The sequence below is a fragment of the Lissotriton vulgaris genome, unplaced genomic scaffold, assembly GCF_964263255.1.
Source record: "Lissotriton vulgaris unplaced genomic scaffold, aLisVul1.2 SCAFFOLD_815, whole genome shotgun sequence".
NCBI lineage: Eukaryota > Metazoa > Chordata > Amphibia > Caudata > Salamandridae > Lissotriton > Lissotriton vulgaris.
This window is the reverse complement of record NW_028243422.1, coordinates 57,408-179,303: the sequence shown is the minus strand read 5'-3', so window position 1 is coordinate 179,303 and position 121,896 is coordinate 57,408. Positions and strand designations below refer to the sequence as shown.

General features: G+C 49.9%; 1 protein-coding gene across 1 annotated transcript; it reads right to left on the bottom strand.

Moving 5' to 3' along the window:
• Positions 1 to 1,944: 1,944 nt before the first annotated feature.
• LOC147668405 (E3 ubiquitin-protein ligase TRIM11-like) lies at positions 1,945 to 119,140 on the bottom strand. Its single transcript, XM_086948573.1, has 6 exons — positions 118,636 to 119,140; positions 107,721 to 107,816; positions 67,889 to 68,119; positions 48,715 to 48,737; positions 30,318 to 30,370; positions 1,945 to 2,709 (listed from the first exon to the last, which is right to left on the bottom strand). The coding sequence occupies exons 1-6, from the start codon at positions 119,047 to 119,049 to the stop codon at positions 2,195 to 2,197; spliced, it is 1,332 nt and encodes a 443-aa protein (XP_086804699.1). The 5' UTR covers positions 119,050 to 119,140; the 3' UTR covers positions 1,945 to 2,194.
• Between the last annotated feature and the right edge of the window lie 2,756 nt (positions 119,141 to 121,896).

Here is a 121,896-nt window from a genome sequence, read left to right as displayed (position 1 = left end):
TCCACCGGGACCTCTGTTTCACCTTTCAACAATAAAAATAAACTTACTTACTGTCTCGTTCCTTGTCCCAAACTTGGTGGCTGAGGAAGTGGTTCTGCATCTGGAGCGTTCTTTCTAATAGTTAGAATTCACCATGGGCCAACCTGTGCACAATCACATAGCAGAACACTGCGTCTTCGCCACATGCCAGCATGCCAGCTCTCCACTACCGAGGCCCACTCAAGAGGGGTGAGCAAATCGCTTTCACTTTCGCATGTTAGACATGGGTAGTCGAGCCGGCTAAAATCATCCAGAAAATGGAAGCATGCTTTTAAAATGCTGATGTGGAAACACAGAGCCAGCTCCAGCATTGTAATTGTGTCTTTAGATAACTTGTAGGGGGTAGCAGGGAAGCAGTTTTTTTAAGGGTGCCACAATCACATTAAGAGGTCCCCAGCCCATGTAGGCCCCCAAACCCTGACAACCCCCCCTCCCACACCCCTCACCCCTAACAGCCCTGGCCTCCTCCCTTCTCAAAGGAATAGAGCCCTGAGGAGAATGCACCATCCTAGGGCCCCCACCCCCTCCTCTTTCCGGGCCTAGCTCGTGGCTTTGACTGAAGAGAAACAATGGAAGTTGATACTTTGTTTCTCTTCAGTCAAAGGTCAGCAGCGCGAGGCGAGGAGCAGGCTGCGGACAGCAGCAGCTGCTTTAGAGAGAGAGAGAGAGAGACACAGCTCTCTACCGGAGAGCTTAGCTGAGGGGCCCCCTTCATCGACTGGAGACGTGGCGGCCCCTGGGGTTTGGCGGCCCTGTGCAGGTGCACAGTTTGCACATGCCTAGGGCCGGCCCTGAGCTCACGTTACAAAAACACTGTCATCGGAAAGAAGTTTTAAACCCTTGCAAAGAAATATCAGCTTAATTCACAGGTCATCTCATAAAAGCATTAACATTTAAGGTAAAAAGGAGAGACAAATGGATACCCATTTAGTAGGTAATTTGTCCGAAGGGAAACTAGAACACCTGGTTTAATTGCGGCTTCACTGCGTAACCAAATTTTGTGATCCTAGAAAAATATTTGATTTCACTGATGGTCCATTTTCTTCCTTATCCCATATGAAAGCACCTTCAAAACCGTGAGTTTAGAATACCAGCGCTACAAAAAACGATTGCGTTTGAATTAATGGATCTAAAATAATCTGGGCAGAGCCGGCTTTAGAATTAGAGGCGTCAGGTGCGACAATATTTATTTGCGCCCCTCCGCCCATGACACCATTATTAAATATTCCTACACTCCCACCTTCCAACAGTGGCACCCATCTCTGTACAGTCCCTCTCTCATACGCATGTCTTTTGTTTTATAGCGCTACTCATGCCAACTCGTAGGTGTCAGAGCACTTTACACCAAACACACATTAACAGAGGCAATGAATCTTATATGTGTAAATCAGTCTATAGGAAATGTTACACAAACCAATGAGGATTAACGTTCTGTGTTCTGCATGTACACGTTCTTTGCAGCCGGCATATTAACCCTCTGCGCTACTTAAGGATGAGTTGAAACTGTGACAAGACAAAACTTCGATCTCTCTCCAGCAGAAACATTATTCACCTGTGTTATCTTGACATTTTTATTGTTGCCTGAAACCTGCTGGACACACAAGGAAGAAGCAGGTGCTTTTAAAACCTAAAGTTATTTCTGCACACATCACTGCTCCCAGATTAGCGCAGGTGCGGCTGCACCGGTCGCACTGTCCTAAAGCCGCCCTGAATCTGGGTTACATACAGGGTTCACGTGACAACTGTCTTGCGTCTGAGGTATTTAATAATATCCCTGTTATTGGGCGGGGAAGGAATGGTTTCTAGGGTCATGTTTAAAAACAATCACTTTCAATAAGTACTTCTCAGCGCAGCGCTATAATGTGCATATTAATGTCAAAGCTCCACGTGTGAAAGAAATACACATTTTTGAAGTTTAAAGAGACTTTATCATATGTTACATGATGTCTGCTGCATAATTCACACAGCAAACATTTCCTGCCCTTGTTTTAAAAAATGTACAAGGAAAAGAGATATGTAGCAGTCAGTTTCACGTGAGGCTTCTGGGTGTCATGGCAACATGTGGGAGGGTCCTTGTGAAGAAGATTCTTTGGAATGTTGGTGTTTGAAGATTCTTTGAACTGTAGATGACAGTTGGGGGGGGGGGGAGGGGGGCTCACACCAGCCTCAGCTCCGCTCCTTCCCAGAGCAGGAAGTACGGGAAGAGCCTCTGTGGGAAGGGGGCCTGCGGGAAGGAGAAGAGAAGCTCCATGGAGACAGCATTGTACAGGGACAGCCGCCCCCCCTCGTAGTCCAGAAACACCCCCAGCTTCAGGGGCTTCTCACGCGGGGACATAGGGGTTGCAGGGGAGGTGAGAGCAGTGTACTGACCCTTCGACCCCCGCACAGCCCAGACTCCCCTCTCAGGTGACCATGGGAAGAAGCCCTTCCTGTTCACAGACTCCGCTGCGACCCCCACATTCCACCACCCCCCCTCCTGCAGCACCTGCACCTCCCAGTAATGTCTGCCGGAGGTGAACCCCTCGCTCCCCAGCACACAGGGCCAGGAGTTGGTGAATCTCTTGGGGGTGTCCGGCAGGGTCTGTGCTGTGCCCGTCTGTCTCACTCGTCTCCCTCCCTCAGACAGGAGGATCCCAGGATGAGCCGTGTCAAGATCCAGAGTCACCATCACTGCAGAGAAGAGATTCACAATTAGAGATTTAATGACACAAATAAAGGCTGTAATTACTGCTTCTGTTGTACATATGATTAATTTACACCACATCTGGAAGGAGCACACAGCGCTAGAGAGAAAAAATGAAACCCACGCAAGCAGAGGCTACAACAAAACAAGAAGGGGGGTACCTTTTATAGTTTACTTTTGTGAAACCGAATAAAGTTTATTTGATTGATTGATTGATTGAACAAGAAGGGGATTTCCTTCAATTATAGCAGAGGTTCAAACTAACAGCAAAATAGTACAGGGGGAAATCGAGACAACATTTTTTTTTTTTTAAAGAATCCAGTGACTGCTTTACTTACATATCACAACAAGGCAAGTGGATTACAAGCCTGCTACGTGCATTTTAACCTGGTTTTTCCGAAATAACACCCAAAACTCTGTAAATATCTTTAAAATCTGTTATCTCCGCAGAAATTAAAACTAAAAAACCTGCCTTCCAGTGTGAGTACTTGGCGAAAAGGAGCTTCCGAGCCATGGAGGGGAGGTAAACTCAGGTGTTGAGCTCATTGAAGTCAGAATGACTTGGGGATTTTGCAGTCTGAGCTGGATACAGTTCCTGAGGGACTGTATCTTAATTCCAATGGGCCACTGGCAGCTAAATGTGTAATAGAGCCAAACACTGTCCTGACAAAGGTCAAGGTTAGGCAAGTGATAGTTGAGGTGCACCAACCATTTAATCCCAACGATAACAGCTTTAAACCTCAACTTTCAGGCTTGGACAGCAAGGATCCTGTCCAGGGAACAAAACAGTCAATTACCAATGGCATTTCTCTAATAGGGCTGTCGAATTCCATTCGAGGTCTGGAGGAAGACTCAATTGGATGAGACCTTTCCACTCACAGGTGGAGCCACAGGCAAAGCCTGTGTTGATACAGGGAGAAGGAATACCTCTGGCCTGCCCCCCCCCCCTTATCACCGTCTCCAGACATCTCCGACAAGCTGGAGTACTGGACCGCCACTCCCCTTGTTGGGGAGGAAACGACAACAATACGTGGGATATTTTGCTTAGTTCATTTCAAACTGTCATCGAAGCCTTACCGTACCAGTCTAGTAAGTCAGACATCTAGGTGGACTTATTCAATACAAAAGCTCTCTATATTCCAGAGGGCACAAGTACACACACAATATGTTCCTGCTTGTGTCTGCAGTCCAGTTTTAGATAAACTGGCATCCAGCAGCTGTGCGTCCATTGGGGCGTAGGGGCGTAGCCCCACCAGCGACCATGGACCCGCATCGCGGCCGCCGGCCGCAATCCTAGTAACTATCTTCTAAATAAAATACAGCCGCCGGCGGGAATTGCGCAGGGGGGTGGCCTGCTGCAGCTTGAGTGACAGTCCACACTCAGGTTGCAGCAGAGCGTAGTGCGCAGTGACAGTCCGCGGCGCGGGGGAACTTACAGTGCGCATGCTTGGGAAAGCTGGCAACTTTCTCAAGCATGCGCACTGTAAGTTCCCCAGCGGGACCCAGGGGTGCTTGTTTGCTGCCACAGCCCGGGTTTCCAAAGGGCGACAGGGTGAGCAGCAAATGTACCCTCCAGTCAATCCTGGCACTGCATGCAGCGCCAGGATTGGCTGGTCCACTGCGCAGCATCCATCATTGGATGCCGCGCGTGGTGGGGGTGGGACATCCTGTCAAGGAAGAGGCTCAGAGCTCTGCCTCTCGCGAAAGATCCATGCCAAATCGAATGTATGGCCTGCGACGGACTCACAGTGCTATTATCACAACAGTAAGGGCAATGGCACACGCACACGTCCATCTCTGCACACACAAGGACAGACCCACACATCCACCAACGGACAGACAGCGCCTACCCGACAAAGTAGGCGATGATGAGGAGCTGCACGGCCCGGCTGATGACGCCGATGGTCCAGCTCTTCACCACCACGGACTTGGTGGTCTCGTAGGTGAAGAAATCTGCGATGCAGGTCATGGTGAGGAGGGGTGTCCGGGGGGGCTGGCAGCCTGGGGGTCTCTGTACCTCACCGGGGAGGGGTCCGGGGGGAGGAGGCAGCTGGGGTCCTTGTACCTCACCGAGTGGGTGTCCCGGGGAACAGGCAAACGGGGGTCTCTGTACCTCTCCGATGGGGTGTCCGGGGGGGGCGAGAACAGGCACACGAGGGTCTCTGTACCTCTCCGATAAAGTGTCCGGGGGCGCAGGCAGACTGGGATCTTTATACCTCACTGAGATGTGTTGGGAGATAGGAGGCACCTGGGGGTCTTTGTACCTCCCTGGGGTCCACCCGTGGCGAGGAGGCAGCCTGGGGTCTTTGTACCTCACCGAGGCGGGTATCTGGGGGGGGGGGGCAGGCAGCCTGGGGTCTCTGTACCTCACTGAGGTCCACTCGTGGTCAGGAAGCAGTCTGAACCTTCTGTTCTTCACCCAGGGGTGTCAGGGAGAGCAGACAACCCGGGGTCTTTCTACCTCTCTCAGATGCGTTCGGGTTGAAAGTGCAGCCTGAGTTTTCTACCAGACGGAGGTGCTGTCAGTGCTGAGGGGTTAAGAGCTTCTGTGGGACAGCGAGGAGCTATCCGTGGCGAGGCAGGAGGGGTCCGAGGTGAGGAGGCAGGAGGGGTCCGAAGAGAGAGGCAGGAGAGGTCCGGGAGAGGAGGCAGGTGAACCTCTCTACCTCACCGAAGAGGAGTCCGGGCTTGTGATGCAAGAGATGTCCCCGGCGAGGAGGGAGGAGGTATCCTGGGAGAGGAGGCAGGTGGTGTCCGGGATGAGGAGGCAGATGGAGCTCTCTACCTCAGAGTGAGTGAGTTGGCAGGAGGTATCCCGGGTGAGGAGGCAGGAGTTATCCCGGGTGAGGAGGCAGGAGGTATCCTGGGAGAGGAGGAAGTACCTCCGCGAGGTGTTCGGGGTGAGAGCGCTCCTCTCTCACGCGCTGTCTTTATTCTGCCCAGGCACTCTGTCTGCCCCTCCGCTCTCGGTACCTCCCCCTGTCTCTTCTTCTGCCCCATCTCTGTCACTCTCCCCTTCTTGGTCTTTGCCCAGTTATGTCCTCCGCTCTCTCTTCATCTATATTGAAGGATGTCTCTGTGCACGTGCGCCCTGCTCCTCCTTGTGCCTCGTGCTCTCTGTGTCTCCTTGGTGCCAGCTGCCCTCTCTCTCTCTCTCTCTGTCTCTCCTCTGCACTCTCTCTGTCTCTGACTCTAGTCAGACCCTCGTCCTTTGCTTCTGGCGGGATCCGCGCTCAGCCCCCCTCCTCTTCACTCCCTCTCTCCGGGACACGCTCACTCGGCTCTCCTCCCCTCTTCTCACACTCACCAGGGCTCCCCTGACTCCTCTCCCCCTCCCTTTTTCTCCTCCCTCCCCAGGATGTCCTACCGACCTTGGAGCTGGGGAATCAGGTTTGGGTCTCGGCTTCGGCTCAACAACCTGTGATTTTGGGCAAATTACTTAATCTCCCCATGTTTATCGAAAATGATGTGTATTGTGATTGGTGTTCATGTAAAGCGCTGCAATACCTTCTGGTCGAGTTCGCGCTATATAAAAACTGCAACAACAAAAAAAAGCGGATGAAGGATGGGGTTACAAGTACAAACCGAGTGGTATGCGCATGGGGGAGTGTGACGCAGTGGTAGACGGTGCACAGGGCATGGGTGCCATAGAGTGCAGGAGGGCAGAGAGTCCATCATAGCTCAGTGAAAGTGGGAAATGTCGCAGAGTGGGCGTTTTGTTTTGTTCTGCTTTAGCATATGCTGTGGAACCTTGCATGGTCATTCTGTGTTTATACTGAATAAGCAGCTACCTATGTTATGCCATCTATTAATGTAATAACTGCACTTTCACAATTGCTTTATTAACATTCCTGCTTTCTCAAATTTGCTTGAAAATGCACGATTTTTCTTCTTTTTTAAAAAAAATTGGGGTTCGGGCTCGCTCGCTGCGCTCGCTCGCTACGGTGCTGTATGCAAATCACTTTGCGCCCCACCACTTTGCAATGTCACCCACCGCCCCTGCTGGCATCCCTTCCAAGATTTGTAGACTCTGTTTTAGACGACATTAAGCTGCAGTTAAAAGACAACTTCAAAAACAGTGGACATTACCACACCAACCAATTCTGACAATTGTGCTTCAAATAATAAAGTTCCTTGCCAAAAAAACAACACAATTAGGAAAGGTTACAGTAGAGTCGAGTGAAGTAATTTCGGAACAGCGGCGTTGTGGAGCCCAAAGGTCGTTAACTAGCAGGTGCCACAGGAGAACTGAAAGCTGTGGTGTCTCTCTGCTTTGTCCACCTCACAAAACTAGTATAGATCTGGGAGAACCAGTAACCCATATTACCCACACTTTGTTAAGGTCAGACACACTTGAAGACATCACACAGCCAACTAAAAGACAGCGTCAGAGGCTTAGGAAAGAACATTACAAAAAGTCACATTTTGGGAAAGAGTGGATCGCATGCTAGTCAGTCTGGTCAAGTCTACCCAATTTTAAAAACAAGCATTGGAATAGCCAATAGGTCTCGCCTTTGGGACCTTCTAAGTGTTTAGCGATCGCTATTGCCATTTCTGTTACCTTATATATAATTAGTATTATATTATGTATAATTGAACACCTGTATTAAAAAAGAAATGACATAAAAAATGCTGCAACACATGTCTACCATGAAGACGAACCTTGTGGGATGTTTCCGGGTTATGTGCACTTTTGTCAGTGCTGGGGCACCTTGAAATCAATCAGAGTACTTGTAGAGCGCGCTACTTACCTGTGAGGGTCTCAAGGCGCTGAGGGGGAGGGGGGGGGGGGGGGGGCTCCTCCTGCTCGAAGAGCCAGGTCTTGAGGAGTCTTCTGAAGGCGAGTAGGTCTTGGGTCTGCTGTTTGTGGGTAGGGAGGGTGTTCCAGGTCTTGGCGGCGAGGTAGTAGAAGAATCTGCCGCCGGAGGTCATTCGTTGGATGCGGGGGATAGAGGCGAAGGCGAGGCTGGCGGAGCTGAGCTGGCGGGTGGGGGATGTAGAAGCTGATTCCGCTGTTAAGGTAGGCTGGTCCGGCGTTGTGGAGTGCTTTGTGTGCGTGAAAGCAAATGGCAGTGAGGATATACTCAAGCTTTAAGTCCCTAACATGTGAATAACAAAGAAGCTCCCATTAGGAGAATATACCATGCGCTATCGAGAAACGGAAAAGGGCCTTGTGTGACATCGCGTCACTGCCGTTATATTATTTATATGAAATACTGATAGAGATATCAAAATAAAAAAGATTGCTGTTTGGGCCTTTAAATTCACGATGGGTAAACCCGCATTACAAGCCGCGCTGTCACTGAATTAGTAAATGTCTTTAGGGATCCATCCCAAACTGAATTTGTTTTTGCATCGACCACAAAGGGGTTCATTTTTGCACAAATATTATGAGCAGTAATGATCGAATAAAAACAAAGCTGCTCTTGTTATGTAGCTGTATATTCATTCATTCATCTTACAGGGAACATCAAATACAAGCATTGGAAATGCAATAGGTCTCCCATTTGTTTGGGTTAGAGCTATTGGCATTGTAAATGGCAATGTGCTTCACCTGTGTAAAACACATTTTATGTGTGTGTATGCATGTGTTGTGTAGTGGAATAATGTGGGTTGGATTGTAATTTTTAGTTGCGGAATTATGTCGAGTGGATTTGTGTAGTGGAATTGTGGCATGGCGTGCAGTGGAATTATGCGGATAGTAATTATGTGGTATTGAGTGCACTGGAACTATGTGGAGTGAGATTGTGTGTTATGAGTGTAATTATGTGGAATGGTATTTTGTGTTGAATGATGGGATATTTACTTTTATTTCAAACACAAATACAGTGATGAACAGTAAAAACTGTACCTCAACAGAAAATGTTCCCTTCCTACGTTGCCCTGCGCGCCGATCGTCCGGCGGGCAGGGCCGGCGGCGGCGTGGCGCTTATCGCCCGTTCAGAATTACAGTTTCAATTTCTTTCCTATTCTCCCATTGCTCCTACTGAATTCCTTGTGGCCCGTTCCCTATCCTTCTCTCCCCCCATCACTTGTCTCCTTATGTACCGGCCCCCCCAGTCTTCTCCTTTATTCCTGCCGGCATTTCAAGACCTGTTGGCCAATTTGGTGGTCAACTACGCCTCGGTCTTGGTGCTAGGCGACTTCAATTATTGGCCTTCGGACCCCTTTGAGTGCACCGCTTCCAAAGAGTTCACCGAATCTCTCTCCTCTTTGAACTTTGTCCCGCACATAACGGTCCCCACCCATTCCCAAGGCCACTTGTTGGACCAGGTTTGGTCCCTCAACCTTCAATTATCCCCGGTGATGGTATCCCCCTGCTGTTGGTCTGACCACGCTCTTATTTCTTTTTCTATCTCTCACCACTCTGTACCTAAAGTTCCACAGGCCAGAAACACCTGGGCGCGGAACTGGAACAGAGTTGACCTTTCTTCTTTTGTCCTCCCTGCTCCGTAATTCCACCCCGTCTCTCTCCGGTCTCTCCTCCCATTCTCAAGCCATTGCCATGAACACCTGGCTGACTACAGGCTGTAACACTGTGGCCCCCTTGCGTCGTATTTCCATCCGACGACAAAAGGACTCCAACAGATGGTTTAACGACCACCTAAAAGAGTTAAAACTATCGGCCCGACAGGCGGAGCGACAGTGGAGAAGAAACTATTCCTCCGCAGCAAAACCCTCTATCTCAAATCACTTGCTACTTACAAAATTGCTATTCTCTCTGCTAAAACCACCTATTTTTCCTTAAAAATAGAGGCAGCGGAAAATAAATCCAGAGAAATATTCAGCATAGTTAACAACTTGGCTTACTCTGACAGAGCTTCTCCGCAAATCCTTCCATCTCAATCATTTTGCGATCAGCTCAATACCTACTTTGCAGACAAAATCATTACCATCAAGGCTAACATCCCCCCCCCTTCACTTACTTTTGTGGACCCCCCTTCCCCCACCGTCCCCAATCGCCTCACCTCTATTCTTCCCCTCACTGAGGCCTCATTCCGCGAGATACTCCCCAAAGTCAAGTCGGGCTCTCCGGCAGACACTTGTCCAGCTCGTATCTTGCAACACATTTACTCCTCTTGCCCTGAAGCCCCCATCACCTTTCTCAACAACTCACTCGCTCAGGGAGTAGTCACCCCGGCACTCAAAACAGCCTTTATAGTGCCCATTTTGAAAAAACCCGGCACTGACCCTACCATCTCAGCCAACTACCGCCCTATCTCCCTGCTGCCCTACCTGGGCAAGGTGCTGGAACGCCATGCCACCGCGGTCCTCAGCGCCCACGTAGAGGCCAACGGTGGGTTGGCTTCCCGCCAGGCCGGCTTCCGCCCCAGACATTCAACCGAATCAGTCGTGGTGTCGGTACTGGACACCCTCAGGACGGGCATGGACAACAATAAACACCAGGCGCTGGTGCTTCTCGATCTCTCCGCCGCCTTTGACACGGTCGACCATACCATCTTATTGTCCCGTGTCGGGGCGGCGGGAATCGAGGGCTCAGCCCTGCTCTGGCTGTCCTCATTCCTGAGGGACCGCACCCAGGCAGTTCGGTCGGGTGACTTCTCGTCCACTCCTATCCCTGTCACTTGTGGTGTCCCCCAGGGATCCTCTCTTTCCCCCTTGTTGTTTAACCTTTACATTTCCCCTCTTATCTTTGCTCTTCAGCAGCTGGAGGTCACCGTGTACAACTACGCGGATGACCTCCAGCTCATCTTCGATCTGTCTACTTCCCCTTCTTCTGTCTCTAATTTTCAGTCGACTATGACTTTCATCAGGGACTGGATGAACCACAACCAGCTGAAATTGAACCCGGACAAAACCGAGCTGGTTCTCACCGGTGGTTCGTCCAGTCCCTGGAATTCTCATTTCTGGCCACTCTCTCTAGGTCCCCCCCCCTCTCCGTCACCCACAGTTAAAACATTGGGGGTTAAAATCAACAACCAGCTCACCCTCCACTCACAAATCAGCACCGTTGTATCTTCCTGCTTTCTCACCCTTCGCACTATCCGCTCTGTTTCCCGTTTTTTTTCCCCACAGGCACTTAAGGTGATCATGGCTGCACTGGTCATCTCGAGGCTAGATTACGCTAATGCCATCTACAACGGCATCCCATTATATAGCCTGCGGAGACTCCAGTTGGTTCAGAACCAGGCGGCCCGTCTGGTCTATGGTCTCCCACGGTACCACCATTCCACACCCCTCCTCAAAGAGCTTCACTGGCTCCCGGTGAAAGAACGTTCCCTGTTTAAGACCGGGTGTATGGTCTTCCAGGCCCGACAAGGCACTGCTCCTGCCTTTATTGCCTCATTACTAAAGGAATACGTCCCCTCTAGAGAGCTTCGTTCTTCCTCCAAGTCCCTCCTCCTAACCCCACGTTTTAAACGTAAAAAATGGGGCGGAACCAACTTTGCCACTCTTGCCCCCACTTTTTGGAATTCCCTCCCTGATCACCTCCGCCATTCTACCCATTATCTTTCGTTCCGCAAGGATTTAAAAACCTTTCTCTTCAAACAAGCCTTCCCTGTATAATGCCCCTCCCTTCCTAAGACTGGTCTTATTTTCCTCAGGTGTCAAACGAACTACTAGCGCCAAGAAACCGTACGGTATACGCTGCGCTCTACAAATGTTTTAAATTAGAAATTAAATTAGTTAAACATGGGGCAGTTGTGTGAAAACACGATCAGTAGCAAGTCTTAGGCTGACTAGAAAATGCCCTGTTTATTCCCTTATTCAAGATCAGTCTTTAAGGCAGCATGGAAAACAATCAAAACAATGTATTGCTGCTGTTAACAATAAAGCCTGAGCAAAAAAGCCTGTTTTGCATTCGTCAATAAAAGTCACTCATAACCAATATCCTGACTGATTAAAGATAATGCATGACGTCTTTGAAACTCCACCAATACACAATCAGACATTAACATTGGCGAGAAGGTTGCACTAGCACAACATGTAGATGTCCCTGCAATGGTCACTCAATTAAACAGCAATATTCCCACTGTCAGCAAACATGATTTTAGTGAAATCATCAAAAATGTTGATAGTGATGTAATATCACCATTAAGACCATCTGTGACCATGCGCGAGGCCTTGAGCAGTGCTCTGGGCTCAGGGTCACCGCTCAGTAGATCCCTCTTTCAACTGACCGACTCCACGCGTTTTCTTGTGCAAGAGATCCGGGTAACAAGTCTCCTGATGGGTGCTGTACGTGATTCGGAAGGTGTCTCACTGATGTGTGGTAGGGATACACTCAAAACGACGACCAGCCCCATGAATCGGCCAAGACAGCGACTAGTAGCAGCTGATCAAACCATGCAGAGAACGATTACCAGCTTTTTCTGTGTAAATCTATGTAGTTTACATGGCTAGCATAACTAGTACCACATGTACGTGTGAGTAGATCTTAATTAAATGATGGGAGGGGCACACCCACGTTGGGAGGAGTCCTGTATTTATTTAGACCCTACAGTTATCAGCAGGGTTTACTAGTCGTCAGAACGGATATCCGTCCTTTTCCTACCTGTTTCCTCTACTGCTCTCCGATCTCTCATTCTCCCTCCCTCCAGAAACCAATGGAACGCCAAGTGTATGCATCTTGTGTGAAATCACCTAAACTTCCATGGAGCAGGAAGGCTGGAGTACACCTTCGTTTGACTAAGACACTTCCTGAAGAATGAAGAATTGTGGACATTGGCATGATCAGAGTTGCACACCCACACAAAGAGATGGGCTGCATGTCAATTTCCTGCATTATGTACTGCATGAACAAAGGAACCAAGTTCCTTGAAAGAGTACTCTGTGTTTTTTTGTCCTTTCACCATTTTCATGTTCTCAATTATCACAGCTGGAGACTGCCACATCACTGTTTCCCTTGACATGATGCTGAATTAGCATGGAGGACCATGAGCCGTGCCACTATTCACCATGCCTTGGAGTCAGTAGTAGTCATATACGTCCCCTAATGTGATGTCATTAAGGTCAAAGGATGTGTGATGTCACTTCCGGTACACCTGCCATTTTGGTGTATTGATGTCTATGATTCTGCCCATAGCCGAATCTGTGAACAGCAACAGGTCAGTAAGAGCTTGCATAACTTGCAAAAGGTGCCAATGCCTGGTAGTCAAATCGTTGCAATCAAAGCTATTGATCAACAGAATGGACTGCCGGGATTCGAACCTTTACCCCTTCTGAACAAGTCTTTCATTATGATCCCTAAACCAACATTCGCAGGCACTCAGGGGTGACGTGTGTGGTCAAATGAATCAGTCTATCTTGACAACTAATAAAGCTGTGGAAATTGCTGCAAAGTGACGTCTGCACTTAAGGGAGTACCACGTTGTTAGACCTGACATCCTTGGCATGGTTATTCCCCCATCTTTTTGCCTCTGACCCATGTATTTTTGATGCTGGTCTGGATTTCGTTTTTGCTGATTTAGATGCTTTGGACCCTCTGCCACTGCTGATCAGTGTCAGAGGGTAAGTGCTCCCTCTGTAAATTGTTATATTGATTGGGTATACCTGATTGGCATATCTGTATCACCATGAAGTCCCTAGTAAAGTGCACTGTGTGTGGCAGGGCTGGTGATGACAGATGCTACTAGTGGGCCTGCAGCGCAGATTGCGCCACCCACATGAGTAGCCCTAAAATGGTGTCTCAGGCCTGCCAGCGCAGGGCCTGTGTGCAGTCAGTGGACTGCCATGTCCGCCTGGCCAGTGTCCCCACTGGCTGGGCTTAACCCTCCCCTGTCTGTGCACATCAGCCACCCCTATGGAAGGCTCCAGGTACCCCCCTGGGCAGGGTGCAGTGTATGGATAGGGTAGAGCATGTACTAGTGCAGGTAACATGCTCTGGTAGAGAGCAGCAGCCACTTTGTGTGCTCACTGCTGTAGGGCTGTATGGCTCCCTAGGGTAACATGGGGATGCTGGTCCCATTGGATCCCAGCCTATCTTCCTATAGGAACAAGATGGAACATCCATGAAAGATATCCCTGAACTCAGAATTAAATGACACATCTTTTAGTGAAGGTTGTTTTTGGATCCTGGGGTTGAGAATAGCACTTTTAGAAAGTGGCTGTTCTTTTGTATAAACCTTTCTGTGTGCCTGGGCCTGTATGTGGAATGCCTGCGTGACAGGAGCTGCAGGGCCCCGGAGGGGGTTGGAGTCAGGCCCAGGGGTGAAAGGCGACATCTGTTGCCCGGGGAAGGGGAGGAAGAAGCGCCTGATAGTGCTGGGCTGTGTCTGCCTGACCACCGTGCTGGCTAACTCCCCTGCCGGCCCACTGTCACCTCTGGCCCTGAAGCTGACAGGAAGAAGAACACCAGAAACGTTCCAGTGCCCAGAGCCACTTTGCACAAAGACTTCAAAGGCTTTTTGGGGTATAAGGGAAGGACCCCTGACTACAGAAGATTAGATTCTAAAATTCTACAATCAAGAAGGAACCTCTGCTGAAAGAAGGACGGCTGGAGAACTAAAGAAAGATTGCCTTGCTGTGTGCTCTAAGGGCTGACCTGTTCTGCTGTTGCAACTGAAAGCTGAGGAGGAGAAAGGGACTTTGCTGTGAGCTGTGACCCTGCCTGCTTGAAACTACAGAGACTTTGCTGTGTGCTGTGTCTCCACTGAATCTCCAAGGGCCTGAGAAGAGCTGGCCTCCTGTTGGGAACGCAGGGCTAAAGGTTCCTAAAGCTTTGCCCAGAATTACTGCAAGATCGTGCTGGTGTGGACCTGGAGCGTGTGGTGCTCGAGTGTTGAGGGTGAGAAGGGATCGTGGTGCTCATCGGCACATTCCCGGCGAGGGTCGGAGGTCTGTGGTGCCTCCCCTCGCAGAATCCACTCAAGAGCGGTTGTGAGGCTACGAGGGCGGTCTGTCCGTGACCCGCGCCCTCTAAAATCATCTGCCGCCTGATCACCGCCGCTGCCCGGGGCCAGAAAACCTCTCCCTGAAGTGCTGTCCTGATCGGAGCTGCGGGGCCGAAGAACGAAGCCGCCACGCTCCCATTGGGTGAAGGAGCCGAGCCCCCTCACCAACGCCGCGACGGGATAGGCCCGTGCGGTGCAGCGTCATCAGCGTGGTGGGCCGTGATTGGCCCAAGGAGCGGAGCGTCATTGTTTACCTGCCCGGGAGCCGCACTGCCATTGGCTGACTCCCGGGTCTGCTGGAGGCTCGCCCCCTGTGCCGCGACAGGATTGGTCCCTGCCATCGGGACCCCTTCGAGAGCCGCCTGATCACCGCCGGGACCGGGAAAGACTGCCGACCTCGCCGAGGGAATCCAGCGAGTGCTTCCAGCCCCGGCCTGCCGTCTCTGCTCCCCGCTGCTCACGGAAGGACGGAGAGCGGGCGGAGAGCTGCCTGAGACCGGCCGGGCCAGAGCGCGAGTGAGCGCTGGAGGGCGGGGAGCGTCTGAGGCCTGACAACGTACCGGACGAGGGGAAGGGAGTCCCCCCAGCATTCTGGTGAGGCGCGTGTGTAGCGCATAGGGCCCCTGACGCTAGGGGCTGATTCCTTTGGCAGTTTAAGAGGCGACATTGTTTACAGCGCCTGAGGCCCATTGCTTTGCGGGCTGAGAATAATTCTGGCATTGTGCAATTTGCTCGGTTTGAGAGCCGAGTGAGGACAAATCAGTGGCATTATTTCTCACTACTGGTTAGAGAGACTAGAGACTATTTTTCTTTTCATAAGAACTTCCTAATAAGTGCAACCATTAAGAATTAAGTGCAACCTTTTTATAATGAAGTGATTATCGTGCAACTGCTTGATTTACCTTGCTGAGACTAGATAAAGTGATATATTTTTATAAAATATACCTACCTGTGTGGTCTCAGTTTGTGGTGGATTGGGGATTATTGTTGTGTTAAGTGCAAATGTTATCCACATTGCCTCTGTTTAGCCTAGACTGCTCGCGCCATGCTACCTAGAGGGTGAGCGGGGGTTATCGCAGAGGGTTATTCCTTCACCCTGACTAGAAGCAAGGGTCCCTACTTGGTCTCAGGTACTTACCTCTGCCAACTAGAGACCCCCCAGTTCTAACACACGTCATCTGTCCATTCAGAACAACCATCTTGTGAAGAAGCTCCCGACTTTGATGATAAAGTGTCCCAGAAACAGAGACAAAAAACAAGCAGCTGTGCATCACCTACAGTGACTCTTTGTCTGGTACATGGATGTAATAATGGTTTAATTCCTTGCGCCATGACACAAGCAAAAAGAAAATCACATATATAAACATTGCCTGATGTCCACAGCACTACCGCTGCATATGCCAATCAGTCACAATTAGAGAATCCTAATCAAGTTAATGGACATCTCGTATCTTGGTCGATGCGTCTGCGGGGTATGAGGAACGTGTATAATGTATTCAACTTGAAAATGCCTCCCTGACCAAGCCCACACAGGGCCAGCAATAATGGAGCCAGCAACAGGAGGGGCTGCTTAGCAGATCCGCTCTGGCCACAGGAGAGGGCAAGGTACGCTAATGGCAGAAGGGATGAACAACATAAGAGGAGCTATGGGCAGTCTTATGGCGGAGCAAAAAGCGGGGCGGTAATTAGACGAAGGGACACGTAGCACAAGAGGAGGGAGGAAAGGTGCAGAGCGGCACGCACAAAAAGTGGGCGGGCGCACAGTAGTAGTTGTGAAAAGTGACTTTACGATGAACAGTTGCGCTTGTGAAAAGTGCTCGTAAATAAATTCCAAAATAGTCCCGAACTCGGCCACAGTAGTACAACGCCATTGTATACTTGGTCAAGGTGCTGAGGGACAGTACTGCTACTCTTCGGATGCTCACACACAACACAAACAAGGGTGCAAATGTTTCACCTGGGAGTGCAGGCGGTGTACTCGGTTGCCCAGCAACACGCCGTTAGAGGCTGGAGGTGATCCGGTATGCCGCCTCATGTTTCCATGCCGCTCTCCGCTTGCTCACGCTGCCTTGTGGCAAATCTATATACACACTTCTCTCTGCTTATAGAGAGAACAACTAACAGAACAAGCCCGGGAGTGGTGCGTGCATGCGTGCTCGCGAGGGCTTCACTTTTCAAGCACTGCACTTGTGCTTGTGGCACGCCGCTGCTCGATCCCGCAAGGTGGATGCAGCGCTTGAAAAGTGAAGACCGATTGAGGAAAATCGAATTTTATATGACCAGGTATGTCCCCTATCGTGTACCCCAACGTTCCATGTATGTGCATGACCTCCATGCATTTTCCCTCCATGGCCGAAAATGAAGACGCATTTACATTTGCGTCCAACGTTAACATGTTATCTACCAAGTCCTCCAAGAAAGCAACATTAATTTGGTTTCTAGACCCATGATGCCAACGTCTTTACATGGTGCACTTTTAACGCGAAGCCACGTTTTCCTGGCTCAGCCGAGCTAGGCCCTGAATTGAGGCTCCGAAGTCTCTTCTGTCTCTGAAAGCTGCCGTTTAGGTATGCATCCCTGACCTCTGCCTTACTTCCTGCCCAGCGAAGCGGTGCCCGGCTCGGCCTGGCCTGCCTGCCAAGACAGTATTTTGCCTACAGTTATCTGCTCAGCTTCCTCGAAAACACATTCCAGTCTAGTGAAATAGGTAAACATATTCCCGGCTGCAGAGTAAAGGGCCCGGCCTTCCTGTCTCCTTGCAAGCGATTTACAGCACCCGTTACCATGGTAGGCCCATGGCCCCCGCGCATTGTACCAAGACACGTATGCACCACCTAGCATTCAGTGATGTATGGCCCCTGCCCGAGAGACCTTTTACTTCAGACAACACATCCTCCAAACATGAGATATCAGATAGGCTATAGGTGCAGGTCGTTCTGACATCCCAGACACCAAGACTCTTCTACTAGGGCTAAAGTCAAGTCCCCCAGCTCTCCCCAGTTACACGTCTTTACCACGTCATGCCAGTTGCGCGCGCACACAGAGTAAGGGTTTCTGCTGACCCTGCAGAATCCTCCTATGCATCCACCCACTTATGACACTTTTTTGTGACGTTTCTAGCACACACCTCCGTGTACGCCTATTACATGCCTTCTTTTACGCCCATATGTTCTTATCTTCTTCTTTTCACTTGTCACGCCTACTGTATTCAATGCAATTATACTGTTTTACTATATATAATGTGTGATGTTAATAAAATGTTGAATATCCCTTCCTGAACCCTCGCGGTGATGGAACTCGATGTCCAGCTTCTCGAGTTGCTTAATTAAAGCCCGTATGACTCAGATACCACGGACTCTGCCTCTCATTTTACTGAGCTATCCTTTATTGTCATTTAATGTATAGAAAAATAGTCCCAGTAATTTTATTTACCACATAATCTGGCGCCCGAATAGGGACCCCTCCCCTTCCCCACGCGCCGGCGATGTAACGCAGGCCTGACCCCTTCTACAGCCGTGACGGATTCCTGTGCACACCTGCGGGTTTTCCTGCTAACTCCCTCAGGCCCACGGAGGAGACGGAGACTGCGGTCCAGCATCCAGACGAGGCGGTGAGGAATGCGGAGAGTCCCGACCAGAGCTCGAGCCGACAGAGCAAGGTCCGAGGTATCCAGAGGCCCACCTGTTCCGAAGCGCATGCGTAGTGCGTAGTAGCAGCCAGACGTCGTAGCAGTCCAGTCCAGTATCAAGTTTCCGAGGCCTTCAGTTTTGCTTCCCGGTGAGTACCGTTGTTGGGAACGCATCTAGACGGGTTCATTTATTTGTGCCCGGTCAAGACGGGTCTGGGTACACAGACTCGGTCCAGACGTGTCCACTTAGGTGGATGCGGTATGACGTGTCTCTTTATGGGACCGGTATGTCTGTACTGTTTTAGCAGTGCATCTAGTGATCCAGAATTCTAGTATTGTTTTCTCGAGATTTTCAGTATTGTATTTTATGTACCAGGTAGTATCTGTTCGAAATGTTTTGATGTGTTTTATGTCGTGGTATGAATGATTGTTTGCAATTCCATACTGTGTTTATTGTGTTCACATTCAAGTAAGTGCCAAGATGCCACTGTTCTCAAAATTACGTCAGATAGGAACTAGGAAAGGGATACTCGAGGAAGCAGTTCCCGTCCCGCCTAGGGACACTCCCGGACATTTTATGTACCATAAGCATGGCTTAGATGCCATACTGTACTTAGACTTATGGGTTGAATATACAAAGGATCTGGAAGAGAAATATAGATGGCCTGTTTCAGGGACATGGGATGCTGAATGCATCATGAGAGTAGAGGAAGCACTATGGAAAAAGAAAGCCAGACAATCCCAGAAAGATGCTATAGAATTATGGCGTAAAGAGGCGCATAGAAGAACAGAGAAAGAAATTAGGAAAGCAGAGAAAAGTAGAGAAGAATCAGAAAAAGCCCGAGAAAAAAAACTACTAGAAGAAGGTGAACGAGTTAGAGCAGAACAATTGTGGAGAAGTGTGGCTCAGGGGTTAGAGGCGGCAGACCCGGAAGCTGAGATCGGCCCTGGACCAGGGTTCAATTCCCGCCTCGGCGGGTCTTGGGCTCAAAAATTCCACGGACTCGATAATTCTCGCTCCGGTGCCTTCTCGACTCACGGGTTCACACTCTGCGACTCTGGGCAATAGCTTGCTTAATCTCCACAACGGCCCCTCGCGGCGGGATGCCTGGCTTTTACCTTGTGGATACCCTGCCGGGGGTTATCTCACAGGGGAATACCAGGACGGGTTCCCTAAGCAAGCGCCGGGAAACCCTTTGTGGGTAGCTGTGCGCTATATAAGCTCAAATACATTTACAATTAGACCGACAAAGAAATGCCCTTATTCAAGGCATGTATCCTCTTCTCGCCGAGGGCCTGCCCAAGGCGCCCCGGAAGTACCCAGCAATTTACCGCCACCACTGGTTCTAACTAAACTCCGACATAAACAGACCGCAGCTGATATTTTCCTTTCATCTTACTTAGATGACAATGTCCCAGACTATGCAATCAGAACCCCGAATATTAATCCTCACATCCCTGTTCAAGACACGGTTGCGCCCACTGTTTCTTCCGTCACTGGTCCTGCCATTGGTCCTGTCAATCCTTTTAATCCACCTGCAACCCAGGGCCAACCGACATTACCTACACCTATTTTTCCAGCTCCACCACCACTAACATTACCACCAGCACAGCCAGTATTAGTCGACGATCAAGCTTCAGGAGGGGCAGTAGGAGGTCTCCCTACCACCCCGCCTCAAGTTAAATGAACCACACTTAGAGAAGCAGCATTGCAACGTACACCGAAAGTAACTACATACGCAGCCCTTAAACAGTACCTTACTGATTGCAGATATGATCCGATACCAGGCGAAGACCAGATGATATTACATTCAATACGTATACAACGTGTTACGAATTATTTGACTATTTTTCCAGACATGAAGGAACATCTAGACAACATATATCATTTTATTAGAACAGGAGAGAGACCAGAAAGTATTCACGAAGCCATGGCACACAGGAAAGTGGAGATTCAAAATATGATCTTACAGTTTCTGATAAATTGTTTGATACGGGAACAAGACCAGCCAGGTAAAGATAAAAACGTGATGAAAACTCTGATAAAATGGAGTGACAACATAGCCGATGGCAAACATAGTAAACAAGGTTGTATAGAATCTATGTACAGAAAAATCCGTAAAGAAATTATAGACATACACGCAAGGGAAAAAGAAGCAAGAGAAGCCGAGAAAGCGGATGGTGACGTCTCAGAAGACAGTGATATAGAAACTGAGGACCCAGACAGAATACCGTATGTAGGTAGGGCGAACCCCTTTGACAGACCCATACGCCCAGAATGCAAGAAACGTTTTCTCCCTCCCATACCAGAACAATGTTCTCATGAGCATCTATTCCAAGCTACCGATAAAGTATTGAAACAACGAATAGGTTACAGTGAACTTAGTACTATGCGTGAACAAGAACTAGCCCGGTCAGCAGTCCAATGGGCCGGAAATTCTAGTGTATATAAAGATGACGTAGTAGCCCAAACATTTTTGAATCTTTCCCCAGACGAACAGCGACTAGCTGGTATGTACATGATCCAGCACCTCATTACACTGTATGAAAGTCAGCATTCTGATCCAGGTCCCCTACATAATATATTGGAAGAGTTACTCCTAAAGAGATGGAGAGGTCTAGGTACCGATTTAATTAATGTCATTCTAGAACAGCGACACAAGTACAGAACTTTCCTGACTCCACATTTTGTTCCCGTTCCACCCCCAGTAAGGAAAACATTTTACATAGACAGACAGAATCCTTTACGAGAAGTTCATCCTGTTCAGACAACGGGGGGTACGCTTCAACGAGTATTTGTTTACACCCCCTTAACGAAAATGGAATTATTGGAAATGAAAAAATTAGTACCGTGCCATGATAAAGATCCTGCAGGGTTTCACCGCGAACTAAAAGACATGCTCCGCATGGGGGAGTATACGTATCCCGATATACTTAAAATGTTAAAAGTACTGTTGCCTGCTGGCATTTACGAGAAACTGAAAGAGAAAGAATGGGAGGTGGGAGAGAAAAAGATTGATTGGACAGCATTAGAAAACGAAGAAAATACACAAGTCCCTGGTACTGGTCTCGGGGATCACGCCAAAGCATTGCCAGAGTTATTAGTACAGGTTTTGCCAAGATTACTAGCAACTAAAAAGGAAGACTGGGATGCAATCTCAGCCTGCAAACAGAAACAAGACGAAGACACTAGTGATTTTTATTCCAGATTCGAGAAATGTTTCATTATTAATAGCGGCCTGAAAACAAGTAGTGAATCCTATCCACATCTTTTTGTGACCAAATTAGTAGAGAATTCCTTACCACAGGTTAAAAATAGAGTTCTGAAAGTCGAGAGTACATGGCAAGCTAATACTCCTTCCCAAATGTTACAAATGTTACAGTATCACCAGAATCGAATCAGAGAAGAACACGAACATGAACAGAGACGTATTAAAGATACGAAAATGAAGGTACTAGTTGCCCAGTCCGTCCCAGCTGACAGCCAGAAGAGGGGTACTACACAGACCAGTCATTCTGCAGCTCCTGTTAAAGGGAATTGCAACTATTGTAAGCAGCCAGGTCACTATATAAATGAATGTACCGTTCTGAAATACAATATTGCTACAGGCAGGACGAAAGAAAGACCGCTTCCACCTAGACAAGAACAAGTTCCGCAAACTATTCCACAGAACACGCGATCTCCTCAGAACACTCAACAGACAGTAGCGGTACCCCAACCCCAACCCATAGCTGCCACTCAACATGTTACACAGCAAATGTACCAGTATGCTCAGTCAGATTATCCCGATTATCAGCAGTACTCATGAAACAGCCTAGAGAGGGAGGTTGGCTTGCCCCTTATCGAGGTTCCTGTAGATCAAGAGGGTCCCTATGTACATAGTCAGGTATTAGGGAAAGACAGAAAATTTTTGATTGACACAGGGGCGAGCAGAACTACCACCAGTCATGACGAGGTTCCAGGGGCACCCCTCTCAGGCTCACAGAATGTTTCCCTGGGATTTTCAGGAAAGCCTATTGTTAACGGAGTGTCAAAGCCAGTTTCCCTAGAAGTTGGTCCGTTATCCCGTACTATAGACTTGTTACTTACGAAATCATGTCCGGAAAACTTGCTTGGTATTAAAACATTGAAAGCACTGGGAGCAGTGATTTGTTGTTCTCCGGAAGGAGTGAGATTGTTTTTACGTGATTTTAAAGGACATTATGTGTTAAGAGATTTTGACCCACGATTGCAGAATGTACCACAACATTTATGGGCACAAGGTCCGACTGATGTAGGTTGCTTGCATATTACACCATATCGTGTTACTCTCAAGCAAGGAGTTGTACTACCCCGAATCCGACAATACAAGTTACCACCTGAGGCTGTAGCAGCCTTATTGAAGATTATTGACGAGCTCATTGCTCAAGGAGTGGTTGTAGAAACTGACTCCAATGTATGTAATTCTCCAATCATCCCGATTCTTAAACGAACTGACCCAAATGCACCTCCAGTCTACAGACTGGTGATCGACCTTCGAGAATTAAACAAATGCATCATACCCCAGTACCCGGTAGTCCCAGACATCTCTTCCCTATTGACTGCCATTGATTCCGAAGCAGCGTTCTTTACTGTCATAGACCTCAAGAACGCCTTCTTTAGTGTCCCCATTCATCCGGAAAGCCAGTACCTTTTCGGATTCTGTTTAAATGGCCGTAGCTTCAAATTTGCACGTGCACCTCAAGGGTTCACAGAAAGTCCTAGTATTTACAGTCAAGCACTGAAACGACAACTAGACAGTATTCACATGCCAACTGACACTGCCCTGCTCCAGTACGTCGATGATCTATTGATCACAGCCCGTACAGAACGTGACTGTGAACGTGCATCACTGACAGTCTTGTATTTTCTGGCCGAAAAGGGGCATAAAGTATCCCCTTCGAAGCTCCAATTCTGTGCCCAGCAAGTGGTTTACTTAGGACACTTGCTGTCCAAGAGGGGGAGACAGCTAACACCTCAACGCATCCAGTTAATTGCACATTTGCCACAACCCAAGACACAAAAGGAAGTACGGGCCTTCATTGGCCTCACTTCTTACTGTAGACAATGGATTCCCCAGTATGCATATCTAGCCAAGCCACTCATACAGTTGACAACACAGGAGGCAGCGACATCGACTGTCCTCCCTTGGACTCAGGAACATACACTTGCTTTTGACGAATTGAAGAAAGCCCTATGTCAAGCACCTGTTTTAGCGACACCATGTTACAGCAAACCTTTTACACTTTTTGTCACTGAACGCGATGGCACAGCATTGTCTGTCCTCACACAAGATCAAGCAGGAAAACACAAGCCCTGTGCTTATTTTTCTAGTACATTGGATCCAGTAGCCCAGGCTCTGCCTGCGTGCCTCAAGTCTGTTGCAGCAACAGCTCTAGCTATCAGACAAAGCGATTCCATAGTATTAGGACATCCTCTGACAGTACAGGTTCCACACTCCGTGTAAGTTCTTTTAAACAGAACACAGACTCAACACTTGACCATAGCACGACTGACAGGATATGAATTGACACTGTTTCAGCCACAAATAGAAATCAGACGTTGCAACATATTGAACCCAGCTACACTGTTACCCTCAATTACAGCAGATCTCGTACCACATGACTGTGTGGAAGTCATTAATACCGTAACGAAGCCAAGACAAGACTTGACCGATATTGCATTAACCGACCCAGACCTGACACTTTACGTGGATGGTTCATGTATGAGAACAAGTACAGGAGAGTTAGTAGCCGCATATGCAGTGACCACTGAAACCGAAGTCATAGAAACACATCGGATTGACACACTGTCTGCTCAAGCAGCAGAGCTCATCGCTCGGACCCAAGCCTGCATACGAGCCAAGAACCTGAAAGTAAACATATACACGGATTCACAATACGCATTCGGAGTCGTACATGACTTCGGCGTTCTCTGGCAAGAGAGAGGTTTTCTGACCTCCCACGGTGCCAAGATACAGCATGGTCCCCTCATTCAAGCTCTGTTAGAAGCAATACATTTGCCTACAGCCATAGCCATCATGAAGTGCAAAGCACATACGAAAGTCACTGATTTTATTTCCCAGGGTAACGACCTGGCAGATCGAACAGCCAAGCTTACAGCTCAGACTCATACAGACATTCCAGCTGACACGACAAAGACAGATGTACCATCACTGACGCATTGCATGACAGTCAGGGATCCCACACAAGATGTACTTGACATACAGACACATGCCACTCCAGACGAAATCAAGAAATGGACTGAACAAGGAGGGGTCCAGACAGATCAGGGATGGTTGACGAAGGGAAAAGCCACATGGTTTCTCCCCGACTCAATGGTTCAAGTTATCATCAATACAGCACATAGTCCAGCACATTTAGGAGAAAAAGCCATGTTAGACAGCATTCAGAATATATCGTTCAACAAGCATTTACGTGCAGCAGCAAAACAGAAAGTACGTACCTGTATGATCTGTTGCCAGTTCAATCCAGGCAAAGGCATTCCCGTGGAACAAGGTGGATTTCATCCTCCTGACCATCCTTTTGAAGTCCTCCAGATGGATTATATCCAGATGGACAGATGTCGTGGATTCAAGTACGTCCTCGTAGTTGTATGTGCCCTTTCCAGATGGACAGAAGCATATCCAGTCCCAGATTACACTGCCGTAACCACTGCCAAGCAGTTGGTTCGTGAATTTTTCCCGCGATATGGTTTGCCCCGTGTCGTGTATTGCCCCGTGTCGTGGACAGCCATTCTCGTCCGAACTTATGAAACAGGTATCACTCCTGTTAGGATACCAGTGGAAATTCCACTGTGTACGACATCCCGAGGCAGCTGGCCTCGTCGAGAGACACAATCAGACTCTGAAAACACGTTTAGCGAAGGTCTGTGCAGAAAAAGGCGTTGATTGGATGGTAGCCCTGCCGGTTGCCCTCTTTTACATGCGTATGGTAGCCCATTCTAGAACTGGTTTGTCCCCCTATGAAATTATTTTCGGTCGTCCCCCAAACATGTGGGGTACGCCTATGCCTCGCAAGATCACAGATGTCGACAGTAATATGCTGACAGATTACCTAGCTTCCTTGATGTCTGCACTACACTCTTGTCGTTCACAGGTTGCGGCTGCCTTCCCGGACAACACCCAGGGGAAACCGCATGAAATCGTTCCAGGAGACCTGGTCTGCGTACGCAATTTTGATCGCTCAAGCCCTCTGGAGCCCAGGTGGAAGGAACCCAAACTGATGTTGATGACCACGCAGACCGCTGTGAAGATCGAAGGAAGGAATGGCTGGCTCCACTCCAGCCACGTTAAAAGATTTCATGGACTGTGTCCAAAGACTTTTTTCAAGGACTGCCCTGATACAGACTCTAAACTCCCCCTGTTAGAAAAAACTCTGCAACAGGAGTACAGAACTAAGTTGAGGTCTAGTAAGTCAGACAGCGTTTAATTGTTTAAGTCACCCCTGGGTGAAGCGGTTAGACAGGTTTCTGACATGTATGAGATAGACCCAAATAGTGAGAGAGATAGACAGAAAGTCAAGAAAATGAAATACTGTAAGAATCTGCACAGCAGATGCATTATCACGTTGCTTTTTATGTTTTTTCTGAGTCTTACGATTATTGTTATAAGCTGGACATTACATGTTTTCTTTCCTCCTCATGGTTCACATGTACATACTTCTTTCAATGATACCGTAGAGCACACTTTCAGTGACCTGCCCCCACACGAACTTTCCTATCGACTTGCAATGCGCAACAACACTTTTATCAGTATGTTACACCATTCTCACCAGACCAGCAATGTCACCAATTGTTGGGTATGTGGCCGACTCCCTCCCTATCAGAAATACAAGGGAGCTCTGCCTCTCTTTCCTTATCCGTTTTCACACAATGGTTCGTGCGGAGCATGGTTTACTTTAATGTCCTCATTAGACAGTAAGTCCAAAGTTTCCCAAGGCAATTGGATATGGGGAGATCTGAATACAGTTATGAATAGAGCATGTTTCCCAGACAAGGAAGGTCTTCCCCAAAGGACAGGAACCGATCTAGAAAATGAAGTGTATGGATTAGGGAATTTTACACTTAATCTCATGATTCTGAACGTCCAGTCCGAGACTAATGTGGACTTGCCATCTATTACAGTTTTACCAGTGAAAGGTGAATTATGCGTTAGAAAGAATGGTTCAGTACACCTAGGACACAGCGATTGTAATACTGTGGTCGAATTCAGTGATAAAGGAAAGTCTACTTTCAAAGCTTCCCGCCATTCCTATTTTATTTGTGGGTCAACAGCTTATGTACGTCTGCCCTTAGATTGGGATGGAACATGTTACATTGCATTCCTACTGCCACCTGTTTTTCTAGCCCCACCTGATTATCATCGTAATTCACGTCTTGTGCATGTAAGACATAAAAGGGAGATCAAGACCCCAATTGTCGATCAGACCGAGACAACATGGGAGCAATACACAGATTTCAATAAAGGATTCTTTTTCTTTGTAGGTCCTGTCCAAAACAGTAAACTGATACGCAAATTGGCCAGAACCCTTGAAGCAGTAGTGAATGAAACTACTTTTGCCCTAGGTAACTTGACCGAAGAGCAGTCTGCTATGAGACTTGTTGTTCTTCAAAACCGCCTTGTCCTGGACGTCATCCTGGCCGATAGGGGCGGGGCTTGTAGAGTGATCGGATCTAGTTGTTGCATTTTCATTCCTAATAATGCACCGTCAGTATACAAAGCCATCACAAGGCTTCATGAGATAGCTCACCAGATGCACCAGAATCTAGGCACCTGGACTTGGTCCGGTTGGTTCTGGAGTGTGATATCCGCCTGGGGATGGAAGGTATTGTCATTCCTAGGAATAATACTCCTTATAGTATTCAGTTGTTGTCTTTGTCTACAATGTGGGCCAGCGATTTGCGGCTTGTGCGCCACAGCTTGTATTCCCCGTCCACGCCCACGATCCCGTGCTCGAATGAGAAAGGACGAGCAAATGATGTTATACGAACAGATAGATGGTCTCATGAACATAGATATATCCTGAAGGGAACGTAGGGGACAAGGAGGGAATGAGGAAAATCGAATTTTATATGACCAGGTATGTCCCCTATCGTGTACCCCAACGTTCCATGTATGTGCATGACCTCCATGCATTTTCCCTCCATGGCCGAAAATGAAGACGCATTTACATTTGCGTCCAACGTTAACATGTTATCTACCAAGTCCTCCAAGAAAGCAACATTAATTTGGTTTCTAGACCCATGTTGCCAACGTCTTTACATGGTGCACTTTTAACGCGAAGCCACGTTTTCCTGGCTCAGCCGAGCTGGGCCCTGAATTGAGGCTCCGAAGTCTCTTCTGTCTCTGAAAGCTGCCGTTTAGGTATGCATCCCTGACCTCTGCCTTACTTCCTGCCCAGCGAAGCGGTGCCCGGCTCGGCCTGGCCTGCCTGCCAAGACAGTATTTTGCCTACAGTTATCTGCTCAGCTTCCTCGAAAACACATTCCAGTCTAGTGAAATAGGTAAACATATTCCCGGCTGCAGAGTAAAGGGCCCGGCCTTCCTGTCTCCTTGCAAGCGATTTACAGCACCCGTTACCATGGTAGGCCCATGGCCCCCGCGCATTGTACCAAGACACGTATGCACCCCCTAGCATTCAGTGATGTATGGCCCCTGCCCGAGAGACCTTTTACTTCAGACAACACATCCTCCAAACATGAGATATCAGATAGGCTATAGGTGCAGGTCGTTCTGACATCCCAGACACCAAGACTCTTCTACTAGGGCTAAAGTCAAGTCCCCCAGCTCTCCCCAGTTACACGTCTTTACCACGTCATGCCAGTTGCGCGCGCACACAGAGTAAGGGTTTCTGCTGACCCTGCAGAATCCTCCTATGCATCCACCCACTTATGACACTTTTTTGTGACGTTTCTAGCACACACCTCCGTGTACGCCTATTACACGCCTTCTTTTACGTTGTTCTTATCTTCTTCTTTTCACTTGTCACGCCTACTGTATTCAATGCAATTATACTGTTTTACTATATATAATGTGTGATGTTAATAAAATGTTGAATATCTCTTCCTGAACCCTCGTGGTGATGGAACTCGATGTCCAGCTTCTCGAGTTGCTTAATTAAAGCCCGTATGACTCAGATACCACGGACTCTGCCTCTCATTTTACTGAGCTATCCTTTATTGTCATTTAATGTATAGAAAAATAGTCCCGGTAATTTTATTTACCACACGATGGCTAAAGGCCCTCCTAGAGCAGCGCATGCGCGTAGCCGAGGCGAGACCTAAAAAATAACTGCTAACAGAACAGAATCGGTTAACACGCTGGGAGAGGAGCTGGACCGAATTCAGACGGCAGATACTCACAGTGATCAAAACGGACCGCAGTTGAATAAATAGTGACATAATAAGCAAACCCTTATTACAATTAGATCCAACCTTACTACTGGAAGTTTCCCCACTACTGTACAATAAGAGTCTTAAAGCAGCAAAGTTAGAGCAGAAGCAAGAAGTAGGAGGAAAGAAAAGGCTTACAAGAGGTGAAGCTGCTTTCCAAAAAGAAACCAAGCTTCAACAGCTGTCCTTCAGGTAGAAAAGGATAAGAAATCTTGGGGCAAATGTTCTGCAACTGGGGTGCATCTCAGAGGTGCTAGAAGGTGATCTGTTCTAGTCAGTACACTCTATTAGAAGTCACAGAGTGACAACGCTACTTCAAATACTTCAAAGGTATACAGTAGTAATCAGTACACCGCAATGGATGCTGCAGGGAAGGAAAGCTACTAGAGGTATACAGTATTAGTCAGTACACTGCGTTACATGGTACAGAGTAAGAGAGTTATTAGAAGGTATACAGTACTAGTCAGTACACTACATTACGTGGTACAGAGTGAGAGAGTTATTAGAAGGTATACAGTGCTAGTCACTACACTGCGTTACATGGTACAGCGTGAGAGAGTTATTAGAAGGTATACAGTGCTAGTCACTACACTGCGTTACATGGGACAGAGCGAGAGAGTTATTAGAAAGTACACAGTACTAGTCAGTACACTGCATTAGATGGCACAGAGCTACAGAGCTACTCCAAGCTATAATGTAATAGCCAGTACAGTGCATTAGATTGTACAGAAAACAGAATTGATCCAAGACATACTGTACTAGTTAGTAATCTATATTAGATGATACAGAGCAAGAGAGCTACTCGAAGGAATACAGTACTAGTCAGTACACTGCATTTGATGGTACAGAATGACAGAGCTACTCCAAGGTATACAGTTTCAGTCATATACTACACTGCATTGTAGATGGATGCACTACATCAGAGTAGATATATGCGCTAGGTTAGTGTAGGTGCATGTGCTAGGTCAGTGTAGGTTCATACACCACGCCACTATAGGTGCATATGTTAGATTAAAAGTATGCGCTAGGTCAGTGTAGGTGCATGGGGTAGCTCAGGGTAAGTGCACAAACTACAACAGTGTAGGTACATGAGCTAGGTCAGTGTAGATACATGAGCTAGGTCAGTGTAGGTGCATGCCATAGGTCAGTATGTGCTGGGTCATTGCAGAAGCATGTGTTAGGTCCCTGTTGGAGCTAGAACTCAGGAACACAGAAAGTGTTATGCAGTACATGCCAAATTCTGAGGTGCAATTCCATGCCATCCCATATTTTACTATGATCCCACCCCATATCACATCACACCATCCCATTATAACGTTCCATACCATACCGCCATAACATACCATTTCATAAAACTCCAATCCACACCATCCAATCGCATCTTATCCCTTCCTACCCCATACCATACCACCATAACATTCCATGCCATACCGTTCCATAGCATACCACACCATTCCATCATACCATATTACACCATGATACCTACCCATAGCATACCACACCAACACATCCAATCATAATTTTCCAAACCATACAATACCATACCATACACAATCTCATCCCTTCCTATCCCATACCATACGAACATAACATTCCATACCATACCACACAAAACCATACCATACCACATCATTTTTATGAACCATAACATACAGAGCTAATCGTCACAATGATATTTACCTTTATAACTCTTCACCTCCATCTCTGGGCACTGAATCTTCACATTATTACACCTGTAATAAATAACACACAGATCTTTGTATTAAAGAGCAATGACGGCTACAGGAACAAAGGATGAACATCACATAAGACCTGTATTTCAAATAAGATTCAGTATTAAGAGCAGCGCCTGCGGACTAGTGCTCCGTGTGAGTTACTGTTCATACACAACAGTCAAAGCTCTAACGATATCCAAAAGTACCTTTAACATCTTATGACAGGATGTGGGTGTTCTATGGCAGATAGCTCAGTGAGACCAGTGTGCTTCATGTGAGTCCACAGAGTGCCTCAGATTGGGTCGTCTATGAGCGGTGATTCGCTCAGTGAGAGGGGGGCTGACTAACAGGTTACATCTGCTTCTGGTGGAGTCTTGTGTATATAAAGTACGCACAGCCGGAGATTGGCCCCAATAATGCATGCATGGCTGGAGGGGTTACGTGTGCTCCTAAAACACTACAAATTCAGATGCCACATTAGTTAGGAATATATAGCCAATCAGGTAATAAACAAGTGGTCCGTGTCTGCTTTAGAGAAGAGTAATTTATGATTTATCATGTCTGTGTTGCTTAATTAAGTCAAACACCGGTAAGACATACCAACAATGAACACAACAACATACCCTGCTATCTAAGAGAGCATTTTTCAAAACGTACAGTCAATGTAAAACACGAAAGCGTCAAAGAATTGTTTATGTCCAGTATATTTAATTTTATATACTTGAAACAGATCAAAAGTTAATTTAGACTAAAGGTTGCTCAAGGGACGGGAGAAGAATGGGTGTGCTCGTGAGGAGTAGGACAAGGTGAATAGTCACTAATATTCAGAGTTTATACATTTCTAATGCTAGGCAATGGACTGGTAAAAAGACCAGTACAGAAAGGCCTGTCCCAAACAGATTATTGATAAAAATGTTTACAGTTTTTTTAAAATGCATAAATGCAACATCAAGCGAAGGGGATGGGATGAGATACAGGCCGTGCTTTTGCATAGAGGGTAACTTATACCTCCACTGCGAGACTTCTTCAGGACGAAAGAGGGGGCAACCTAGGGGTGAAAGATCAACTGTGTGTTAACTGGCGCCTATTACCCAATCCGGGAGAGAACTGAGTGACGGTATAGTACTGACCTAATCCTGGTGCCACACAGGCATCTCAGGTAAACCACTGGAGGTTGAGTAGTTAATGGCTCTGTCAGGGCTTTCTGTGGAAAAACCAATACTAAAATTAGTATGCATACAATTCTGCAATGTGACGCAAGGTATGAGGTGACTCTGATTCTGCACTCACCCATTAGTAGTGAGCTCTCTCCCGGATTGGGTAATAGGCGCCAATTAACCGAAAGTTGATCTTTCACCCCTAGGTTGCCCCCTGCCCCCCCTTTTGTCCTGAAGAAGACTCACAGCGGAGGTATAAGTTACCCTCTATGCAAAAGCAGAGTCGAAACGTCGACGCACCCCACCCATCAACGGCCTGTATCTCATCCCATCCCCTTCGCTTGATGTTGCATTTGTGCATTTGCAAAAAACCTGTAAAAAATGTTATCAATAATCTGTTTGGGACAGGCCTTTCTGTACTGGTCTCTTTACCAGTCCATTGCCTAAGCATTAAAAATGTATAAACTCTGAATATTAGTGACCATTCACTTTTCCCGACCCATCACTAGCACACCCATTCGTCTCCCGTCCCTTGAGCAATCTTTGTACCTTCCTTTTGTATAAATTACCTTTTGTTCTGTTTCAAGTATATGAAATTAAATATACTGGACTTAAGCAATTCTTTGGCGCTTTTGTGTTTTACATTGACTGTACGTTTTGAAAAATGCTATCCTAGATAGCAGGGCATGTTGTTGTGTTCATTGTTGGTATGTCTTACCAGTGTTTGACTTAATTAAGCAACACACACATGATAAATCATAAATTACTCTTCTCTAAAGCAGTCACGGACCACTTGTTCATTACCTCATTGTACCCAGATCTTCTGGCAATTATTGGATTACCCCATTATTTTGTAATGGGCATTTAGCCAATCAGAACACAGCAATCGGGCGCTCCCCATGCCAGACATCGGGACACGTTACCCACTGGCCGCATTGTGCCCATGCAAGGTCGAGGCCACCTGGATTATCCATTTAAAATAATTTATGACTCCAGAGGCAGCAACTTATATTCCTCACCATACAAGGATCGCCAGAATAATTTTCCTGCTAAAAATGAACTTTCTAGAAGACTGCTGCAGAGTGATTGAAATTTGACCCTGTGCCTGTAACTCTTCTCCCGGCCGCTATGTTTAATCGAACTAACGGTTTCTCTTTTGCCAAACGCCTCTGGTCTCTTGTTTTTCACAGATCTTTCATGTTCTAGCAACACCATTATAGAGATGCTCTCCTTTAAAGGTGGGAAAATCAGCCCCCCGGTATCTATGGGAGGGTGAACATCATTAAGATGCTGGTTCATCCCAAGGTGATCGTCTTGTTTAACACTAAACCACTTCCTTTCCCCAAAACGCTTTTGCAGAAATTGCAAGGGAGGGTCGGAAGCTTTATATGGGCGTCCAGGGGAGCCGGGATCTCATGAATGAAGCACAGGAGGAGACTGAAGCAAGGAAGGGACAGAAGCTTTATATGGGCGTCCAGGGGAGCCAGGATCTCATGAATGAAGCACAGGAGGAGACTGAAGCAAGGAAGGGACAGAAGCTTTATATGGGCGTCCAGGGGAGCCAGGATCTCATGAATGAAGCACAGGAGGAGACTGAAGCAAGGAAGGGACAGAAGCTTTATATGGGCGTCCAGGGGAGCCAGGATCTCATGAATGAAGCACAGGAGGAGACTGAAGCAAGGAAGGGACAGAAGCTTTATAGGAGCATCCTGGGGAGCCAGGATCTCATGAATGAAGCAAGGAAGGGACAGAAGCTTTATATGAGCATCCAGGGGAGCCGGGATCTCATGAATGAAGCAAGGAAGGGACAGAAGCTTTATATGAGCATCCTGGGGAGCCAGGATCTCATGAAAACAGCTCTGGATGAGACTGTTATGCTTTCCAGTTCAAGAATTCCAGGCTCTTGGCTGGAGAGCTGGATAATTCTTACACGAGTCAATTGTATAGAGCTACGTTGAAGCATTTAGGCCTGAATACGTTTTTTGTTTAAGTTTGGGGACCCAAAGTTTTTAAACAAGTTACGTTGAAGGTGCTCTTAACAACCCTGAGGGTGTAGGTCTTCTTTAGGAAAATTCTCTGGATAGATTACAAAGCAGAACCAGCACAATTTGGGGCTCTCCTGGAACCCCCGTTGTAGCTTAAAGATAAACTTAGTTATCTTCCCCAGCATGGCAACCTTTCCACCTGGGGAGACTTCAGGGAGGGTGATGCCCTCATCACATAACAACAGATATCCGACATGTTTGGGGGGGGAGGGCTTTCCAAATTTAATTACCTTCAGCTAGGTTTTTGTCGGTCATCCAAAAAAGTTGTTGGAGGTGAGCTGTTCAGTGCAGGATTTTCTCGAGTGGGTGAGAGCGAAGCAACAACCTAAGAAAGAGGTTTCCCATCGGTTTTGGATATTTATTTCTACAGCAGATGAGAAAATGGGAGTTCCATCCCTGCACTGGGAAAAGGATCTTCCAGAGCTGGCTACAGAGCAATTATGGTGAGTATCTTTAAATCTGTCATACACTCTGGTCAAACCAGCACTTCATCGCTGCTCTAGAACCTTGGATCAATAAACACACAATCCCGGCCACTGTAAACCCCGTCTTCCCTGTTCTAGAACTTTTAATGGGATTAGCGCAGCATACTACCTCTGCAGAGAGGAGAGTTCACGTCACTATATGCTGCAACCTCGAGGCACTGTTACTTCTTAGGATTCTTCCTTCATCTTTGGCTGAACTTGTCTGTGGCATCCATAGGATCTATCTGTGATTTATCCTACGGGGGATCCATAGGGTCGGCAGGGGCATTCATTTTATTATTGAAATATAATATTACCGTCTTGACTCCTTCTTTGTGTGTACAGTTGTGAGAACGAGATGTGTTAAATAAGAACCCACTGTGCACTGGAAGCCCCCACGTGCACGAGGATGTGCATCCAAAGCCCTTTATTCAATCCCAGTCTGGGGTTATTTACACCTACAATGCATCCATCAGATGACCTTTAATGGGTCAAATGTGGGATGCAATGAATGCTGCAGCCAAAGCCTCCCAGCTCCCACTGGTTCTCCCTTAAAAACATATTGGCGTTGGTTTACACCCTTCAGACACTGAGCAAAGGATGTAAGGGGGAAGGGCCTTCCTGATAGGATGCCTGGGGAGAAGCTGGACCCCACCCTAATTACACTTCTAAAGATTCACACAAGGAAACTGACATCAGGCCTGGCCTTGCCTTTGTCACCCTGGACAGTTTAGAGACAAGACCAGGGGACCGGGAAGAACTGACCAGAACCAGTTTTGGGGTTGGTTGGGGAATTTCCCCACAAAAAGCGGACACCAGTATGAAATGAGGACTTTCAGAACATATCATCAGAACACTCCTGGTCATGTGGAAGATTCAGAAGAAGGACTGCCCTGCTGCTGGAAGGACTGCCCTGCTGCTGCAAGGACTGCCCTGCAGCTGGAAGGACTGCCCTGCTGCTGGAAGGACTGCCCTGCTGCTGGAAGGACTGCCCTGCTGCTGAAAGGACTGCCCTGCTGCTGAAAGGACTGCCCTGCTGCTGAAAGGACTGCCCTCCTGCTGAAAGGACTGCCCTCCTGCTGAAAGGACTGCCCTTCTGCTGGAAGGACTGCCCTGCTCCTGGAAGGACTGCCCTGCTCCTGGAAGGACTGCCCGGCTCCTGGAAGGACTGCCCTCCTGCTGAAAGGACTGCCCTCCTGCTGAAAGGACTTCCCTCCTGCTGAAAGGACTCCCCTGCTGCTGGAAGGACTGCTCGCTGCTGGGAGGACTGCTCCGCCCCTGGAAGGACTGCCCTGCTGCTGCAAGGACTGCCCCGCTGCTGGAAGGACTGCCCTGCTGCTGGAAGGACTGCCCTGCTGCTGGAAGGACTGCCCTGCTGCTGGAAGGACTGCCCTGCTGCTGGAAGGACTGCCCCGCTGCTGGAAGGACTGCCCCGCTGCTGGAAGGACTGCCCCGCTGCTGGAAGGACTGCCCTGCTGCTGGAAGGACTGCCCTGCTGCTGGAAGGACTGCCCCGCTGCTGGAAGGACTGTCCTGCTGCTGGAAGGACTGCCCTGCTGCTGGAAGGACTGCCTTGCTGCGGGAAGGACTGCCCTGCTGCTGGAAGGACTGCCCTCCTGCTGAAAGGACTGCCCTGCTGCTGGAAGGACTGCCCTGCTGCTGGAAGGACTGCCCCGCTGCTGGAAGGACTGTCCTGCTGCTGGAAGGACTGCCCCGCTGCTGGAAGGACTGCCCTCCTGCTGAAAGGACTGCCCTGCTGCTGGAAGGACTACCCCGCTGCTGCAAGGACTGCCCTGCTGCTGCAAGGACTGCCCTGATGCTGCAAGGACTGCCCTGCTGCTGGAAGGATTGCTCTCCTGCTGGAAGGACTGCCCTGCTGCTGGAAGGACTGCCCCGCTGCTGGAAGGACTGCCCCGCTGCTGCAAGGACTGCCCTGCTGCTGGAAGGACTGCCCTGCTGCTGGAAGGACTGCCCTGCTGCTGCAAGGACTGCCCTGCTGCTGGAAGGACTGCCCTGCTGTTGGAAGGACTGCCCTGCTGCTGGAAGGACTGCCCTGCTGCTGGAAGGACTGCCCTGCTGCTGGAAGGACTGCCCTGCTGCGGGAAGGACCGCCCTGCTGCTGGAAGGACTGTCCTGCTGCTGGAAGGACTGCCCTGCTGCTGGAAGGACTGCCCTGCTGCTGGAAGGACTGTCCTGCTGCTGGAAGGACCGCCCTGCTGCTGGAAGGACTGCCCTGCTGCGGGAATGACTGCCCTGCTGCTGGAAGGACTGCCCTGCTGCGGGATGCACTGCCCTGCTGCTGGATGCACTGCCCTGCTGCTGGAAGGACTGTCCTGCTGCTGGAAGGTCTGCTCCGCCTCTGGAAGGTCTGCTCCGCCTCTGGAAGGACTGTCCTGCTGCGGGAAGGACTGCCCTGCTGCGGGAAGGACTGCCCTGCTGCTGCAAGGACTGCCCTGCTGCTGCAAGGACTGCCCTGCTGCTGGAAGGACTGCCCTGCTGCTGGAAGGACTGCCCTGCTGCAAGAAGGACTGAATTGCTGCTGGAAGGATGGCCCTGCTGCTGAAAGGGCAGCCCTGCTGCTGAAAGGACTGCCCTGCTGCTGGAAGGACTGCCCCGCTGCTGGAAGGACTGCCCTGCTGCTGGAAGGACTGTCCTGCTGCTGGAAGGACCGCCCTGCTGCTGGAAGGACTGCCCTGCTGCGGGAATGACTGCCCTGCTGCTGGAAGGACTGCCCTGCTGCGGGATGCACTGCCCTGCTGCTGGATGCACTGCCCTGCTGCTGGAAGGACTGTCCTGCTGCTGGAAGGTCTGCTCCGCCTCTGGAAGGTCTGCTCCGCCTCTGGAAGGACTGCCCTGCTGCGGGAAGGACTGCCCTGCTGCGGGAAGGACTGCCCTGCTGCTGCAAGGACTGCCCTGCTGCTGGAAGGACTGCCCTGCTGCTGGAAGGACTGCCCTGCTGCTGGAAGGACTGAATTGCTGTCTGAAGAGGAAGGGTTGGACCTGTTTGCCTAGGTCACAGGCTACCCAGAGTGACTCTAAGGGTTAGTCGACTGATCTCCTGTGTGAGCGACATTGACACCACAAGCTTCTAGAGACCTCCCTGCAATTGCCCTGCTGACCAGTACCAACTTGACCTGCCTGGATCTGCCTGAGCCTGCTGTTGGCCTGTAGGCTTTATAGACTGTGCACTCTTGTGATACAACGCAGGGATCCTGATATGGTATAGCCTTACAGAGCGTAGACTCTTGTAATATGACGCCAGTCTGATGACATGATGTATCCTTACAAAGTATAGTGTCCTGTAATATGACACCTGGCTCCTGACATGGTGTAACCTTACAGAGTGTACACCCCTGTAATACGATGCATAGATGCTTACATGGTAAAGGCGAACACAGTGTAGACCCTTGTAATAGGATGCCTGGTTTCTGACAAGTTACAGGCTTACAGATTGTAGACTCCTGTACGACAACGTCTGGACCACAACATGGTATAGGAGTACGGAGTGTAGGCCCCCGTAATACGATGCCGATTCCTGACATGGCACAGGCTGTAGACTCTTGTAATATGTCGCTTGGCTCCTGACATGGGATAGGTGTACAAAGTGCAGACCAGTAATACAATGCCTGGATCCTGACATTTTAGAGGCTTACAGAGTGTAGACTCATGTAACAAGATACCTGGCTCCTGAGATGGTATAGTGTTACAATGGAGACTCTTGTAATACGAAGCCTGGCTCCTGACATGGTATAGGTGTACAGAGTGTAGACTCTTTTTTTATCACATCTTTTTATTGAATATAAGACGACAGGAAAATCCAATCAATATTATCAGGCTTTGGAGAGATACATAATAGAGACAGGATCCCCCACTTCACACAAGTTGGAACTCGACGTTATCATAAGTCTACATCACTACATACATTTGTGACTACATTCCCGCCCATGGCCATTGCAGAGGACCTCATTCCTGAAGCAGAGCAGAAGTTCATTCCAGTGACCCCCAACTCTTTTCCCACTTACGGGGGCAACCGCGACCCCCATAGATCACCATCTCCACCACCATCATCAGCCCATATCACGCCTCCAATCCTTGAGCTGTGGTGGTGATTCTGCGCTCCACAATCTTGCTATCTTCCTTTTGGGGACCATGAGGCCTAGGGTGACCCATATTTGCTCCATGCGGCCCAGGTCCGTGGCCTTCCACACATTCAGGTGGCAGCACTTTGCCGAGGGAGACGAGCCCCCACCTCTGACACTGTTTATAAAAGCCACCACTGATGTCCAATAAGTCTGCATTGCTGGACAGTGCCAGAGTATATGGTAAGAGGTACCTTCTCCCCCACACCCCCGCACGCGAGCTGATTCAGGGCTCCTTCCCATTTTGACCAATGTATTGCAAAAGACATACGCCCTGTGTGGTATCTTGAGTTGCACCAGACGAAATCGTGATCTGATCGCCATCTCTTTGGGAGAGGCTAGGGCTACCAGCCAGTCCTCATCCTCCATGTCTCCTATGTCAGTACCCAACGTTGCTGGAGCTGAAGCAATGTGTCGGATGCACTGTTAATTCGTTTTTTATACGTTAAGGAGATCGCTTTGCATACCATGTAGTCATCTAATATTCTGTTTTCTAACAGGGATGCTTCAGGTCGGACCTCCCCTTTAGGGACCGCTGCCATTAAAGTTTAGGGTAAACCAGAACGGCCAGAGATCCTGAATCTGGAAATGAATCCCTATGTAATGGAGGAATTTTGCTCAAAGCCCTGGACCTTTTCAGACTCAAAAGGACAAGTAGAGAAAGGGTTGTGAGCGTCAGCTGTTCTCTTTTTTTTACAACGTTTTCTATGAAAAAATTATAATTAGTGAAATGGACTCAAATCATGTGACAAAAAAAGAACTATTCTCACTCAAACCTACTCGTATTGTGTTACATCCAAATAAGGAATTAGCCTCCTGATGGGTATATATACGTGGCTGCGATAAAGTGTGGTGGACATGAAGGTATCAGAAGGTTTCTGGGTCGACGAGGTAATATTCATGCTGTAAGTCAGGAAACGGCAAAACTGTTCCACCCGTCCATAGATCTCCCTCCCTGGAGAAACCTATCAGGTCCCATTTATCAAAGCCGGGTCTTCGGCCTAATGTGCCCGGTATTCCTGAGTCCCATAGCGGTGTTGTCTGGGTGATCCTACCCTCCCAGTCCAGTGTTTTAAGAGTTGTGTGCCACAGTTGGACCGGAAGAGCTGTGGGTCCTGTGAGGATCATATATCATGGGGAGGTGTACAGTGATCGTGTGTATTCAAGTGGCCGTAACACATAACAGTCCATATGAAACGCCGTATTGGCTGCAGGCCGATGTACCCATTGGTTAACAGTGGTGAGCTGTGCTGCCTGGTAATATCTGTGGATGTCGGGCAATGTAATACCACCGTCATACGAGTCATGTGTCAGTTTTTTGAGGGCTATATGAGGGCTATATGAGGGGCACCCCGTCCCACAACAAGGTCCTTAATTCAGTCTCTATAGTCCGGAAGTAGGTATCGGGGACTGAGAATGGTGCATTTTGCACAAGTAAAGAAACCGCTGCAGTGCCATCATCGTGGACAAAGCAGCTCGTCCAAGAAGGGACAAGGGCAGGGCCCTCCAGTGGCAAACTCCTGAGATTCTGTAGGGGACCCTGGAGATTATTGTCATAGAATGAGTCGGGATCGGTGGTGACATAGATACCAAATATCGGAAGCCATCAGAAACTACCCTTGCTACACATCCCCTATCTTGTCACGAAGAGTACCCACAGAGAACAAATAGCGTCCATTTAGACCACTTAATGGTGTATCCAAGTACCTACCGAAGGTTGTGAATATTTCCAGTATACGACTCAGGGAGACGCGGGAGCTGCTATATACAATAATATATTGTCAGCGTACAGAGAAATTATGTATTTCCACTCCTCCATCTAGTGTAGGCCACGTATCAAAGGGTCAAAGAATTCACAGGTCATCAGTGGTTCTAGAACTAGGGCATACGAGAGAGGCGAAAGAGGGCAACCCTGTTGTGGTCTCACACCTCAAGGGGAATTATCTAGAGGTTTTCGCATTAATGACTACCCAGGCCAGGGAATTGGTGTATAATAATCGTACCCAGGACAAGAACTTGGGGTCGAAGCTCATCCGTTCCAGCACAGCAAAAAGGTATAGCCATTCCACAGTGTCGAACGCCATACGAGCATTAAGGGACAAAATAGTTGCGTCTTCTTGTATAGAAAGGGCGAGCCCCAACATTCCGTGGAGACATCGCAGATTGAAGGTCGTGTTTCTACCTGGCGTGAAACAGGACTGGTTTGGATGTACCAATTTGGTAATAATTTGAATTCATCTAAGGGCTAATAGTTTCACCAAAATTTTGATCTCAGCGTTGAGGAGGGAAATGGGTCTGCAGGAGGAGCAGTCCTCAGCTGGCCTACCCTCCTTATGAAGGACCACAATGGAAGCGAGCCTTTGGTCTCTGGAGAGCACCCCCTTTTCCCGACTCTCCAAGTACATTTAAAGTAAGTGCGGTGCAATAAGAGTCATAGTAATCTTGTATAACTATATCGGGAGCACGTTCTGACACATTGCTTTGCCTGATGCGATATTGCGAATCGCTTGGACAATTGTGTCCTCTGTAGGATCACTTTCCATGAAGGCTCCGTCTTCAGTAGGGAGTGTAGGAAGTCGTAAATAACAGAGAAAGTCGTGGGAATGTCACATATTCGTAGCCCCGACTGGGGAGTATAGGTGCTTGTAGTAATCTGAGAAGGCATTCGCAATATCTTGGGGATCTGTAAGAAACACCCTGGTGCCCTGAGAGATCCCGGTAACCCATTGAATCGCCTTTTCCCAGACGTGGGTCCCTTGCTCACTTTGCCACTGAATTCAAACTAGCCTGACTGATGAAGGGTGTTACCCAGAAACCGGTCACAGGATGCTTGATTCCGGTTCAGGGAAGACCTGGCTTGGCAATTCGGGCTGGACTTTTCCCATAAGGCACAGAGTCAAGACTGATTTGCATATAGCTGGGTCTGAACTGAGGTTGCGAAGCGAGCTAAAAAATTATAATGGATTCAACCCAGATCTGTGACTGGGGGTGAGTGTCTGAAACGTTTTGGCACTCCATACATCATCATCTCCTTGTGTTTGCTTTGTTCACCCTAAGTTGGCAGGGTATGCCCAGACGTGGGCCCCTTGCTTACTTTGCCACTGAATTCAAGCTAGCCTGGCTGATGAAGGGTGTTACCCAGAAACAGGTTGAAGAATGCTTTTTTCCGGTTCTGGGAAGACCTGACTTGGCAATTTGGGTTGGACTGTTCCCATGAGGCACAGGGTCAAGAATGATTTGCATATAGCTGGGTCTGAACTGAGGTGGCGAAGTGAGCTAAAAAATGATGATGGATTCAACCCAGATCTGTGACTGGGGGTGAGTGTCTGAAAAGTTTTGGCGCTCCGTCCATCATCTCCTTGTGTTTGCTTTGTTCGCTCTAAGTTGGCAGGGTATGCCAAGACGTGGGTCCTTTGCTCACTTTGCCACTGAATTCAAGCTAGCCTGTCTGATGAAGGTGTTATCCAGAAACCGGTCCCAGGATGCTTGTTTCTGGTTCAGGGAAGACCTGGCTTGGCAATTCGGGCTGGACTGTTCCCATGAGGCACAGGGTTAAGACTGATTTTCATATAGCTGGGTCTGAACCAAGGTGGCGAAGTGAGCTAAAGAATGATGATGGATTCAGCCTAGATCTGTGACTGGGGGGGGGGGGACTCTGATGAATCTCCAGAATGGCATCATCGTCATCCAAGCCGGTTCGTAGCCCCCTTCTTGCTGACAGTACTCCAACCATCCAACCACTCCCAGCCCTCTTCTGGGGATATGAAAAACCATGTAAACCACTCGTAATTTAGCTGGGAAGAGCATTGCACATGTTGTTGTGTCGCACTCTACGTTCAAAGTCCTCCAGTCAGGCCTCCATTGGAGTATTAGCCTTTCGTAGATCGTGAACTTGGCTTTTGAGGGTCTCAGTGTCTAGGCCGAGAGAGGTGGTAGTGTATTTCCTTCACTCGTGAGCTCATGTTCCGCAGATCCGCCCTCATTAGGGATACCTCATTCGTGACCAAGCCAATATGTATTTCCAGCGAGGACTTTATCCCCTGGATCGAGGCCATGATATCTTGCAGCATCAAGCAGTCCTGCCCTGACGGAGGTGGCCCCACAAGCAGCGTTTGGTCTCGGGTCTCTTGGCAAAATGGGTGCGAGCTGCCCTCTGAGGCCCTGGGCCTAGCCTGTACCCGATCATCAGTCGTAGATAGGAGGTCTTTCCTCCACTCTTCCCCCCAGCAGGCAGCAGAAAGCCCATTAGACTACTAGGGATTATATTTGGAGGGGGGGCACCCCCTTCAGGCAATGGGTAATGCATCCCCCTACCCGCAGGCCCAAAAGTCTTTCTACTCCCACGGGGGTATATTGGCAGCTTTTACCCACTAGACACCCAGTGGAGGTTGGCACGGATAAGGGTAGTAAAACTTTTTTTTTAAATGTAACTCACCTTACTTCCACCACATCTTCTCATCGTCCCCCCTCGTCATTGCCCTGCTCTGGCCAGAAGCAGGAAGCAACCAGGCCCCCCTGAGCCAATCACAATGATGCAGTGAAGAGTTGTGATTGGTCTGAGTGTCGTGGTTCGGCGCTCAGCCAGGGACTGGGAGCGTGGGCATGGTCTCGATCCAGGCTGTAATGCAGCCTGCATGGAGAACATGCAAAGTGCGCTTGATGGTTTGGCATGCCAGAGACGGCCGGTCAAACTGTCTCGCGCACTGATAGGGCATACCAGATAAAATGATAATAAACCATGGTTTATTATCATTTTATTTTTATTTTGTTTACCTGCTGGAAGGAGGGGGAGCACTGTAGACACCAGGGATGATTTCTGGGGGGAGACATGGGTGGGATTGGCCGACCCAGGCATTGGACCTAACCCAACCCCTTAAATGAACCACAACAGTCTTTCTGTCCAACCCGGGGGACAGATGAGGCCTTAAACCCAATCTGCTCCAGTGGGAAGGGCAGAAAGCCCACTAGACACCAGGGAGCTTTTGTATTGCTACTAGGTGTGGGAGGTTACCTGCCCACACATCGTGCCTAGCCTCCTCCTCCAATGTGACGCCAAAGGTCTTTCTGCCCCCTTGCAATGTTCAACACTCGGTCCATCAAGCCCTTTGGTTTTGCTTTGTTTGCCCCAAGTTGGCAGGGTATACCCACATATGGGTCCCTTGCTCACTTTGCCACTGGCTTCAAGCTAGCCTGGCTGATGACGGCTGGAATGCCAGAAACCGGTCCTAGGATGCTTGTTTCCGGTCCAGGGAAGACATGGCTTGGCAGATCAGGCTGGACTGTTCCCATGAGGCACAGGGTCAGACTGATTTGCATATGGCCATGTCGAACTGGGGTGTCGGAGTGAGCTAAAGAATGATGATGGATTAAACCCAGATCAGTTGACTGGGGGTGAGTGTTTGCAATGTTCAACACTCCGTCCATCATCCTATTTGGTTTTCCCTTGTGGACTAAAGCATCCCCATCTTTTTTGAAAGAAGGGTAATTTACATTTTGGAAGCTTTTTTTTTTTTTTATTACATGCAAACCCCACCTGCCTCAGCTCTTGGCATCACTGCAACACAGGTCACCACTCCTGGCTGCTGCAGATGTGTTCTCCCTGCAGTATCGCCACCGTAGGCACCAGCCTCAAGGTGTGACTGACTACCCGCCTGCTCCACTCTGCGTGCACACATCCAGACCACCCAAGATGTCTTCCATCTTCGCCATCAGTCCATTTGTGATCTCTTGTTCATCCTCTCCACAGGCACCTACATGGAAGGTGTGCCTGGACAGAACATAAATGTACTTTGCAATCAATGGTGTTTTGGAGGAGAGGAAGAGAGAGCTCCAGATTCTCACACACCCTTTTCGGTCCAGTCTGCTTCACACTCCATGGTGAGTGCATATATTTTGCACCCCTGGTACACCCTAACTATGAAGATTCCATACTCTGTCAAATGAGATCGAACCTTGATGGATCAATGGATGAGTTTTATGCCTGGTTAAAAGACCTGGCCAGTGTGTGCATGTTAACTGATGAGAGCTCAATCCATAATCAAACAAAGAAGATAAGGACATCCAAACCCACTACCCTTAACAGGAGTCTTCAAAGTGGAACTCGCTCATGAGAAACAAGCAGTCAGGGCAAAGGTGCACATTACCAAAGAGTGCAGGAATGCTGCCAGGCAGCCACAAGTCATCCGTTGATTCCGTTTGCCTCCACTGCTGAGCTGGACAATCTTCTCCTGGAATGCAACAGCCTGTTTCATGGCATTGGGTGTTTGAAAGGAAAGACTGTGCATCTGCAGATCGATCAATCTATTGACATTACAGAGTGGCGATTCATCTCCAGGCAAAAGTGGAAGAGGAGATATGAAGGCTGGAAGAGGCGGACATCATCGAGCGAGATTATGGGTCCACTCCTTGGGTTTCCACAACTGTTGTCACCCAGAAGCTCAAACAGCCAGGAGACGTGTGGCTGTGTGTGGACATGCACCTCCTAAATCAGGCATGCCAAAGAGAACAACATATCACGCCTACAGAGGATAGACTAATAAATGAGATCAAAGGAGCTATCTTGTTCTCCAAAACAGATAATAAGTCAGGCTATCACCTGCTGATGCTCGACCCCACTTTTTGATACATCAGGTCCTTCTCCTCACACCTGGGTCTGAGACTATGCACAAGATTAAACTTCGGAATCTCCAGTGTCGCTGATGTTTTTGAGAACACCATCCAAGAATTTCTATATGGATTGACTGGATTAATTAACATCAGTGATGACATCTTGGTGTAGGCACACAATGTGACAGTCATTATTGTGTCCAAAAAGTCCTACAGTGCCTCCAAGCGGCCTCAGGCTAAACCCTGCAAGTGAGACTTTCTAAAGCAACACATCAGTTTCCTGAAACAGAGATTTTCAGCGGAAATGGTGACTCCGAATCCCAGCAAAGTCAAAGACAAGAAATCTGCACTCACACCAGCTTTCATGAAAGGAGTAAGACGTTTCCTAGGCATGATGACATGCTGTGGTAAGTTCACAAAGAACTTGACAGCCTTTACGGATCTAACCCAGGCACTTACAAAGACTGATGTCAAGCAATGGTCATAGAGGGTAGATAGAGTTTCAACAGATCAGGTGGCCCTGGGCAGGGAGCGTAGGTAGGGGCCCCGGAAGAGGGGGTCTGGGCGGGGCGGAGCGTGGAGGCCAGTGAAGAGGGGGGGGGGGGGGGGTGTCAGGGTGTTTGGAAGTGAAACAGAGCCGAAGGCCACCAAATCCCTGCCCGGGGGCCGCCACACAAATATGTATCCATTCTCAGAGGATTTTTATATTAAGGATATATATTGGCGTGGTGGCCCCTGGGATTTTGTGGCCCTTGCACATGCCTGAGGCCGCCCCTGAACAGACCAAGGATGGGACACCGCAGTAGCTGCTGCTCCCTCACCCGCTTCTCCAGGCCCGGGACTCCTGCCTCACAACTCTCCGAGCTCCACACGGGTGCCAGCGCCGCCCTCAGCCTCAGGGAACTAAAGTTCCCAGCAGCCTCCAGGAGGCGGGCTTGGCCCGTTTTCGCACCTCGCTGCAGATTATTCCTTCTGCCGCTCCCGCCTCGTGGGAGCTGTGCGGGCAGTGGCCGAGCAAAGCCTAGGCAAAGGGTGAGCCTGTTTATGCCCGTCAGAAACAGGAGGAGGCTAGGTCAACCCTCGTACGCCCACAGTTTCAGTTACAGTGCTCTGTGGCTTTGTCCCCTGACACCGTGCCAGGTGCTCTCTCCTCAGCCCAACCTGCACCAGACTCCCAGTAGTTACTGTCCAGCTGCGCCCCTCTTGACCCTGGCAGCCTGGGCCAACTGCACTTGAACTTCCAGACTAGCTTCTTCCCCTTCCCTTTCTCTCTGCCTGCCCGACCTATCCCTTGCCCGCCGGCTCTGCTAGAAACGTCCCTTCTGCTACCTGAAGCCCTGCCGCTCCCTACACCTCGCCTCACGCGTCGCTCCCCGTCGTGCTTGCTGTCTCCCCCTATGGGCACCATTGGCACCACAGCGAACCCACGTAGCAGACGCGCAGAGTGGGTATGCCGTGCATGGACCTCACTCTGCACTAGGTCTCCACCCACAACGGACTGCCTGTGCTTCACATCAGACGAACTTAGAGCCCTGGACTCCGGATGGCCCCCCAGTCCTTCGCAAGTTTATCACCCCTTACATAGCCACTAGATCCCTCCGTTCCAACACAGAAAACCTCATCAACGCCCCAAGATTTAGGAAAGTTCGTTCAGGAGGAAGACGCTTCTCGGTACAAGCGGCCCGTCTTTGGAACTCCCTTCCTCGTGACCTACGTCTCGAACCTCAATATCTGCGTTTCAGGAAGTTGTTAAAGACACATCTTTTTCCCTAGTTCCTATGCCCTCCCCGTGAACTCAGCCTCGGTCCTCAGTTATACTGTTCTAGGGTTCTCTAGCGCTGGGATACCTCCGGGTGACTATGCGCTTTATAAAAATAAATAATAATAATAATAATAATAATAATGGCAGAACAACTGCTGCGCCCAGGCCTCACCCAGGACCACAGATGGCCCTTTCCCCTGCCGGAACTGCCGATTTACCTGTACCAGAAGAGAAATAACTGATACCACGTTCATCAGCCACAACAAGTCACTCACACTCAACAGCAGGGCCGTGGCCAACCCCTTCAGAGACATCAACTGCCTGCTGAACAACGCACGCTCTCTTGGAAAAGACTCCACAGAAATCTAGCAAACCATCACCACCCCAGACATCGTCTTCATCCCAGAGACCTGGCTGAACCCCGCATCAGCACCCAGTATTGCCACAGCCATACCAGACGGATGCAAGATCACTCAGCGAGACAGGACCACGGCAGCATCACAGCCATAATCCACGAAGAGACTCTCAAATGTGCAACCACCACAGACAACACCACCCCCTTCATGGAGCACCTCAACTTCCAACTCCAAACGAACAGCAAACCCACGATTGGAGAAACCCTCACCTACAGAACCCCGGGACTCCGCCCTCCCTTCTGCAACCCCTTCTCCAACTTCATCGCTCCTATCACTATTGAGATGAAACTATCTTCCTAGGAGACCTCAACTTTCACCTTGAAAACATTGATGACACCAACTCGGCTGACATCCTAGAAAGTATGGCCAACCTCAAACTTGAGCAATTAGTCACCGACCCCACTCACATCGCAGGAAACACGCTTGACCCTATCTTTACACCCACACTGAACAGCTCACCTGGACCGACCACCACTGCGTCCACTTCATCATCTCAGAGCCCCTCAAAACCCCCACCTCCACTGCCAGCGAAACATGTCGTAGCCGGACCAAAGCATCAGAACAATGCTGGATCAACACCCTCAACTTTCACCTACCTACCTCCACAAGGACACGGAACAAGCAGTGGACAACTTCACTAAATGGATCACAGCAAGCGCCCTGAGGAATCCTACCATCCCCAACAAACAAACAACACCTCCAGGAGCTGAACTAGTACACATGTTATGGAGCTGCCCCCGAATAGGAGTGTACTGGAATACGATAACCAGGATATTACACACATGCACAGGTCAAGCACTACCTTTTGTATACCTCCTGTATCAATTCAGGAGGACGCCTGCCACCAAAGTAATGTCTAGGTTCCAAGACTTGGGGATCATAGTAGCTAAAAGGCTCACTCATTGTTCGCATGGGCCAAGTCCGAAAGCATCTTCATCAAGCATGAAGAAACGTTAGAACTGCGTTGAGAACCCATAGCAGCATGTTGGGACAACCTCTTAAATAAGCTGCAACAGATAGAGGGCAGTGACCCTGAGGATTCGCCTGGTTGCGACGTGGGCGAATAGATGTAGCGAACCATACTCTAACCATACACTCTAACGGGCGTATCATGATATTCCAAGGGTGTACGCAGACCACTTAAGAATGTGAATAAACGTGGACAATACGCAAAGGGGACATTGAGTAACACAGCAGCAAGGAAACATTACGCAAACATGCCCGAAGATGGAGAGTTTGGAGGGAATTTACTAAAGAATGAGGCCTGAACATGGCTTTAATTATATTTCAACGCTGTTTGGAAGCAGAGAAGGGATGTTCTGAAGACTGGCATCGTAGTTCGGAAACTTTTAATTCGTTTTTCCACAACTCCTAATTGAAGAAACCGAAGGGGAAGTTTCCAGAATGTGCATTAGTTTTCTGTGTGTACAGGGAACTCTTCTGAGGACTTCAGGTAGGTTTTATGGATACAAAAAGGTTTTGTGAGGACAGCAGCTCATTTCTGTAGCAATTATTTCAAGATTCAAAGGATTTTTCGGAAGACTTACAGGGATTTAGGAAGATGTAAGAGCATTTCCTGATGACACAAGGGAGTTTTCAGAGGAATCAAAGGTATTTTCCGAGTACTTAAGAGTTTTGTTGAGGATACAAAGTGATTTTATGAGGATCTGAAAGCTTCCTAGCACTTTGTGTGAACTTAGTGGTGGCAGTTACACACTGTGGCAGTGAGACCTGCACCTTACACACTGAGAGGAGAATAATAAACCAGCCTTACCTGCTTAGGGTGCTTCTGACATCCTGCAAAACAGAAAAACAAAGTGAAATCAGTTTCCAGAGAAGATGTTAAAGTTATGATAGTATTTGTAGGAGTGAAACACTCGATCTACGATTAGAAAACGTTGGCTGCGGTCACATGACAAAGCACATTCTGTGGCATCGCATGACCCAGCACAGAGTGTGACATTCTGAATGTCGACAAATCACATAGCAGAAACTGATATTCTGAATGGACTCACATGACACATTGTAAGATGTTCTGAACAGGGTCACATGCAGGGGCTTCATTTAGGGCTTGCCAGGGTTCGCAGATGCGACTCCTGGATTGCCCCTTGTGACCCCTGGCACTGCTTGTGCGACCCCTGGCTTCAGAAGTAGTAAAATCAGTGCCAAGAAGACAGAGGCAGATCGCCCTTATGAGAGTTGAGTTCCACCTTCGTTTTCTGCCACTTTATTACATTAACAGTGAATAATCTGCCAGAAGTCATCGTTGTAGATCCTAGTGTGCCATGTTTTATTATACTAATAGTTATACAGGTAACGGGCGTTGCAGGAGTAAGTATGAACAGCAGGGATACTCGAAGAGTGTTCTTCAGTAGAGTCAGGAACGAACAGATGCATTACTAAAGAGTGCCATGAAGGAGTAGTTAAGAGCCGAAGGGGTAGAAGAGTGCCAACAGGAGGAGGTACAAGGAAGGGGTACTAGAAGAGTACCCTGTAGGAGGAGGTACAAGAAGAAGGGGTACCAGAAGAGCACCCCCCAGGAAGAGGTCAAGGAAGGGGTACTAGAAGGGTGCCCTGTAGGAGGAGGTACAGTCAGAAGGGAGGCTAGAAGGTGCCCTGCAGGGGGAGGAGGTAGGGCAGAAGGGGTACTAGAGGGGTGCCCTGCAGGAGGAGGTACAGTCAGAAGGGAGTCTAGAAGAGTGCCATGCAGGAGGAGGTACAAGGAAAGGGTACTAGAAGAGTGCCCTGCAGGATGAGGTACAAGAAGAAGGGGTACTAGAAGAGTGCCCTGTAGGAGGAGGTACAAGAAGAAGGGGTATTAGAAGAGTGCCCTGCAGGAGGAGGTACAAGCAGAAGGAGTACACGAAGAGTGCCCTGCAGGAGGAGGTACGAGCGGAAGGGGTACTTGAAGAGTGCCCTGCAGGAGGATGTACGAGCGGAAGGGGTACTAGAAGAGAGCCCTGCAGGAGGAGGTACAAGAAGAAGGGGTCCTAGAAGGGTGCCCTGCAGGAGGAGGTACAAGGAAAGGGTACTAGAAGAGTGCCCTGCAGGAGGAGGTACAAGGAAGGGGTACTAGAAGAGAGCCCTGCAGGAGGAGGTACAAGAAGAAGGGGTCCTAGAAGGGTGCCCTGCAGGAGGAGGTACAAGGAAAGGGTACTAGAAGAGTGCCCTACAGGAGGAGGTACAGCCAGAAGGGAGGCTAGAAGGTGCCCTGCAAGGGGGGGGGGGGGGGGGTAGGGCAGAAGGGGTACTAGAGGAGTGTGTTTAAGTGGAAGTCATCTAGAAAATGAGATCACAGCTGCCCAGGAAGAACAAAGAACTGTGACCCCCTCTTGTGCAGTTATGGACTTTTGAAGAATCTGCTTGTATGAAGCTCCCGCCAGTTACTGGATTAATTCATCCCAGAATGGGGTGAGCTGCTGGAGTGAAGAGGCTGAGATGGGAGACCCTCTATTAACATTTAAATAAGAACCAGGTATGAGCAAAGGATTTGGAATATTGGTCTTTTTATGACAAGTTGTCTATGACCCTCATGCGACGTGGCTAAAGTTCATGTCAGTAGAAGGACTCAAACGCACTGTTTAGAGGGTGACGCCAGGTTCACAGCTGGCAAATGGAAAGTGTCCTCATCAGAGATACAGAATAACTCTAAGAGAGAATATAAACTATTAAAGAAATAATTGTGAAGCACTTTCAGATCAATATTTACAACTGTGAAACCTGTGTGCGTTGTAGTGGTTTATTGATTCACAGCAAATGACTGCACCTTGATGACCACTCTCAGAGGACCAGCATTTGTGATAATACTCTGCGACATCAGAGCTTTTAGGAAGAGCTGAACATGGGACTGCTTTAGTAATTCATGACCAACTATGATGTAAATGGTGTTTTACGTTCAATATGATTCAGAACGTGTCAAAGAAAACATCTTTCTAGTAAGCATTGAATTTTTTATATATAAAAAGAACATATTGTTTCTATTTACATGTTTCTCTGAAATTCTGCCATCTTTGAAGGCACTGCTCCCCACATCTGTGTATTGTATATTGCTGGGGTCTTCAACCTTTTCTGTAATAAGAGCCATTTATGATCAAAGAAAAGCTCCCGAGATACTATTTGTGTTGTAAAAGTGACCACGTCAGACAAGATCACAGTAGTGGTCGTCCCGTGCACGATTACCAGCAATTTGGAATGCCTCTGAATGAGTAATACAGGACGGCCACGGGTGCAATGCCCCCGGCCAATGGTAATAGTATTAATAATGCGTCTCTCCAAAGCTGCATGAGTAATACATGACGCCCATAGGTGCAGGGGGCGTGGCAAAGCACGCAATGGCGAAGGTCGCACTAGGGTAGAGCTCCGTGCTAAGCTCCCCTTCCCTGAGCCGATTCTCCGCCACACTACACCGCAGCCGCCCGAAACTGCAGGCGGACCCTCCCGGGACACTTCTCGGCATTCTGGCCGACTTTCACTTTGGAGCTCCGACGAGGCCGACTCCGGCCTAGCCTACGGCCCTCCTGCGGGACCTGCTGCCTCCTGGCCGGCAGGGCATTCAAGAGAGGACGCGGCTCGGGCCCAGCACACAGGCCCCGGCCGGCGATCCCCACCACACGGACTGCAGCCCCCTAGCCGACTGCCGCCAAGCTGAACACACCCTCCGGCGGCCCCGAGCTCGCCCCACCTCATTGCTGGACGCTTGCGGGGGGACTGGACTGTGAGAGGAGCGGACACCCGGCCCTCGCATCGCGGCCGCCACACACCAGAGGCCCCGTGAATGGCGCGGACTCGCTTGGCTTCCTGACGACGCGCCCGGGGCAGGCAAGACACGGAGGACACTACAGGCGAGGCGCTGGTGAAATGGCGAACCCGGCTGACGGGGGCTCCTCTCCGGGATGCTGAGCTTAGACCGGAGCCACCCGGTGAGTCCCTCTCGCGCCTGCCGGCGTAACGGAACCTGCGCGGAGTAGCCACCCGGGATTTGCGTTGTGTACCCACTGCCTGTACAGAAGCAGCCCGGCCCCCCCGCCTGGTCGCCACACCACAACCAGCGACAGCCTGGCCGGCCCCCTGGGACGGAGGCTCACAACAGCGCGCTCCGCAGCAGACTCACCTAAGGGCCTCCCGCGGGAATAGCGGCTGCCTGGGGGACGGGGAGGCACGTGAGGGACCGCAAATTAGGCCTGGACCTGGCGGCCGGATCTGCCTGCCGCACCTGCACACTGTGGACCCGCGAGCCGCCCTAGCCGCCCTAGCCCCCAGCAACAACTGGGACGGTGCGGTGAAACCACGCTGGGAGAGAGCGGGGACACTTGGACAGCGTGCTAGCAGCTATGGAGCGCATGGAACAGTCGCTCCAACTGACCAGAACTTCCTTAGAGTCCAAAATAGACGGTGTTGCCGTGGACCTAACCCACCTCAGGGATGATCACAGGAAACTGTCCGATCGGACCAAGACTCTGGAGGGCACGGTGAAGGAGATTGAACCCAAAGTCGCCCAGACGGACAGGCAAGTGCAAGACCTCCTGAACAGAGTGGAGTTCCTGGAGGACCGGGCCGAGGACGCGGAAGGGAGGGCGAGACGCAACAACATCAGGCTCGTTGGGGTCCCGGAAAAATGGGAAGGAAACCACCCTGCCCAGCATGTTGAAGACTGGCTCAGGACCCTGTTACCCGAAGGCACGCTATCACCCTACTTTGTAGTGGAGCGGGCACACCGAGTACCGATGTGGCCCCGCACCACCGGCACTAATCCGAGACCGCTGCTCTTCCGGATACTAAACTATAGGGACCGGGACACGGTGCTGAGGGAAGCCAGACGCCTAGGCGAAATCCGAACAGACAATGCCACAATAATGTTCTTCCCCGACTACACTGTCCAAGTGCAACGTCAAAGGCACAACTTCATGGAGGTGAAGCGGCGACTCCGCACCGCGGGCCTTAAATATTCCCTGCTATTCCCAGCAAAACTGAGAGTGGTGGCAGGGGACAAGACTCACTTCTTCAACACCCCGAGGAGGTCAGTGAGTGGCTGGATGAGGGCACAGACACAGCACCTAGACAGGCACGGGGCGGTGAGGAGAGACCAAGGGCACGCGGGCCGCGGAGCCGTCGCAGGAACAAAGCACAGCAGTCTCAATGCCCTGAGGAGGGGTCCCGACACTCTCCTCCGATGGACCAAATGCTCCAGGAACAACAGGATGCGCTCCGGAGAGTCTCCCAGTTGAGTACTTCGCCATCCCAGGAAGCGGCCCTGGATGACGGCAAAACAGACAGTCCCTAGCGATGAAGATGAAGCTGTATATGGGATCCCGAACTCACAGATCTCGGTGGACCTGCCAGACGTCACACCGCAAACTGCCGACCTGTTTCATTGACTCAGTGACAGTCATCTGTGTAACGTCTGCCGTGGCGGGGGGGATGGCGGCAGGAACTGACAGGACGCTGAGGCGCGGCTGATGCCTGACGCCGCTGGGGACATCTTCTCCCCCCCTGCCTGCCGATTGGACAGTGGACAGCTGGAACAGTGAGTACTGCCCCCAATGGTACTGATGGACTCAGGGTGTGGTGGCGGTGGGGTTGTCTCCTGGCCCGTACTCATCCTATACCACCTCTGACCGCAGGCCACGGTCAATGGGGAGCCATTCCTACCAGGGGCCCTGGAAACGCACCAAACCCCCTTATACCCTCCCTCTGCCGGGGCCGGCTTGAGCGGGGCCCCCCATGGGTCGAATGGTGCCACGTTCCGGAACATTGATATTGGCTGCCAGTTGCCTATCTCATATGGCTCATGGAAGGATCTTGATCCCCTTCCTTGACTAAACATCTGAACTGCCGAGACTGTGCTTAGCACACGTTACCCCCTAGACCTGAAAGGTTGTCCCTCTCGATCGAGAGTATGGACGGTGGCCCGTTTCGCCACTGCCCTTTTGGTATTTTAGTGGGGTTCACCCACCGCTGGTTCTTGTTGTTCTTCGTTTTCCCCCTCCCTAATGTCTTTCTGAACATTGCTGAGTGTACTGAGGGGGGTGGTTGTGGGAGAGCTGGGAAAAGGGATGCATTGGACCTTCGTGGGGCTGCTGTTCGTAAATATGGTGGGGGGGGAGTTCACATTGCTAGAATGTCCGCGATAACGATTTGCACCTGGAATATCAGAGGCATGCACACACCGTTGCGCCGTTATCAAATACATTCCTACTTGAAAAGACAGCAGGTGCACATTGCACTCCTGCAGGAAACGCATTTGTGCGGGGCGGAGGTGGCAGCGCTGCGCCGTAGATGGAGGGGACAGCTATATGCCACAGAATACTCCTCGTTTGCCCGTGGGGCGCTACTGTGGGTGAAACCGGGCACTCCCTTCACAATGACAGATGTCCTCACAGACCCGGAGGGAGGTACGTGTTGGTGAAGGGCCGCATGGATGGGCAACCAGTAGTTTTGGCGTCCGTTTACTCTCCGAACACGGACCAGGGGGGTTTTTGGGCGCGCATTTCGGAGAAGCTGGCGTCCTGGCACGGTGTCCCCTGGATACTGGGAGGGGATTACAATACGGTGCTGGATCCCATGTTGGACCGCTCGGCCCCACCCAGGCCGGACGCAACATCCCTGGGGGCCACGAGAGCACAGTGGGATTTAAAAGATGCATGGTGCACACACAACCCTAACACCAAAATATACTCTTATTACTCAGGGGCGCACGCGCTACACGTCCACCTCGACAGGTACATGGTGTCATCAGAACTGCTGCCACACATCACAGATTCTCAATACCTTGGCCGAACACACTCGGATAATAATCCACACACGCTGCGCATAGCTTGGGAACGCCCACATCCGCCCATCCCCACCTGGCGTTTACAACCTGCCCTACTGCTGGCTGCCCCCTTTCGAGACTCCCTGCAGGCTTGTGTAGCACAATACTTGACAGACAACTCGGACACAGCGTCCTCCCCACGGGTTGAATGGGACGCCTTTAAGGTGGTGATACGGGGACACTGTCTGGGCATGCAGGGGAGTATGCAGAAAACACTAGAAGCTGACTTACGCAGGGTGGAGGTGGATCTGCTCCGCCGGGAGCAGGAAGCGGTGGCTGGGACAGGTGACCGATTAAACGAGGCCCGAGCGGAACATGCGGCATTACTGGAATGACTGAGACACATCAATTATGCGCCACACTCGGCGCGCGTACACCAACACAGCGACAAGCCCGGGAGGTTGCTGGCCTGGCTAGTCAGGCAAGAGAACCGCACGGAGCCGGTGTCCGCCATCCGAACAATCGAGGGAGAGACAGTATACACACAGAATAAGATACACCAAGCCTTTGTGAGACACTACCAGGCCCTGTATAAGTCCCAGTTGAGGGTCTCCTCGGCGTCCATTGCAGATTACCTTGCAGAGATACAACTGCCTTCCCTCACAAACGCGCAACAGGGGGACCTAGGAGCACCATTCACACAGGAGGAAATGCGCGAGGCCATTTTCGCCCTATCCAATGGCAAATCCCCTGGCCCGGATGGCTTACCTGCCGAATTTTTTAAAGCATGCTCAGACACACTGATCCCGGAGCTGCTCAAGGTTTATAACGCCGCGATCGAGGACTCGGCGCTCCCGGACACGCTTAATGAAGCCAATCTTGTCTCGCTTTTGAAGCCCGGCAGGGATGGCACATGCATGGGGTCATACAGGCCATTAGCTATGTTGAATACTGACTATAACATTTTCCCCTCCTTGCTGGCCCGACGATTAGCCCTAGAGGTCCCAAATCTAGTACATGATGACCAGAATGGTTTTATGCCAGCAAGAAGCACTTCCCGCAACGTACGCCGCCTCTTCCGAGTTCAGGAAGCTGCCACGTTGCATTGGCCGAGATCAGGGTGTCTAGTTTTGGACCTTGAGAAGGCCTTGGACTCCGTGGAGTGGCCCTATCTGGGGGCGGTACTAGACAGATTTGGCGTGGGCGACGCTTTCGCGGACATGGTCGGATTACTCTACCAGCGGCCCAGTGTCCGAATGAGGACGGACAGGCTGCTCTCGGAGGCGGTGCGGGTGCGCAGAGGCACCCGGCAGGGCTGCCCCCTGTTACCCCTTCTCTTCTCCCTGGCCATTGAGCCCCCGGCGGCACTGTTGCGGGACAAGGGAGCAGGATGGGGGATCCCGCTGGCTGACGGGGTCCATACAGTTTCGCTTTAAGCGGACAACCTGCTGCTGTATGTGCGGGACCTTACCGCAATACCGGGCGCACTGTCAGACATTTTCCAGACATTTGAAGAAGCATCGGGTCTTAGGGTCAACTGGACTAAGTCCGGAGTGTATTCGTTCAGTCCGGACCTGCGGGAGTGTGATGTGCACCTCGGAGGCGCTCGACTCACATGGTATCCCACTACTTTTAAGTACCTCGGGATGTATATATACAGGGACACGCAAAACATACTGGAGGGCAACCTGGTGCGCGCTATCTCCTCGTTGCGGGCCCAGATGACCTTCTGGAAGACTCTGCCACTGAACGTACCCAGCAGGATCGCACTATCTAAAATGATAGCTCTGCCCAGGCTTCTGTATCACTTTGCAAACATCCCACTGTATGTCCCCACCAAGATATTCCGTGACCTGGAATCAATGCTCCGCAGCCTGATCTGGAATGCTGGGCGCCCCCGCGTGGCCCTGGCGAAGCTGTACTCCCCGACTGCTGAGGGAGGGCTGGGAGTCCCCAATATGGAGCTATATTACCTGGCCGCGCAGCTGCAGTGGGTGACACACTGGCTTAGTGACTCGCATCTTGATGATACGGCCACCGCTGACTACCAATGGACCCACACGCAGGTCTGCGCCCTGTTTCATCCCCTGACCAAGGGATCCCGCCCTCTACCCCTGCACGTGGCTGTGGCCCGTAAATGCTTCATCCGTAGCCTAAAACTGACCCAGGTGGTCAGGCCATATGCCCCTGCACTCCCCCTGATGGGCACCCCCTGGAGGGGCGGGACAGTGACATCCCGTGTTCTGGAGAGCTGGACCGCGGCTGGGGTGGAAACCATGGGCGACCTCTATGCGGATGGGGCCATGCTCCCATTTGCGGAACTGTCGGAGAGCACGGGCCTGCCGGCGGGGCAATTCCTGCTCCACGCGTCTATACTGCGGGCATACACGGAGTCCTGGGGAGATATCCAGGATGAGCCACCGATTCACCACCTAATGCAGTACCTGCACGTCATGGGCAACGGCTCCCACATCATTCGCTGGCTGGCGCAGGCCCTCCTCATGCACACACAAAGACCCACACAATCGATTAGAGACAAATGGGCGGCACACCGAGGGAGGGATTGGACAGATAAGGAATGGAACCTGGTTCTGGCCAGCCCCGTGAATATCCCACGTAACTCCCGCTTCCGGACCATTCAGCTGTACATACTGCACCAGGCATATTTATCACCAGACAGAATCAACAGGTACTTCATGATCAACACTGCCGCCTGTCCCAGATGTGACCTGCTAGGCGCGGACATCCTACACATGCTCTGGCACTGTCCCTCTCTAGCCACTTACTGGGGGGAGGTGACATCTCTCCTGACGCATAGCACGGGCCCGGGGTTGCCACACACGTGGGAGGCTTGTATACTTGGGCTATACAAAAGAACCAAACTCAATAAGACACAAGCTAGGTTCTGGGATCTAGGCCTCATCACAGCCAAACGGCTGCTCACCAAACACTGGAAACGGAGAGAACCGCCAATCCCCAAATACTGGTATGCATCCTTCACCAACTGGGCTAGAGCAGAAAGCACAGCATTGCACCGGGAGGAGATAGCGGGCTTAAGGCAGTTCCCAATAGCACAACTCTGGGATGACATCCTGAGGTCCCTCCAGGGGGAGGGCACGGCCAGAGGGCTCACATAGAGACTGCTGCAAAGGAGATAGCACTGCTGGGGTAACAGTGGCGGAGACAGGGACGCAGGTTGTATCCCCCCCCTCATGACACCCGCCCGCCGGGAGCAATGGAGACGTGGCGCCTGCGGCCTGTAGGAAGCCAGCCACCCCCCGGACGCCCTGAGCAGCGGTTGTACCACACGTCCGACATGCTGGCTGTGGACACGGACGGCCAACCACACGAAGACTCACTTATCCACAATGGATTGAAACATACTCCTGGCCCCTCTCCGCGGCATCGCTCCCGCAAGTACACTCTCCCCTCCCGCCCCCCATTTTTTTTGGGAAATATATTTTTATTGCAGGAATCAGCAAAAACGTTACATATACGACCAGCATCATAAAACCAAGAAAATCAATGAGCTACCTCCCACCCACCCCCCGCAACATGTCTTCATACGTAAACATTCAGCCCTCAACCCAAAGGCCAGGCGTCAAAGTCCAATGGGGGCTCAGCAGGAAAGCAAAGCTGGTCCGGATAATCCCCTGTCCGTCATCTGCTTTTCTAAACAATCCCATAAAGCCCAAAAGAAAATCCCTCCCATAAAACACTAAATTCCAAAGTAATCCCTCCCCAACCCAGCCCTGCCATCAGTGTATGGTAGCAACCGCAGTAGGATGCACGAAAGGACCCAAGAGGAGAGCATCAGAGATAAGAATCGCAATCGCCTAACGGGACTCAGGGCGTGCCGCATTCTCGCTATCAGAGTCGCTGGGGGCGCAATAGTCCCTGAGGGCCTGCACTAGTGTCTCCCATTCCAGCGCTGCCTCCTGTGCCTTCTCATTATGCTGTCTCCCAGCTAGTTGGTATCTCAGCGTGCTTTCTCCCGCCGCCCACTTCAAGAGTTCGCTGTGCCATCTGCTCCTAGTCGGACCAGCTCGTGCCTTCCAGTTCCTGGTCACCTCTCGCTTAGCCAAGAGAAGCCCCAAATCAATAAATTTACTGGAAATTTTGTTTTTAGGGGTATGTGGAAACCAGTGCAAGAGTCCCACCGCGGCATCGACCGATAGGGGCCTCCCCGTCACCTCCGTCAGGGTCTTCCCCACTTCCATCCAGTAGGAGGACAAACCCGGGCAGGCCCACAGCATGTGGAGGAGGTCCGCCTCCGGCTCCGGGCATCTAGGGCAGTTTGCCGAGCTCGTGGCGAAGTACTGTTGGATTTTCGCCGGGGTCAGGTATGCCCGATGGAGTACATAATAGTGAACCAACTGGAAACGGACGTGGCGCGTCCCCTTCCAAGCCCGCCGCACGAGTTGAGACCAGGTCGTTTCCGGGATCTCCTTGCCTATGTCCGCCTCCCAACGGGCTCTCAGAGTCGTAAGGGGGGTCAGCCCTTCATTGATTAGTCTACCATAGAGGCATGTGACCGCCTTCACCGTGCCCGCAGACATCATGACGTATTGGCACACCGGAGACGTAGGAGGTTCCTCCTGTCCGCCTTTCCAGTGCGCCTGGATTGCTCGGACCAGGGCCGAGTGCAATAGGAAGTCTCCGCGGGGAATCTCGAAGCGGTCAATGAGCTCCTGAAAGGGCAAGAGCACCCCAGCCTCATAAAGATCCCCTACCACCTGCAGCCCCGCGTCCTCCCAGTCCGCCAACCGTGACCAATCACCGCCATGGGGCAAGGCCGTCAACATCCCTAAAGGTATTTCAGGCGCATACGGTATTCGCAATTGGCCCCGGGCGTGGGCGCGGTTCCAACACAGGCGAATGGTCTTCTCCTCCAGCATCAGGTCTTGCAGGGCCAAACGTTGGCGTAGAGCTATGAAGGAGAGAACATGTCTGGCCATCCCCCTACCTCTCCTATCCTCCGGGCCCCGGAATTCCCTGGCAATCTCCTGGGTGAGGGTCTGGAGCTGTGCCGCCAGATAGTATTTCTCAAAGTCCGGCACCGCGAGCCCACCCTCGGCCTTCGGCCTCATCAGGGTTTTGAGGGCCACTCTTCGGCGGCCTGAGCCCCAGAGGAATCCGACTATCATTGACCGTAGGAGCCTAAATGTGGCCGGCGGGATCCAAACCGGCAGCGCCCGGAAATAATACAGTAACCGGGGGAGAGCCACCATTTTGAGGAGAGCGACCCGCCCCGCCATTGATAGCGGTAGCGTAGCCCAGAAGTCCATATTACCCCGCAGCGCTCGACTGCATCTGGTAATGTTTCCGTCTAGGAGGTCAGATGGTTCATGATAGATATACACTCCCAGGTACCTGAAGCAGTCAGGTTCCCATCTAATCTCTCCATTGAGGGCCGGGCTAGGGGCGCCTCTGCGAACCGGGAAAAGGCATGTCTTAGCCCAATTCACCCGGAGGCCCGAGACCTCCCCAAACGCCGTGAGCGCTGCTGCGGCTCCACGTAGGGCCACAACTGGGTCCTCAAGGAAGAGCAGCAGGTCCTCGGCATACAGGGAAATGTGGTGCGGGCCCGAAGGTGTCCAGAAGCCATCGTAATGAGCCCCCGATCGGAGTAGCAATGCGAGAGGCTCCACCGCCAGCGCGAAAAGAAGTGGGGATAACGAGCAGCCCTGTCTCGTGCCTCGTTCCACCGGGTACTGTGAGGAAATTAACGGACCCGCTCGAACCCTGGCCGATACGGAGGTATATAAGACCGCGGTCCATCTGATGAACCCCTCGCCCAGGCCGAACCGTCGCAACACAGCGTGCAGGTAGTCCCATTCCAGGCTATCAAATGCCTTCTCTAAATCCACCGATAGGACCACCGGGCACGGAGCATCTACGAGCGGTTCACCCAGCAAGCGGAACAACCTACGGATGTTCATTGTCGTGTTGCGCTTGGGGATGAACCCAGCCTGGTCTTCATGCACCAGGGAGCTCATGTGGCCCAGCAGTCTCGAGGCCAAGATGCTGCTCAGAATCTTATAGTCGACCGTCAGCATCGATAAAGGACGGTAGGACGCCGGATCGGCCGAGTCCCGTCCCGGCTTGAGGAGGGGAACCACCAGGGCCTCGCGCATAGAGCCGGGGAGTCGGCCAAGCCGCTTCGCCTCTCTGTATACGATTACCAGTCTCGGAGCCAGGAGGTCGGCGTAAGCCGCGTAAAATTCCACAGGAAGACCGTCTAGACCCGGGGTCTTGTTCCGCGCCATCCTTTTAATGGCGCTGCGGATCTCCCCCAGTTCGATATCGGACCCCAGGGCTTTCGCCACGTCAGGCTCCACCGTTGGGAGCTCCAGGGGCCTCAGATAGTCCTCGAGAAGGTCGGGGTCTTTGGCAGCACGACTGCGATATAGCTGATCGTAGTAGTGCCGGTAGCAGCCTAGAATCTCCGGTTGAGTATGCACCATGGTCCCGTCCGCCATGCGCATGGACGTCGTCAGTGAGGTCTAGCGCGTAGGGTTAGCTAGCCAAGCCAACAATGCGCTCGACCTATCCCCTTCTGCGATGGACCGAACCGTATAGGCCTTGTAGTCGAAGCAGCGCAGCCGCTCGATCTCCGCAGCCACCGTCTCCTTCGCCTCCGCCGTGCGGCCCTGAAGTTCAGGGTGCCCGGGGCGGCGGAGTTCCAACTCACGAAGCCTCCGATCCGCCACGTCCAAATCATCAAGGATAACCCGCCTCATACCTACCTTCTTGGTGATGCAATAACCCCTCACCACCACCTTAAAAGCGTCCCACTCCAGCGCTCTCGAGCTCGCAGTGCCCCTGTTGGACGCGAAATACTCCTCAATCTTGTCCCCTAATTCCGCTTTGAACACAGCGTCCTCGAGGATCTCAGGACGTAACTTCCAGGTGGGCACCGCCGGCGCCCCCGGAAACCAGCGAAGGGCCAGCAGGAGGGGGTTATGGTCCGAGATGGTCCTAGTCAAGTATTCGGAACGGATCGCCGCTGAAACCAGTTCAGTCGAGCCAAGAAACCCGTCCAACCTAACGTGCAACTCGTGTAGGCCCGAGAAATAGGAGTAATCTCTAGCGTCGGGGTGTTGCGCTCTCCAAATATCCGTCAGACCCCACTGTATCTGCCAGTCCTTACGACTTTTAGCCACACGGCGGACCGGAGAATCAGGGAGGGGCGGATGCGAGCGATCGGTGTCCACATCCACCACCGAATTGAAATCTCCGCCGAGCAGGAGGGGCCCTGTGAAAAAGTGGGCCAGGGAGCCCGATAACCTAGAAAGGAAGGCAGTCTGGTCCGTGTTAGGTGCATATACACAGCAAACATTCAGGTCCCTCCCCCCCAGTGTGCCCGAAATGGCCACGTAGCGCCCCTCTGGATCTACCACTGAGTTTGTGACCTGGAAGGGAACCCCAGCTCTAATCCAAATTAGCGCCCCCCTGGCATACGCGGAGTACGACGTGCAGAAGACCTGCCCCCTCCACCTACGCTGTAGCGCCGCCCCTTCCGCCTTGTTCAGATGGGTCTCCTGCAACAGCGCCATTTGTATTCCCCTACGCACTAAATAAGCATGGACTTTGTGCCGCCTAGACATGGTATGAAGCCCCCGCACATTCCAAGTAATACACTTCACATTAGCAGCGTCAGCCATTGTCCCAAACAGTTCGTGCAAAGTCCCCCCATCTGGGTCCCAACAAAGAGCAAACAACAATCAACCCAGCACTGATGGCGGCCATTTCCCCCAACCAAAACTCAACAACTCTTAAACGAACCAAACCCCTGCCCACCCTCCCCAGAACAGGACCCAAATATCTCCATCTAGTTCCCATCCAAACCATACCCTCAGAGAACCCTTCGTCCCCAACTAATCCTACGGTCGCCACCGTAGGAAGGCCTTAAGGGCCAGGTGCGGGCTGGGCGGTGACAGTGGGCCCTCGATGCCCTGGCTACCAGGACTGAAGCAAGCCCAAAACAGTATCGGAAACCCTCGGGGCTAAGGCAAGGCACCCCACCCCCCGCTACCCCGGAGATCATGCTGAGCCATCGGCACCCGCCACCCCCGTTACGGGCCCCCACCCAAAAGGATGCAGCTCACCCCATCAACCCTGTCCATCTAGAAGGTCCTCAACCGATTTCGGCGTGATCACCGGTGTGCTGATGCTATCTGTCACCGAGTCCTCCGAGTCCGTTGATGCCCCCTCGCCACCAGGGTTCTCTTCTTCCATAATGGCGTCATCTCGTGAACTAGACAGTGCAGACAACGCCTCTAACACTCCTTTCCGCTCCGTCGATGTCTCCTCAGTTGAAGGGCCGCCCGACCGGCCTCGGCGACTCCGTATCCTCTTAGACCGCCGTCGCTGTCCCGGCTCCGCCGCTGGCTGAGATGTGGAGGTGAAACCATCTTTCCCAGCCCTATAAAGTTCAAGCCAGTTACAGACATCCTCCGGGGTATCAAAAAACTGAGTCTTGTCATCGACAATGATGCGGAGCTTTGCTGGAAACAGGAGCGAGTATTGAATGCCCTCACTCCGGAGCTCACGCTTGACCGCCAAGAATGAAAACCGCCTGCGTTGGGTTTCATAGGTGTAGTCCGGGAAGATGTTCACCTGGCTGTTCTCCACCTTGAAGGGGCCATTATGTCGAGCGGCATTGAGGATAAGGTCCCTGTCGCGAAAATGCAGGAGGCGCGCCACCACCGGACGCGGTGCACGGCCCTGTTGCGGTGGCCTTGCTGGGACCCTATGAGCTCGTTCAAGGGTGTAGAAAGAGGATAAGCCCTCCGGGGCCACCGTGTCTCGGAGCCAGGCTTCCAAGTAGGCCACCATGTCGCCATCTTCGATCTTCTCCGGCAGGCCTACCACTCGGATGTTGTTGCGCCTGTTACGGCCTTCCGCATCCTCCGCTCGCTGTTCCAGAGCAGAAATCCGGGACAGGGCATCTTTCATTGACGCGGCCAAGGATCGCTGCGCCGGCTCCAAGGTCTTCACCGAGCCTTCCACTTCTTTGACCCTGTCCGACAACTTGCCGTGATCCGCCCTAAGGAGGCCCAGGCTCGTCGCCACCTGAGCAATGTCCTGCTGAAGGGCCGAGCGTGTGGTTGCAATCGCCTCCAGGACGCGGTCAAACTGTTGCTGTAGCGGCGTGCCCCCAGCGCTTCCCGGGTCTCCATGGCTCTCCTTGTCCGGGGTCTCCGAGTCAGAGGCGGCCGGGGTGGTCCCCTTGGCCCCTCTCGGCTTCCCCATGTCGCGGGTAGCGCACGGTGTGGACTCAGATAAAGGCGCCTTCGAGTGCGGGCGTCGGCTACAATTCTCTCGATTGCTGGCCCTCAGGGTGAGGGCTGGCGATCCTCTTCTCCAGGGCCAGGTGGACCTCCACCGCTTCGGCTCGCGCCACCACCGTGTCGTCGGAGAGCACTGAGGAGGAGGCGGAGACACTCGGCGCCAGGCCGGGCAGGCCCGTCTGGTTGACGAGGACCCGGAGCAAGGGCCACCCACACCACCAGAGACTTTGTGGCGCCAGGGGGTTGTGCTTCCCAAGGGATCGGGTCGATCGGGGGAGGCAGCCAAGCGCTGCGTCGGAGGTCGGCACCACCGTCAGGATCTCCAGTCGTCCGTGTGGCGGGATCCACTATGGTAGGGGCATCCGACCATCCAGGCTCAAACACTAATGCCAGAGTCTCGTCCGGTCAAAGTCCAGATCCACACTCTCCAGGAAGACAAAAGAGCGGAGGGCACACCACACTCTGCGACGTTCCACCAGTCTAATGGTCCCGTCCGAGGGGACAAAGGGGTCCGGGCGCCATGTTGGGTCGCACTCCTCGGGACCACAAACTTCGAATTTCGGGCGGATCGACACCCGTCCCGGCTGCGCCAGGCGCCTCAGTAGGGTCCAGTCGGGCCGAACAACGATTTGCGGGGGCTAGGGTGCCCCGCAGCCACCGATTAACAGGATAAGTCCGGGCACAGTCCCGGAGCCGAGCTCTCAGGCGACCATCGCCATCGGCGCCCAAGCCACGCCCCCCCCTCCCGCCCCCCATCCCACACATATCCCCATGTTCACTGTTTCGGACTCTTGTTTCCCAAATGTAGCCATGACTTCCTTACACGCCACACTCGGAAGATGTGCCTGGTCACATGTCCGGCCACGGGACCAGACTCGGGTGGCGTCTCCCAAAAACACAGCATGGCTACACCATTTATCAGTCAGGCGCGTCACGCACTCTGTCGACAGCCCGTGGGGCCCCACCGCTCTCAATGGCTGTCATATACCGCGACAAAGACAGACCGCGCACATGCACCGATAACCCCCACTCCATTGCCGCGCCCCCAAGGACTGACGCTCCGTTCTGTGGGTTTCAGTGTCGTGGATGCTTGAAAGATGCGCGATAACACAGCTAAAGACTGGGACACACCGATGAGAACTGAACTGTTTTGTTTGCAGAGTTAAACTGTTTACTTATAGAAAAAAATGAAAAAATAAGACGTCACTTGCGGATGTAACTGTCTAATGAGCACACTTGACACGAAAAGTGTAATTGAAGTCCCACTCACTGAGGGCACAATCAATGGAATGGTGCACCTTTCCCTATGCTCCCTTACCCTCACGATGCATCGTAATGTTGCAGCCGGCCCACTGGGTTGTAGGCTTCGCTATATGTACTGCTCTATAGAATACTAATAAACGTCTTACAAAAAAAATAAAAATTACGCCCATAGGTGCAATGCCCCCGGCCCATGGTAATAATATTAATAATACGTCTCTCCAAAGCTGCATGAGTAATACATGCCAGCCATAGGTGCAATGCCCCCGGCCCATGGTAATATTATTAATAATACGTCTCTCCGAAGCGTCATGATTGATCACTCAAATAACAGCTTTAAATATATTTTAGAAATCAATTTTTCATCAAAAGATCAGTTTATGAGTTCTGAAACTAAATACATATTCATCTCAAATACAGGCTTCAGAATTTTAGTACACATATATTAATTTAACGAAGCAAAAACGTCTAATTTTGAAGCCTGGGCTACACATGAGAGCATTTGCAGGTAGCTGGAGAGATACCAGTAGCTCACAAGCTCCTCGTTGGAGAAGCCGGGTCTATTGCAATCAGAAGTCAGTAGAGTTACTGCCTCAGTGGGTGGTAGCAAGCAGAGGGCCACTATTATCAGATAAACCAAACTCATAGGACCCTTTGAAGGTCATCAACAGATCATGGCCCATCGTCCTTGATGACAAAAAAGGTTTATAAACATGTCAGGAGTCACTTTCCTGTAACTACAAGAGCGGTTACTCTATAAGGTCATGGGAGAACATCCTAAAATGAGTCGCGAGGTCATATCAACGGGTCGGGGTCCATCATTCTAGCAGGAGGCAAGACTGGTCCTCTCTTGTAAGAAGGATGAGCCTCCCTTGGACTGTGGGTCTAACTGGTCCCATTTCATTTCTCTTCACTGACACAAAACTATGGGCCAAACTTAAATCTAAATTGGTGGTGGTGGGCTTGATTCCCAAATTGGTCACCAGGGGAAGCATATATTTATTATCTATCATTTTCCTAGAAGCAGAAATGGCATTTGAGCATGTGTTTAGACTAACTGGTGAATTACATGTGTGTACGAACCAGAGAGGGATGCTCTCTTTCACTCTTGGAGGGATGCTCTCTGTCATCCTCTGAGGGATGCTCTCTGTCATCCTCTGAGGGATGCTCTCTGTCGCTCTCCGAGGGATGCTCTCTGTCACCCTCCGAGGGATGCTCTTTGTCACCCTCCGAGGGATGCTCTCTGTCACCCTCCGAGGGATGCTCTCTGTCACCCTCCGAGGGATGCTCTCTGTCACCCTCCGAGGGATGCTCTCTGTCGCCCTCCGAGGGATGCTCTCTGTCGGCCTCCGAGGGATGCTCTCTGTCGGCCTCCGAGGGATGCTCTGTCGCCCTCCGAGGGATGCTCTCTGTCGCCCTCCGAGGGATGCTCTCTGTCGCCCTCCGAGGATGCTCTCTGTATCCTCCAAGGGATGCTCTCTGTCGTCCTCCGAGGGATGCTCTCTGTCACCCTCCGAGGGATGCTCTCTGTCACCCTCCGAGGGATGCTCTCTGTCACCCTCCGAGGGATGCTCTCTGTCACCCTCCGAGGGATGCTCTCTGTCCCCTTTCGAGGGATGCTCTTTGTCACCCTCCGAGGGATGCTCTCTGTCGCCCTCCGAGGGATGTTCTGGGTCAACCTTGGAGGGATGTCCTGGATAATCTCTGTCACCATCATATAGTGCCCTTTACATGGAGCTACTTCTCAGGAAGCTTCTTGGCTGTAAACTAATCAAACTATTTGAGCAGAGCATCGCTGTTAAAGTGACAGTGTATGACCACAATAAGGAGATGTATACCTCTAAGCCCACCCTAAGCCATATTGTTGAGGAATTTGGTTGCTGTTCAGGGTGTCAAGATAATACAGTCATAAATCAAATTTCTTTTGCTGGTGGGCAGCAAGTTGCGAACATTCATTTTGCACACACTGTAATATAACCAAGGGTTAAGCGTCTTATTAAATTGTCACTATTCTTTAAACTAAAGAGTTTTTGTGGCAATCTCTATCTTTATCTGGGGTGACAAATAAAACCTGTGAGCTGCCATTACCTATTCCAGATTCCTGGTTATATAGCTGTTCATCCAAACAAGAGGTTTGGAGACCACCTACATCAGGAGAATAGTATCCGCATTAGAACAGAAATGTTTTCAAACTTCTTAGAAAAGGAGGAATTTGGTTTCTTTCCAATTCTCTCGGGTGTTGTCTCTCATTACGCTTTCCATTTCTATCTAACTTTTAACACATTTTGCTCCTTGGTCTTCATATATTATTTACTGTCACTGGAATTGCTTGGTGTGTTGCATTCTCCCCATATATAAAATACATAAATAATTTGTATATAGATGGGTTATTAACTTGTATATCACGCTGTAAACGGTCACTGTACATTTCACAGTTTGTATATTGAGTTGGGCTCACAGCATCAAGAGGGACAATGGAAATTATCCATGTCTGTATATTGTGTGTGGCTCTCCGAGTGTGTGGGGTCACTGTGCATTGACCTAGCGAGGAGATCATACGTGCTCCGCTCATACATTTAATAATGCACACAAAATATGAATATTTCACATCCTTCTGTTTTATTTCCCAAACAGTATCTCACCTTCAGGAGTTCCCACGCTGGCGCCTCACACTTCGTTTCTATCTCCGTTATCAGGGCCTTTAGAGCACTGATTTTATTGGACAGTGTGGTGATATTTGCATTTTCTATCATGGTCATTTTCGTCTCCATCTCCTCCAGTCTTCTGTGCAGTGTTTGCTCATTTTCTTTCAGAAGCTGCCGCAGCTTTTCAAACTCAGATTCAATTTTATTCTTCTCAGTTCTTAGCTTGTTCTGTCAGAAGCAAAGAAAAGTTGTTTAGATATTAAAAAGCTTTCTATAAGCCATTCTTAGAGACGAAGTTCAGGAGGAGGGTGGTGGTGTTGATAGTTCCTTCATAAATAAGACCACTAATGTGCTTTTGCTAATATCGGGACTGCAATCTCTTAATACCTTCCCTTGTATCGTCTTCCATCCTTCTCACATTCCTGCCCTCCCCCTTCCCTCAGACATCTCATGAACTGTAGAAAGGTCAGAATATGTGAAGCTGCAGAGAAGCCTGATCCATGGAGAGAGTGCAAGGAAGAAAACCCGCTGCCGGCAGAGACACTCGATCCATGGAACAAGTGCAAGGATGAGAACCCACTGCAGGCAGAGAAGCTCGATCCATGGAGCTAGTGCAAGGAAGAGAACCCACTGCAGACTCGGATGCTCGATCCATGGAGCGAGTGCAAAGAAGAGAACCCACTGCAGGCAGAGACGCTCGATCCATGAAGCGAGTGCAAGGAAGAGAACCCACTGCAGGCAGAGACGCTCGATCCATGGAGCGAGTGCAAGGAAGAGTACCCACTGCAGGCAGGGACGCTCGATCCATGGAGCAACTGCAAGGAAGAGAACCCACTGCAGGCAGAGACGCTCGATCCATGGAGCGAGTGCAAGGAAGAGTACCCACTGCAGGCAGAAACGCCCGATCCATGGAGCGAGTGCAAGGAAGAGAACCCACTGCAGGCAGAAACGCCCGATCCATGGAGCGAGTGCAAGGAAGAGAACCCACTGCAGGCAGAGACGCTCGATCCATGAAGCGAGTGCAAGGAAGAGAACCCACTGCAGGCAGAGACGCTCGATCCATGGAGCGAGTGCAAGGAAGAGTACCCACTGCAGGCAGGGACGCTCGATCCATGGAGCAACTGCAAGGAAGAGAACTCACTGCAGGCAGAGACACTCGATCCATGGAGCAAGTGCAAGGATGAGAACCCACTGCAGGCAGAGAAGCTCGATCCATGGAGAGAGTGCAAGGAAGAGAACCCACTGCAGGCTGGGATGCTCAATCCATGGAGCGAGTGCAAGGAAGAGAACCCACTGCAGGCAGAGACACTCGATCCATGGAGTGAGGGCAAGAAGAGAACCCACTGCAGGCAGGGACGCTCGATCCATGGAGCGAGTGCAAGGAAGAGAACCCACCGCAGTCAGAGATGCTCGATCCAAGGAGTGAGTGCAAGGAAGAGAACCCTCTGCAGGCAGGGACGCTCGATCAATGGAGCAAGTGCAAGGAAGAGAATCCACTGCAGGCATAGACGCTCGATCCATGGAGCGAGTGCAAGGAAGAGAATGTACTGGGGGTAGGGATGCTCGATCCATGGAGCGAGTGCAAGGAAGAGAACCCCCTCAGGCAGATACAGGCAAACACCCAGAGACAGGCTGAAGTCAAAAGATGATGTAAAAGAAGTGTTGCCATGAAGTATCAGCCCTTTGGGATGGAAGACACAAGATTTGGGGAGTGCGGACTGCCCCTGTCCTGCCAGCACAATGGATGTGTTTGCCCAGAAGGAGGCGTTGAGGGGATGTCCTACAATGGCCCTCATTCAGAGGGAAGGGGAATCACTGATGTGGGAATTTCACGTTCAAAATCATAAATAATGTATGTGCATTCTGTTACAAAATGCAGAATTATCAGATAAATCAAAGTTTCTGAAGGTAACGCAGCAATTTCTGTAGAAGATGAGTGAGGAGATTGGTTAGACATCTTGTCCTATTCTAAGATAAGAGGCTGTGAGTTATCAGGTGAGGTATGTCACACTGTGGTTTAGAGCAGGAGCCCGTGTGTTATCAGGTGGGGTACGTCACACTGCGGCTTAGAGCAGGAGCCTGTGTGTTATCAGATGAGGTATGTCACACTGTGGCTTAGAGCAGGAGCCTTTGTGTTATCAGGTGAGGTATGTCACACTGTGGCTCACAGCAGGAGCCTTTGTGTTATCAGGTGAGGTATGTCACACTGTGGCTTAGAGCAGGAGCCTGTGTGTTATCAGGTGAGGTATGTCACACTGTGGCCTAGAGCAGGAGCCTGTGTGTTATCAGGTGCGGTATGACACACTGTAGCTTAGAGCAGGAGCCTGTGTGTTATCAGGTGAGGTATGTCACACTGTGGCTTTGAGCCGGAGCCTGTGTGTTATCAGGTGAGGTATGTCACACTGTGGCTTAGAGCAGGAGCCTGTGTGTTATCAGGTGAGGTATGTCACACTGTGGCTTAGAGCAGGAGCCGGTGTGTTATCAGGTGAGGTATGTCACACTGTGGCTTAGAGCAGGAGCCTGTGTGTTATCAGGTGAGGTATGTCACACTGTGGCCTAGAGCAGGAGCCTGTGTGTTATCAGGTGCGGTATGACACACTGTAGCTTAGAGCAGGAGCCTGTGTGTTATCAGGTGAGGTATGTCACACTGTGGCTTAGAGCAGGAGCCTGTGTGTTATCAGGTGAGGTATGTCACACTGTGGCTTAGAGCAGGAGCCTGTGTTTTAGCAGTTGAGGTATGTCACACTGTGGCTTTGAGCCGGAGCCTGTGTGTTATCAGGTGAGGTATGTCACACTGTGGCTTAGAGCAGGAGCCTGTGTGTTATCAGGTGAGGTATGTCACACTGTGGCTTAGAGCAGGAGCCTGTGTGTTATCAGGTGAGGTATGTCACACTGTACCTTAGAGCAGGAGCCTGTGTGTTATCAGGTGAGGTATGTCACACTGTACCTTAGAGCAGGAGCCTTTGTGTTATCGGATGAGGTATGTCACACTGTACCTTAGAGCAGGAGCCTGTGTGTTATCAGGTGAGGTATGTCACACTGTACCTTAGAGCAGGAGCCTTTGTGTTATCGGATGAGGTATGTCACACTGTACCTTAGAGCAGGAGCCTGTGTGTTATCAGGTGAGGTATGTCACACTGTACCTTAGAGCAGGAGCCTTTGTGTTATCGGATGAGGTATGTCACACTGTACCTTAGAGCAGGAGCCTGTGTGTTATCAGGTGAGGTATGTCACACTGTACCTTAGAGCAGGAGCCTTTGTGTTATCGGATGAGGTATGTCACACTGTACCTTAGAGCAGGAGCCTGTGTGTTATCAGGTGAGGTATGTCACACTGCAGCTTAGAGCAGGAGCCTGTGTGTTATCGGGTGAGGTATGTCACTCTGTGGCTTAGAGCAGGAGCCTGTGTGTTATCAGGTGAGGTATGTCACACTGTGGTTAGAGCAGGAGCCTGTGTGTTATCGGGTGAGGTATGTCACACTGCAGCTTAGATCAGGAGCCTGTGTGTTCAATTCAATTCAATTTTCTTTATTCGGATACAAATATCCATAAAACCACAGTTCAAACACCATCAACAGTAATACAATTCTTTGTTAAAAAGCACGGTACAAAGAAGCTTTGGTTAAAAGGAACTTTTGATATAAAAAGACTACAATTGTGTACAACATTAAAAAGGGAATAATATAAGACAACAATATCATAATTAAAATTTTCAAGTTGATAAGCAGATAACAGCGTTAAAATGTTAGCTCATTAAAAGGGAGATGGACAGACATGTAGCAGCAACATCAGGTTGAAATGAAGTGCAATTGGTTATTAACAATATTAGCAGCATAACTTAAGTGCAATTGCATTTTAAGGCTTTTAAGATTATCCGGCCTACAAGTGGCGCTTTAATTGGTATTCAACTAAGAAGATAGAAGTAACTGCATAAAAAAGAACAATGCTATGTGTTCGAGTGCCCTTAATACACTCAAGATTGCTCACAGAAATACGTGAGCGGACTGCCGCTCTCAAAAACGAGCTGACACGGAAAGTCAGATCGTCACTTTTAAGTCTAAGTATCCCAAGGTGCGCTGTTCAGTAATCAATATTAGCAAATGCCTTAAAATACGGAATCAAGTATTGTTTTGAGTTCTTTCCATAAAAGTTACTGAAAAATAAAAAATGTACTACCGTTTGATTGCTGCTGGTGCCACACTGGCAGGGCATTTGCTCAAGATTGATATTAAATCCCAAAGGGAATCAAAGTAAGAATTTTAAAGTTCCATCCCTAAGGCGAAAAATCAGGCTCCTCCCCCAACGTCCAATACTCTTCAGAAGGTATTTAGACGGCATATGCGTTTGAAGGGTATTTAACTCCAGTAGGGACATAGACATACCGACTGAAGGTTTCAGGTGCTCTGAGGCGTGTCTTTCGATGTTATAAGATTCATACAATGATCCCATGAGGACTCTTTTATTCATACCCTCTAGTGCTAATGGGTTTAAGAAGATATGTTCAAGGTTCACACTGGTTAGGCTTTTTCTAACAGCGAAATGCCAGGCTATGGATCCTCCCTTGTCGCAATTAAGGCAGTCTACAATGATCTCCCTTGTTAAAGTTGCTGCTGGGTTTAGCCAGATTTTTAGCCAAAATATAGCTGGGCGTGACCTGATAAAATCTTCTATTTAATACAATTTGAGTTCCTTATGACCTACATAATTCGGGAAGGAAATTTGCGCCCCTAGAAGTTTCCTGCAAAATCTATATTCCTCTCTTTAGATCCCTTTTCAATTTATAAAACTCCAGACTTCAGCGCCATATGTGGCGGTGGGGATACACTGCGATTTGTAGTTCTTCAATAAGGGTAAAAATACCTCTGCCTGTTTTGGTTGAGGGAGACTTAGAATAGAGTTAGTTGCTTTTAAAAACTTACTTCTACTATGGGCAGCATGGGGTGCCCAAGATCCAGTGTCAGAAAATACTAAACCCAAATAGGGAAAAGTGCGGGTGCATAGTAGGCGTTCATGACCTGAGGTTATTGAATTGATACAGTGTTTTTTGAGCCACAAGTCATTATAAAGGATTTCTTGAAATTGGTGCAGAGGTCTAGGTATGCCATAAAGGACACAAAACCTCCAACTAAAGTGCATAATGCATTCGGAGTGCGGCCCCTAAGGACCACATCATCCGTACATAAGAGCGCAGGAAGTACATTTCCATTGATTCTTGGTACGTCATTAGTGAGTTCTGACAGGGCATTATGTAATTTGTTTATGTAAAGAATGAATAGGAGATGGGCCAGTACACATCCCAGACTGACCCCTCTACCAATAATGGTGTCCCCTGAGACCTCCCCATCATTACTGATCCTTACCCGTGCCTTCAAGTCCCTCTGCAAATGTGCCAAAAAGTAAACCAGAGCTTCGTCCAACCCATAGTTTAAAAGGACCGAACACAAGGGTGACCTGTTGACAAAATCGAACGCTGAGGTAAGGTCCATGAAGGCCAAATAAATAGGTGACTTCTGTGCTATCGTATACTTGCCAATAATAAGATTTAAATTTAGACACTGTTCGATTGTTCCCAGTTTGCTTCTAAAACCCAGCTGGCACCGATTTCGAATTTGTTCCTTTTCGGCCCATGGCCTAATTTTGTTAAACACAACCCTACCTAGGATTTTTAAGGTGTTGTCAATCAGAGAGATCGGTCTATAGCAGCTAGGATTAGATCGATCTCCTTTTTAGGTCTCGGCCTAGCATTACACTGCGCAGCAGTGTTCGCGCAGCCGAGATTTAATGTAAACAGTGTATGGGGACTTGAACCCGCCCCTCTTCTCCATTGGCTGGCTTCCTAAATGGAGGCCAGCCATTGGAATAGAGGGGGGTCACTCCATTTAAGCCAAGTCTTTTTGGGACTGAGGGGTGTGTTTTTTGTGTTCTTTCTCTCCCTGACGTCATCGGGAGAGAGCAAGCCCCTCATCACGCTGCCTACACGCTGCCAGTCGGCCCTCTGATTGGTGTTCCTTATTAACCAATCAGAGGGCCAATTGGCGCGTGCAGGCAGCGTGAGCAGACTCTGCCTCGTTTCTTGTTTTCGTCGTTTCGTCAGGTGGGCAGGTATTCCCTGTTGTCTTTTGGTACTCTTTTGTAACCTGCACACGCCACTTTCTTGTTCTTGAGTTTCTGCCATATATTGCAGTATTATACCTCAAATTGTACTTTTTGTTTTTCTCTCGTTACCTGCACACATGTCACTCTTCCTCCTGTATTGCACCGTTTGCTACCTCATGTATTCCGCTCGCTCACACTGTCACCCTTGTCTGTGCGGCACCCCCGCCCCCATCGCCCTCGTCCATCCCCACATCCTCTACTGCAATCACCTTTCCCGGCAGCGCCCGACCCCGCACATTGTCACCCCAGCGCCCGCGGCAGTAAACCCCCATCCCAACCATACTAAGACACCTGAAGACTGAAGACTGCAATAACGCTGGGCGCTTTTGATCGCGCTCCTCTTTTTAAACGCTCCTGTTTGCTTATTTTATTTATTTTAGGTTTTCTTCTACCCTGTTTTTAGCGGACAGCTTCTAGGGCCCCTACCTTGCACGATAATTGGTTCTCACCGCATTTCGCGGGTCCGGTTCCCGGTTCTGGGTGGTGGGCTAGGAACAGGCGCCATCTTGGAGTGGGGTGAATGTCAGGAACTGCATCAGTGAGCAGTGTAGTGCTCCGGATGTCCACAGGGACTCCTATTTAAGGTGAACACCTATGGGTTTAGCCCTTGATACCATACTAAGACACCTGAAGACTGAAGACTGCAATAACGCTGGGCGCTTTTGATCGCGCTCCTCTTTTTAAACGCTCCTGCTTGCTTATTTTATTTATTTTAGGTTTTCTTCTACCCTGTTTTTAGCGGACAGCTTCTAGGGCCCCTACCTTGCACGATAATTGGTTCTCACCGCATTTCGCGGGTCCGGTTCCCGGTTCTGGGTGGTGGGCTAGGAACGGGCGCCATCTTGGAGTGGGGTAAATGTCAGGAACTGCATCAGTGAGCAGTGTAGTGCTCCGGATGTCCACAGGGACTCCTATTTAAAGCTCGCTCTTCCGCGCAGCGGACCAGCGCAACGGGCGTGCCTTCGCTGTGCCGGAGTCGTGCCAGAGTCCTGCCCGTCTGCGCCCGTCAGCGTCCCGGAGGCGGTCGGAGCGGCGGGTGGCCTGGCATTGGCCGACCAATATCCCCTGGAGCCATTATGGCCCGTTATACATCCTCGCAACTACGGTCCTTACAAAAGGTATCGTGTAGCTGCTTTAAGGTATTCCCAGGTCGCTATAGAGGTAAGAGCAGATGCCCGGGCTGTGGCTGGTCGCCAGGCACCTTTCCTCGGACTCCTCCCCATCGGGAGGTGACTGTGGTGAAGCATCTTTGTATGCTTCTTAACACCAAGTCAGTGCGCAGCCACGCGCAGGAGCTCTTTGACCTCTTGACCATGGATAAACCAGTATGCCTGCTGCTTACTGAGACCTGGCTCGGAGTCTCGTCCAACCCGGATATCGCCTCTGCGATCCCGCCAGAATATAGCATCTATAGGCAAGATAGAGCGGAAGGAAGGGGCGGCGGCGTAGCACTCGTGGTGAGGAATACTGTTGGATATTCTATCATTCCTACTGAGGCTATCAAAGGGTCCGAATCCCTTGCCTTCTCTCTATCGCTGGCGCCCTATCAGTCAGTGAAAGGACTGCTAGTATACAGACCTCCCGGGCCAGCAGGCTCCTTTTTCGAAGAGCTCCAGTCTGTTATGTCAGCGTTGGCCTTGAGAGCTGACCACTGCATCGTGGCGGGTGACTTTAACTTTCACATGGACGACGCTCTGGACCCAGACGTGATTAAACTATCTGACATCACGGCTCCTCTGGGCTTAGTCCCTTTTCTCTTTGGACCGATGCATGACAAAGGCCATACCTTAGACCAGGTCTATAGAGGTGACGGCACTTCTGCCGGTTTTATGGACTGGCCATCGTCTAGTTTGCTTCCACATACCAGCCAGGAAGAAATCCCTGAGTAGTGCCCCTAGACAGCCGGGATCCGCATCTAGGGCATTTTACCGGGTGACTCCTGAAATGCTGTCACAGGCACTTTGTGAACATCCCTGCCCTTTTACAGGGGTTTTGGAAAGGGACCTGGAGTCCTTGCAGGCCTGGCTTGTGGACAGGCTGAACGACCTGGCCCCTTTGAGGACCTCCCATTCATTGCCCAAACGGGTTTCTGCTCCTTGGTTTCTCGCAGGCAGTGCAAGGTGGCAGAAAGGGCCTGGTGAGCGCAGTATAGCTCAGCCACTAGACTCGAATACCGAACTATGGTTAAAGCTTACCACTGAGATATTTTCCTGGAGAAAAAGAGTTACTATGCCAGGAGGATTGAGGATGCATCAAATTCGTGCAAAGAGATTTTCACGATCGTTAGGGAATTTACTGCCCCACGGTCAAATGCGGCTCAGACTGCTCCCACAGAGTCGTGGGCATCGGATCTTGCATGCTTCTTTATGACAAAGATTAGGCTGATACAAGACTCCTTTCCACCAAGGCCGACTGGTGCCCTTCCTTGTTTTAAGGTTGGTTTAACTCCTTCGGTTCCTTCAGGGCCAGTCTTATCTGACTTCCAGCCTATCTCAATGGCTTCGTCTTTGACTCTTCTGGCCAACCTCAAATCTGGTTCGCCACGCGATCCATGCCCGGCCAAAGTTCTGGCGAAGATGGCGGCAGTCGTAAACCCGATGGTCAATCCCTTTTGAATCTCTCTCTGAGCCGGGGTGTGGTCCCTTTGGCCTGGAAGCAAGCGATGGTTATCCCCCTCATCAAGAAGCCCGGCTTGGCCCCTGAGGTTCTGGCCAACTATAGGCCTATCTCCCTTCTTCCTGCTCTGGCCAAGACCGTGGAGAAGCACGTGCATAACGTGCTTTCCAATTTCCTGGAAACACATGACTTGCTCCATCCCACCCAATCGGGCTTTCGTCCCAATCTTAGCACGGAGACGGCGCTGCTGGATGTGTCGGAGGCCATCAAGGAGACGTTAGATCTGGGTGGTAGAGCAATGCTGATCATGCTAGACCTGTCGGCGGCCTTTGACACCGTCCCCCACGAGGATCTCCTCGTCAGACTCCATGACATCGGTCTGAGGGGGACGGTGCTCAGCTGGTTTACATCTTTTTTGGCTGACCGCCGACAGACGGTCTGGGCCTCCCCTAGCTCTGCCGAGATGCCGCCATTGGGAGTCGGAGTCCCACAGGGCTCGGTACTGAGCCCGACTCTCTTTAATATCTTTATGACCCCTTTGGCGACTCTGGCCGAGTCTTTCGGGGCCCAGATCGTATCCTACGCGGATGACACCCAGCTGCTCTTTACCTGCCGGAAAGGAGAGGATTTTGACGGAGAGAGTGTCCGCGAGTGCCTTGGGGCTGTGTTCAAATGGCTCCAACGGAACAGCCTCAAGTGCAACTCAGACAAATCGGAGGTGCTCTTCTTCGGTTGTCAATCCGACCCGGACTGGCGGGTATGGTGGCCTTCCGACATATCTCCCCCGGGGCGCTCGTCGCAGTCAGCTAAGAATTTGGGGGTTAAAATCGACAACGGTCTGACTCTTAGATCTCAGATCCTTACCCTCACTGGCACCTGCTTTGGGCTTCTCCGCATGCTTCAGAAGTTTTTTCCGTTGCTTTTTGAGGATCACAGGAGGATTACGGTACAGGCTCTGATAGGGTCAAGATTGGATTACTCCAATGTCCTATATCTTGGTCTGCCCGAATATCTCCTGCAAAGGATGCAGGTGGTCCAGAACGCTGCAGCACGGGCCATTTTTGGCCCGCACAGGCGAGTCAAAGTTTCCGGCCTGTTGCAGTCGCTTCATTGGCTGCCTATCCGACAGCGGATAGTGTTTAAAGCCCTAACTCTTGCCCATAAGGCTTTCTACGCCACGGGGGCTAAATATCTTCAGAGGAGGTTAGCCTCTTATCGTCCTGCTCGATCCTTGAGGTCAGAGGCGAAATTCCTTGCCATTGTTCCACGTGTGAGGAGGGCCCGTATCGGAGGTCGCTCATTCATACTCCGGGCCCCTCAGCTCTGGAACACTCTGCCCCTGTCTTTACGCAGCACCTCAAATCTGCTGGCTTTCAGGAAGGGCATGAAAACCTGGCTTTTTGCTTCCTAGTCTCCTATGTTCTGTTGTCCCTGCCTTCTTTTATCTGTTGTGTTGTGTTTGTCTTCTTAGGTTGTCAATAAAGCGCCGGGACACTATAAAAGACACAATATAACATAACATAACATAACAATCGGCCCCAGAAGGATGAAAGGCCCGTGCCTGACGCCCGTCCAACTCACGCACCAGTCCCCTCCCTCAACCTCTGCTCCTGCGCACAGTCGCCTCCGAACCGCGTCGGCCGCTCCATGCTTAAATCCCCCCCCTGCATTCCCCCCCTCACTGCCCCTAGTTAAGTTCTGCTAGGCACCCTGGCAGACCTGATCGAATCCCTGTTGTCTTGACACTTGCCACCTTATTTAACTTCCACAGTGGGTGGGAGGAGGGTCACAACTCCCTGGCGGCACTTCTCCGTGCTCACTCCTCTTTCGCCCCGCAACCCCCCCATGCCAGCCGACCCCTTGTATTTTTATTCGCTCACAATTGTCACCTTTGCCCCATGCAACCCAACCTTTCCTTTTGTAATTTGCTCACTTGTAATTTTTCCATGTATCCTCCTGTTCCCATTGTGCCGTGCTCGACACCTTCTGGTAAAGTCTATATAACGGTGCAAGGGAGGGACCACTGGACCATCCTGCAGATAGTCCCAAACAGGGCGCGAGTACTGCGGAACTGGGCAGACCATCGTGACGGCACCCAAAGCCGAGCGGGCACTCCACGGCGCATGCACCCCTCGGATCTCCCCTTGACGACCGCCCCCTACCCCCGCTCCAACACCGTTTGGCTGGTCATCCCTCGTCCGCTTCGATATCTCCTCCTATAGCCTTATATCTATGCATTCCTTCTCCTAAACGGCCCCCTCCCTCTAAACCCGGTCCCTCCCTCCTTTACGCTGCCATCCGACCCGACGCTGCCTCTGCCATGGTCCCTAATTAGTGCCCCTAGCGCGCTTTTCGCTATCTTTGCACCTTTGCATCCTTCCACCGCAACGTGCTCCCCCCCCCCCCCCCCCCACTCCTTCACTTTCCTTGAACCCCCGCAGTCCGGGGCACCCTCCCCTCACCAACGCCCACCCTGCACCCATCTCCCTTCAGCCTCTTCCTGTGCCCCCCGCGTCCCTCAGATGTCTGAGTCCCAGCTCCAAGTATAGCCCCCCCGTCTTGTTACGCCACATCTTCTGCTCCTGAGCCACAGCCCCGTATCCGCACCCCTAAACAAGCCTCTAACCATTCGCAAGCGCCCCCCTTTCACCCCGCCGCAGGCTGCGCACCTCTCCACACATCTATCCCTCTGTGTCCTCATGTCCCTCCGTGCCCAGCATGCCCACCCCGAATTGCAAACTGTGTGGAAGGGCCTCTTGTACAAGTGCTCTGCCCCAAACCCAAAGTACAATTCAACGGGACAGTGCCTCTGTTCTTCAAGGCTCTGTACACTCTACCAGGACCTCAATTACAGCCCTTTGGAGCTGCCTCGCTAGGCACTTTCGATGTCCATCACCACCTACGGCAGTCAAGGGTGATGGGGGCAAGTCCATTCCCGCATTTAAGTTACGCTGGGGGCATTTAATGACTACCTTACATGAAGTGTAGAGCGGGCGAAGGGCTTTATAAATGCCAAATTTTTACTCAAGACCATGCCCTGCATGCGCAGCCGCCTGGCACCCCGTGGGCTCCGACCCTGGCATAACCAGCGATGCTCCATGTTCAGCCGGCCGCCTCCCAAGAAATCACCTGGACACGCCCCTCTGCCACACCAACCAGGTCAACAAACGGGACACGACTGAGCCCCCCCAAAATGCAAAACGCCACAGCCATTAGCAGGCCAGGGCCCGGCTTTGCCTGTCCAAACCCACCCACTCCCCAACGAGGAAGCGTGTGCGCCAAACCCCCTTCTGAGCAATGCGAGTCCTCTATCCGTGCCGCCCAAGTCGCCATCTCCCCGCACTCTCTCATCGCCATGCCCAACCCACACAGACCGCCCCAACGTGCCCTATTCTGTCCGCCCCAAGCGGCCGCAAGCACCGCGTCCGACCCGGCACTGCCCTCGACCCCCCCTGCCTCAGTCGGACGAAAGGCCAAGAGCACGCAGACTGGACCTGCACCCTGCACAATTGTCGCCCCCTACCATGTTGCACAACGACTGCACAACCACACCCAGCACTTCTACCAACAGGTGTAGCACCTTGTACAAAGAGTCCATCCCGCACTTCTAACAAAGGACTCCGTCCACACTTTTTTGTGCACATTGTTGCCTGCCAAGGGTACACTGATCACCTTCACACCACGTGCCCCCCCCCAGCACCCTGCAACAGGTTCACACCCATTGCGGTGCACGGAAGCCACAACCACAATTTCCCCGTGAGGCTCCCACACCCGTTATTGTCTGCTGAATGCTGCGCAGGGACGGGGGTCTCCTTAACGGTATTTGGCCTTGTTATGCCATCCTGCGCCGCTTGTGGTGAATACCCACCCCCCACACTCTTTACCATTTGCTGAGTCCCTGCCCCTGCCTTCTCCCCTCTGCCCGCATCTCATCCATCTACTAATTCCATGCAATTATTTCCTCAATCAAGACGACCCCCCCTCCTTGGGCCCCTTTCCGAACTCCCAGCCCCAGCAAACCCCCGCCCGCCAGCTGCCCGCGCATCCGCCCACCCGTTCTGTCTTTTATCGTCCGCACTGCAACCCACCCAGAACCCCCCTCCCACCCCACCTCACCTCACACTCTGTAGCAGCAGCACCTCTCTTCTCCTGACACAATTCCACGGCACTGTGCTTGCTTTCCTGCCCCTGGCACTGTGCTTGCTCTCCTGTCCCCGGCGCTGTGCTTGCTCTCCTGCCCCCGGCGCTGTGCTTGCTCTCCTGCCGCCGGAGCTGTGCTTGCTCTCCTGTCCCCGGTGCTGTGCTTGCTCTCCTGCCCCTGTCACTGTGCTTGCTCTCCTGTCCCCGGCGCTGTGCTTGCTCTCCTGCCGCCGGCGCTGTGCTTGCTCTCCTGCCCCCCGGCGCTGTGCTTGCTCTCCTGCTCCCGGCGCTGTGCTTGCTCTCCTGCCCCCGGTGCTGTGCTTGCTCTCCTGCCCCCGGCGCTGTGCTTGCTCTCCTGTCCCCGGCGCTGTGCTTGCTCTCCTGCTCCCGGCGCTGTGCTTGCTCTCCTGCTCCCGGCGCTGTGCTTGCTCTCCTGCCCCCGGTGCTGTGCTTGCTCTCCTGCCCCCGGCGCTGTGCTTGCTCTCCTGCCCCCTCGCTGTGGCTCTGTGTGTGTGGGTGTGTTTGTGTGTGGGTGTGTGTGTGTGTGTGTGTGGCTCTGTGTGTGTGTATGGCTCTGTGTGTGTGTGTGGCTGTGTGTGTGTGTGTGGCTCTGTGTGTGTGTGTGTGTGTGTGGCTCTGTGTGTATGTGTGGCTCTGTGTGGGGGTGCGTGTGTGGGTGTGTGGCTGTATGTGGCTCTGTGTGTGGGTGCGTGTGGCTCTGTGTGTGGGTGCGTGCGGCTCTGCGTGTGGGTGCGTGCTATTGGCATTGTAAATGACAATGCCATTTATTTCTATGTTTTAAAAACTAAAATAATGTCATGAGCAATGTCAATAGCTCTAACTTTAACAAGGACGAGACCATTGCATTGTAAACGCTTGTTTAAAAATAGGCACAATAATGCTGGTAGACCAGGTGCTTGGAATAAAGGCGTTTGTTAAGTTGTTAAAAACATTACATAAAAGGGTTGCCCAGAAGTCCGGTTCATGTTTAATAAGATCGATAGAAATCCCGTCCAGCACTGGGGCTTTATTGCCTGCGCTTTGGTGTATGGCATCCTCAACTTCTGACACCAATATAAAAACCCTAGTGACAGAAGGACTAATTGACGTGTTCATAGTCTCGGGCGGGGCTGTGTAAATCCTAGCAAAATGTGCTTCCCTTGCTTCACTGGTTATGTTGCAGCTTAGGGGAGTACGGGTGAGGCCGAAGGATCTCATAGTTTTAACTGCTGCCCAGAAACGGTTTCCGTCATTAAGTGTAGCGGCACAAGCTAGGTTGACCCAACGTTCTTTTAAAAGCTCGTCTTTTCGTAGCCTGGCTGCTTATTTGTAACGAGATCGTAATAATCTAACGAGAGTTACATCCCTGGGTGTAGCCACTGATGCTATATGCAGTTCTCTATTTGCTCGCGAGCAGGTACTATTGAACGACTAGGTTTCTCACTGGTGTTTAACGCTGGTCTAGAGATCATTTGTTTGATACCAGCGCATAGGCTACTAAATGCCTCAATAATCTCTAGGTTAGGATCCCTAATTGTGAAAACAAGTTTCAATGAGCAGTGGGTGTAATTTTATAATATTGGCAAATAGAGCTTTATTATCAATGCCCTTCCAAATTACTCTTATTTTGTCAGTTGAGACCACAAAATTATTTGCCCCGGGCTCTTTAACGAGACTGGGTCTGGGAGAGAATCTGATTGGTGTTAAAATTGGATTATGGTCGCCATGCGTGGTACACAAGACCTCTGCCTTTACTTGAATCGTCTGGTTCAGGGGTACCAACGACGAGAGGGTCTGGGGAGAGTCCATTGATAACAGATGCAGCAGGTGGTGAACGGGAAGACAGTCAATCCAGGCTTTCTAAGCTAGACAGAGCAGAGAACCTGTTATGCATGGAGTGAGGGGGGATAACAAAAGTATGTGGGTCCAGGGTTGGTTTATAGAAAAAACCTAAGGGCAACAACCAAATGAGGGTTGGGAAATTGTTATTAATTTCCTGTACTGACAGTTATAATTTTACCAGTGGGGGTCGTCTAAAGTAATTCACGATGCAGTCCCCATTAATATTCTTTTGGGAGGGTCCTACCTAGCCCACCCTGCGCCCATTAATATCTCACTGACATTTGCCAACCTTAGGCCTTTATGTTTAACTAGCAGCCCGTCCCGACGTTGTCCGGGTATGAATTGCTGCCGACCAGTAGTATATTGTTTTGTAGGATTTCGTTTTGATAGCATTTCTTATCTGTGACAGGCCTGTGAAACGCTCCGATTCACAGTGCACTGCTGATGCACTTAAGAGTGCGCGTTCAGCAGTGTGTGAATTCGAGTTTCCCTACTTTATTTTTCCTTGCAATATTATATAGCGCAAACTCGACAACATGGCATGAGCACAATTTACATTACAGAAGAACACATTCATTTGTGGTAGGCACGGGGAGACAAAGCGATTTGCCTGGAATCACAGGATGTTGAGCTGATGCCGAGATTCGAACGTAGCTCCCCAGCTCTAAAGTTCGCAATTCTAGAACTTGTGGCGGGAGGTGTGTCTAAAAATGTATGTCGGTGCTGGCCATCAATGAGAGAGACCTGTGCATTTTTCAAATCGGTGATGAAAAAATATGAGTATGTTGCTGGAGATGTGGGCCGCCGTGCCACCAATGTACTTACCGGGGGAGGGTAAACACCCATTATTCCGCAACTTTCATTCTGCATACCATCACTCCACATACTTTCATTACGAAAGTACCATGACTCCGCAATGCCATTATAACGCATGGCATTACATTTTATATGCTTACATTCGTCAATGTACATTGGTGGCACGTCGGCCCACATCTCCTGCACCCCATAATCATAACCCACCCTTACTCCTTAAAATACCCCAACACCCTTAAACACTAACCCATCTTAACCCTATAAATATACCCTGTACCCCAAAACCCAAGCCTACCCCTGAACCCTAAAATACCCCTGTACCCCAAAACTCAAACCTAGCCCTGAACCCTAAAAATACCCCTGTACCCCAAAACCCAAACCTAGCCCTGAACCCTAAAAATACCCCTGTACCCCAAAACCCAAACCTACCCCTGAACCCTAAAAATACCCCTATACCCCAAAACCCAAACCTGGCCCTGAACCCTAAAAATACCCCTGTACCCCAAAACCCATACCTATCCCTAAACCTACCCCTGTACCCCATAACTCAAAACTATATCTTTGCCATTAAAATACCAAAACACCCCAAAACATATACCCCTATACCCATACTTACCTCATCCAAACATAAAAAACATGCTTTTACCATTCATGCATTTACAACGAATTTCGTTGTAAATGTGTGCGTGGTAAAAGCATATAAAATGTAATGCTATGCGTTATAATGGCATTGCGGAGTCATGGTACTTTCGTAATGAAAGTATGCGGAGTGATGGTATGCGGAAAGAAAGTTGCGGAATAAAGGATGTTTACCCTCCCCCGGTAAGTACATTGGTGGCACGTCGGCCCACATCTCCAGCAACATACTCATATTTTTTCACCACTGATTTGAAAAATCCACAGATCTCTCTCATTGATGGCCAGCACCGACATACACTTTTAGACACACCTCCCGCCACAAGTTCTAGAAATGTGAACTTTAGAGCTGGGGACCTACGTTCGAATCTCGGCATCAGCTCAACATCCTGTGATTCCAGGCAAATCGCTTTGTCTCCCCGTGCCTACCACAAATGAATGTGTTCTTCTGTAATGTAAATTGTGCTCATGCCATGTTGTCGAGTTCGCGCTATATAATATTACAAGGAAAAATAAGGTAGGTAAACTCGAGTTCACACACTACTGAACGCGCACTCTTAAGTGCATCAGCAGTGCACTGTGAATCGGAGAGTTTCACAGGCCTGTCACAGATAACAAATGCTATCAAAACGAAATCCTACAAAACAATATACTACTGGCCGGCAGCAATTCATACCCGGACAACATCGGTCGGGACGGGCTGCTAGTATATTATATACAACAAAGTCATAGTTGTTGCTTATTTATCTTATGCAACTAACGATCGGGGTCTCTATTTTCGCCCTCAGGGTGAAGAAAAAAATATCTTCTCCCAGTAGCATCATTGCACAGAGATTTTGATGTAATTTCAAATATACTGGTTTTAGTTCTTTCACTGTCTCATCTTTTCAGAGCTGAAGCATTTTCAATATTATAATTTATATACAACAAAGCCATAGTTGTTGCTTATTTATCTTATGCAACCCGCTTAATCACTTAGATGGACTCTGTAGGATGTTCAGTGGTTCGACGATGTATATACAATACTGTAGCATGATTACATTGCTAAAACCTTTGTTTGGGAAGGGGCTTACACTAGGCTTGCCAGTCTGATGGATGTATAGATAACTCCAGATCCATAAATACACACTCATACAGATGCACACATTGATTTGCAGACCCACACACAAACCTTGTACAAACTCAGATGGATATCTTCAGTCCATGAATGACATACTCAGAGACATCCATCCATACATATATACTCACACACAGATGCATATAAAATCTCACGGATTTATAACTGCAGACTGAGGAAAAGTGTTCTTCGGATCGGCATCATTTGTACCGGGACTCCATTGTTTTTTCATTGACATCTCGTGTCAAATACTTCCATATGACCCACCTCGGAGTTTCTGCTGATGCCTGAGGAAAATCTAACTGACACTACAAAAACCATCTTGCAGCCTGCATTTCTGCCCAGGAACTAATGCACACCCAACCCCCCTGTTCTTTGCAGTTGAACAGAAAGCCATGAGATACTCACGCCCTGTGTAAATGATTTGTTTTCCATCTCCTGCTCCCAGCCTGGTAAACATCCTTGACACCGTGAACAGGTTATCTGGACAATGGTCTGACTGCTGGGCCTTGATCAGGGTGATTGAACAAGGACCTGAAAGACCGGGCTTTGATCAAGCTGAGTGGACAATGACCTGAAAGACCGAGCTTTGATCAAACTGAGTGAACAATGATTTGTGTACCAAGCCTTGACCAGGTCACCATCCACAAACATCGTCTGGATCTGGTTATTAACTGCAAACACTGCCCTGATTGAACAATGGACTAACAGCCAAAAGACTGGAGTAAAAATGTAAAAAAGGCTTGTAAGCTGCAGAGTGAAGCAGCATCCTCCTCTGTCTTGTTTCTAAAGAGCTTGGGACTCTGTTCCATAGCCCGGGCTATTTGAATAAATCTGGGTTCCTCCTGCAGACTAAAGGCTCCTGTGTCTCCTTTTACTACGTATGAAGGGTATGGAAGACTTGGGCGGTTCTCCCGCCGCCGAGACCCAGTGAGTGGGTTATTCCGGTTCTTCAAATGGTGCCCGAATAGGGACTCTACGAGTACGGAGGTCAGGCCCTGTGGATGTGAGGAGGTGCACGGAGAGACTCCGACGGAGGCGCCCTTCCCGAGGGATTCTTGCAATCTGGTAAGCCGAACAACTCGTCCGCTGTTCCTCCTCACTCTGTCTGGGTCACATGACCGCGTTCTCGCTGGAGTTCCCTAGCAAAAAATTCCTGGAGCAGGACACAGCCCTACGTCTGCAGAAGAGAACTACCCCTGTAAGGTAAGGGTGGACTGATCGCCCACCAAGTCTGTATGATTCGGTTATTGACTTTTGCAAAAGCCAAGCAAGCGAGGTGAGTTTTTTAAAACCCGCTGGTGTCTGTTATCTGTTTTCAAGCATGCCAGTCAGTAGTAAGTTCAAGAGATTATGTTGTATGTGTATACAGGACTCCCAGCTGGAGGCGGCGTGTCCGCTTCCTCCAGAAGGGACCCCTGGCCATACAATGTATGTTAAACATGGCCCTTCTGCCGTAATGTTTTCCTCATTCTGGGTAAAATATACGAAACTCAGTAATGCGGAATTACAGTGGCCACTTTATGGCTCCTTTAATTCACAAGTTCTCGCCAACTTAGAGGAACAATTAATGAAAAGAAAAACGCGCCCGTCTATGTTTGAATCTGTCCGATTTTGGCGGAAAGAGATAGAGCAGACAGCTAGAAAGCAGAAGGCTCAAGAAAGAAAGCAGGAACGTATGTCAATGGCCGACCACGCCAGAGAAAATTTACAAAATCAAATGACAAAATCGGTAGAAATAGCCAATAGGGAGCATGGGGCCCGGTTAAAAAAATGTTATCCAGCTCCGGAGGAGAAAGGAAAGGGCCATATGGAAGGGGGAGAAGAAGGTGATTCCTTGCTTGATACCATGCTAGAAAGCCCTCCTGCATATGCCCCAATGTATCCTGCCCTGACGCCTCACACCCCGCATATCCCACCTCCACAGCTCATTCTTTCCTCCACCGCCCCTCCTACTGTTCTCCCTGTCACACTGACCCTCCCCATCTTTCCTATGACACCGACCACGCACGCCAACCCTGTCCTCGCTGCAGGAATGACAAGTCTCCATCCGCCCAACCCCTGCGACTTTACCCCTACCCGCCCTTTTCCTACTTCCCCGTGGTCTACAGTTGAGCAGGATTTATATAAATTGTTGAATTCCCCCCGACTGGCCTCCTTGCGCTCTGCAGTCAGCTTTACGTCCATTCGAAAAAATGACCTGCAGAAGCAACAGTGTGAATGTTGGATAAATAACGGGAATATTTATGCCTTTAAAGAAATATGGTCCACCGTTTCCCAGAGGACGGTTTTGGAACAGACCACCTGGACTGAATACATGTGTACGCTGGTCATGCAAAGATTCGAGAATGCACTTATACCCACCGGATTAATGGACCTTAGGTCACAAATAAGAAGAGGCGATGTTCAGGGAGAGGGTATGTTTGGCGCTATTTCTTCTTTGATAGCTTACCGTGATATGACCGCTCTCCCCAACACCCCTCTAGAGACAGCTATGCCAATGAGAGAGGCGGCCCCTGTCTTTGTTAACGCACTTACCGATGCCCAAAATAATGGCTGAGGGGCTGTTGAGGCACATTGGTGCAGGCTTTGGGTTCATGTTCCATGGAAAAGGTCAGAAGTAATGCAGTTAAAAGGACAATTACCAGATCCCCGGAGGAATCCAGCTGCCTTTTACAGAGAATTAGGTCAGATTATATCTGCAGGTACTCTCGTTCTTGGGGATATAGATTTACTTTTTGGTACGGTTGTCCCCACTGAAATTTGGGACAAGTTCGACATACTGACCATGAAGTGGCACTGGGAGGTAAATGGACTGACCTAGAGGCTATGGAAGAAGCAAGGGTAGGAGGGACAAAACCAGACATTGCCATCCTGACTTTGCCCGGTAAAATATTAACGTTTATGAAAACACTTTTGCCGGAAACTGTCATTAACTGGGATAAAATAAATGCTGTAGGCATCGAAAAGATGAGAATGTGGCCGACTTCTTTACCCGTTTTGAGACAGAATACAAGGGACATATTGGTTTGGATCCTCGGATCACAGGTTCTGGCCCAGTGTTTGTCAATACTTTTGGCAGCAACTTGCTTCCTGAGATCTCAGCCAGGCTTAAGAAAGTTGAAAGTACATGGTCTGCCCAAACTATGACTGGTATCTTGGCTATGGCACAATATCACGAGAATAGGGAAAATGAAGATAGAGACTGGGAAATTAAGAAGGTTAGGGATCTTAAGACTAAGGCACTTCTGCAGCAGGCGTACCCTCCCAGAGGTCCCGATGCCCGCTGGAATTTTAGACCTCAACTCCAACCCCCTCTGAGGGCTCGCCAGTATACCCCCTCCAGCCCTCAACGTACGGGAGCCCTCCAGACAGTGCTTACTGTAAAGGGTACAGCCATTGGATAGATGAGTGTCCCGTGTTTGCTGAAACATCCGAACAGGGAAGACTCGGCCTCGCGCTCCCAGGGAGGGGAGGCCGACTAGGGATCATGGCCCGCCATATCCGAAGGATAAAGAACGAAGGCCAGGGATGACGCCCCCTTCCGGCAGCGCCTGGTCAATAGGTTTGATGGATACAAAGCAACACGCACTTATTATAATGATGATTATGACGAAGTTGATGAGACAGGGTTCTATCAAGCATAGGACAGCCAGGAGAGCAAATTTCAGTGGATCAAAGGGGCCCGTATTTTCAAATGTCAGTTGTGGGTAAGGATCAGAATTTTTTTTGGGATACTGGGGCCACCAGGTCTTCTATTGCACATCTGTCAGTCCCGCAAGCACCCCTTTCTGGCAATATGAATGTCTCTGTGGGTTTTGCAGGAACACCGGTGACCAGCCCTGTCTCTGAACCCCTCCCTCTCGATAATGGCCCTGCACATGTTGACGCTCCCTTGGTCCTTATTACAGGTTGCCGTGAAAACTTGTTAGGCATGGATTTACTGAAAGCTCTGTATGCGACCATATCATGTAATCCCCAAGGTGTATCCCTAACAATTTCTCCCACCGCAGCTTCCTATATGTATCTGTCCGGCCCCCTCCCACTAGAGTTGCTGTCTTTACCTTCCTCCCACTGGGCATCATCAGACACTGATGTAGGGTGTCTCAACATATCCCCTCATGTGGTACGCATCTAGCCAGGTGCATTTCTCCCCCGCCTCAGGCAGTATCGACTACCCGCGGAAGGAGAAATGGCCCTTTTAACAATAATATCTGAATTGATGGACAAGGGCGCAGTGGGGGAGACACGTGGCAATATCTGTAACAGTCCCATTATTCCAGTTCTTAAAAAGACCAATGGAGATGCTCTCTCCCCTAAAATATACAGATTCGTGATTGACCTAAGAGCCCTTAACAAAATAACAATCTCCCAATATCCTGTTGTCCCAGACATTACAGCCCTCTTAACGATGGTCCCTTCTGTGACGCCATGCACTTTTCTGTCATAGACCTGAAGAATGCTTTTTTCAGCATTCCTATACATCCTGACAGCAGACATTTTTTTGGTTTCTCCCTTGGTGGGCGGAGCTTTAGATTCTGCCGTGCCCCTCAAGTTTTCACCGAGAGCCCCAGTATCTATAGTCAAACCCTAAAAAGTCAACTAGATTCCTTGGAACTCCCTGATAATTCCACACTATTACAATATGTAGATGGCCTCCTCATTGCTGCAAATTCTGCCCCATCGTGTAAAGAAGCTACTCTCTGTTTGTTACGCCACCTTGCCCTCCATAATCACAAAGTCTCTTTGAAAAAGCTTCAGTTTTGTCAAGAGAAGGTGACCTATTTAGGTCATCTCGTCTCGAAGGAGGTAAGGCAGCTCACCGCTGATCGTGTAGCCATTATCAATGCTATGACGGCCCCACGAATACAAAAGCAGGTGCAAGGATTCATAGGCCTAATCTCATACTGTAGACAGTGGGTTTCCAATTATTCTGCCATGGTCAAACCTCTTCTTGTCCTCACCACGAAGGACATATCAGACAGTTCCTTTCCATGGACTAGAGAGCATGCGCAGGCCTTCCAAGACTTAAAGAGGGCTCTGTGTACTGCTCCAGTCCTCGGTACTCCTGATTATAACAAACATTTTTTTCTTTTTGTACATGAGACAGACGGCTGTGCATGCTCTGTCTTGACCCACATGTTCAGAGGTCACCAGTAGTCATGTGCCTATTTTTCAGCCACCTTAAATCCGGTTGCAAGGGCTCTCCCAGGATGCCTACGGGCAACCGCTGCGGCGGCCCTCATGGTCCGTCAGAGTGCGGGGATCGTCAGGAACTCCCCCCTGACTCTGATGGTCCCCCATTCCCCCATTCTGTAGATACCCTCCTTAATAACACCAAGACACAGTACCTCACTAGTGCACGACTCACAGGATATGAACTGACACTCTTTGCCAGCCACATTAACATCAAAAGATGCACTGTACTAAACCCCGCCACATTACTCCCACTGGATACTCAGGATGCCCGCTTAGACCCACATGACTGCATATTAAGGACAGAGGAGGAGACAAAGGGACGGGTTGACTTACAGGACACCCAGATAGCAGAACCAGAAGGTACACTGTATGTGGACGGATCATGTCTCAGAGGACCAGATGGTAACATCTCTGCCGCCTACGCCCTCACAACACTAGGGCAAGTAGTAGAAACAGCTCAGATTCCGCAGTGCTCTGCTCAAGCAGCAGAATTAGTGGCAGTCACTAGAGCCTGTGAGTTAAGCAAAGGGATGACGGCAAATATTTATACTGACAGACAATATTCCTTCGGGGTGGCTCACAACTTCGGAAGGTTATGGAAAGAAAGGAATTTCCTTACTTCCCATGGGACCAAGATTCAACATGGCCCCCTAATTCACCGACTGTTAGACTCCCTGACACTCCCCAGAAAGGTGGCCATTATAAAATGTAAAGCCCTTAAGAAAGTGATAGATGATGTTGGGAAAGGCAATGCCCTGGCTGACCAGACAGCCGGACAGACAGCTCTTAAGAAAAGGAAAGGAATGTATGTAGGAAGTCCCGCTAGGTGGGTGGCAGACAAGGGCATGGTTGAAAACACAGTGTGATTGATATTCAGTCCCATGCTACTCCTGAGGAACTAAGGGTGTGGAAGGAGCAATTAGCAAAGGAGGGAATTGATGGTTTCTGGATCCGTACGACTATGGAAAGACAATGGATGTTACCTGACAGTCATGTGCTACCAGTAGTTACGATGGCCCATGGTCCTGCTCACATTAGTGCAAAAGGGATATATAAACTGCAGGGGTGTGGAATTTTAAAAAAAAATGTACATGTCCAGTGGACAAACGTGTGCAGAAAACTACTTGTCCTGCAGAGAAATCATCCTTGTCTAATCTATTTCCTAAATCAATTAAACTGACCGCCAAAAGTGTACGTTTGGTCTTAGAGAGTGCATTTTAGACATCCTAGTGCTGAAGCATTGGGAGAACAATGTCAACAAAGAGGGAGCATACAGGAATCAGAAATTACACTTTACCCGGTGTATGCTATACCAGTAAATCAATATTACATATTAACATTACGTATGTATTTGTACAAGATATTTACAATGAATATAAAAGATCGTCACAAATCAGCTAGAACCAACCCTTGCATTTTTTTCATATCGTACACTGTGGTATAAGCAGACCTCCAAGGAGAACCTTGAATAATGTGACTGGCAGGACAAAGCTAGCAAAAAAAGAACTTGGGGGCCTGATGACAAAAGCCAGAAGAATTAACTTGTTTGTTTTCAAAACTTTCCCCAACTTTTCAGATGGAGGCTTGAGCGTACTCTAGAAAATTGTGGGGGCATTTTGAAAGGGCTTGTGTGCAGACAGAGAGGATTGTGACCAGAAATAACAACTTATGAATAGTTTTTACTTTGTGCTATCGGGATGTGCTCAACCATCATTTTGTCCCGGAAAGCCAACTCACAAGTCTGCAGATAGACAGAAAGGAATGATAGGTTATGTAATAGGGTCAGAAATCAATGGCAAATTAAAGAAAGGGTGACATAGTTGGGTGTTAGAAAGACAACATAAAAAGTCAGAGAGATTTGGGAAGATTGGAGATTTAAGGACATTTGCAAAAGAAGGAAGAGGAATGGAAAAATAGGATGAAAAGTATGAACTTACAGTAAATATGACAGTCACCTTGGTCATGCTGTTAATATGGAGGTGCCTGTGCCAGTATTCAGCCTCCAAAAATTAATAATGTTCCCAGTATGTGATTAATACTTCACAAATCCGGAGGTGTCTCCCTCAGGTCAGCAGCCAGAGAACAAGTCAATAGTGACCAGTGAGGCAAGTGTTGCACCTGTGCACTGTGCACCAGACATTTAAAATGAAGCACCTGTTAGCCCTCCAGGTGTAATATGTTCTAGGCATGCCTTGACACCAGAACATGGAAAACCCTCCATCGCATGTATGACAGAGGTAACAACATTTACAAACATTCACATCAGCATTACTTGGGCTCGTTCTAGAGATGGAAAATGTGTTACAGTGGATGTCAGTGATGACCAAGAGGTTACATGGAGAGCCAGTGATGTATGGGGGGTGCAGGTGAGTTACAGAGGGATGCAGTGATGTCCTGAGGGAGGAGTTACACAGGGTGGCAGTGATGTAACGGGGTGGGCAGGTGGAAGGAGGAGTTGCAGAGGAAGGCAGTGATGCCCTTAGGCAGGGGTTAAAGTGGGAACCACTGATGGACGATAAGTTCACAGCTAAATACGGGAGAGGTCTTAAAAAAGGAACCACTTATGGCTTCAGGGGAGGGAATAGAACAAAGCTAGGGTTATGCTGGTTTTTTGAAGAAGATGGTTTGGCGTTTAACAGAAAAGGGAGATGAGAAACACAGGGAACTAGATGGTTGGTAGAGGGCGGAAAGAAGGGAGGGCAGCAGGTCAGGGAAATGGAGGAATAGTGGTTTTACCCTGGTAGTTTGAGAGCAAAGGAAGGGAGCAAGAAAAGAAAGGGGACTTTTATTGGGTAAGAAATACAGCATGAGGTTGTAAATGTAAATGTAAATGTACAGGAATTTATATAGCGCAAATCACCAAGCGGTTTCTAAGCGCTCGCTTAGGGAACCCGTCCTGGTATTACCCTGTGAGATAACCCCGGCAGGGTATCCGCAAGGTGAAAGCCAGGCATCCTGCCGCGAGGGGCCGTTGTGGAGATTAAGCAAGCTATTGCCCAGAGTCGCAGAGTGTGAACCCGTGAATCGAGTAGGCACCGGAGCGAGAATTGTCGAGTCAATGGACATTTTAGGACTCAAGACCCCACCGAGCCGGGAATTGAACCCTGGTCCCAGGCTGACCTCTGCTTCCAGGTCTGCCTCCTCTAACCAGTGAGCCACACTTCTCCTGGGTCACAGTGGTAAACTGTACCAATGACAGAGACTTTAGACACAGCAACAGAAAGGAGCTGAGTTGAGCATGGAATTAGAAAAAAGACAGAGTTCTGAGACTGCAAACAGGAGCAGGAAAGGGTGGTAGACATAGCTTGAGGTGGTTAGGGTGTTACGTAGCAAGTAGAGGATGTTCTATAGTTGGTACTTTTGTAATTTATGCTGGCTGGCACACAGCATAAGTACTCATTCAATTGCTTCTGCTGCCACTCCTGAGAGGATTTTAAAGTTGGCAGTTTCTGCTTTAAGCATCTTCTAACTGGAACTTGTCCATGTGGTGTATTTATTTGTTTTGCCTAGGATTACTTTCCAGCAGAAAAAAACGTCCTTCCTGACTGCCTGGGAGTAAAAGTCTTGGATCTGTGGTGGCATTTCATGTTCAGCTTCATTGCAAAGATGTAGTTGTGAAAGAGAATCCGGAGCTCTAGAGGCAGATTTCTTTGGAAACACTTACATTACCTTCTGAACCCAGTTTACTTTCATATTTTTAATAAGCATGTTTCTGTAGACTGCATAAACACACTGTCCTGTCGTACATGCTGCTTTATTTACCCCTCTCAGTACATTTGAAGTACATTACTGCCTTATGTAGGCACACAATGCACCAGGCTCTTATGGAAATGTGGCTTTATTATCGGCTGCCACACGAGGGTGCATCCCTAAAGTCACGCTTACTGCTGCACAGAAGCGCATGTAAAGTCCCTAACAATTTTAAGTGCAAGGTTTTGGTAACGTTGTTTCCTTGAAATTAAGGCTTAAATGGCCAGATAAACCACGAGGGGAGATAAAGGCATAGTGCAGGTACCGTGTGAAACGTGAGGCTCATGGAAAGGGAAGTACTGGCCGGAGCTTTAATGCACACCCTGGTTGTAACATGAGAGGTCCAGGGGCGGGGAGGCCAGTGGGGGGCACACGCACCAGATAAGTGCAGAGGGAAAGAAATGTGCGAAGGGATGGGACTGTGAATTACTTCACTGCAGGACTCAAAATCGAGTGAGTGGGGAGCGACCTGAGGGCTGTATCTGAGAGGCCCAAGGGCAGCACATCAAAAGGTTGAACAGAGAGCCCAGATGAGAGCAGGGTCTCCTACCTGAAATGTGGGCTGTTCTCGGACATCAGAAGCTGCATCATGTTTCCCTCTTGCTCTAAGGATTAAAAGAGCCAGAAGAGTAGCCTGGTAGCCGCATGAAGGCTTCGTGGAGAAAGGCAAAAACCTCTTAACTGACAGCGTTGTGCAATTTCTGTTTGAACCTGCCAGTTTGAACTTAATCATGCTCATATTCAATGGAGACGATGCTGCCTAACAGCCGCAGCGGCCGACTTTGGAGCTGGGGAACCAGGTTCGGTTCTCTGTGTCTGTTCAACATCCTGTCAGTCTGGGCAAATCTTTTAATCTCCCCGTGCCTACAGCAATAAAATATGAATTCTTGTGTAATGTAACTGCCTCTCATATAAAGCACTTTGTTTCCGTCTGGTGTCTCGATTTAGTATAGTGCACAGTCTTCTTGTCCTTCAGACAAAACAGACATTAAAACTTCTTGCCCTTGCAAGAAATCTAGATGTCTCGGGCGTCGGGCGATACGAATTCCCCTCCCCTGAAACTGTTGTAACCTACATGGTACAACTCTAAGATACCAGCATATGCTGAAAAGCCGGTCAAAACATGCATGATTTGCCTAATGTATAACCCAGGAAAAGGCACAGTTACTCCTAAGGGAGGATTCTCTCCTCCTACCTTACCTTTTGAAGTCCTCCAAATGGATTACATCCAGATGGACAGATGTAACAATTTGAAATATGTCCTGGTGGTGGTCTGTACCTTCAGCCGATGGGTGGAAGCCTACCACGTCAAAGACTGCACCGCTATCACTACCGCCAAAGTGCTATTAAAAGAGTACCTCCCACGATTCGGTTTGCTCCGCTTGGTCTGGAGGGACAAGGGGACACACTTTACGGCTCAAATTATGGAATATGTTTGTCAGTGGCGTAACGAAACTTGAGGGGGCCCCCCCTGCAAACTACATGGAGGCTCCCCCCCCCCATTTTCTGTGCCAGTCTAGAGCTCTCAGGTCAGCGACCCGCCATACTGCAGGGGATGCAGGGCTATTGTTACGCCACTGTCACTAATACAGCCATGATAAGTAACACTGGATGGTGGAGTTAAAGGTTGGGCTTAGTCTGCCCGCAGGCTATCATAGGTGGTGGTCCATTCATTACAGGGTCCCTGCCATCAGTAGGCTGGGGAAGTTTGCCTAATTTTAGGTGGGTTTCCTGATGCAGACTCCTGTCTCGATATACAATACCGGGCCCACTCATCGTTCAGTTATGACAAAAGTGCATCCACTGCTCCTTCTCCTTTCCGTTTTAAAACATTGGACAATGCGACAATGCAGTATTTCAAAAGCAGATGTAACTACAAAGAGCACATTTTGATAATACATTTTTATTAGTAGACAATAGCAATCTTTAGAGGCATTGCATAGCTTCATACACACTTTGATCACAATTCCATCACAGTCTCTCTCTCTCTCTCTCTCTCTCTCTCTCTCTCTCTCTCTCTCTCTCTCTCTCTCTCTCTCTCTCTCTCTCTCTCTCTCTCTCTCTCTCTCTCTCTCAGTCAGTCAGTATCTCTCTTTCAGTCAGTCAGTCTCTCTCTCTCAGTCAGCCTATCTCTCTCTGTTATTCAGTCTCTCACAGTCAGTCAGTCTCTCTCAGTCAGTCAATCTGTCAGTCAGTCTCCCTCTCTCTCTCTCTGTCTGTCAGTCAGTCGGTCTCTCCCTCTCCGTCAGTCTCTCTATCTCTCTCTTTCTGTCAGTCTGCCAGTCAGTCAGTCAGTCTCTCTCTCTTAGTCAGTCAGTCAGTCTATCTCTCTCTGTCATTCAGTCTCTCTCTGTCATTCAGTCTCTCTCAGTCATTCAGTCAATCAGTCTCTCGCTCTCTGTCAGTCTCTCTCAGTCAGTCCCTCTCTCTGTCAGTCTCTCTCCCTGTCAGTCTCTCTCCCTGTCAGTCTCTCTCCCTGTCAGTCTCTCTCCCTGTCAGTCTCTCTCCCTGTCAGTCTCTCTCCCTGTCAGTCCCTTTGTCTGTCAGTCCCTCTCTCAGTCTCTCTCTCTCTCTGCCAGTCTCTCTATCGCTCTCTTTCTGTCAGTCTCTCTCAGTCAGTCAGTCTCTCTCTCTCAGTCAGTCTCTCTCTTTCTGTCAGTCTCTCTCTTTCTGTCAGTCAGTCTCTCTCTGTCAGTCTCTCTCAGTCAGTCAGTCTCTCTCTCTCAGTCAGTCTCTCTCTTTCTGTCAGTCAGTCTCTCCCTTTCTGTCAGTCAGTCTCTCACAGTCTCTCTCTGTCAGTTTCTCTTAGTAAGTCAGTCTCTCTCTCTGTCAGCCAGTCTCTCACTCTCAGTCAGCCAGTCTCTCTCTCTCCGTCAACCAGTCTCTCTCTCTCTCAGTCAGCCAGTCTCTCTCTCTCTCGCTCTCTCTCTCTCTCTCTCTCTCAGTCAGTCTCTGTCAGTTAGTCTCTCTGTCAGTCAGTCTCTCCCTCAGTCAGTCTCTCTCTGTCAGTCTCTCTCTCAATCAGTCAGTCTCTTTCAGTTAGTCTCTCTCTCAATCAGTCAGTCTCTTTCAGTCAGTCTCTCTCTCAATCAGTCAGTCTCTTTCTTAGTCAGTCTCTCTCTTAGTCTCTCTCTTAGTCAGTCTCTCTCTTAGTCAGTCTCTTTCTTAGTCAGTCTCTCTCAGTCTCTCTCTGTCAGTCTCTTTCTGTCAGTCTCTTTCTGTCAGTCTCTTTCTGTCAGTCGCTCTCTGTCAGTCGCTCTCTGTCAGTCGCTCTCTGTCAGTCGCTCTCTGTCAGTCGCTCTCTGTCAGTCTCTCTCTCAATCAGTCAGTCTCTTTCAGTCAGTCTCTCTCTCAATCAGTCAGTCTCTTTCAGTCAGTCTCTCTCTTAGTCTCTCTCTTAGTCAGTCTCTTTCTTAGTCAGTCTCTTTCTTAGTCAGTCTCTCTCTGTCAGTCTCTCTCTGTCAGTCTCTCTCTGTCAGTCTCTCTCTCTGTCAGTCTCTCTCTCTGTCAGTCTCTCTCTCTGTCAGTCTCTCTCTCTGTCAGTCTCTCTCTCTGTCAGTCTCTCTCTCTGTCAGTCAGTCAGTCTCTCTGTCAGTCTCTCTCTCTCTGTCAGTCTCTCTCTCTCTGTCAGTCTCTCTCTCTCTGTCAGTCTCTCTCTCTCTGTCAGTCTCTCTCTCTCTGTCAGTCCCTCTCTCTCTGTCTCTCTCTCAGTCAGTCTCTCTCTCTGTCAGCCTCCCTCTCTCAGCCTCGCTCTCTCTCAGTCAGGCAGTCTTCCAGACAGTCTTTCTCTCCCTCTGCCAGTCTCTCTCAGTCACTCTCTCTCTCTCAGTCAGTCTCTCTCGCAGTCAGTCTCTCTCTCAGTCAGTCTCTCTCGCAGTCAGTCTCTCTCTCTCAGTCAGTCTCTCAGTCAGTCTCTCTCTCAGTCAGTCTCAGTCAGTCAGTCTCTCTCTCTTAGTCAGTCTCTCTCTCTTAGTCAGTCCCTCTCTCTGTCAGTCCCTCTCTCTGTCAGTCCCTCTCTCTGTCAGTCCCTCTCTCTCAGCCTCTCTCTCTCAGCCTCTCTCTCTCAGCCTCTCTCTCTCAGCCTCTCTCTCTCAGCCTCTCTCTCTCAGTCTCTCTCTCTCAGTCAGTCAGTCTTCCAGACAGTCTCTCTCTCCCTCTGCCAGTCTCTCTCAGTCAGTCTCTCTCTATCTCAGTCAGTGACTCTCTCTGTCAGTGTCGCTCTCTGTCAGTCAGTCTCTCTCTGTGAGTCTCTCTCTCTGTCGGCCAGTCTCTCTTTCTCTGTCAGTCTCTCTGTCAGTCTCGCTCAGTCTCTCTCGCTCAGTCTCTCTCGCTCAGTCTCTCTCAGTCAGTCTCTTTCTTCGTCAGTCTCTCTCTTAGTCTCTCTCTTAGTCAGTCTCTCTCTTAGTCAGTCTCTCTCTGTCAGTCTCTCTCTGTCAGTCTCTCTCTGTCAGTCTCTCTCTGTCAGTCTCTCTCTCAATCAGTCTCTCTCTCAATCAGTCTCTCTCTCAATCAGTCTCTCTCTCAATCAGTCAGTCTCTTTCAGTCAGTCTCTCTCTCAATCAGTCAGTCTCTTTCAGTCAGTCTCTCTCTTAGTCAGTCTCTTTCTTAGTCAGTCTCTCTCTTAGTCTCTCTCAGTCAGTCTCTTTCTTAGTCAGTCTCTCTCTGTCAGTCTCTCTCTGTCAGTCTCTCTCTGTCAGTCTCTCTCTGTCAGTCTCTCTCTGTCAGTCTCTCTCTGTCAGTCTCTCTCTGTCAGTCTCTCTCTGTCAGTCTCTCTCTCTGTCAGTCTCTCTCTGTCAGTCTCTCTCTCTGTCAGTCTCTCTCTCTCTCTGTCAGTCTCTCTCTCTCTGTCAGTCTCTCTCTCTCTGTCAGTCTCTCTCTCTGTCAGTCTCTCTCTCTCAGTCAGTCTCTCTCTCTCCGTCAGTCCCTCTCTCTCTGTCAGTCCCTCTCTCTCTGTCAGTCCCTCTCTCTCTGTCAGTCCCTCTCTCTCTGTCAGTCCCTCTCTCTCTGTCAGTCCCTCTCTCTCTGTCTCTCTCTCTCTCAGTCAGTCTCTCTCTGTCAGCCTCCCTCTCTCAGCCTCGCTCTCTCTCAGTCAGGCAGTCTTCCAGACAGTCTTTCTCTCCCTCTGCCAGTCTCTCTCAGTCACTCTCTCTCTCTCAGTCAGTCTCTCTCGCAGTCAGTCTCTCTCGCAGTCAGTCTCTCTCGCAGTCAGTCTCTCTCGCAGTCAGTCTCTCTCTCTCAGTCAGTCTCTCTCTCTCAGTCAGTCTCTCTCTCAGTCAGTCTCAGTCAGTCAGTGTCTCTCTCTTAGTCAGTCCATCTCTCTTAGTCAGTCCCTCTCTCTGTCAGTCCCTCTCTCTGTCAGTCCCTCTCTCTGTCAGTCCCTCTCTCTGTCAGTCCCTCTCTCTGTCAGTCCCTCTCTCTGTCAGTCCCTCTCTCTGTCAGTCCCTCTCTCTCTCTCAGCCTCTCTCTCTCAGCCTCTCTCTCTCAGCCTCTCTCTCTCAGCCTCTCTCTCTCAGCCTCTCTCTCTCAGCCTCTCTCTCTCAGCCTCTCTCTCTCAGCCTCTCTCTCTCAGCCTCTCTCTCTCTCAGCCTCTCTCTCTCTCAGCCTCTCTCTCTCTCAGCCTCTCTCTCTCTCAGCCTCTCTCTCTCTCAGCCTCTCTCTATCAGTCTCTCTCTCTCAGTCAGTCAGTCTTCCAGACAGTCTCTCTCTCCCTCTGCCAGTCTCTCTCAGTCAGTCTCTCTCTATCTCAGTCAGTGACTCTCTCTGTCAGTCTCGCTCTCCGTCAGTCAGTCTCGCTCTCTGTCAGTCAGTCTCGTCTCTGTCAGTCAGTCTCTCTCTCTGTCAGTCAGTCAGTCTCTCTGTGAGTCTCTCTCTCTTAGTCAGTCTCTCTCTCTGTCGGCCAGTCTCTCTTTCTCTGTCAGTCTCTCTGTCAGTCTCGCTCAGTCTCTCTCAGTCAGTCTCTTTCTTAGTCAGTCTCTCTCTTAGTCTCTCTCTTAGTCAGTCTCTCTCTTAGTCAGTCTCTTTCTTAGTCAGTCTCTCTCTGTCAGTCTCTCTCTGTCAGTCTCTCTGTCAGTCTCTTTCTTAGTCAGTCTCTTTCTTAGTCAGTCTCTTTCTTAGTCAGTCTCTCTCTGTCAGTCTCTCTCTGTCAGTCTCTCTCTGTCAGTCTCTCTCTCTGTCAGTCTCTCTCTCTGTCAGTCTCTCTCTCTGTCAGTCTCTCTCTCTGTCAGTCTCTCTCTCTCTGTCAGTCTCTCTCTCTCTGTCAGTCTCTCTCTCTCTGTCAGTCCCTCTCTCTGTCAGTCTCTCTCTCTGTCAGTCTCTCTCTGTCAGTCTCTCTCTCTGTCAGTCCCTCTCTCTGTCAGTCCCTCTCTCTGTCAGTCCCTCTCTCTCTGTCAGTCCCTCTCTCTCTCTCAGTCAGTCTCTCTCTGTCAGCCTCCCTCTCTCAGCCTCGCTCTCTTTCAGTCAGGCAGTCTTCCAGACAGTCTTTCTCTCCCTCTGCCAGTCTCTCTCAGTCACTCTCTCTCTCTCAGTCACTCTCTCTCTCTCAGTCAGTCTCTCTCGCAGTCAGTCTCTCTCGCAGTCAGTCTCTCTCTCTCAGTCAGTCTCTCAGTCAGTCTCTCTCTCAGTCAGTCTCAGTCAGTCAGTCTCTCTCTCTCTTAGTCTCTCTCTCAGTCAGTCCCTCTCTCTGTCAGTCCCTCTCTCTGTCAGTCCCTCTCTCGGTCAGTCCCTCTCTCGGTCAGTCCCTCTCTCGGTCAGTCCCTCTCTCGGTCAGTCCCTCTCTCGGTCAGTCCCTCTCTCTGTCAGTCCCTCTTTCTGTCAGTCCCTCTCTCTGTCAGTCCCTCTCTCTGTCAGTCCCTCTCTCTGTCAGTCCCTCTCTCTGTCAGTCCCTCTCTCTGTCAGTCCCTCTCTCTGTCAGTCCCTCTCTCTGTCAGTCCCTCTCTCTGTCAGTCCCTCTCTCTGTCAGTCCCTCTCTCTCTCTCAGTCAGTCTCTCTCTGTCAGCCTCCCTCTCTCAGCCTCGCTCTCTTTCAGTCAGGCAGTCTTCCAGACAGTCTTTCTCTCCCTCTGCCAGTCTCTCTCAGTCACTCTCTCTCTCTCAGTCAGTCTCTCTCGCAGTCAGTCTCTCTCGCAGTCAGTCTCTCTCGCAGTCAGTCTCTCTCTCTCAGTCAGTCTCTCAGTCAGTCTCTCTCTCAGTCAGTCTCAGTCAGTCAGTCTCTCTCTCTCTTAGTCTCTCTCTCAGTCAGTCCCTCTCTCTGTCAGTCCCTCTCTCTGTCAGTCCCTCTCTCGGTCAGTCCCTCTCTCGGTCAGTCCCTCTCTCGGTCAGTCCCTCTCTCGGTCAGTCCCTCTCTCGGTCAGTCCCTCTCTCGGTCAGTCCCTCTCTCGGTCAGTCCCTCTCTCGGTCAGTCCCTCTCTCGGTCAGTCCCTCTCTCGGTCAGTCCCTCTCTCGGTCAGTCCCTCTCTCTGTCAGTCCCTCTTTCTGTCAGTCCCTCTCTCTGTCAGTCCCTCTCTCTGTCAGTCCCTCTCTCTGTCAGTCCCTCTCTCTGTCAGTCCCTCTCTCTGTCAGTCCCTCTCTCTGTCAGTCCCTCTCTCTGTCAGTCCCTCTCTCTGTCAGTCCCTCTCTCTCTCTCAGCCTCGCTCTCTCAGCCTCTCTCTCTCTCAGCCTCTCTCTCTCAGCCTCTCTCTCTCAGCCTCTCTCTCTCAGCCTCTCTCTCTCAGCCTCTCTCTCTCTCAGCCTCTCTCTCTCTCAGCCTCTCTCTCTCTCAGCCTCTCTCTCTCAGTCTCTCTCTCTCAGTCAGTCTTCCAGACAGTCTCTCTCTCCCTCTGCCAGTCTCTCTCAGTCAGTCTCTCTCTATCTCAGTCAGTGACTCTCTCTGTCAGTCTCGCTCTCTGTCAGTCAGTCTCTTTCTCTGTCAGTCAGTCTCTCTCTGTGAGTCTCTCTCTCTTAGTCAGTCTCTCTCTCTGTCGGCCAGTCTCTCTTTCTCTGTCAGTCTCTCTGTCAGTCTCGCTCAGTCTCTCTCAGTCAGTCAGTCTCTCTCTCTCTCTCTCTCTCTCTCTCCGTCAGTCTCTCTCTCAGCCAGTCAGTCTCCCTCTCTCTCTCTCAGTCTCTCTCTTTCTCTCTCTGTCAGTCTCTCTCTCAGTCAGTCTTCCAGACAGTCTCTCTCTCCCTCTGCCAGTCTCTCTCAGTCAGTCTCTCTCTATCTCAGTCAGTGACTCTCTCTGTCAGTCTCGCTCTCTGTCAGTCAGTCTCTCTCTCTGTCAGTCAGTCTCTCTCTGTGAGTCTCTCTCTCTTAGTGAGTCTCTCTCTGTCAGTCTCTCTCTCTCTCAGTCAGTCTCTCTCTTTCTCTCTCGTTCTCTCTCTCTGTCAGTCTCTCTCTCTCTCCGTCAGTCTCTCTCTCTCTCCGTCAGTCTCTCTCTCTCTGTCAGTCAGTCAGTCTCTCTCTCTCTCAGTCAGTCTCTCTCTCTCTCAGTCAGTCTCTTTCTCTCTCTCTCTCTCTGTCAGTCTCTCTCTCAGCCAGTCAGTCTCTCTCTCTCTCAGTCTCTCTCAGTCAGCCTCTCTCTCTCCCACAAGAAACAGATGGTCCTATGAACATTGACATTTCTTAAAGTATTTGCCACTCAATGGCAAAAGGAGGGTCTGAGGAAAAGTGTTCTTCGGATCGGCATCATTTGTACCGGGACCCCATTGTTTTTTCATTGCCATCTCGTGTCAAACACTTCCATATGACCCACCTGGTCGTTTCTGCTGATGCCGGAGGAAAATCTAACTGACACGACAAAAACCATCTTGCAGCCTGCATTTCTGCGCAGGAACTAACGCACACTCAACCCCCCTGTTCTTTGCAGTTCAACAGAAAGCCATGAGACACTCACGCCCTGTGTAAATGATTTGTTTTCCATCTCCTGCTCCCAGCCTGGTAAACATCCTTGACACCATGAACAGGTTATCTGGACAATGGTCTGACTTCTGGGCCTTGAACAATGACCTGAAAGACCAGGCTTTGATCAAGCTGAGTGGACAATGACCTGAAAGACCAAGCTTTGATCAAACTGAGTGAGCAATGACTTGTGTACCAAGCCTTGACCAGGTCACCATCTACAAACATCGTCTGGATCTGGTTATTAACTGCAAACACTGCCCTGATTGAACAATGGACTAACAGCCAAAAGACTGGAGTAAAAATGTAAACAAGCATTGGAAATGCAATAGGTCTCGCATTAGAAAAGTTGGAGCTATTGGTCTTGTAAATGACAAATATTTTATTTATGTGTTGGTTTTTAAAATAGCTAAATTGATAGCTTTGTTATTTACAATGCCAATAGTTATAACTTTCGCGAATGTGACACCTATAGCATTTGTAATGCAACATGTTTTGTATGTACGTGACTTAGATGGCAGCTCTGGTCGTTAGGCCACATCTCTAGAGAGATGTACGAAGTACTGAGGAAGACAAGATAAACTGCACTTTAATAAGGATGTCGAAATTAAGTTAGTACCTCTTTGATCGTTTTACTGCAAAATTGTGAAAATTATGAGACTCTAGTTCAGAACAGTTCGAATTTAGCTGTAGGACAAGGTAACCCAAGAAGTGCCAGTTGTTGTGGTGGCGAGTGATGCTGTGGCGTTCAGTGATGCTGTGGTAGCGCATAGTGATGTTGTGGGTGTGGGTATGGGGGTTGGGGGGTGTGGGTGTGTTGGGTGTGTGTGGGGGTGGGGTGGGTATGTGGGGGGTGAGTGGGGTTGTGTGCGTGGGGGGTTGTGTGTGTGTGTGGGGTTGTGTGTGTGTGGGATTGTGTGTGTGTGGGATTGTGTGTGTGTGGGATTGTGTGTGTGTGGGGTTGTGTGTGTGTGGGGTTGTGTGTGTGTGGGGGTGTGTGTGTGTGTGTGGTTGTGTGTGTGAGGGGTTGTGTGTGTGGGGGGTTGTGTGTGTGGGGGGTTGTGTGTGTGGGGGGTTGTGTGTGTGGGGGGTTGTGTGTGTGTGGGAAGGGGGGTGTGGGTTGTGTGTGGGGGTTGTCTGTGGGGTGCTGTGGGTGCGGGGTTGTGGGGGGTTATGTGTATGGGGTTGTGGGTGGGTGTTTGGGTGTGTGTGTGTGTGTGGGTGTCTGTGTGTGGGGTTGTGTGTGGGGTGGTGTGTGTAGCTCAGTAAGTCCTAAAAAAACTTTAGTCTCAAGAGTTCAAGACATGCAGCACTAAAGATCCTCTACGCCATGTTATAACAAAGAAGGATAGAGGCAACATAGACAGGGCTTTAGGGCTGGGTGGTGGGAGTGGGGGGAGAAACAGACATGAGAGCGACTGAGCGATATCAAGCAGCGACGGGTTGGGTGGGGGATTGAGATAATGCCGGGCGCCCGGGTTAAAGTGAAAGCGAGTCCCCGTGGTAAAGTAAAAGCGGGTCCCTGTGTTAAAGTAAAAGTGGGCGCCCGGGTTATTGGTAGGGGAGGTGCTGGCGGCTGGGGAGGGAGAGGAGAAATGCGAAATGCGAGTAAGGCTGGGTGCGGGGAGAGAGAGTGGAGGTGCTGGCGGCTGGGCAGGGGGAACAGATGGCGATGGCTGGAGATTTGATGCTGTGCACCATTTTTCCGAACTTTCAAAGTATATATCTTCTTAGTATGGGGATAGCCATTGTAATGTAGATTTTATGTAGTACAAATACATGCGTAGTGCCGTTATCCTTTCTTGGGCCAATCTCTATGCAATCTTTAGCGTTGGACACCACCAGTCACGACTCAAGACGCGTGATCTAATAGTAAAGTTGCTGCGTCATTGAGAATTTACAGCCACATAGCAAAGCACTCTCGCGAGACAGCGGCACGAGGCCCGCCTGTCCCCTGTGGAGAAGCAGCCCCAGTAGAATTAACTTACAGGCGGTAGCATTCCCCAAAACACATGCATTCTATCTGAAAACTGCAGCATTTCCAAGATTCAAGGCCCCTTATTCAAGGCTTAAAAGGGCGAATCTCTTATCAAATACAAGCCCCTTGCACCCCCGGTGCGTCACTTTTAATATGGGAAAAAGTGACGTACCTGCGGCGCAAGGGGCTTGTAAACAAGCCCATTCGTATTACTATACACTCCACCGAAGGTACATAAAAGGTAGTATGCGACCCTGGACTCCAAGCTTGTATAAGCGCATATCCTGTATTACATTCCTGATGCCAGTTTTACGCGCAGATGGGGGGTGCAATATTACCTACAGACATACAGCAATGAGGCACGTGTGGTACTTTGGGGCACTCAAGCACGACACCCTGGTTTCAGAAAAGGATTAAAAGCAACAAAAAGATTTCCTTACAGCATTGCAACATTTTCATTAGCCAACTGCACTGATCGTTTCGTGTTGAGGAAAAGGGGAAATCTTCAACAGCAGGGGACCCATTTTCACTTCCTCGCGAGTCTTAACAACTGCAGCTGCAGAGAGGACCCGGGCAGTGCGAGCAGACAGACGGTGACAGCAGACATGAGCAACTGGATTGTGAACGAGGGGATCTCCATCGTTGTGATTGTGAGTACACCAGTGGTTCCCTTTTAATTACTGCCTTTCAGGCCTAGTGCAAAATCCACCATAGCTGGTTTGTTGATGACGTTTAGCTGTAACTGTTGCCAGTGTTCAAATGGTGGGAATGACGTGGCAGGGTCACAGTGGTAAACGTTTTTAATTATTTGATTCACGTATGTGTAAAAATGTCTCCGCAGTGACCTCGATGCAATGAATATGTATGTTTCTGTGCCTGCAATATCAGTTAGAGAGAAGGGGTTAAAAAAAAAAACTCTAAGTGCAGGTGAATTGTTGCACTAACGAGTGAATGACCTGTGCCGAAAGGCAACCTAAATAACAAACATCTCAACACGTAATGTTTTTGATACACATGAGAAAGTATAGAAAGGGAAAAGTGTGCGCATTCGACGCAGGGTGAAAACGTGCTTGTACCATTTGCCATGATCTGAACTGAAGCATGTAGCCAGAAAGCATGTTCCATCATGGCGTGTCAGACGACTGTATTGGTGTCAGCAGTGTCGAGTCCGATGTGAGAGATGTAAGCTTCTCGTAGGGCGAGCCGAGCATCTACGAGTTATTCTCAGGTTGTCATTCAATTCTGCCCTCTAAATGAAGCCCCTAGTTTCTATAAGAGTGCTTTGACAGTACTGTGTTATGCTGTGTCAGATTAGCATACCTCTACCGCACCCCGGGCGGGGTAAACATTCTCTGCTTGCTATTTCTACTTCTGGCAAATCAAATGCACAAATTAAGCAACTTGATTGTAGAACTGCAATGAAATAGAATTTTTGGCCTCCCAATCTCCACAAACCTGTAATCTTGTATCTGGACACATTAGGATTGCTTAGAAACAGACGCGGCTAACATAGCAAGTGCTATAAAACAAGTTTAAACAAACAAACAAAAAATAAAACGAGCCACGGCCTGCCGGCCGTGAAAGTGAAAGTACGGCCGGCCGCCCGTGAATAATTAGGGGAGGTGCAGCCAGGAGAGAGCAGGAGCGGAGGCGCCAAGCTGGGGTACAGATGGCTGGCGATTTGATGTTGTGCACGCGCATTTTAGGTCAATGCGCTTGCGCATTGACCTAAAAGCGCACGGGCACAGCATCAAATCGCCAGTTTAGTTAAACCTCTGTTTAAGCCCCTATAGTCTCGCTCCGCTCAATGCGCATGCGCATTGTGAGGCGAGACCTAAAAAGGCTTGTAAGCTGCAGAGTGAAGCAGCATCCTCCTATGTCTTGTTTCTAAAGAGCTTGGGACTCTGTTCCATAGCCCGGGCTATTTGAATAAATCTGGGTTCCTCCTGCAGACAAAGGCTCCTGTGTCTCCTTTTACTACGTATGAAGGGTATGGAAGACTTGGGCGGTTCCCCCGCCGCCGAGACCCAGTGAGTGGGTTATTCTGGTCCTTCAAGACTTATGCATACAAGTCACAAACTCACAGATGCACACATGTATTTGCACACTCACAAATGCCACCAGACCTTGTGATATACAAGCCCACAGGCAGGCACTCCCCTATTTAGGTACAAACTCACAGCCAATAAATCCAGACTAAAGCATACACAACCCTCAATACACAACCCTCAAACACACATGCATATAGATAAGGACATATATTTGTATACTCTGTGGCTCAAAATATGTATATAAATATGCAGACACACACAAGCTGTAATCCATGGCCAAAAAACAGAAGGATATAGGGACGAGCAGACATGCATGTACTCCCAAAGACTATCCATACATGAACACATATTTAGACACGTTACACCTAAGCGTGGACATGCACACACAGATATGCACACACAGATATGCACACACACATGCTGGTACGTACTCCCAGCCAGATAATGCCACCCCACTGTACACATACTCTAACACACACCTTGTGAGAATGCAAGAACTACCTACGGTCAGAAGAGTAATACTTGATTTTCTGTTTTTTTAGGACGTGCCCTTGGCCGATTTCAGTCCCAATATCCAGGTGCAGTGACTCCAGTCAGTATATTTATTTGGTGGGGACCATGACCCAGTCTGTAGGGTGACAAAGCACTCACTGAAGCCACTCACCCTCATGGTTTTATATTGATCCTCTTCCTTGAATTTAGACTCCAGAATATATACCTCCTGTTTCTTCAGGACAAGCAGCCACTCTTGAAGTTTCACCTGTAGGGATGAGAGGGCAAGAAATAAGTGTAGATATGTAGTGTGTGGTCTTAATTACAAAAAAAGAGTCACTACAGTACCTGCCACACGTGCCCAGACTGTACGTACCAGTCATACATTAGTATTGGATGCACCAGCCACACATATCAGGATTGTAAGCACCAGCATCAAGTATCACAGACAATGATGTCCCTTCTTTGTACCGGTTCTTGCCTAGAAGGATCAGAATCCCTGGTCTATGGAAACAAGCTTCATCACTGGCACTTACAGCTACTTGACATTGTGCACACTTTATGCCTAAAGCATGGAAACAGATGGACTTGACACTAAAGAAGAAACGTTGTCCCAGAGACATCAAACATTCCAAAACAACACAGAACCAAGTGAAAATATCTAAGCAAACACGTCTTATAAATGCAATAACTGTGTATGGAGCCCTGACACAGCCACACTACAAGTAGTTAACAACACCCTCTGCCTCAACAACAAGAACGGCCCCTGACCCCCTGGACCTCTCTGCAGCCTACGACACTGGCGACCAGCTGGCCCTGATCAACACACAAAAAACATGAAGGGATTTTAAGACACTGTCTTGAAATGGATCACATCCCACCTCACCAGCTGACACCAGTTCATGCAAATAGATTCCACAAGATCACAGGAATGCCCCGTCTCCAGCAGAGTACCCCAGGGCTCCTTCCTTTCTCTCATCATCTTGAACCTTTACGTGGGATCTCTCAGATCCATTCTTACAGACAGCTGCATCAAGATCCATCAATATGCAGATGATGCTCAACTCTACTTTAAATATCCTCACCCAATGACATCCGCAAATCCTGCCCTGATCACAGCCAGTCTTTTATTGTATTTTTAAAACAGTTTTTATTAAAACAAACCACAGAGTCATCATTAAAGTATCACAATAAAGTTCAAGGGTCACACAATACAGTCCAGTAGTTTTGGCTCAATGTAAATCTTAATGTGTAAAGGGTACTAGGTCGGGATCTCCTGACCACAGCCAGTCTTGGATGTCAACTAATGTATTAAAGTTAAACCCCATAAAGACTGAACTCCTCCTGTGTGCCGCCAGCTCAGAGCAACCACAGACTTAAGCCTGGGTCTCCAACGTAAACCCATCGGTCTTTACCCCCCCCCCTCGACACCGACCTCTCATTCCAACAACACACTGAATGAATGACAAAGAATGCCAAGAACGCTTGATTCCAATGTCCTCTCTTGAAGAGGTTGTTTCTCCTGGAAGACGACCTCAGAACAAATGTACAAGGCCTCTCAATGGGGGCAGAGGCAAGACCCTGGTCAACGGTCTCCCCAACACCACCCTAGCACCCCTGAAAGGCAGCATCATGAAGCGGCGCAGCTCATCAAGGGCTGAAGAAATCACCACCACATTAAAAGACCTACACTAGAGGCGATAACGGGGAAAGATGGTGGTTGTGTGATCACGGACGATCAATGCTCCTCAGGACTGACTGCCCTCGAGTCGGAGCATGCCGGGAGGCTTGCTGCTGTGTCCTTTATCGCTGCTCTTCCATGGTCCACAGACAAAACATCAAGCGGCGAGATGTGTTACGCCGTCTCACCGCGCTGCCTGGTTGCTTGTTCGTGGAGCTGCACTGGGTTTCTCTGAAAGCGGGACGCCCCTCGCTGATTCACTGTACATCAAAGATGAAGCCGAAATCTACCAAAACCCTGGCGGGGGGGTGGGGGGGGGGGGGGGGGTCGAGGCACCGATGAGCACCCGCTGTGGATACAGGACTACAGAGCCAGAGTGCTGCAAAAAAGCTAGGGGAGGATGGAGGAGAGTCACCTAGAAACTCTGGTGTTTGGGGAAAAAACTACAACTGTAAAGTCTGCAGGAGCAATAATGAAGTAAATATGAAAATGTGATTAGGGATTTTCTGTTAAAAATGAAAAATGAATTAAATGCAATAGAGAAGATCCCTATCATTGAGGCTGCCACTGGCGTTATATATTTGTCTACCTAGATGAAATTGTACAGGCCTCCTCTTTGTAGGAGATGATATGTCTTCCATTGGTTCAACCTGTTAAAGGTTAATAAATATGTTATATTTACCGCACTGTATATGAAATCGAAATTATTTAATTATGTATTTAGATGACAGTTACTGGTTGAATTTGTATCATGATATTCTGGAAATGATTGACATGTAGCACTTTATCTATTATGCACAATTCTGCTGCTTCTCCAGCTTAATATTGCTGTATGAAACCGAATTTTTTTTTGTTTATTTTATTTCAATGGAATGTTTAGATGAAACTCACTGGTCAAGTCTGTCTTAAAAAAAAATACCTACACTAGCTGTTCCTTCCAGCTCAGATCATCTTCATGGCCAGCGGCATCGCATAAAGGGCTCGATAACAAGACCCCAGCTCACCTGGCAAACAAACTATACTCGTTCAAGGAACAACATCTGACCAGGAGGATGGATATCACCAGACTCAAGACAAAAAATTGTAAGACGAAAAACCCAGGAGGCAAGCCTTCTCCGTTTATGCTCCCAGAATCTGGAACAGCATCCTTCTCAAAGTGGCATCAGCTCACAAACCCCCCAAGCTAGGAAAATGTTGAAGACCCATCTTTCCAATGAGCACTATCCCTGACCCGACCGCCCACCCTTGACCTTCCCCAACATCTGTCTCTTCCCAGGGACCAGCCCCTAGATTCACACTCTGTATCCAGATTGTAAGTACTGCATATATATATAAATATATATATATATATATATATATATATATATATATATATATATATATAAAATAAGACGGTCAGTAACAGATGTCCAGAATGTAAATTCTGGCCACACATATCCACATTGTTCTTAAATATGTCATATCTAGATCCCCTTGGCTGATTAACCACGTCTGGAACTTGTCCAATACAGGTGCCGGCCACACGTACGGTCTGTGAGAGAACAGACAACCAAAGAAGTGATCACAGTATGTGACAGAAAACAGACACAGGAAGAGTGCAGGTCCCAACCCCAGGCAGGGTCTGTGACAGAGAACAGGCACAGGGAGAGTGCAGGCCTCAACCCCAGGCAGGGTCTGTGACAGAAAACAGGCACAGGGAGAGTGAAGGCCTCAACCCCAGGCAGGGTGTGTGACAGAGAACAGACACAGGAGGAATGCAGGCCCCAACACAAGGCAGGGTCTGTGACAGAGAACAGACACAGGAAGAGTGCAGGGCCCAACCCCAGGCAGGGTCTGTGATAGAAAACAGACACAGGAAGAATGCAGGCCCCAACCCCAGGCAGGGTCTGTGAGAGAGAACAGACACAGGAAGAGTGCAGGCCCAAACCCCATACAGGGTCTGCAACAGAGAACACACAACCAAAACTAGAGCGGGCACCAAATGTTGACACAGTCTGTGACAGAGAAGAGTCACAGGAAGGGAGCGGGTACCAGCTTCTCACAGGGTCTGTGATGGAGACAGACATATTGGGAGAGTGGGCACCAGACTCCTACAGGATCTCCAACAGAGAACAGAAAGGCAGATCAAGACAGCAGGTGCCAGCCTGATACAGGGTCTGTAAGAAAAAACAGACAGCATAACATAACATAACAGGTGTATTTGTAAAGCACACGATTACCCGAATGTGTCCTGGCGCTGAATAACAGATGTTTATTGTTCCCCAACTCAATGGTGTTCATTTTATCGACCTCAGATTGATGAAAGGCTGAGTGGACCAGCCAGGATCTGAACCTGTGACTAGGAGGTCGAACACAGGCCCCTGCAGTGGCTGCTTTAGTCCACTGAGCCACCAGACCCGGCCACAGCAGACACCATACAGAGTAGAAGGCAAGAAAGAGGCAGACAGAGAGAGAGGACAGACATCAAGCCCTTTCAGCGTCCATGACAGGAGTCAGAGCAGGTTCCACCCCTTTACAAGTTCTGAAGCAGGAATCAGACGCCAGCCTCTTACGAGGTCTGCAACAGAAAACAGGCAACACACTCATACAGGGGTCCGTGACAAGCAAGCTGCCAGAACGAGAGAGCAGACACCAGTCCTTTACCGGATCTGCAACAGGGAACAGGCACAAACCTTATACAGGGCTGCAACTGGGAACAAGCAGGATAAGTGAGAGAGCAGGCAGCACGCTGATGCAGAGTCTGCAACCAGGAAAAGGCAGCCAGACCGGGAGAGCAGGGACCGACCCCTTGCAGGGTGTATGGCAGGATGTCACCAGTCAGATTCAGAGCCTAAACAGTAGGGTCAAAGGTTTTGGCACAGGATCCCTGTGACAAACTGCTTCCTGGCCCGGAATATCTTCATGTGCAGGAGGCCTGTACCACGAGCCCCCTGAAAAGGGCCCTACATCTGGAGTGTTAAATGATTGGCTTTGAGCTCTGGTTTAGGTAAGGAGCCAATTTTCGACCGGCCACCAGCTATCTGTCCAAAATGATGGATTGTTCCCCAGCACCAAATCCTCAGTCTTGGATGAGTTTAGCTTCAGACAACTGTCTGTCATCCAATTAGCTATACGGCTCATACAGTCGTGAAAATTAATCGCCGTCTGGCTGGAAGAACTGCTCACCGAGACCACAATATGAGTGTCGACACGAGGGAAAATCCATACATTTTTACTAGCCTGGCAATGGGGGTGACGTCGAGGTTAAAAAGCGTTGGACTCAAAGAAGAACCCTGAGGATCTCCTCAGGGCAGCCTGAAGGAGGGTGAGACAAGGTTCCCCGATGCCACTTGTTGAGACCGTTCCGACAGGAAGGAGCACGGTAGGGACAGCGCCTTATCATGTGCGCTACACCCTGCATTGCATCACCTCTTCTGCTGTGTTTGATGTCCATGTGAGCCCGTGCGCCACACCCTGCATTGCTGCACCTCTTCTTTTCTGTCTGTGTCCATGTGAGTCCTTGTGTCACACCCTGCATTGTCGCGTCAAGTCTTCTGACACCAATGTAGTAGCGCGCTCTAGTGTACGACGTCACGTGGCCACGTGACGTGCCGCGCCCGCGCAAGGCTACGCAGGCTGCGTAATGTTTGGCGCGCATAACCGTTAAACGCCAGTTGAGGCTCGGCGCTCTTCAGAGGTAGACGTGTTTTAATAAACGAGGTTAAACACTACCAGGTTGCAGCGTCGTTCATTGCTGGGTGATCGATAACTTTACAATGGCGACGAGGGTGGGATAGCTGATCCCCAACCCTGCAGTGAACCCAAGACAACCACCGAGCAAGCACCCTGAAGAGCGCGGCAGAGCCGAACAACCTGGAGCTTCCCCAGAGGCCGAAACGGCGGAAGTCGAGGAAGGCACGGCGAGCAGTCAGCTAACAAGGTTAGCGTCCACCGGCCAAGAACGAGCTGGATACCTTGATAAAGAGCGAGGGGGCTGACGCAGGTGGTCCCCAGAACCACACATACAAAGCTGAACGAGACAGCGCGCCAGGAAGCCCCAAAGGCCAAACGAGCCACCAGCCCACGATCAAAAGTGAAAGAATGAGCGTACAAACAGGATACGCAACAGCGCCGGTGCAATTCCTGCCCAGGCCGGGAGAGCCGTTGATGAAGTGGGAGGATTGGAGAGAGTACATCGACAACTTCATTGGCGTTCTAGAGGACGAGAGTGAAGAGACATTCAAACCATCGAGAAAAAAACGCATCTTGCTATTGAACTTAGGCCCTGAAGGGTTGAGAGTATACAAAAGCCTCGTGCCAAAGCAAAGGAACAGCACGGACGATGATGTGTACGCTCATGCAATCGATGACCTGAACGAACACTTTAGACCAGCGGTATGTGTGTCGGTGGACAGGTTTAACTTTCAACAAAGAAAGCAGCGCCCTGGGGAGACGGTAGAGGAGTACGTGGCAGCGCTAAAACGGCTGTCAGCCACGTGCAAGTGCGACAACTGGGAGGAGGAGTTCATAAAGGACCAAGTGGTAATGCACACCACGTGCACCTCCGTGCAAGATAAGCTATGGGCCAGTGGAGAAACCACTCTGAAAGATGTGATGGTCATCGTCAAAAGGGCAGAGCTGGCGAGGAGGTGTGCGGATGCAACAAAGAAAGAGACCACGTCCAGTGTCATGGTGAACAGGGTAGACGAGGACGAGTCCCGTAAGGACCACTCGGCGAAAAGGACAGCAGAAAAGAGTGGCGCCAAGGGGAACGGTAATGGCGGACCTCCAGGAAGACACGCGGGAACCAGCCGGAAGCCATGCTACAGGTGTGGAAACTGGACGCACGAAGCGCATGATAGAAAATGTCCGGCGTTTCGTGCCAAATGCATGTACTGTGGAATTATTGGACACTTCGAGAAGGTGTGCAGGAAGAAAGCCTCCAAGAGCACGGTGAGATTAATCAGCCAGGACAGCGACACACAGGAGGAGACACCGGAGGAGGAGGTAGCCACGGTGCTGGGCATATATGACCAGGTACGGGGAGCGGATGGACAAGTCATGAATGTGGATAGGAAAAGATCTATGAAGCCGGTGTTGGAAATGACCATAGGAGGAATCATGATCAGTGTAATAGCTGACACTGGTTCGCAGTACACCATCGTCCAGAGGGCCGTGTGGGAAGAGAAGTTTGCACCAAGACTAGGCCCGGAACTGGAGAGGTTAGACATCCGCCCCGTCACGTACAACGGGGACCGCATACCAATGGCGGGATTCCGACCACTGAAGTTCGAATTCCGGGGCCGATCGGCCTCCTGCAAGCTCTACGTATCAGAAAAAGGACCCTCCGTGCTGGGGTGGCTGGACCAGGGTGACCTGGGCATCAAGTTGGACCCCGGAGGTGCAGATCAGATCTTACTAACTGAACACGAATCGTGGCCTGACCAAGACAGATGGAGGAAGACATTCCCCAAGGTATTCGGAGGCACGGTGGGGAAGCTAGAGAAATTTGCACATAGGATCATCCTGAAGGACAAGGCTGTGCCTGTGGCTCACCGGGCCAGGAACATTCCCATCGCAGTACGAGAGGCGGTGCAAGAGGAGCTCCAAGAACTGGAGAAGAAAGGGATCATTCAGCCCATCACATGTGCGGAATGGTTGGCGCCACTGGTGGTAGTTAAGAAGCCCAACGGGAAGGTCCGGCTGTGCGTGGACCTTAGGGAACTTAACAAGAACATTGTAGTAGAAAGGTTCCCCCTGCCAAGAACAGAGGAGATGCTGGCCAGCACCCGGGGCATCAAATGGTACTCCACCATCGATCTGACTTCCGCCTACCACCAGATAGCCCTGCACCCGGAGAGCCGCCATCTTACATCGTTTATCACCCCATTTGGGTGTTACCAGTTTCTCCGCATGCCATTTGGGCTGGCTTCGGCAGCTGCAGTCTTCCAAAAATTGATGCACCAGCTCTTCCAAAATAGCAGGGACGTCCAGTACTTTCAGGACGACATCCTGATAATGGGCCGAGACAAGCTGGACCATGATGCGAAACTGGAAAAGGTGTTACGGATACTGGAAGGGAAAGGCCTCACTGCGGAATGGTCAAAGTGTCGCATTGGAATGTCGTCAGTAACATATCTAGGACATGAAATAGGTGTGGACGGAGTGACCCCCAAGGCAGAAAATGTCAAGGCGATCCGCGAGGCGCCCCCTCCAACCAGTAAAGACGAAGTAAGATCATTTCTGGGCATGGCCGAGTACTATGGGAAATTTGTACAACATTTCGCCTCCAGAACCCACCACATGAGGCAACTCACGAAGGAAAGCACCGAGTTTCGATAGTCAGGAGAGGCACAGAAGGAGTTCGATGATGTCAAGAAACCGATCACGGAAGCCATTCCTCTTCAGGGGTATGACCCCCAAGGCCGAACGGTCTTGACCACGGATGCCAGCGACAAAGGTCTGGGAGCAGTCCTTATGCAGGACAGAGGACAAGGACAGATGGAGACAATAAGTTTTGCCTCACGCACGCTGACAGAGACCGAGAAACGGTACAGTGTGTTTGAGAAGGCGATGCTGGCAGTGGTGTGGGCCACCGCGAGGTTCAGACAATTTCTGTGGGGCACACCTCTACTAAAGGTGCTGACGTCAATCGGGCACGCCGAGGCCACACCAAGAATATCAAAGATGTCGTTGAAGCTACTAGAGTTCCGGTATGATGTGGAGCATATACCGGGGAACAGGAATCGTGTGGCAGATTACCTAAGCAGAGCTGCTGCAATGGAATCCAGTGCCGAGAACATGGCATGAACAGAGGAGTGGGTGGCCCTCACAGGGGACCAAGGGGCCTCCATCAGTCTCACAGAATGGGAACAGGCATACGATGAGGACGCAGTGTTAAAGGAGGTGAAGAAGTTCGTGATGCAAGGATGGCCTGAAAAGAAAGCACTTGGAGGGGAACTCAGACCCTACTATGAAATCAGAGAGGAACTATCGGTAGGTGACAAGGGAGTGCTTGTACACAGAGGCGAAAGGGTAATACCACCCGCTAACCTCATCACCCGGCTATTAGACGCACTCCATGAGGGACACCTCGGGATCTGTAAATTGAGGCTGAGAGCCAGGCAAGACTACTGGTGGCCTGGAATGGACTTGAAGGCAGAAAGACATGTCAGGAACTGCACCAGGTGTCAAGGAGCAGATAAAACCCTCAAACTCCTCCGCCCTGAGCTGGGCAAGTTTGATCTACCCAGGAACCCTTGGGAAGAACTGAGTGTGGACATCCTGGGCCCCATTCTGGACAGGCAAGGAGTGCAGAAATATGTGTGTGTCATGGTGGACAGGTACTCAAAATGGCCGGAGATAATGATAGGAGAAACCATGGACACAGATGCGATTATCAAATTCCTGGCAGACACGTTCGTGAGGGAAGGCATCCCCAAGACAGTGCTTAGTGACAATGGGCCCCAGTTTAAATCAGAGAAGTGGAACAGATTCATGAATAGAAATGGCATAGGAGCCAAACACACAGCCATTTATCACCCAGCTGGAAACGGTTTAGTAGAACGGTTCAACAGGGTGGTAATGGGGTCGATTCAAGCTGCCATAGCTGATGACAAGGACTGGGAGGCGGAAATTTGGCATATGATCTGGGCTTACAGGATAACGCCTACCAGCACAGGATACAGCCCGTTTCAAATACTAAGAGGACGAGAACCTTTCACATAGGACAACCGAGTGCGGAAGGAGAAAACAGTCACCAGTGAATGGTCGCCCGCTGTAGTGAGAGCCAACCTCGAGAGAGCCCAAGCAACCTACACCAAACATTATGATCGCAGATGGAATGTACGGAACACTGGACTAGAGGAAGGAGAGTGGGTGCGAGTGAGGTTGGCCAATGTGCAGAGAAAAGGAGAGAGCAAATACAGCAAGCCCTTGCAGGTGAAGGAAGTACGGGGCAGGGCGGCCCTACTGAGTGATGGCAACGTGTGGTCGCAAGATCGCATGGCGAGGTGTAACAAAATCTTGAACTGGGATCAGAGGACCACAGACTTGGACGAGGAAGAAACAGAGTTGGAGGCGCAGGAGGCTCGGGGGGGAGCGATTGAGGAGAATGGAGAAGGTGCACAAGAACTAGAGACAATGGTACGCGAGCAAGAGTGGATGGCACGAGGAAGTCGGAGAGAAGGAGAAGTAGGCGCGGCTGCGCAGGAGTCAGAAGGAAGCAACGAATGTGAGAATCTCAACACCCCGGTAAGACTGACCCGTAGTGGCAGGGTGGTGTTTAAACCAGCAAAATTCAGAGACTATGAACTGAACTGTGAACGAATGAGTAACTGATTCCTCGTTGGAAAAAGGGGAGATATGTAGTAGCGCGCTCTAGTGTACGACGTCACGTGGCCACGTGACGTGCCGCGCCCGCGCAAGGCTACGCAGACTGCGCAATGTTTGGCGCGCATAACCGTTAAACGCCAGTTGAGGCTCGGTGTTCTTCAGAGGTAGACGTGTTTTAATAAACGAGGTTAAACACTACCAGGTTGCAGCGTCGTTCATTGCTGGGTGATCGATAACTTTACAACCAACAACTCACACCTCACTGCTACACTGAGTTCCTTGAGTCTCGTGCAACGTCCCACAACACCCACACACATCCCTTCTGATCCCCTGCAGCAGCCTCTGTGGCTCACAGTATACAGCCTATGATCCCAGCGCTCTGACAGACACACTGTGTGCTCTTTACGGGTTCTTTTAAAGCCCTCATGGAGTGGATTCACTTACAATCCCTAAACACAAACAAACATACCTTGTATTTTCAGCAGCCTTCTCTAAGGACACCAAACATCCCTAAATATACATTGTATCCTCTTAAAGACTTAACAAATGTATTCATTTGTGAATCGTGATCGTCCACAGACATGCCTTGTGCTCCTCTGCAGCTTCTTCCTCTGTGGAACTTACACTGTCTTCACTTGTGAATCGTGAACACCCACATACACTCCTTGCACAGACTTCCCTTTGGGGCCCACGGGTGCCTTATGATCCATAAACATCCACACACAGACCCTGTTCTCCTCTGCAGCCTCCTCAATGGCATACACAGGTAGGGGGAGCAGATGACTCCATGCCACCGGGACACAACTTTTTCCATTTCTGGGCTTTTGATTTAAGAGATCAGTGCATTCTGGGAGTTGTAGTTTTGGTTCACGTTACTGGGCCCTATTGCTTCAACACACCAGATGATAATGATATGTAAAAAGCTAAATCCAGGAATGGAAATGTGTTGTCCCAGTGACCTGGAGCCATCTGGCACCCTATAAAAATGGTGACTTGTGATCTCTGAACACTCACACACACAGCGTGTGCTCTCCGGCTGCCCCTTGGTGTGTCTCCAAGCGACTTTGTGACCCCTGAACACCCGCAGACGTACCTTGTGCTCCTCTGCAGCCTCCTCTATAGGACTTGAGGAGTGAGTCTTATGCTCCTTGGACTCCCGGCAGACCCAGCATATCATCCTCTGATCCTCTGCACAGAACAGCAGCTGTGCCTGGTTATGTTTCTCACACAGATTCTCCTCCGGGGGCTTCACGGGGGGCAGGTGAAGCTGTTTTAACATTTCCACCATGTTCCCCACTAGTCTGTTGGGTCGGAGGCTTTTCCCAGAAGATATTTCCCTGCACTGTGGACAGGGGAAGTTTTCATCTCTTCCCTCCCAGCTCTGGGTGATGCAGGAGCGGCAGAAGTTGTGTCCACACTCTATGGACACCGGATCCTTAAAATATTCCAGACAGATGGAACAAGTGGCCTCTTCCTTGAGGTTCCCGAGCTGAGCTGCTGCCGCCATGATGCAGAAATGCAGGAAGTGAAGGTAAGTTTCATTTCTCTCTGTTTATGAAGTGGGTGTGTCTGTGCGTCTGCCCCTCTCTGTGTGCAGTGGGTGTGTCTGTGCGTCTGCCCCTCCCTGTGTGCAGTGGGTGTGTCTGTGCGTCTGTCCCTCTCTGTGTGAAGTGGGTGTGTCTGTGCGTCTGCCCCTCTCTGGCTGCACCGGGACTTCCTGGTTCATGTTACAGTCACAGAGCAGGGATTAGAACTGACTCCTCTGCTCTGCCTCGAGGTTTTCCTCCTTTCTCGGCTAAAATACCAGCAATTTGGTTTTATTCTCAGATTCTGTAAGTGCCAGGAGCGGTCGCCTAAATATGGATTTCTGTCAAATCGTCTGTGTGGTTCTGAACGTGGCAATAATTTCTGCGTCGGTTTATATTTGTTTTAGAACTGTACTGGCATCTGGAAAATAATTATGAAACCATTTCTTCCTGCATTTGCTGTTTCACTTAATGTTCCAAAGGCTGAAATATAACTGCTTTCTCAATCCTTCACCTGTAATAATTCATAATCAGGTCACTGGCATCACGCAATCGGAGGAACAATTTATACCGCAGGGTTGAGGAAATTATACATCGAGATGAGGCAAATTATGCGGCGGAACAACAATCTCTGACCGCATTATTTCAATATCGTGCACTTTTATCAAACACAATCATTGTCTGAGCAGAGGTTTGATATCATTAGTGCAGTTAAACACGTCACTACAACCTTCATCAGACAAGCATTTGCAATGCAATAGGTCTCGCATTTACACGATTTTAAGCTATTGGCATGGTAATTGAGAACACTTTATTTATGTTTTAAAAAACAAAAATAATAGGCATTGTCATTTACAATGCCAATAGCTTAACCCCTTGCATGTAGGTTTATTTCTCGCGCTGTGTGGGAGAAATAAACAGCCGGCGGGATTCGGACGGCTCCCGGGCATCGTGCGCACACCCCTACTGTGATGCATGATGGCGAGGAGCCGTCATGAACATAAAAGGGGTTAAACTTGTGTAAATGCAAGACCTATTGCATTGCAAATGCTTGTTTTTCTTTTTCTCTGGTCAGTGGTTGTTGGTACTTTTCAATTTCAAATGTTTGACACTCATCACCACATCATCACTTGTTGCCGTCTCGTGTTGTTGTTCCTCATGGCTTGTTGTTGCTTGTTGTCGCTTTATGCTTCTCGTTATTGCGTGTCCTTGCTTGTATTCATTGTTGGTTCTTGTTGGCACTTCCTGGTGCTTATTGTATTGTAATTTCATTTATATACCGCTTACTACCTCTGACAAGGCGTCAAAGCACTTTTTCGGCAGGTAACATGCTACTCCAGAACCCATAAAGGATTAGTGTTGAATTAGTATAGTGAAATATTAAAGTCATTTGTGTGGTGAATAGGTTAGACTGTTAATTGGATTCAGAAGGATAGCAAAGGGATAGAAGAGGGAAAAGGTTTGATTTATGTAGCGCTTGTTAGACCTGGCACCATTGGCGTGGGCCTCCCTTCCATTTTTTGCTGTTGCCTCATGTGTTTTTGCTGGTGTTAGATGCTTTGGGCACTGTGCCACTGCTATTCAGTGCCACAGTGCAAGTGCTCCCTATGGTAAATTGATGTATGGATTAGTGACTCCATGATTGGCTGCTTTGTTTTACTTGTCAGACCCTAGTACTGTGCACTGCATGTGCCCAGGGTTGGTAAATCAAATGCTGCTGGTTGGCTTGCAGCACTGATTGTGCCACCCACAGAAGCAGCCTGTAAAGTGTGTCTCAGGCCTGCCATTGCAGAGCCTGTGTCCAGTCTGGTACTGCCATGTTGACCGGGCAAGTGCACCCACTTGCCAGTCCCTAAACCTTCCCTTTTCTGCATATTAGTCACCCCTATGGTAGGCCCAAGGGCAGGGTGCTTTATATGGAGAAGTGTGGCTCAATGGTTAGAGCGGCAGACCTTGATGCAGAGGTCTAGCCCGGGACCAGGGTTCAATTCCCCGCCACGGCAGGTCTTGGGCTCAAAATTCCACTGACCTGATAATTCTCGCCTCAGTGCCTATTCCAATCATGGAGTCCCACTCAGCAACTCTGGGCAATAGCTTGCTTAATCTCCACAACGTCCCCCACAATGCTAAGGATGCCTGTTCTCCACCTTGGGGGTGCCCAGGAGTGGACGCCTCACAGGGAAAGCCAGGATGGGTTTCACAGCGGTATTCGTACAAGAACCTTGAGACCCTTGTGGGTGAGTAGTGCGCTATACAAGTATCAATTTACATTTAAAAGGTAGGACATGCCCTGATGTGTGTGGCATGTCCTGATAGTGAATTACAGCCATCTTCGTTTTTCACTATTGCAAGGCTACCTGTTCCCCATAGGCCAGAATGGGCAGTTTGATTATAACATCTTAAAATCCTATCTGACTCAGAGAACTAGGTAGACATTCGAGTTTAGTATGCCTGAACTCAGAATGATAAAATACATCTTTTAGTTAAGTTGGTTTTAACATTCTGTGTTTGAAAATACCACTTTTAGAAAGTAGGTATTTTCTTGCCTAACTATCCAAGCCTGCCTCTGCTAGGTTGTGTATTCCTAGTCTGGTTTTTGAGTGACAGGGGCTGGGGGATTTCAGTAGACCGGGTGAGTCAGCAGAGGGCTGAATCGAGCTATCTGCATGGAGAGTGAGGGGAGGGGTGGCACCTGGATCTGAATAGGTCTGTGCCTGCCTTCCACAATGGTCCTTCTAGCGTGTTTAGGGAAGATTTATTGAATAGAGTCATGCTACACGCAAGCAGTGCAGCAAACTTTACCATCTTAGGTGAACTAAATCTTCATC

What these genes read in the sequence shown, in the direction of transcription:
- LOC147668405 (XM_086948573.1), bottom strand. Translation starts at nt 119,049, where the DNA reads ATGGCGGCAGCAGCTCAGCTCGGGAACCTCAAGGAAGAGGCCACTTGT. An exon ending in AGGCTGCAGAGGAGCACAAG is followed by an intron (nt 107,817 to 118,635) that starts GTACGTCTGCGG and finishes TCATCCCTACAG; the next exon opens with GTGAAACTTCAAGAGTGGCT. An exon ending in CAGCGTGGGAACTCCTGAAG is followed by an intron (nt 48,738 to 67,888) that starts GTGAGATACTGT and finishes TCTGTTTTGCAG; the next exon opens with GATGTCAGAAGCACCCTAAG.